The 131,233-nt window shown below is 39.3% G+C and overlaps 3 protein-coding genes across 4 annotated transcripts in view; all 3 read right to left on the reverse strand.

The window, feature by feature from the left end:
* Positions 1-7,545, reverse strand: part of LOC121917239 (transgelin-3) — a 17,169-nt gene extending 9,624 nt beyond the window's left edge. Inside the window, exons 1-3 of one of the 2 annotated variants that reach the window (XM_042443002.1) lie at positions 7,338-7,545; positions 6,791-6,972; positions 5,555-5,729 (exon numbers count right to left, since the gene is read on the reverse strand). In XM_042443002.1, the coding sequence (XP_042298936.1) occupies positions 5,555-5,729; positions 6,791-6,970 (355 nt within the window). In that variant the 5' untranslated portion in view covers positions 6,971-6,972; positions 7,338-7,545. Of the gene's footprint in view, positions 1-5,554; positions 5,730-6,790; positions 6,973-7,332 lie in introns of both variants that reach the window. The other variant, XM_042443001.1, reaches the window with a different exon arrangement.
* Positions 7,546-18,162: 10,617 nt separating this feature from the next.
* On the reverse strand, positions 18,163-24,814 carry LOC121917241 (palmitoyl-protein thioesterase ABHD10, mitochondrial-like). Its single transcript, XM_042443003.1, has 5 exons — positions 24,669-24,814; positions 23,234-23,417; positions 22,311-22,422; positions 20,750-20,887; positions 18,163-18,849 (listed from the first exon to the last, which is right to left on the reverse strand). The coding sequence occupies exons 1-5, from the start codon at positions 24,766-24,768 to the stop codon at positions 18,514-18,516; spliced, it is 870 nt and encodes a 289-aa protein (XP_042298937.1). The 5' UTR covers positions 24,769-24,814; the 3' UTR covers positions 18,163-18,513.
* Positions 24,815-30,559: 5,745 nt separating this feature from the next.
* Positions 30,560-121,693, reverse strand: LOC121917242 (pleckstrin homology-like domain family B member 2). The gene is given in 19 exon segments (XM_042443004.1): positions 30,560-30,715; positions 32,062-32,147; positions 34,179-34,398; positions 36,727-36,855; positions 36,857-36,874; positions 38,027-38,117; positions 38,874-39,081; positions 45,157-45,256; positions 48,178-48,312; positions 53,555-53,698; positions 60,263-60,352; positions 61,910-62,020; positions 62,782-62,937; positions 66,411-66,539; positions 79,870-80,007; positions 81,907-82,050; positions 82,785-83,168; positions 95,711-97,047; positions 121,623-121,693. Coding segments are annotated over 18 exon segments (3,747 nt in total). The 5' UTR covers positions 97,034-97,047; positions 121,623-121,693; the 3' UTR covers positions 30,560-30,574.
* Positions 121,694-131,233: the final 9,540 nt, after the last annotated feature.

Genomic DNA, 131,233 nt, shown 5'->3' on the forward strand with positions numbered 1-131,233 from the left:
AATACAATTTAAAATGATTAAAATAAGAGCCTTAACAAATTAAAGAAGCCACTGACCTTACTCAAAACAATTAATGTGGTTGGCACTAATAATAAATTTTAAAATCAGTTTTAAAAATGTTAAGGAATTGGGGAGCATAAAGGAATTTTTCATGAAGTATTTCTAGGTCAGTTTACAAATAAACTAGCTTCCTTATGAACACTCACAGAATCCATACCTTCAGCTGTGTCCACCTAGATGAGTACTGCCTAAATGATTTCATTCCATCTAGATGACTGTTGTCTAGTCTAGAGAGCATCTACTTGCTTCAAGAGCCCTTTTCAGACATTCAAAGTATGTATAGAAAATATGCACACTGACGCATCATCTCCCAATATATTCTACTATTACTTTTTCTAGGCAAGGATTCTCTGAAGATGCCAGCCACAGATGCTGGCGAAACGCCAGGAAGAAACTCTTCTAGAACATGGCCACATAGCCCAAAAAAACCCATAAAAAACTATATTCTACTATTATTTGAGTAGTGGTTCAACGAATGAATATATAGGAGAAAAGGTTTTTTTTGGGGGGGGGGGCTCACCTTATCCCTGACCAAAAATATTCACGGTCAACACTTTAAATCGCTTAAAATACCTAAGTCTCTGACAGAGACTTGGCTAAGTGTCTTTCTAAACCCAGCACTTTGTCTCTCCTCAGCACACTACAAATTGAAAATGAATTTAAAGCTGGGAAATTGCAATCTAAGTAGATGAACTCAACATGACACAGGAACTTGTAACTCCAAACAAAGTACGGTGAATAAATACATCATTTACTTCTCCTGCAAGCTTCTACAATAAACAGACACTAATAGATTTGATTCTAGAAGTCACACTTTTGATCAGCATCTGAAGCATTATTTTCATGGAGGAACAGCACTAATCAGTATTTTTCTTCTGAGGATTCCAAGTCTCCTTCCAGCTCAGTGAAGAAATTAAGAGGAAATGACCAGCAGCAGGAAGCACATACTACTTTTCCCATCTCCCTTCAAAGCAATAGCCTCATCCTGCAGGGCTTTTAGATGGAGCTCTTTCACTCCTTCCTGACCATTGTCATCATTGTATATCGATAAATGTACCTCAGCTAGAAAAGGCACAGTAAACGGGTTAGACAAGCCTGCAGGCTCATAATCTAATTTAAAATACAACGTGAGCACAGATGAAGAAACCAAAGCTTTACTGTTTGCTTGTTCAGGACTTAGAGACAGAGAAAAATCAGAAGGAAACAAGGAAAAATAAATAAGCTGAGAAGTGACCAGTGGGGTCCCACAGGGCTCTGTCCTGGGGCCAGTGTTATTCAACATCTTTATCAATGACTTGGAGGACAGAATTAGGGACTTACTAATCAAATTTGCAGATGACACCAAATTAAGAGGAATAGCTAATACTCCAGAAGACAAGATCAAAATTCAAAATGACCTGAATAGACTAGAAAGCTGGGCCAAAGCTAAAAAAATGAAATTCAACAGGGAGAAATGTAAGGTACTGCACTTAGGGCGGGAAAATGAAATGCACAGATACAGGATGGGCGACACCTGGCTGAATGAGAATACATGTGAAAGGGATCTAGGAGTCCAAGTAGACAGTTGAACATGAGTCAACAGTGCGATGCAGCAGCTAACAAGGCCAATGCAATTTTAGGCTGCATCAATAAAAGTATAGTGTCTAGATCAAGAGAAGTAACAGTGCCACTATATTCTGCTTTGGTCAGGCCCCACCTGGAATATTGTGTCCAGTTCTGGGCACCACAATTTAAAAAGGACATTGAGAAACTGGAGTGTCCAAAGGAGGGTGACTAAAATGGTGAAGGGTCTGGAAAACATGCCCTATGAGGAACGACTTGGGGAGCTGGGGATGTTTAGCCTGGAGAAGAGAAGGTTAAGAGGTGATATGATAACCCTGTTTAAATATTTGAAGGGATGTCATATTGAGGAGGGAGCAAGCTTGTTTTCTGCTGCTCCAGAGAACAGGACCCGGAACAATGGATGCAAGCTCCAGGAAAAGACATTCCATCTCAACATTAGGAGGAACTTCCTGACAGTAAGGGCTCTTCGACAGTGGAACAAACTCCCTTCTTTGGAGGTCTTTAAGCAGAGGCTGGATGGCCATCTGTCAGGGATGCTTTGATTGAGAGTTCCTGCATGACAGGGGGTTGGACTGGATGGCCCTTGTGGTCTCTTCCAACTCTATGATTCTATGATGCTGTGCAAGACACTACTTGTTTTCATACAGTGGGTAGCAAGAAATTACTTTGACTCGTGGCCATGGATTGGACAGCTGCTTCACACATGCTTTTTCCTACATGGAGATTAACTTCATGTGAGAAAAATGTTATGCATGAAAAGAGTTTTAATGTGGCTACTTTTCTGGAAGATGTACACAGATATCCAATGAAGGGTATTTGGAATAATGTACTGCATAATGGATTAAAAGTATCACATGAAATTGACCTCAAGTTTGGTTCTGGGGAGATTAAAAAAAAAACTTAACAGGGAACCAATCAAAGGGGGAACAAATTAAATCTCATTTAGTTGCTGAATCAGAAGATGAAAATGCAAGATGCTGCAGGAATGTATTTTAAAAACTAGTCCAAATAATAACTAGTACTAGTGTGGCATAGTAGTTTGTTGGACTACAACTCTGGAAATCAAGGTTTTAATCCCTGCTAATCCATGAAACTCACTGACTGACCTTGAGCAAGTCAAACACTTTCAACCCCAGAGAATGGCAAACCCCCTCTGAAGCAATTTGCCAAGAAAACCCCATGACAGGTTTACCTTAGGGTCATCATAAGTCTGAAGCAACTTTAAAGCACACAACAACAACAGCTAGTTACAGCTACTCAGAATGTTCACCTTCCTCTCAACCAAAAATTCAAGCCAAAAACTGAAGTGCAAGAAATAGTTAATTCAAGAACTCTTTGTAAACCCTCTTCATCTTTTGTACTCTCTTGAGGTTTTTTTTTTTAAAATAATATGACTAATCACTTGGATTGTTTTTATTAATGCTTGGAAGAATATTTCTCATCAATCCACAATATGTTGAAAGAAAAGCTTATAGTTTGCCAGTGGGAATCCTAATGTTTAGGCCTCCAATCAAGGTTCCCACAATTCTCTATACATAATGACCATGGTTATATGACATAATTTTGCAAAAAAGATGTTATACATGCTACAACATGGTCCTAATGTACAAGCTATATCAAGTAGAAGAGGCCACTGTCAGGACAGAATCTGAAGAAACAATACAAGGGGAAATTGGCAAGGAGGTCAGGCAAGGGTGCATTTTATCACCATATAATATACAGAAAAATGCAAATAGAGTTAAAGGACTCTAAAGGACAGAAGAACGAAAACTGGAGGAGGGAAACTGAATAGTTTGAGATATATAAATAACACCATATCACTAGCAAAAATAGCAAAGACTTGAAATAACTACTGATAAAAGTTAAGGAAGAAAGTACAAAAGCAAGTAACAAAATAAAAATAATGATTTATATAATTTAAACTAGATGTTCAAGACATTGAAATAGGTAAAGGCTGTTTATACCTTGCCTGAGTTACAAATAAATTTTGAAAGTCTCGTCAAGAGATCAGAAAAAGACTAACATTGGAAGGGTAGCCATGAAAGGATTAGATAAGGACTTTCAATACAAAGATATATCACTAAATCCAAAATCAAAATAATCCATGTCATAATATTCCTGATTTCTATGTATGGTTGTAAATATTGGACAGTGAAAAAAGGTGACATGAAGAAAACCAATTCATTTGAAATGTACTGTCTACAGATACCACAGACTGCCAAAAAGACAAACAAATGGGTATGACAACAAATCAAACCTTAACTTTCACTAGAAGCCAAAATTATTAAACTGAGGCTATCATACTTTGGACACCTCTTCAGACAGTGTGACTCATTTGAATAGGTGCTTGGTAAAGAGAAAAGCAGTAGGAAAAGAGAAAGATCAAATTAGAGGTGAAAGCCACACCCAACATTCTGCAAGACCTGAGCAGGGCTGCCAATGAGCAGGGCTCATGGAGGTCTCTCTTTCACATATACAGTTGGCCCTTCTTATACACGGATTTTTTATACACGGATTCAAGCATACACGATTTGAAAATGTTCCAAAAAAGTATAAATTTACCTTGATTTTCCATTTTTTATTAGGGACACCATTTTGCTATGTCATTATATTTAATGGGACTTGAGAATACACGGATTTTGTTATACACGGGGGATCTTGGAACCAAACCACAGCGTATAACAAGGGTCCACTGTAGTCAAAGCTGACTTGATAGTATGTAACAACAATAACACAACAAAATTTCATGCTAGGTCATGGCATGGGTCACTACACTCTGTTTTGAGGTGATGTGCAGATCTACCTCTGCTAGCAAACCATAGTTGTTAACCCCTAAAAACCCATAACGTCCACCTTTGAGCCTAAAACCAGCTGTGAGATCCAACTAAAGTAGAGTCATTGAATCAATGGAACTTACATAAATGTTGACTTACCAAGTTTCCATTGATTAAATGGGTTTACTTCAGTTGGAATTAAAATTAAATATAGGCCATGGTTTCTTGGAACCTTATAATTCTGCCTTGTTTAAACCATGATTTGTCATGAGGTCCAGACTGAGAACTGTCCCTGGCTTGTTTCTCCAGTTGCTTACCATGAACAAGAAACTGACAAAAGGAGCAGGAAAGGGGAAAAAAAACACACTAGAAGTGGAGAAGATAAGCCACACTTATGTAGATAAGCCATGGTTTTAAGACTTGAAATTCATAGCTTAAGTAAGAATGATGATTAACAAAAATGATGGCATACCATGATGTGTTAATATCCTGCCATGAGAGTTATTGCACAAGAACTAATAGATCTTTATTTCAGAATCCTTATTTCAGCACAAGTAATTTAAATACAAGATGGAAATATTTCAAAAGATGATAAAACATGTGAAATCAAAATCTTAAGAGGAAAGGTTAGAAAAATACAGTATGCTTAATCTAGGTGTTAGCTTTGTGGTATTCTATCTCTTTGCAAGTAGAAGAAGACAATGCACATTTGGTGCCCAATCCCAACTTAAACACAGTCCAAAGGTTTGTGCCACCTCTATCCTTTATGCCCTTACTCAGCATGAATACCTATTATCTGTCCTACAAATTTGCTCGGAATGTGTCATTTTTATATCACACTTTGCTATATGTGCTGAAAAAGCTATCCAAAATTGACATTTTTCTTTAGACTGCATGTGTCTCTTTCAAACTGCTATATGTTTCAGTTATGTTTTATCATAAAAGATTCTATTAATCCATAGAATAATAGAAATGTCTCAGAGAAGATAACAAGCTACTGGGAAAAATATGGTAACAAGACAACATAAACAGGAGGAAAAATAATGGCATTAGGGAACTTTCCCCTTAGAGAAATCAATGATTAACATCCATCTTAGCAACATAATATTGAAAAGGCAATTGTCACTTCAGTGAAAGCTCATAAGAGATATGTGTACCTTCCCATAAATCCACTGTCTGGAAAATATCTGTTGTTCGTACACCATAGATTTCTGCAGCTTTCAGAAACTGGGAGATTTGCTCCATTTGCTTAAAAGCCATCTTTGATTCTGTGATCTTTGGAATGGGTTCTTTTCCCTTGGGATGTAAATTGTTTATTAACTTGCACAGCAGCTGGAGATTAAAGATAGAAACAGAATTGAAAGGGACAAAAATCAATTAGTTCCAGCTCACTAAAGACAAATATGTGCATGTTACTTAGTTAACGATGCGGCTGCTTTGATGTTAACCACAGAGGAAATATTTTTAAATAAATAAATAAATCAGAAATGTGTACCATTGAGAATAATTCTGAACATGTTAAACAGGAAAAAAGGTAGCCAAAGCTTCCATTTCCACAGCTGGACCGACCATGCATGGATGTACTCAAGCGGACAAAATCAAATCATTCGCTAATGGTTATATAACAATTAACAGTTGCATGAGAGAGGCAAACATAGCCCAAGACCAACTGGAAGTGTTATCAATTGGTATACAGTTAAAAAACAGAATGGTACAGAATCAATACATTGCCAAGTCTTATCTTCTGTGTAGATGGCAGTATCTTTTTTGCTTATTTGTTAAGTGATCAAACTGCTGTCTGAATAACCTTCAGAATGGTTATTCTTTACAAGAGAACGTGCAGCTTTGTGTATTGTTTTTAAAAATAAGAATGCTAACTTTTTTAAAGAAGAAGATTATGATGATGTTGATGATGATAAACCTGGTATTTAAATGATTGGTTTTAAAAGAGAGAGAGAGAATCTGTTGTAATTGTCAGAGAAATGTAATCTATGGTTACCATATTACATAATCATCCTTCCATCTGTCTCCACATGCATATGCCCAGTATTATTTTAAAGCCTCCGGATCACAATAAGCTATTGTTTTCAAATATCTTAATCATTCTATTAGATTCTGGATAGGGAAAGGAGGTTTAGAAGTGGAGTTTAACAAGAAGTAGTAGAAAAAGAAGAAGCATACACCTGCAGAGTACAACATACAGTTCATTCCAGTTCTGAAGCATTTCATGATTACATAATGATTTCTATGGGACTTGTATCCTAGTGGTCAGGAGAAGTGCATCAGAGGTATTGATTTGTTTTGGATGATACAGCTGTGGATGGTAAACATTTAAGAGCAAACATTGCTCATAAATGTTGCTATTACAGACATAATGTCAGACTATTACTTACGGTTCCATCCATTAACCATTTCTGAAAATGTTGTCTTCCAGGTGGGGGATGCTCTATATTTTCACCACACTGTATAATAATCCAGTCTACCAGTCGGCTCTCCAGTTCTGGGTCATATTTCTGTTCAATCTTCTCCTGGACTTCTCGGCTTAAGCCATAGCTTGGTCCTCTGTTGGCCATCTCTAGGAAGAAGAAAAACACACACATCCCACTTTATTTAATTTGCAGGAGATGCACATCACTGAGCATCCATTATTAAGGATCTATTCAAAACATCCTGGAAAGGGAGTGGAAGGACTCCCATACATGTTTCAAAACAAGTTGCAAATATCATCTTTTTTAATTAAAAAACACACTTCGCTTTTTTGTACCATGCTGAATATTTTAAAATTCTGTATGAAACCAAGAAAGCTTTGCAGAGGTTGCTAATGAATTTTCTGTTGTTGCTAGGAAGAGATCTAAGCATTTCAGATTAACATTACAATAGCCAGCAAATCCAAAGAGATTTATTTTCTAAAGAAAAAGAACAAAAGATCTAATACAGGACAATGGAGATGATCCTTTCAGTGACAGATGTGAAGGTCTCTTCAGCAGTGATCTAAGTCCAGGATGTGGAGAGCATCGAAGCGAGAGATGCTAACAAAATTTAAGAAGAGTCAGAGGAGGCTGCTGCAGTGTTTTGCTGCTGTGGAAGCATCGTGATTTGAAGAAGGGTGTATTGATTTGATTTTCCTCGCAGATGAGGAGGGTCAAAGCAGGGGCGTTGCTAAGTGCAGTCTAAAGAGGCCCTCCTACTCTGTCATAGGCAGAGAAGGAGTCCTAGTCATCACAGCAGTTTTTAAAGAGGTAGCTGTGTGAGTCTCTTCCAATATTTAAAGAGGGAGAGGTGAGGGAAAAGAGGAATCTTGTGGGATCTTTACGATTGACTGATTTGAGCATGGGTTTTGTGGATTGCAATCCCCTCAAATGCACTGATGGAGTACAGTGTACAGGCTTCAGGCAAAGTTTATTTCAGTCTGCTGCAACTTGCTCCTTCATTCAAGCTGCTGTTGTTGCTGTCATTCTCTCATTTTCCAGGCTGTCGTGCCATTCTGCATTATGCTGCTGCAGCTGTTGTCATAGCAGCACCCAAGAAGACTGCTGTTAAAAATATTTCCAAGATACTTCTATTGGTGTTCCCTCCTTCTTTGCACCTAAGATAAACCAGAGTCTGAGTAACTGAAAACAAGGTGCCCGGTGCTGTTTTCTCTAGTCTTGAAAGAAGTGTACCAGAAGGGCAACAAATATTTAAATATTTAAGTGAGCAGAAGGTTGTCTTAGGTCAAAATCAGTATTCCCTCTACTTCTGACTCCTAGGCAATATCCCTGCAATGCAGAACTGCACAGATATGAAATCCCTTTTTTAAAAACTCATTTGTTGTACTTGGCAGGCAAAGTTGTACTTCTTGATACAAAAGGAGAGGTCCACTCTTCAGGGCCAGGACAAGCTCTTCTGCTGTTTAACGTGGAATTTCAACCCTCCTGCTCAAACTCCTCCCTAACCCACATAGGATGCATATGCACAGCAGAAATAATCCAGTTTGATACCACTTTAACTGCCATGGTTCAATGCTATGGATTCTGGAAGTTGAAATTTTGCGAGATATTTAGCCTTCTCTGTCAGAGGGCTCTGGTGCCACAACTACACTTAAAGTGGTGTCAAATTGGATTATTTCTGCAGTGCAGATGCAGCCATAGTCAGAAGATCTGGTATCTGAGAGGAGACACTTGAACAGAAGAATCCCACAAACATCTAATTGGGAGCAAAATTACAGTGGGCCTACCAATCATATCTAGCTATCTGCAGAGTGATCAACCGATCACTCCACACTGCCATTATCAGTGGCAGTGTATATGGCCACACACATATCACCACCCATTCACTATAATGGAGCTTGAGTATGCATGTTTTTTTCTCATCCATGGAGGTGGAAAGTGAGTCTGTGGATAACACATTCCCTAACCTTGCCCTACACTACCTCCACCATCTTCTTTGAAAGGCCGACCCTCCCTCCCAAGCTTACTTACTGCTTCTCATTTACACATGTGGAGGTATGTACTTCAAGCTGCCTAGTTATGACTTATGATGACCTCATGGATTTCATGGGGTTTTCTTAGGCAAGGAATGCTCAGAGATGTTTTCCCAGTTCCTTTCTCTGAAACATAGCCTTTGGCACCTGGTATATGGCACCAAATACCAATCAGGGCTGACCCTGCTTAGCTTCCAAGACCAAATGGGATCTGGTCCCATTAGGATAGTACTGGCCTGTATGATTTGAGGCTGAAGGTCATGGAGTTCATGGGGGTGTGCTGAATGCTCCCAGTTGTCCAAAACAAACGAAACAATCCTTACTCATAAAATATGAGGCAGGGCAGGGAGGAGCCGCATCTCCCCATCCTTGATTTTGTATGTCTGAGTGGGTTGTTCCTGATAGAGAGCACATGCGTGCCGCAGCTAGCTGTTAAGGAACATTGTCACTAATTGACATGGATTAAGGAGAATTGGGATCAGTTGCTATAAGAAGTAAGCTAAACTGTTATTATAGGAGCTCGTTTGGGGACTGAAAGAACATTTTATTGGTGGCAGAATTTGGGATCCATGTTTCCTATAATTTTACATCCCACCCATGTAGCTATACTTTCATCCACTTTGGAGGAGCACATCGGTCACTCATGGCCAAACCCCCTTTCACCAGTTCACTTGTAGAGGCACCCAACCCAACCACAATGCACTTACTAGCTGCCACAGGGGAGAGAAACAAGCAAATGCAGTACCCCACTGCATGCAATCTTATGTAGTGCAGACCACTAGCAGCTTAATAAGTAGCTTTGGGTGACTTCAGTCTCAGAGCGTCTGTATATCCCATCCAGGTTTTAGTGAGAAATGTAACAGTTATCTAAAGTGCTAAAAATATTTGGGGGGGTAGGGTGTAGCACCTTGAACAAATCCTGTAAAGTCTGGCCTAAACCCAGAGTGGATTTGTCACCCCTCTGACACAGAAGTTACTGCCACTGGGTTTACCACTGGGAAATGCTGGTTGTTTCCAACTTCCCCCGGAAACTTTCTGCAAAATAAAATAAAATCATAATCTCCATCTTCTCCTCCGGCCACAATCTTAACCACACTCACAAGGCAATAAAGTTCACTGAACACCTCTGCATATCTAGGATTGTGCCACAGAGCAACCTTTTATTCAAAATCTGCATTTCATCAAAGCCTTTAGAATGAATGGAGAAAAAGCCAACCAATTAATTCATAGCACCATTCCATTTTAAGATTTCCCAGTCAAACCTCCTCTCTGTAGTCCTTCTTTTACCAAGATCTGATGCATGAACAATTTGCTTTATATAATTTCCAAACTCTTCTTGAGCTTGAATATATGAAACATTCATTAGGTGACCTCATTTGCCTGGAAGCTTTCTGTATTATGTACTAGAAATTTCTTTTTAAAGCTGAAATACTTTTTCCCATAAACCACATCTATTAGACATTTTGTGTGCAGTGAGTGAAAGATATAGACAGAACACACAATGAAAATACTATGGTCCAAAATAGACAGGCAGTTTCCGGCTGCTTTGGGCAGCCGGCTGCTTTGGGCCCCCAAAGTGGCTAGAAGCAGCTCCAAGGCCACCAAGGGTGGCCTGAAGCCACCAGAAAAAGGAACACATTTAACCTGCTCCTGGCAGTGACGTTTGGGACTGCAGTGGCAGCCCATTTTGAGAGCAAGCCATGTGGTCACTGCAGTTCCGAGCTGATCGTCGCCCAATTGCAGCGCAAGTGGCCAGAGGCCGTTCCTTGCCACCTGTCTGCTTCAGGTCAGTGTCCCCTTTTACTTAGGAAAGAGATCAGAGTACATAATCCAGATGGTCTTTGTTCAAAATTTAAACATTCATGGTTCCTCTTCCTCTTTTAGCTTCATACATTACATATATACTGTTCTTAAAGAAAACAGGACATGATTTTAAATGGATAGATGTCTATTGGTGGTGAGAAGGGAGAGATCTGCATCTGGGGATACTTGAGTAAAATGTTCCTGATTACACTGATGTGTACAAAAAGGCTATTCTATACAAATAAGTACTATTTATTTAACGTTAGCATGAGTTTCTTACTTCGAAAGGCCTGTCACAGACTGCCACAATAAAGCTGCTTCGGGTCTCTTTGGAGGTATGCTGTTTAAATGATGCATGCATCCTAAGAATCCGGAAGCTGCACCAAAGCTGCACTCCAGTGCTTAGGAATGGAGTGTGGCTTTGGTGTGACCTCCGGACTCTTAGGACCCATGCATCATTTAAATAGCATACCTCCAAAGAGACCCGAAGCAGCTTTATTTTGGCAGTCTGTAACAGGCCATAGTTACTCTATGCAAGATCTAGTCAAAACCAGAGACTGAAGACTGTTCCCATGGGCCCACAATTGACAGTGTTTTTAGCTTAGCAGACAGCTGGAGAAAGCATAAGTGATGGATGACACATATGAGGTCAATATAATTTTACTAGAAGGAAAAAAAACCCTGGGTTTATGATATGGCTTTCCCATTTTGTATTTTTCAGTAGAACCCAAAGGACTCAGACATATAGTCACCACAGAGAAATATGTACATTTGAAAAATATTGATAATCCATGTGTGTTCAAGAACTGCAGATGCAATACAAGGAGAGGAATATCAAATAAACACAGAAAATTAGGTACGCAAAATTTGCATAGAAATTATAGGGCAGGAAGCAGGTCAAAATTTGATCCTTCTGGACAGATTATGAATAGAGATGCGGTGGTTTAAGTGGTTAAGATGCCAATTCTGATTATCAGAAGGTTGGCAGTTCGAGGCCCGAGTGCTGCATGATGGGGTAAGCTCCTGTCACTAGTCTAAGCCTCTGCCAACCTAGCAGTTTGAAAGCATGCAAATGCAAGTTAAGATTATTATTATTATTTATATAGCGCTGTAGATTTGCACAGCGCTGTACATAAAACAATAAATAAATTAAAACAATAAATAAAGATACCATTTTGGTGGGAAGGTAATGTGTTTGGTGCAGTCATGTTGCCCACATGCCCACCGGAGTAGTCCTCAGACAACGCTGGCTATTTGGATTAGTAACAGAGATGACCACCACCCCCTACAGTCAATTATGACTAGATATTCATGTCAAGGGGCTACGTTTATTTTTGTTCCTATGGAAGGGGGACTAAAAAAGAGCTAGGTTTTTGAAATTTAATTTATATCTATTCTCTAGAAATGGGAAGAATCTCACAACTGTAGTGGTAGCAAAGTGTGATAAATGTGCACAGAAACTGCAAACAGAAGAGCATTGACCCGTGAATCCAGAATACAATGATCTTGATTCTACAAGGATTGCATATTTATGCACGTTTCTGCTGCAAAGCTGTATAAATGACTGTATAGCTGTATAGACACGCACTTGCAAGTGTAACATTTTAAAAAGCAAACACAAATGAAACTTGATTGCAAACATAATATTCAAAATTAAAATAATTAATCATCACCATCACCATACCTGTGTTTTCCTTAGTGTTGAAAAGATGCTATACACAAGTCATAGAAAGAATGCCAAATACAAACTGGAAAATAGCTACATTTTAGCATGGAATAAATTGTATCATGCACAAAACAATTTATTTTAAAAAATTAAAATATTAAAAAAATGAATATGGCAAGACTTCATACTACAGAGAAATAAACTGAGGATTACCAGATGTCTGTGAATACCTATGAGGATTCAGCCATCTATCTTGGAAGCTTAAATCAAACTCTCACAGCATCCCTGTCAATGTTAATAGCTTGTTTCAGTCCTGACAGCTGCGACAATTTTATTTCCTAGACAAATTTGTAGGTCAATAATGAAAGGAATCTAGCAATGCAAACCTAATCAAAACTGTCATAGCTAGAGGTATTTAGATAAATTAATTGGAAACTGGAGATTACAACATGCTCATCTTTATTTAAGGTGAAGTTGCTGTAATGTTAAGGGAATGTCTGTCCTTGGTCATCTTGCCCGGTGCTCACATTATTCAATTGTAACACAGTCTAGCAGTCCTAAAGCAAAATTACGAGGACAAACACTACAAGCCATACAGCGGAAGGGAGCCACACTTAGTCTTCAACATTTTTACTTTCACATTTTTCAGTTGAGGTCAAAGCAGCATCACTCCCCAACTTTCTATTTATATTTAATGAAACAAAGGAAGGAAAACATCACTCCCTCTGGATTCTGCAGCACTGCTTCGCAGCAGGTCTGCTCCCAGAAGATTGTCATAATTAGATTTATATAAGTTTGTGTCCTCAGAAATGTTTCTACAAATGCCGCCCCCATTTCCTACTATACCATCAACTATAAGTGCTAGAATAAATTTCCATTTGTACTGTATGTAATCAGAGTATTTGACTTACTATTTCAGTAATATATTCAATGTAAGTTAGCATTATCTCAGTGGTAAATGGGGGGGTGGTGGTGGTGTAAATACCCTAAAAGCATGAGGGTCAGCCCAGGTTAGTACTTGGATGGGAGACCACCAACCCACCAGTTGCTGTAGGCTTAGTCTGAGAGGAAGAAACTGACAAAACCACCTGAGTATTCCTTGCCTATGAAAACCTTTTGAAATTCATGGGGCTGCCCCAAGTTTATAGGTGACTTGAATGTGCACACACGCACACACTGATAAAAAGATTAAGCTGTGAGATAGAAATTCCCCTAAAGGGCAAGCAAATTCACAGGTGAGATTGAAAATGGTATGTGTGTGTGCATGTGCGAACATGCTTTTAAGTCACCTGTCGACTTATGGCAACCCCATGGAATACTCTAACCTTGGTTATATCTCACCTTCTAGATTAAAAACCAGTGACAATGGTAAGTCATACGTTTGTTTTCTAAAAGCTACTACATAAAACTGCCCACCAGAAAAGCTGCTTACAATCCCATCTTGAATTCAAATAAATTTTGAATTTTAGTATATTTATAATTAAGGGGCAAAGTACTGTTTTTATTGGGAGTTACTCCACTGGGTTGACTTCAAGGGGGACACAACAGCTCAACCCATTCCCAAAGGCTTGGCAGGAATAAAAAGCCATCTGGCCCTTGCATTTATCATTAAACATTTATGTTGCTATGTCTGCTTTTTTCTCTTCTCTGCACCATCCCATTCTTTAGCATGCCCTTTAGACTACAGGCAATCATATGGGAATTGTGTTTGGTGTTGGTAATTTATGTATAACCCTCAGAAAACTTTAAGCACTTGACCCAAAAAATAAAAAGAATCACTCTTGTGTTGGCATTTATCTGCTTTAAGTGGAAATGTTACTATTTTCATATTCCAGACTAGCTTTCCATTTGCAGAGTACTACAGTAAATGTAGTGAAATTAGATTAGGGGCTCATTCACATTACAAAAAAAATCGGTTTTGAAACCGATTCAATCACGTGAAGTTCCTACTCACCCCGAATCTCACACAAGCGAATCCGGGGCTTGCACACCCGTTCCGTGTTAAATGGCCCCTAGCGCGGGTCTTTTGAAATCGGCGCAAATACCGTTTCTTTTTAAAAACCCCGGGTTCTGGGAATGAGAACTTTGGCCTCGATCACGATCAAGGCAAATTGTGGGAGGGATTTAGGTCAGAGGGTGGGCAAAGGGCAAGGCATTTCCTCCCCTCATCGGAGGGGAGGGGGAGGAGGAAAGAGCCCTGGGCAGAAGGGAGCAAGGGAAGGCATTCTTTAGGAGCCTCTTTTCCCTACATCCCCTGCCCAAAGCCCTCTGTTGCTGGGCATTCCTTCCCTTGCAGGAGGAAAAAATCAGGTCATGAACGCAGATAATCTCATTGATTATATTCCAGAATGTATGTTTCATTTTTAACAATTTTTTTGAGCGAACATGCGCATTGTTTATATTCCAGAGGCAGATGGAGCCAGGCTTGCACTTGGATATCCTGGATCACCTTGCTTTCTGCAGAGGGAGAAGCTACAAATGTTGCAAACAATCAATGTTACATTTTTAGCAATTTTTTTTGAGCAAATATGCGAATGATTTGTCTTCTTGAGCAGATACAGCAAGGGAAGCAAAGGGAAAGCTAATGTTGCTTTTAAAAGCATTAAAAAAATGCATGGCAATCCCATCCTTTGCCTGGGAAAGGGGCAGATCTGACCCAAAAGCCCACAGGTTTATAAAAAAAAAAAAGAGAGAGAGGGGGGCATCTCTCTCCCTGCTTCATCCGCTGAAACCCCTGTGCCTGGCTCTTTAAAAAGGGAGGACACTTCCTCCGATGCCCTGCAAACGTCACCATGACGATAGCTTGATTGGCAGCGGCCACCTCGTCAGAATGCATTCGATTTCTGTCAAAATGCATTCGATTTCAATTTGTAGTGGGCACTTGCTAACGGAGCAATTCGGGGGAGGGGCATCCGGATCATCCCAGTTCCCTCCATGTCTTTTAGGCCAGTATGAATGGGGCCTACCAGAACATCTCTTTATTGTTAAAGCTACTGAGCAACTGCATTTATTTATTTATATTATTATATTATATTACAGTAACAGGGAAATAGGAAGAGCTATTTTTCATCATTACAGTTCATGCTACGTCATAATTTTGTGCATAGTTGTTTTATTCCTTTCAAAACACATCCAGTAGATTCATTTCAAACTCTTAAGACATTTTCAGTACATTTGAAACACTTGCATATCTTATAGACTTTCTATGTACTACAGTACACTTTTTATATACTACAGTATTCTACGTTCTTATTTTCCACACAAAATACAAACAGGTGAAGAAAACATACAAGTGGGAGGAGAGAATAAGAGCTGCAAGCTAACACTGAAACATAATTAAGACTAATTATCCTTTTGGTATCAACATGCAACAAGCTACCCATATTTAAGTTGACAGAAGGTACTTCTACAAAAGTGCATAATTCATAATGGAAGATAAAGCTCTGATGAGCTTTCTCTTTTTACAGAATAGGAGAGGGGGTCTGAGCAGTCTGTAGCCAAATACTGGAAGAAGTACATATTTTCCCATTAACACAGTGCCCTCTATGAGTACCATTTTTGTTTTGCAATATGACTCTCAATTCATCACCTATAAACCAGCCTCACTGCTTTCACATTGATACCTCCATGTCATGCTGTGACAGATGTAACACAAACTCATGCTTATGTTGTTCTTGCACAGACATGTTCAGGTCATCCAGGCTTGCGTAGACACGCAGCATCAAACATACTAAATCACTTTTCATACTTAACAATTATAGGCAGACCTTGCTCTAGAGAAACAATATACAAAGTGCTGAAAATCCAAAAGGCACTTCATCAGAATCCAATTGTAGAGAAAAGTCCCGGTGGGATTAGCACCTACCACGAGATTTTCCAGAAACTAAGTTTGACAACATCAGTTATGGTTCATCATTAATACAAGTCAAACTCAAAATCTGAATAGCATGGCATGTAATTTAGAACACCTAATGCAAATGGAAGAGCTATTTAGGTTTATAATTCATACACTGGTCAGAATCCAGTAAGACAATCTTTGATGTGCAAAGAGAACGTATCACTTAAAGAACAGCCATCTTCTCGGGCAACTCTATTTGCAACAGCTAGCACTAGGAAGATCTTGTCAAATACCTGCTTCTTTGCAGATGAGGTGAATCTGATTATGTGGTCTGAACTATAAATAATTTCATTTTAGAAATGTACCTCTAAGTGTCCACATCATGTTAGCAACTTTTTGTTGTTGGATACGATTGAACTACAGTCCGTCCTTGCCTTACGCGGGGGATCCGTTCCGGATCCTGCCGCGTAAGGCGAATTCCGCCTATGCTCGAGCCCCATTGGAAACAATGGGGCTCGTGCGCGGCGGCATGGCGGCGCACGGGGTGCAACGGGCGCACACGCCCATTCAATTGAATGGGATGCGCTGCCCCTTCCGCCCCGCGGCTTGAGCGCATATGCTCAAGGCCGCGTATGGCGCGCCCACGTATGCCGCAGGCATGCTGTATAATGTCATGAGATCTGCTTCTCCCTTGCTCAAGGAAAGGTACATTTTGTAGTGGTAAACGTCAAAAAAGATGAAAGAAGTATCTGCCTTAGATAAGCATGGTGACACTGCCTATGTAAGATTATTTACAGAGCAGTATTTCTTACTAAACATGTTGCCATTTCAACTAGAATTACTTACAACAAACTGATTTTTACCAGCATTCTCACCCTTGCCTGTTCTTTAGAAAGGCTGAAAGTCTTAACAAATAACTAATAAAGTATTTACATTCACAAGCTGGTTAAACTGATCAGGTTTAGTCCATTTTAGAAATATGACCTTCTCCAGCAAACCACCAATGACAGTTTACCAAAATGAAAGCAGCAATCTGTAACAGAAATGCCTGACCGGCTTCCGTGTAAAACACATTGATGACTTAGCACTATTTCCATGTAACTCCAAATCAAAGTGCATACTACAAAATTCTTTCATTTACTCTAAAGTATGCACACAGCATCATGATCAGGACCAGCACATGGGTAGAAAAGCTTAAATCTCTCCACCTTACATTTGTTAGTTTTTAATCTAAAGTTTTGTCACCTCACCTACTGGAAGAGAGCTAAAAAGAAAAATTCAATTGATATCACAGGATATATATTTTTTTAAGCCATTTACTTGAACCCCAAATATTTAGAAGGGAATGACATGAGAGAGTAGACTTGACCCTTCCCTAAGAATACTGTTCTTAATTTGGATCAGAGTCCTACACACTCCTTCTGGAGTAAATAAAAAGCTATGTTCAATAGCATACGTTTAAAGTGTCATGTAGTTTGAGTCCAAGGGCCTATATGCACATGGCCATATCATATTCATCTTTGCAAATGTATTGCTTGCAGTATCAGGTATTATCCAGTACTATTGGGGCAACAAGCACAGACAGTGATGGCTTTAATCCTCCCCACTGGTACCTATAAGAGTTCCTTCTCCCTATATATTAATTGCAATGGATTTAACACCTCTTAAACACATTTGAAACCAAGACTCATTCTGTTTAATATATCTCGACAGTCAAGACTGTTTAAGTTTTAAGATAAGTCAATTTCCAACTATAAATATTTCTTGTTTGATGCAGAGAAGTAGATTAAGTCATGAAATTGTTGTTTTTACTTTGGTGAAATACTACATTGAAAAGTAAGCCTGGTCTGAAAGGTGCAGAAATAACTCTAAAAAACAAACAAACAAAAACCACCCCACACAATATTAATTTGTGCTGAAAGTGATGCATACGTTTTTCAGACATACTTCCAGGGAGCTTGGAATGATAAGTTGCACTTCACAACTGAAGCAGAAAAACATTATAATGCATATTTATTTAAGGTGTAAAAAAGAATGGAAAAGTCACACTGTACTACAAGATAAAAGGCAATAATTATTGGCACAAATATACCTGGGTATGAAAATGTAAAATGCACATTGCATAAGGGTCAATGGTGATTTCTTTTGGGCAGAAAAGGATTAAACAGCAGCTTGTCTTCACAGTTTATCTTTTGTGCAAATGCAGCATTAAGAAGATAGCTGTATCTACAAACAAATTTAGAAAGGTAAGAAAATAATTGTAAAGCTCCAGGTCTCTCTAGTGGAAGAGTCATGCTCTGAACCAATTTTTTCCTGACTGAGACATGATAACCCTATGTTCCTGTTGCTAGGTGCTCAGCTGCTCAATCAAATCTTCCACAGTGTATACAATAAGTTTGATATCCTCCTTTTCCTTCATTCGATGACCACCACCTTTGCGAAGAATAACATCCACATCTGCACCAACAACACGTTCAGCAACTTTCATGGAGATCTGCCATGGGACATCTTCATCCTTCAAGCCATGAATAAGACGCACAGGACACTTTATGGGAAGGGGACTAGTCAAAACACAGTGATTTTCTGCTTCCTGAATGAGTTCATATGGTACAGAATAAACTCCTTCTTCATTGTGCTTGGTTGGCAGCCTCCATTCACCCTTTTCTTCTATTTCTTTTTTTACCTAGGAAGATAAATGAATGACAGACTGTAAAACTGATTACTGGATAGGACTTGATACCTAAGTTCTGTTTAAAACAAGACTGTCCAAATGTTGTCCAAATGGTAAGATCCACATCTCACCATTGTGCACTTATAATAAATAAATAGCCTAAACTGCTGTAGGGTAGCTGCTATGGAACTGAACCACAGGTTAAGTCTCCTGTTCCCATTTTGCAGCTGCCATGAATGCACTAGGCAGACTTGGCCAATCAGTACAGAGAATGAAGTCTCCTGCTGATATCTGCCTCAGACATAACAAATGTAAGATCCATTACCAAGTCATGGATTATGTAAAAATTAAAAAAAGTAAACTGTATGACTCTGAGACATAGATGGAAAGATATCATGCAGGCAGATGTTGAGGAATAGCATTTACATGGCCGAGAAAATTATAGCCAAATATGCTCTTGAAGCACTGATTAAATATGTTCAATTCATCTCTACTTAGCAATAGCGGTAATATGTATGAGCATATATAACCGACATCTGGATCATAGCTGGTATAAGCAGTCTCGTCATATTCCCTTCTCCTTTTGTGTCATATCTTTTTAGATTAGGGGTCAGCAACCCCCGGCCCGCGGGCTGGATCCGGCCTGGTGGCAGGACCGGCCCCAGCCCGGTTCTGTCGCCGCCGCCGCCAAGGCCACCACCGCTTAGGGATGGCATATCCCTAATGCAGACAGAGAGGCCTGGGGCCGCAAGGGCCCTGGGGGAGCCTGTGGAGGCAGCAGGCCGCTTTTGCGGGCTCCTTCTCGGCCCATGCGGCCCCAGGCCTCTCTCTCTGGAGAAAGAGGGCCCTCCGTTATAACAAAAATGCCTTCTCCGTGAACTATTGGTCAACGGAAGAACGAGAGCGCTTCAGTGACGTTTCAGAAGTACGACGAACGTTCCCACCTCCATGCTTCTGGAGTGTTTGGGCAACATTTGGGCTACTATTACCGTGTGGTAAGTCCCTTGTGTGATAAGGGACATAGAATCATAGTGGAATAGATCACAAGAGAAATCCAATCCAACCAAACAATATGGAGATGGAATCCTGCAGAAATCCTATACTTTTACTGCAAGAGGCTCAAAGAAAGTGTCCCAACTTTCTAAATGTCATTCTCCAATATATAGTTCTATCTGAATGACAACTTTCTAACTACAGTATGCCCTTTGTGTACATGGGGGATCTGTTCCAGACTTCCCATATGCTCGAGCCCCATTTAAATGAATGAGGCTCGTGCAAGCGGTGGTGAAGTGGCGCACACGCCTTATTCATCCCTATGGGATGCGCCACTCCTTCCTCTCCACACAGCTTTCAGCATATGATGAAAGACGTGTAAAGCATGCCTGCATATGAAGCAGGTGCACTGTAGTTATCTAAACTAACACAGAAAGTACTTTCAAAATTTACAAAAGATACCTTTAATAATGGAAAGTGATTCTTCTTCTGCAAGTGTCTGGAGCTTTGATGGGCATTGTATGTCTCCCTCATCTGTTTTTCCAAACCCAGGACCCCACTCAAAACCACTGGAAAAAAAGTAGAGTCATATTCCTGAAAGCCTCCAGGAAGCTCAAGTCTCTTTCAAAATAAGCGGTATGACCTTCGACTTCACAGTATGACCTTTATTGTTCATTTTGGTCACTTCTGCTACTAAATTTCAATGGTATTCAGTGTAGAGTGCACAGTGATCACCTTAACTGCCCACTTCCATTCTTGAGAAATGTCAAGAGTAAACAAGGTTCTTCATACTGCTCATTTGTCCAGCTGACATGGGCTATTTAGTCGGTTAGCAACAGTTCTCTGTAACATGGAGTTCCACACTACAAAAACATCACAGTGTGTGCTTTTAATCAGGAAAGCCAGCATCCCTTCTTACCTCTACAGGAAGCTGTTGAAAAGTGGCTACAAAATGGTCTGCGGCTACAGCTATTCCAACTAATGCTGCCACCTTTTCTGGACGAGCAATAGCAGCATGAAGCATCAGCCATCCACCCAGACTGGCACCAACTAAAATCTTAACATGAAACTAGTATTAGTGCTTTTATGTTACATAAATACACCCAAAACATTTTCTGTGTGAGCAAAAGTGGCTCTACAGGAGTTTTAAAAAAAAAATATCACATTTTTCCACTATTTTTTTTAACACAAACGCCTTTGAAGTTTCACATTGCTGAGGAGGCCCTGGCCCTATATTGGCCCACAATGGCCTTTAAGGCCTGTTTTAAAAACAGCAAGTGACTTTTAGGCCCAGAAGAGACCCTTTCAACAACAGGAAGTGACATCTGATCATTACCTGTTGTTCGAAAGTCTCTTCCTAGACCTGAAGTGGCCAGGGTGGGGAAAGATGACAAAATGCTGCCCCATCAATCGTGAAGGATGTTTGAAAGTATGTGGACACAAACATTTGATTTCTTTTTGCAGGGGATGTTGTGGAGGACTGTGGCCTTCCAAGCCTCCCACAATTGCCCACATTTGACTTAAGAACTGTATACTTCAAAATAGGTGTAACATTTCCTGAATTCTGCGAGGGAGTACCTGAGTGCACTGTACAATGGAGCCTTGGTATCTTCTGGGGTTTGGTTCCAAGACCCCCTATGGATACCAAAATTCACAGATGCTCAAGTTCCATTATAAACAATGGCATAGTAAATGGTGTTCCTTGTAGAATTTATTTCAAATTTTATTTTTATTTTAAATATTTTCAAGCCATGGATGGCTGAATCCGTGAACAGAGAAGCTGTGGATACAGACAACCAATTGTAGTATAAATACGTAAGTACACCAGCTAACCTGGTAAGCACAGTCAACAGCTGCATTCAGAAGATAATATTTAATAAGTCTAATATGCTGAGATATGATAAAGCTACTTGGCTTATATCCTAAATTATGTGAAAGTTTCATAGAGCAAATGACATGGGAAACTATAGTTATTTGAAGGCTTCCTAGAATGAAGGCCATTTGTTCATGTAGCAGCCTGACATTCAGTCATCTCTCAGCTTACTAATTTGAGATACAATAGTCCAAACCAGTCAATGTTATGTAACTTCCATCTCAAATGGTACCACTGAGTGTATTATTACTTAATGTACAATTGCCCCAATAACTTAGATTTCTTGAATAGCTTACTGTATTTAATGCCACTACTTTTTTTATTTGGGTGATCTACACTTTTCAGTTGTGCCCTAAATTCTGTTCTCAAAAAAGCTCTGTTTAAAAGGCAATTTTACAGAACTTTATGTTGAGTATCAACAACTACACACTAACCAGATAAACTCATTTCCTGCCAAAGTCTTTCATACGTCAGGAGTATGTTTGCTTCTTTCAAGCAGTTAGCAGTCTAGCTGTAGTGACATATCCCAGAATTTTTATCCACAAATAGGGGTATAGTACAACTCTAGAGAAGAAAATGCTACATTTAAAAATCAAAGACAATCAACCTGTGGTCCTTGTGTGAGTTCATCCAGTATTGAAAGAACATCCTTCCGCCACTTTCCCAATGTACTTTCTTTAATGTTGCCATCTGAACTTCCACAGCCTCTGTAATCAAACCTAAAGAAAGATGAAAATGAAGACATGGCTTTGTATAAGTTCCACTCAGTGAAGCCATCATATAAAAACTGTTTGGAAAAATGTCGACAGCAAGACAATGTTTTTTTATATTTTTAAAATCTTGTTATTAATGATAGTGTTATTTAATTCTTTTTAAACTTTTATATAATGTGTATATCCTTCAATAAGTCTAAAAATTTATGCCCAAACGTTGACCTCAAAATCCCAGGTCGACTTACTCACAGGTCAGTATGGTAATGTGATAGCACCTTTTCAGATTTCCCTATGCTGTGGGAAGAGAGTATCTTTTTCTCTTGAGCAGAGGAAAAGAAAACACAGAAAGAGTCCTAAGTGATTAATTGCTGTTAGACAAACAAACAGAGTCCCTGTCCTGGCCGCTGCTGTCTGATGAAGGCTGAAATCAAAGTTGAAACAAACGCTGAAGCAAAAAGCCTCAATTAGAGTCTCTTGCTGTACATACACACACTGAAGGAGCCTCCAAGTTTTACCCTCAACTTATCCATGGGTCATGGCAAAATTAATAATTTTGGCCCCAAAACCTGCCCTCGATCTATACATGAGATCGACTTATGGTTGAGTATATACAGCAAACAATGTTTTAGCTGTTTTTTAAAAAAATGCTTTAGGTCAACTTGGGTCCTGCATAAGGAAAAGAAGTGGAATATAAATCAAATAAATATCTAAATAAAAAATTAAACATCACTGACTAATACCAAGAACTGAATGTTTAAGATAAAGGAATGAGATACATGCATCCCATTAAGCACTACTGTGTTCTCCTAAAACATACCTTACAAAAGCATGGCCAACTGATTTGCAGTAGTCTTCCAGCGCAAGTGCTTTTTCGCCATTCATGTTTGAAAAAAGGCCTGCGAGGTAGACAACTCCAGGATTCTTGCCTTTTAGTTTATGATAGGCTAGTTTTGGAAGATCGGTCCGGTTAAGGAAACTGGGAGATGATTTTTGTCTGCGACCTAAACAAAAAACATTTGCGTCATTTAGACTGTCATTGCTGACGTTATTGAAACACATTACAGGCCTAACATAGGCCCTATACAGGCAGGCCAAAATAACACTGCTTCAGGTCACTTTGGAGGTATGGTGTTTCAATGATGCATGCAACCTAAGAGTCTGGAAGCTGCACCAAAGCCACACTCCACTCCTTAGGACATTTAAACAGCATACCTCCAAAGTGACTCAAAGCAGATTTATTTTGGCCTGTCTGTATCAGACTATAGTTAACAAAACCTCTGGCAAAGAAACTCCTTTTTACAAAGTCTTTATATCTGTCCAGCCCATCTTTCCTCCTGGTACTTTTCCTAGCCCAAAGTGTTAAGCAGCACCAACATCAGGAAGATGGTGAAGGAGGGCTTGAGCAACACAGACCTTCACTATTCAGCTGCAGCCGCACACCTACAGTTAACAATGCAATAAACCTGGGATTCTTCTCCAGCTGATCCTACTGTAGTTGTGTGCGCCTACAGTACCTACAATACAGCAGCTGCCTCCAGAGTCCCTTACTCAGCCTGTGTGGAAAGTGGGCATGTCTGCCTCATCAGTTATCACAAGCAAGTTAAACGGCATAAACCAAAATGGAAACCGTATGAAAACCTGTGTCTTATGTCAAAGGCAGGCTGAAAGGAGAAATGGAGTCTTCTGCCTGTTCTCTATGAACTGATCTCACAGGCAAAGAACAGCTGAGTAAAAAAACACCTTGCAGTCTAGGAACTTCTGGAGGGAGGGTTCTAAGAAGGGCTAGAAGACTTATCATTTGAGAGACAGCCAGCAGTGCAAAGACCCCCCTTCTTCCAAGGCTTTTCTTTGCCCTTTTTGTTTACTTGAAGAAAACATGGAATCACTGAAAAGATGGGACTGTTTCCTTCCACAACTGTAAGAGACACTCCTGGATTTCCTATCTTCAATGGATTTCAGATGCTTTGTGGAGATGTGCACTAAGGGAGAATGATGGCATAAGCACTATTATATATATATATGTATTCATATGTATTCATATATATATATATATAATATACATAATATATATAATATTATATAATTATATCATATATATATATATATATATATATATATATATCCATTTATATACTGTATATATACATACATACGTGTGTGTGTGTATATATACATAGTCTCAGAGGTGCTACAAGATCTCCCTCCATGCGTCTCTCCCCCAACAGACTGACAGACAGACACAGGCCTCTTACCCATCAACTGAGGGAAGCCCAGCCCAGTCCTGAGGGCCACCGCGGGCCTCCAAGGGAGCCTCTCCCGCCACAGCAGCCTTGCAGCTCCAGGCAGCGCCATGCCAGACTCAGAAGCACTGCCACCGCCGCCACGCCCCCCTCCTTCAGTCGCGCAAAGTGAGAGAGAGAGAGCGCATGCGCCAACTTTGAGCCGCGAGGGAACGAAAGAGGAAATTGCCTCTGCGCGTGCGCCCAAAACTGCGCCGCTCTAGAGCTTTGTCTCTATGGCGGAGGGCGGCCAAGAGGGAAAAGATAAATCGTTTCAATTTTAGAGAGACAAACACGAGTGCAAACTTTCTGTTTGTCTTTCGGCGCCATTTTTATTTTTTGATCTGTGTCGTTTGCCCATAAAAACGATCAGGGAGATTATATTGTCAAGACCACTTTAACTGCCCCCCATAACAGTATTACATTGAGGTCCACACTGCAGAAATAACCCAGTTTGAGACCATTTTTTTTACTGCCCAGGCTCAATGCTGAGGAATTCTGGGAAGTTTTGTGAGACAATTTAGCCTTCTCTGTCAGAGAGAGCTCTGGTGCCACAATAAACTGCAATTCCCACAATTCCCTGAGCACTGAACCAGGGCAGTTAAAGCAGTCTCAAGAAGGATTATTTTTGCACTCTTGTTTTAGCAGCCCCATCATTACCACACACCTTTGTCAGTGGAAAGCTTGCATTATGTATTTTGTGTATTATTATTATTATTATTATTATTATTATTATTATGCCTTGTAGCATCTTTGACACTAATCGAAACACTGTTTCTCAACCCCTTTGGGCCCCAGATGTTGTTTTGGACTTAAGTTCCCAGAAGTCCCAGTCAGTATGTTCATTGTTCAGGAATTCTGGGAGTTGAAGTCTCAAAAATATATCTAATGGACCAAAGGTTGAAGGAAAGAAGTTGGCAGCAGGAGCTTTCTTAATTCCTAGACTTCTGTCTACTTCTTCCCTCAGGTGCAGAAGTAGACTGAAGTCTAGGAAAGCTCATGCTGCCAACTTCTTTCTTTCACTGGGGTATAAATACCACAAATAATAATAATAGAATATTAGAGATAACAAAATATAAAGGAAAAATATACTGGGTCCACTCCTATACACTGAGAATGCTACAAGCTCTCTATCATATGTATATATAATGAATGTATAATGTATATATAGTCTCAAAGGTGCTATAAGATCTCTCTGCATACTGATTCCACAGACTAACACAACTATATATTTGAATTATATTATTATTATTATATGTAATATTTATTTATCATCCCAAACCACATTGCAGAAATAATCCAGTTTGAGGCCACTTTAACTGCCCTGGTTCACTGCTAGGGAATCCTGGGAACTGTAGTTTGTTTTGGCTCTCTGACACATAGAAGGCTAAACATCTCATGTATTCGTTTTCAAGCCACTGAAGCTTGTGCTGCAAGTGGAAACACACAATATAATAAGTCACCCTCCTATTTCATGCGTCACTTCTGTGGGTAGATGGATGAATGGCTACTTCTATGCAGGTGACCAGGCGTCCTCCTTTTCCAGAACATTTCCTCTATTTCAACCTTTTGTCCAGGAGGAATTCCAAAATGTCCTCCACTTTGAGCATGACTAAGAAGCAGAAATTTATACTTATCCTTAAGAAGCAGAGCCCTCCCTCCAGTCCATCTGCCTTGGCCTCCGAGGGAGAGAATAACCACTGGACCTCACCCTCTTCCCCACCGTCATTCCCTTCCCCTTTTGTGTCCTGTCTTTTTAGATTGTAAGCCTGAGGGCAGGGAACCATCTAAAATAATAACTGTAAGCCACTCTGAGAGCCTTTAGGGCTGAAGGGCGGGGTATACATACCATAATAAATTAATAAATAAATACTTATGTTTTTTAGCTTTTGCAATTTCCTCCATTTTTCTTGAACGTCCAACGTTTTGTGGTGCCTTGTCCTCTTTTGCAGTTATTAGGACATCTGGTCACCTATATGAAGCCAAAGGCTTTCACAGCTGGGATCTGTAGTTTTTTGTGGCTTTTTCGGGCGATGAGGCCTTGTTCTAGAAGTGTTTATTCCTGACGTTGCGCCAGTATCTGTGGCTGGCATCTTCGGAGAATGTTGGCATGGAAGAGAGTAGTGTATGTGTGTATATATGTGTATATATACACACACACACTCTGTAGGGAGGAGTGATTAATTTGTGTATTGTTCTGTTGAATGGCAAGGCTTCAGGGTGGGAGGGTATGCAGAGGATTAGTATCTTATATGAAGTCGAAGGCTTTCATGGCCAGCATCCTTAGTTTTTTGTGCTATGGGGCCATGTTCTAGAGAGCTGGATGCCAACATTCTCTGAAGATGCCAGCCACAGATGCTGGCAAAACATCAGGAATAAACTCTTCTAGAACATGGCCACATAGCCCAAAAACCCACAAAAAACTAAGGATTAGTATCTGTTTAATCAATTATCATTGTCTGCTGGGATTTGGTTATCAGTTTGGCTACCAGTCCTGAAAAACACAAATATCAAGACCCAGCAAAATGCAAATGAAAACCACCCAGGATCAGGTGTTTTCCCAGCAATTGGGGATAGATCATTCCTCTAGAATCGGTCTGGAATTGGTGCCTTCATATGAACAAGTGAAGGTGCACATTTTCCAAGAAAGATTCAGCTTCTTTTCAGTCCGGTTTTTAGCCCTGGAGCACGGCTTTAGGTGCAGTTTCCGCCTGGATTCGAGACATGCATCATCTAAATGCTGCACCTCGAAACCGGGGGGGGGGGGGGGGATGGTTTATTTGGCCGGTCTGTTTTGGGCCTGTGAGTGGGAATCTGAAACACATGAAGGGTTTGCAAAGTGGTAACACATTACAGCAAACTATACATAAACAAGTGAAAATCAGAAATAGCCCCTAGTAAATATGGTTAGGATTGCAGCCATAACAAAAGTAATCTGACTGAGAGCCCAATCCATCAGGATCTTGGTTCAGACACTAATTTTAATGGGACTACATGAAACTAATAATGTACAGGATTTAAACTGATTAAAACATACAATTATTGTAAAATGTATTTAGTGAGAAGTCAGACACACTGTTTGAAAAAGTTACTTTTGAGCATTTATTTAAATGTTATTACAACATGCAAGATAAAAAACAAATAGAAAACCTGTAAAATGATACAGAAAGTACAGGATAAAAATCACATAAACCAAACCAATTAATTTTTGCCATTTTTTTTCAGACGCTGCAAACATTATCAAATCTTTAGAGCATACAAGTTAGGTCTTGTGGCAATTCAGTTTCTTCCTTCCATTGTAGTGTAGTCAGTGAGATCCAGATGTAGTCACAGTTAGAACAGACCCAGTGAAATCAACAGGAGAAACGTTACTCAAGGTCACATAGATCCAATCCAATGTCTCTGTTTAGTATGTTTCATTTTCAGCAGAATTTTATGCTTGACAAACCAGACGTATGTATTACTTGTTTCAACCAAACTTCCCACATTTAAATTTTATACCACATTCTTTAAAATCATTTACTAAAAAAAATTATTTTACCGATTTTAAAGGAATACAACTTTTAAATCCAGATCATAACCACACTTAGAAGTAAATTTCCATTAGAGTAACTTTTATATAAATACATTTAGGACTGTGAACTATTGTAACTACACTACTGTAACATTTAAAAAAATATCCAGCTTTCTTCACACAGGATATACTTAAAATTACAGCCATTTCAGAAAATGTGATTTAATGTTTATACTTTTTAAACAGAACTAACCATTTTAGTTTATTGCATTGAAAACATGTGGCACAAAGTCCAGTTATTAAAACAGAGTATCAAACACAGACTTGAAGTTCAAAATTCGATAATTCATTTGAATACAATACCCATAAACTACAGATACATTTTAAATGGAAAAGATCTCTTAAGAAATATATAATATTTAAAACAGAGGTATGGTAATCTCTTCATTACATAAAAATGTCAACCATTTTTGGACTGTTGGTGGGTGGCCACCTGCAGACCATCAAACTGGAACTCATCCCATGGATCTGAGATAAGTTGATTGCCACTGTTATCAGGCAAATTTCAATTTATTTCAGCCCAGTACTATTTCAACTGGTAGTGACTTGAGGATTTTAGACAAGGGTCTTCTGTTGCCCTTCAAAAGAAATTCATGTCTGTGATTGAACTTGGGACCTTTTCCACCCAAAGCATATTATCTACCACTGTCCCTTGCATCATTTTTTTGAAGACCAGGGAAACAGCAAGCAACATGTGTACAGTCGGCCCTCTGTATCCACAGATTCTTTATCCAGATTCAAGCACCCACAGCGCTATATATATATATATATATTCCCAAAAGCAAACCTTGACTTTTCCATTTTGTATAAGGGACACCATTTTACTATGCCACTGTATTTAATAGGACTTGAGCATCCCCAGATTTTATTATCCACAGAGTCTTGGAACCTCACCAGACACCAAGGCTCCACTGTACTTTAGTTGGCTTACATGAAACATAGATGACTCTATGTTTATATTATTGGAATATTTATTACAGAAGAAAGCTTCTATAAATACATTTGAGAAATAGCATTCTTGTTCAGAGCAATGCAAGGTATCAATTCATCTGATTTGGGAACACGAAAACTGCTGTGATGGCACTCTTGAAGGTGGAATGAGAAACACAACTCTGTTAAGAGCATGCAACTGAGTTAGCTGTTGCTGCTGCTTTATTTATAATGCTCCATGTTCAGTGTAAGGGGATGGGGAGAGGAAGATAAGAAAGAAAAGATCCGAGCCCTTCATCACCAATGTATGTGTAATTCAGGAAAGAGCTAAGAACTTTCCTTGATGGTGAGTCTCATCTGACCCTAAGGACATTTTCTTAATGTCTAGTTTCTGAATCAACTCTTGACCATTGATCATTATGTGGAAGGACTGAGTTTGTGCACACTTTCAGTGGGGCTTCACAATATTGTCTTCTCCCATTTGTTGCCCTATCATGTATCTCTTAGATGGGATCCAGATACTTTAGTTATCTGCTAGAAGTGAAGAAGGAATAATTCTGTGCATAAAGCAGAAAGTTTTAACATTTGAAAATATTAACTAATAGAAAGAGATAATTAGAAAATCAGCTGTGGACATAGGAATTTTCATTTGCTATTGTCCTTTGAAAAAGTCTTCTCCTGGGGAAAGCCCCCAATGTTCTGAAAATACTTCCATGTTAACAACTGAAGTACACTCATAGCTTCTGTCCAGCATTTTCAAAATTAAAAGATAATGGTAATAATGCTTTCATACCTCATTACTATTTATGAAGGATTAAAAAACCTTCATTGGATAAGAAGCTAAATATCATCATAACAGCATGAATCTTTGGTTCTCTAGTAAATTAAGACAAAAACACTGCACACTGTAGTTTAAAATGTGTTATAAAATAGGTATAAAATTGTACAGAAATCCCATACATTAAAAATAACCATCATAACTTCCCTTTTCTTTCTTAATTTTGAAATACTGAATATATCAACACTTTTAAACAAAGAAGTTTTTTTTTTTAATTCAGAAAGTTCTGTATGATAAAGTCTGTAGGAAAATGCCATCGAATCTGTAGTGACAGGCTGATGCGATCTGATTATCCATTTTGGAGCACCACAATCTTTTAAGCAGCTTTTCTTTTCTTCTGCTATGACCGTGATTAACAAATCTAAGAATTAAGTCTGCCTTACACAGCATGTATTTCATTTTGGAGCATAAAGGTAGGTGATCTGTGCATTCTTCTTATTTTATGTTGCTTGTCAAATGTGACTGAATATGGCTTGCATCCCCAAATATGAGGTTATTATTGCATTATGCCCTGCCAATGACCTTTTGCACCATTTTCTATAACATGAAGTGGGTGTAGCCTTCTGCTCCTGTAACTATGACATCCATCCATATCCGCATAGCTTCTGGTGATGGGGCCACCATGTAATATATTCTGTCATGAGTCTTAACGCTGAAAGTAAGCACTGGATTAGGACTCTAGAAAGAAAGAAAGAAACACAGTCAGTTAATATAAATATGATCTGTGGGACAGGTGAAGCCAGAATGGCTTGCATTCTCTCAACTGTTACATATTTCTAACTGGATGTAAGGTAATTTTTGTAAACATTTTATTATTTTATGCTGGCTGTATGCCATAATAATAAATTCAATTCTCTGAACTGTTGTGAAGTACAATTCTGCACATATAAAAATCTTTTCTGCTGATTACCATAGAGGGCAGAGCAGGATGGTGGTTCTACCCTCTATGTATCTGTGTTTATTGTAATATATGAAAGTCTCCATGTAACAGTGGAGGGATAATTTCCACTGGTACTACAGTATTATTTGTCCAAAATTAATCTGTGCAGGCTCCTGTGGTTTACATCAAGGCAACAACATGGGAGCCAGGAGCCAATTCCTCCTGACACTTTGCAGGCCACCCTACCCCACAACAAGCCCCAATACCTCCATTTTCCTCTGCAATCACTCTCAAAATGGTTGCAAAATGTCTTGCAACTTCCTGTCACCATTTTGAGAGCAACTGCAGAGGAAAATGGAAGAATTTGGTAGATGCTCATAGGATTATGGTACTTCTCACATGTTTGGGGAGCTCTCTGTGTGGCTTAGGGGGAATGCCCGAAAATTACACTTTAAAAAAATGAAGTGGTAATTTGGGGGAGTGGTGGGGGACTGCAAAGTCCACCTGCAATCGAAGCACTGACATTAGAGAGGGAAGAGCTGCCAAAATTTCCACAGGAATTGCAAGCAAGATTCTGAAACTAAGGGGGATACAGACGGTGGCTCCATTCCTCGTTGGTACTGCACCAGCTGCACAGCACAGCACCTACGTCTTCCCTAAAAGGGAGGCTGCTTCTTTTGAAGGGCGTCATGGCTCTCATGCCATGACAACAATGCTTCCGGCAAGCGCAATTTGTGCGCTCAGATGTCCCTGCATTGTTGCATGTCCCATGTGGATGGGGGCGCAGCAAGATGGTGCACGGGTGTTGAAAGTAGGGCTGGGCACATATGGACTAAGCAGGGCTGGGCCCTAAAATCGGCCCCAGGCCATCGCAAAGCGCCAATCTGTACCAGACCTAATTCTCCCTCCATTTCTCCATCTTCAAAGTTGGAGATCAGACACCTTCCCAGGAACCTCAGGAGTACATCACAAGTGCAATTCCATGCTGCAGACTTTTAGAGGCATGTTTTTCACTCTTCAAGCCTACTTCAGCCAAGTATAAAGTATCTTCATATTAAATACACAGATATATAAGTATCTATAAAATTCATAGAATAAAATAAAATAAGTATGCAGGAAAAAATTTAAAAAACACTTTATTTACCTTATATGCATTCTTTAGATGATCATAATAGACTTCTTCAATGGCTTGGAAATAAATTACTCCTTTTAATTTAGTTTCATGTTTGTCTGTGATAAGGGAAAGAAACTGTATTGAGATGAAAACCCCACTACAGGGATTAAAGGATTAGCTTGAACAATATGTTTTTTTCCAGGACTAAACTGAAGATGGGAATAACATGTTCATTTACAAATTGTTATAGGAGAACCTCTATTTTTTTCATCAGTGTTATACAATGCACCAATTCAGTGTGTACAAGATCCATAGATTACTTAGAAGATGCAGAGTACTCATCTGGTGTCTCTCTCTAAAGCAGGACAAATGATGCTGTCACCTCTGGACAATTTATTTTGTCCTGATATGAGCAAAGAAGATTTTGGAAAAATATAGACCATGTGTGGTTTCAAAAGCCTATTACCATTTCTAGGTTCTCCGCAGTTTACATGGAAGTACTTATGACTTTCCCTAATCGTAGTTTGAGAAGTGTTACTCTTAAGTGTGAGTTGAAATACTATTACCAGGGAAAGATCTTAGGACAAGGAATAACAGGGATTATTTTAATGGACTTTTAACAAACTAGGAAGATGATACAGAAACGTGGAACAAATGCAAGTCACAAAAATAGTTTCTCATAACAAGAGCTAAACTGTCTTTTAGTTAGTTCCCTGCTGCAGCAGGAGATAAAGACTGTTGTGGATTCTCCATATGCTGTTATCTGTCTCTCTTGTTGATAGGTTCTAGTGTATATTCCAGGCATGTTGTACATGGTAGTGGATAAGTAGAAAAGGGAAGAAGTGGGGGGAAACTGCAGTATATTCCTGTTATACTTGCTAGGATTTGAAAACACACTAAGTGGAGGCCTGGATTCCAACATGCTAGCCCTAATTTTTCAGTTGTGGGCCTGACAATTGTTTCAGATGTTCAGTAAAATATGTACAGAACTGCATATGGCATTTGCATGTATCTTGAAAGAGATATCATAGAATCATAGAATAGAATCATAGAATCATAGAGTTGGAAGAGACTGCAAGGGCCATCCAGTCCAACCCCCTGCCATGTAGGAAATCACAATCAAAGCATCCCCGACAGATGGCCATCCAGACCTTCACCATTTTAGTCTCCCTCCTTTGGACACGGCTCCAGTTTCTCAATGTCCTTTTTTAATTGTGGTGCCAAGAACTGGACATAGTATTCCAAGTGGGGCCTCACCAAAGCAGAATATAGTGGCACTGTTACTTCCTTTGATCTAGACACTATGCTTCTATTGATGCAGCCTAAAATCGCATTGGCCTTGTTAGCTGCTGCATCGCACTGTTGACTCATGTTCAACTGTCTACTTGGACTCCTAGATTCCTTTCACATGTAATCTTGTTCAGCCGGGTGTCCCCCATCCTATATCTGTGCATTTCATTTTCCTGCCTTAAGTGCAGTACCTTACATTTCTTTGTGTTGAGAATTTACATTTCTCTGTGTTGAATTTCATTTTGTTAGCTTTGGCTCATCTTTAAGGAATAGTAAATTTAAACCTATATGAAGCATAGTTTGCTGTTGAAAACCATTGGTTATTTTGGGCTGCAAATAAGTTCATACACTCATATGGCATATCCATGCCTGCAGACAAGATAGGAAAGGATGCTATATAATCGGGTCATTAGTTCAATTGCCTGATTTATGCTTTTAGTGTCAAGCCACGAAATAATGGAGAGTAAATGAAATATGAGTAGTGACTAAGGACTGAAACAGATGGCCCTAAAGAGGTGGCTTGACGCCGTCCCTTTGATCGCCGAATCGGGGCCACAGCAACCATATGCTGTGGCCCTAATCCAGCCTTTTTTCCAGCTCGAAAAGAAGCAGTGAAATGCCACGCTATGCCCCCACACCACCCTGAAGCTGGCATACTGTTTTGGTTTGTACCGGCCCTAAGTGAACTAGGAAATTAAGGAACTCTGACTGTACAAAATATATGAACGGTAAAAATTTGCGAAGCAGCAGTACAAATCTACTTAAATGACAAGTTGCAGAAATGATACAACAGTACTGACACACATTAATATCCAAGCAATAGAAGGAACCCCGTTCAAGCACAATGTACAACTCACCTGCATAATAAGAAAATGTTCTCTTGTTTCTGTCAAACACAAACCATCGTTTTTTCCATGTTTTAATTTTGCCTCCCATCTTAATAAGAAAGCCTCGGCAGGTCTTCTCAGTGAGGGAAACATGGTAACAGGTCTCTATGTTGTGGCCAGCAGTCTCTATGTGGCCACGGAGATCAAAATCCTCCTTTCTCACTGGCAAATAACGAGTCAGGGGTCGAGACTAATTAGAACAAATATAAATAAATATGAGCATTAATTCTTTGTTTCTCATCTGAAACGAAATATCCAGCATGAAACATAATTTCTTTGCACCGTGTAAAAAATTGCAAATGAATGATTTCTTTAGGAAAAGATCGAGTATTTCTAGGAGATATCTATCTATATCTCCCATCTCCCACTGATTTGCCAAGCAGCTAGCATTATATATGACATTAATAGATGATACTTACTAACCAAATTCCCATCTAAAAGTGAAAATTTTACCCATCCTGTTCTTGGCAATAAACCTATGGAATACACTACTGAGTAAAGAGTACATATTTACAAACTCTGAAGTACCAAAATTATTAATCTCCAATTCACACATGACCATTTAAAGGTATATCCTATGGTATATCCTATCCAGAAGTGTAAAATACAAAGGTACATATTGACTTGTCCTAGCTTTAATCCAATCCCAAAGTCCTTATCAGAATTGCCCCTCACCCCGTGCTAACTCTTTTACAAAAATGTAAGGAAGCATCTCACCCACAAGTGGCTTTTTTCCTGTCCACTTTTGTTTTGCGCAATCAGTTGAGAAATACAGAAAGGAAAGACAACACAGCATCCTCTATTGGCTATATTTATCTATTTAGAAAGGCTTCCAGCTTCCACATGTTTAGTTTAGTTACGGTAGTACTCCTACAATTTTGTATATACAGTATTCTCAATCTTATTCTCAACAAACAAATTCTCAACTCTTGTGTTATCCTCAGATGACTGCATTTCCTATAAAACACTGGAGCATCCATCATTATGCAGACAGTCCAATTTCAATATTGTTACATCTCAAGCTTGTAGAATTATAATGTGAAAGGTCAGTCCTGCTTCATGACTATTGAACTGAAGGTCTATTTGCTAAGTGCTTACTACTGAAAAACAGTTGATACATCACTCTAATGGGCATGTTTCAAATTGCACAACAAAATTGTTGCCAAGTAGTTCTGTCATTTATCATATAATATGACTGGCACCTGGGCACTGAGTAAGACAGAATATGGAAGATCTCTGTTTTAGCACTCTAATGTATGACATTGTTTTATCCAACAAATGACTTATATGGTATCCATAGACCCCAAGATTCACTACACTGGCCCGCTGTAGTGTGGCCTAGATAATTATAAACCAATCTAAGGCAGTCAATAGACACAATTAACTTTTCTGCCACTGGCAGGAAGGTGTCAGGATTTTCTGCACTCTTTTTAGGATATTCAGACATGGGGAACTGCCATATAGATGTATGGATGCAATTTCAGCATCAAAAGGCTTTTCCAAAGCAAATATGTTGATATAAATACTTCACATTTGTAAAGTTACTGTTTTTCACTGCATGCTAGGCCCATGCTGTCAGGAGGGCTTTAGCATTATAGTTCAAGAAGGTTATTTCCTCAAGTTCTCAAGACACCATGTCATTCATTCAAAGGAAAGGACTACATCTCACACACACAGCATACGGGGCATTCCCCATGGTGCATGCAAGCCTTGAAAGTATTTAGTACGGTGACTGGAGACAAACTTTGGTAATGCCTCTTGCATGTCATACCCAGCTGTTCAGCAAGTTGAGGTGTGATCTTCTTGGGGAGGATGATGGGAAGGAATGAATGCACATGCCATCCACCTAATATAAACAGTGTTTTGCAAACACAGTAGATGAGACCATGACAGTGATAGGAAAGACAGCATGCACAAAGGAGAAGACTCTCTCAGTGAGATTGTGCGTGCGTGTGTGTGTGTGAGAGAGAGAGAGGGGGGGGGGAGAGTTCACTCTGTGAATCGGGGAAACTCTGTATGTTGTGGTATGGGGAGTCATGGCCCGAGTTAGGCTTAATACTAGCCCAGCCCTACCTACTTCAACCTCTTGACTTTTCCTGCCATAAAACATTGAAATAATTAGAGGCATTCTGCAGTGGCATAGTTGCAACTAGGTTTCTCTGTTTTCCCTCTCTCTAATTCTAATACAGTAGCCCTCAGTATCTGCTGGGGTTTGGTTCCAGGACCCCTTTGAATACCAAAATCTGTAGCTGTTCAAGTCCCATTAAATACAGTGTCATAATGAAATAGTGTTCCTTATGTAAAATAGCAAAATTAAGGTTTGGTTTTTGGAATGTATATATTTTTTCAATATTTTCAAGCCATGGACGGTTGAATCCATGGATAAAGAATCTGTGGATATGGAGGGCCAACTGTATTTTATTTATTACAATTCTGTCTTGCCTCTCAAAAGAACTGGCGCTCAAGGAGGCCTTCTGTCTCATTCTGTCCCTGTTTTTTCCACGTGAAGGCTACATACCTGATTTCTTTGTTTTTCACGAATCTTAACCTCTTTTTCAATTAGTTTTTGTCGGTGGCTAGTTTCTTCTTGCAATCTTTTCTCGAGTTGCTCTCTACGACGCTTTTCCTCTTCTAATGCTCTTTTTTTTAGCTTCCATTTCTCGTTCCTGTAAGAACCACAACATAGGCCCTTTTTAAAATTATCCTGGTTAAGAACAGGATAATTTCAAACACATTATTTACAAATTTACACAATAGCCTGGAATTCTCACATTCAGATTTGCACTGCCTGATACTAGGGTGAAGTTGTTTAATTTTTTTCAAATTTTGAAATATTTGCATATACATGAGATATTTTGGAGATGGGATCCATGTCTAAACATGAAATTAATTTCTGTTTCATATACACCTTATACAAATAGCCTAAAGATAATTTTATGCAATGGGTTTTTTTTGGGGGGGGGGGGTCAGGCTATGTGGCTGTGTTCTAGCAGAATTGATTCCTGATGTTTCGCCTGCATCTGTGGCTGGCATCTTCAGAGGTAGGATTCCATAGGATGGAGCCATGAGTGTTAAAGGGGTACCAAACTTGCATTAATTTTGCTGTGTGGAAGCAGTCTAGGAAACACTTCTTTCCAAGTTGTTTTAAAAATAGCTTTCTTCAATCCTTTGTACTTTTTACAGTCCAGGATATCATGGCATCTTTACCATTTTTCCTCACAGAGCTCCTGTGCTTTAAGAGCAACATGGAATGCAAATAGTCAAGAGTTACAACTCTTCCAGGAATGAGGGTTCCACAATGCTTGATGGATCCAAAATTACCTAACTGTGCATATGCACCTAACACTGGTAACATCTGACAATTTTTCTATACTACAAAACAAAAATCTTTCCAGATAATTTAGAAACATGCAAAATGGGTTAGACAGCACTGGGACTTGCATTGTTCAAATATGAGAAAGACCATGAATGAAGTGTTGTTTTCCATAGCCCCAATCCAAATGAGCTGCAAGATAAACTTTAAGTCTTCTTGCTTAAGCACACCTTTTAGTCTTGAACAGGACTCTTCAGCAGACTGCTTTTTCTGAAAGAGCTTAGTGTATCTGAAATACCCTGTGCCACCTAGTGACATGGTGTGATACTGCAGGTTACAGACTTAAAATTCAACTTAATCTTTTTTTTAAAACAATTACTCTGAGATGCATAACCTTGGGGTTCCCTTGGTATGAATGGAAAGTTTTAGAGGTTTATGTTTTATGGTTTGGGAGCTAGATGGAAACAGATGGACAGTCACATTTTCATTTTTATAGACAGATTACCCTGGATTCAAGCAGTCGTGTCTTTTCAGCATGAGCTTGTTTCAAAAGTCTTTCCATCTCTTCTAATCTTGCAACATTTGATGTACTAGCACTATAAGCAATAAAAATGGGAATATAATTCAGTACTGTGAATGTATGTACTTATATATTTTTCTGTCAATAATCTGACAATGGATATGGATTTGTTCCAATCTATTTAACATGTCCAGAGGACTAGAAAGCAGCACATCACAAAACAATTGTTTAACAAGAAGAACAGTTGAGGGTCACTCCCCAGCTTATGCACTATAATTTAATGTACTATATTATTATTATTTTTAAAAATATCCAATTCCATTGAAAAACATATTCATAGTGGCTTCCAGAATAAGGTGGGGAAGACCACCATAAAACTCTGCCTTCCGCTTTACCATCTGTAAGATAAAACACAAAAGGAAAGAAGGATGGGCAATGATGAACAAAAACAGCAATTCAACCACTACCTTTTACTGCTACAATTCTTATGAATGACAAGCTAAGGAATAAAATTATTTTTCAAAGGAAACCATTCAACCGTTTGATGAAAAGGATGTTTCTGAGTAACAGTGAAGAAGATTCATAGCCAGCTATTTCTCTGCAGATGATTTAGCTCCTTTTCTTTCTTATCCACTGTTCAGTTAAAGAAACTACATCAAAATGCTCAAAAAAATATTGTTCTGCAGAGCCCCAGAAATCAGCAAAATGTAGATTGCTGATGCAACCAAGAAGAAAATGTTTTTCTGATGAATCTGAATAAGGTCTTCTATCACATATTATGTGTCCTTTATGATGAATTTGTTGCTAAAACTTAAACGTTACTGCAATTTACCTGGAAATATTATCTGGAGAACAGGCAGATATGCTGGTTTCCATGCTGTCAGAACTATCTAAACTTAGAGTGTCAAAGGCATGGTCCTTGAAACTATGATCAGGATAGTGGAACGTGTTCAGATATACATTTGATTCAGAGGCAGTTCTGCTGTAGAATTCAGGAGATTTCTGGCTTTGATCTTCACATATATGTTGGTGGTTATAACCTAGAATAAGCAACACAAGATATTCATTTATTTGCCTATGTAGTAAATACTCTAAAATGAAAACCACAAGATTAAAACCCTCTTCCATTCAAGCAATGCAACTTTTTATTAGTCTTTCTCCCTCAGTATAGTCTCAGAAAACTGACATCTTGCAGGTTTTTCTAGTATTTGACATACTTCTGATCAGTTATTATGTCTCCTGAATGCATCAGTGGGCTGCCTTATGGTTTAATGTTAAAGAGCTTGGAAAAGTCACTTTTTGGTCAAGATAGATAGAGGATTTTGGGAGGTATAGACCAAAATTGTAGATTTTAGACTCTGAATGAGTTACAAGAATGACCTGGGCCCATCCCAAGAATATTTACTCCCTTCTCCCCATTTGGTGCAGCTGTAAGAATGAGTGTGGAGTCTTTTATTTCCATTTTAAATCAACCACTCACAGCTTGTTAGGGAGGAAAAGTAAAGAAAAGGGGGCATGGGAGGGGAGTATCTTTGTTCCTATTCCCACTGGGCATATAAAGCGATGTACAGTCATCCCTCCATATTTGTGGCTTTGATATTTGTGGATTTGATTATTCACGGATTTCATTAATATGTTCTCTCTAGGACTGTCTAGGTCCTCCAGTGCAACTCTGTGGTCAACTTTAACTAAAAGTTGCACTGAAAGACCATTTGTAGCTACTCCAGTGCCATTCTATAGTCAGTGTATGTTGGACATTGACCGCTGAGTTGCACTGGAGGACCTAGAGATTCCCAGAGAGGTGTCCTCTCAGGTAAAAACAGTGCTTTTGTTATTTGCGGTTTTTCCATATTCACAGGGGTCTTGTTCCCCTAACCCTAGCGAATATGGAGGGACAACTGTATATAGCTGCGAGTCTGGATTGGATCAAAATAATTCAAATTGTATTCAAAATCAGATCCATCGTTCCCATTACAAAAGGGAGCAAACGGACTCAGTTTTTCTTGACCCATGTCCTCGTTCCCATTGATATTTCTCCGTTGTATTTTGATGCATTGTATTTTTTTGTTACCCATTCCCATTGCCTTTCTGGGACCGTTTTTTAAGCTGTCAATCAAGCACTTAGGCGATTAGACATCACAGTGACATCTAATCCCCCCTTCTTCTTCAAGCCACCCCAATATGCAGCAGCCAGCCACCCCTTTTCTGTCTCAAAAAAGGAAACAAGGATGGATGCAAGAGCCACATTCAGCTTTTTCTCTCTTTTTCCTTTCCACTCACAAAATTTTTTAACCAGCCTCCCTTCTCCCCCTCTTTCCTTTCTTTTCCCCTCACTCTCCAAAAAACCCAGTTTAACTTTCTTCTTTTAAAAAAAAAAGTTTTACACACCACCAGAGAAAGGCTATGTGAACAAGAGAAAATGGCGCTGGGAATGCCAGGAAAGAACAAAGCTGGTGACACCCCCGGGACAGCCCCTTGAACATTGCTCCTCCCCTGATTTGGACACCCGTCGTTCCCATTAGTTTGCCCCAGCTGCAAAAAAAAAAATCTCTGGAAAAGTGCAGTCAGGATATAACCCGGGTTATCCACCGCTGATTCAGGTTTTAGCTAGAGAAATCGATCAAAGCTGGATCGAACGCGGATTCAAATGGGAACGATTTTCCTTAAGCAAGGATCGAATGCGAGTTCAAATGGGACCGATGTTCATATAATCCGATTCTTGACTCGATTTATAGCTCAGTGGGAATGGGGCCATAGACTACCTTAAGAAGTGTCAAATGCAGATTATACTTTGATAAATTCATTCTGTTAGAATACAGTGCAATTTAGATTGAAATAGTATGATGTGACACACAAGACAATCATGCTATCCACCTTTTTTGTTAGAGTTATGGAAAATATTATCTGAATGCATTTCGCAACAATTGATTAAAATTACCTTTATTACTTGGACTTTTGGAATGATTAATTGTTCCTTTTAAAAAAGTAGGGTTTGTTGAAAAAAGAAAGAAAGAAAGAAAGAAATTATGATCAATCTATCATTTTGTGACCTTTGGTTAAAAATCTAAATGAGATCATTGAAGTATTCTACATGCTGGCAATCATCTAGTTCTTCTTTACATTCAGGTAGAAATTAAAATTATCTGAAGTATGCCAGCTTCAGGTATTTCCAAAAGATGTACAGTAAATAACTAAAGCACACAAACAGTTTGTAAGCATAATAATAGTACTACTTAAAGAAAAATATTCATTATAAAGGGGAAAATCTAAGGGAAACATTATTTCTGTTTTTGCCTAAAAGAAAATATAATTGTTGGACAAAATGAACCACTGTTATTTTGATTCTAAAATTCTTTGTTCCACTAGTCACAGATTCTCCCTTGTTCCTTTTCTACAGAAGTAAATATTCTACCTGCTTTCAACACTCACACAGAGCATACTTGTGCAAGCATTAGAAACAATACTCTGAGTTACTGTGAGTATAGTTTAGGAAGCAAAAGATAGACAGCAGCATCTGCAAGTGAAACTATTTTTACAGCTTCCACTAACCCAACTGTAGGGGCTGAACCTCCTTATTCAGAGTAGCCAGTGTGCCAATATCTACCATTGGGAGAAAAAGAAAGGGGAGAGGAGTCCTGAAAAATCATACATGGACTGGCATAATTTTTATTCCAGAACGGTTCACCATGCTGGGTTTAGTGCAGGCAATAGTGTGCCAGTGTAAGTAGCCTGCCAGCTACTATAGATAAATTTTGAATTCTGCATTGAAAGATAGTTTCCTAGCCACTGGAGACAAATGGAGTAAAAATAAATAAGGAGAGAACTAAATGGATTAAGCATCCTAAGACAGAGTGAGAAAAAAGTGACAGTGAAGAAAGTGCGGTAGACAAGATAATTTAATGAGTCACTAATATATTATTTATGCATTATTAATATAATGTAATATAATTAATATATTAATTTAATAATCTGGGGGTAATTCATCTGAACTATCCAGAGGCATCTGAACTCTCACAAGATAATCACACAGCTCTATTGTTCAACAACAGCACCTGGCATACAGTGGTATACTGCTTCTGAACATGCAATCTGAGCTTCCAAACATTTCCAAGTTCTGCACTGCTAGTTTAGAGGCTAGGTGATAATAGACCTATCACAACTTTTGACACATAGCACCCAAAATTGTGCAGTGTGGAGTAGTGAGTAGTGTAATAGGTGTAGAACTGATTAAAACAACTACCCTTAAAAACAACAACAACTTATCTTTGCAGATTTTGCCAGTATGAGTATGGAAAGTGGAAAGGAAGAGGGAAAAGGGAAATTATGATTTGAAAAATGGTATGAAAAAGTCAGTGGGTTTGATCTGGACCTAGTCATACTTTTTGGTGATCATTATTTAAATCACACAGCTTTCAATCTGCACCCAGCCATCACTCTTGAATATACTTAAGCATACTGAATATAATTAGGAACAGAAATACAGAGACACTGACTAAAGGTTGAGATACTTAAACACAAAACAGTCCACTATTATCTCACACTACTAATTCAAAGGAAACTATATTATTCTATTCAATTTACCATTAATCCTCAGAGACATGCAGAACTACATTTGACAGAAAAACAAACTGGATTAAATTATTTTAGATAAACACAAACACAATTGCCAGAAATATAAAGAAAATCAGAACAGAAATATAAAACAGCAACTGGTTATTTCAGTTTGTCAGTGCAATGCAGTAAGAGAAGACTGTCAAAATCACAACTATTCTTCTTGATGGTTTTCTTTTTTAGTGAAAGGAACACGGTCAAGTAGATACATAATTTTTAAAATATTCTCTGAAATGAAGCCTTGATTATTTTGAGTCACAGTGATCCAGAACCATTTGCCTATCAAATCTCTGATCTCTGCATATGCTAACATAGTTTCTAAAATCATTGTAAAATTATCAACTCTGAAAGAAATAAAATGTTCATCAATAGGATTGGTTGTCCTATGTAGTTGTTGCCTCTTCTGTATGTATGAGTATTGCAGCTATATAATCTTTGCCCAATATCTCCCCTTCTGGGGAATGAAAAGGCAAGCACTTTAAAAGAAAGAGCAATTTACATAATTCACAATATCTTTCAAACAACCATGTGACAAAACTATACAGGACAGTTATCTTCCTCATAACCAGAGCAGCTCTACAAATCATGAAAATAGTTCTCCAGGCAGCCCAAGAATAATTTTCAGGCAGGGAAGTGTTTTCCTAAATTGGAAAAGAGTAAATTTTTTGATACACATCAAGTAATTAAGGCATGAGCAAGTAAATGTATTGGCCAGGCTGTACCGCCCAGTGTACAAACAGACACCTTGGATTTGTGTCCTTCTAAATAAAGCAAATAATCTAGTTTGTACATCAACAACAGGGAAGTTACATGAAAATTAATATTTGAGGCTAGGGTCTTCAGAGTTAAGCAAAAAATTAGCTGGCTAAACTGCCATAAGCTTTACTGAGAGGGCTGAAAGAATCAGATGAAACAGTGAGGACAAAGCCCACTATTTTGGCCCCATTCTCTCTGTAATGCAATTTTTTACATTTAACTTTAAGACCAGGATAGCCTGAAGTGTGCTACAAGAACTTTCCTGTCATCCCAGAAGTTTCCTATGTAGGAGGAACTTTAGAATTTCTACACAGGTTGATTCAACATGACTTGACAGTGTCCCTTTCATCAGTTACAATCACAAAAAGAAACCAGTAAAAGCACACAGTGAACATTTCTCATACCTTTTTTGCCTTTTCCTGTTTTTTAAAAGACAAAAACAATTAAAAGAACCCATTTAAAATTAGATAAAAATAATTTAGCACCACCTAAAATTAGTCTATGTAGTTTCAGTGAAACCTACTTCAAAGGAAAGGCATTTCTGCAATATCAGTATGGAAAGGGACCTTGTAGCACCTTTGAGACTAATATTATTGAAAATGGAAGGTTGTATATTTTATACACAATCTTATGCACATGCCTGGAATAAGTCCCACTGAATTCAGCAGGACCTTTCTGATTAAATATTGGAGCATAGCAGATGGCCAGGAAAGCGTGGCCCAAGGCTACTCCAGACACAAGTAGATTGGGTCTGCAGCGACTGCATGGACTGCTCCGAAGGTGACCATGGCCATTAGCTTCAACCCACACCACCAAGAGCCTGATTATCCCGGCTCCTTTTTGCTCCGGTCTAAAAGATCAGTGCATGGCCTTGGTGCTTCTGCTGTGTTGGAGATGTGTGTCGTATAAATGGTGCATCTCCAATGAAGCCAAAAGCCACTTTTTTGGCCAGAGTGTTTCAGGCCTTCATTAGGATTTCTTTTTAGGATTCCATGGTTAGGACAGTGTTTCTTTTAAAAACAATCCTCTTGATGTGCAGTGATGTGAAACAACAGACCCCCACATATGTTGAGAGATCACAAGAAAGCAGTAACTTGTGAGTAAATCTTGGTATGACAATACACTTGATTAGCAAATTTCTTCTTATGAAGTATTGTTTTTAATCAGCCTAAGGCTGGAATCTATGTAGATTAACCTGAGATTAAGTCTTGGGGAATTCAATGGGTTTTACTTCTCAGCAGAAATATTATTGCTGTTTTTGTGCATCTTCAAGTCATTTCCAATTTATGGCAAGATTTGTTCAACGGGGGTTTTGCCATTGCCTTCCCATGAGGCTGAGAACATGTGACTTGTCCAAGGTCATCCAGGTTCATGGCTGAGTGGGGAATTGAACCCAGATCTCCAGAGTCATAGTCCAACGTTTAAACTACTACTACATCATGCTAGTTTGCAGCAGGAATATATTATACTGTAAAACCTATTGATCAGTTGGGATTGTTCACCTTATGCAACAACAGAACCATGTCAGTGTGCTTTGTATCTAAATAGATGCAGAATCAAACAGTCTCTAAATTTGGCCAAAGCTTGCAACAATTATATCAAAACTTATTATGAGCCATAAAAGCACTTTAGCTGAATAAATACATTTTAGCCGTCAAATTCAGTAGAAAAAATTATTACTATGAAATGAGATTTCTTCTTATCATAGTGCTCATGAGTGTATGAAGGTATTTTGTAAATCAGCTTACCTTTATGTGTTCTTCTTGATTCAGACTCTTTGGTCATAGTTCCCAAGCAGTGAGGCAGTACACTGCCACAGCTATTGCTTTGTCCAAGTGGGAGATGACCCTACAATTTAGAAATATGCAATTTTAGTCAAACATTTTTTTAAATCCATGTCAGTTACAATTGATTTGCTCTTTGTTCTGTACAATTTGTTAATTCTGATACTGAAAGCACAGATTCCGTCTTCCTTCTTGGGTGAAATTCACAAGTTGTCTCTGCATCAGGAGTTTATACAGGTGTAACTCAGTTAACAAAACAGATACAGTGGTGCCTCGGGATACGAAATGATCGGGTTACGAAATTTCCGGGATACGAAAAAGTTGGATTGGCAAAAACTGTTTCGGGTTACGAAATATTTTTCGGGTTACGAAATTCATTTCGGCGCGAAATTCAAATGCTGCAAAGTGCAGCTATAGGCTTTCCAGTGCTAACGGAAAAGTGTTTCGGGTTACGAAATTTTCGGGTTATGAAAGGAATGGCGGAACGAATTAATTTCGTAACCCGAGGCACCACTGTATATTCTCAGACATTACTTTTTAAACAGAAAATTTGGTACCAGCAGTAGAAATAACATGAAAAAAAATAGGGACATGTTCCTATTCCTGGAAAAAAAGAAGAGCAATTCAATATGTTTTAGCAAACTTTTTATTCAAAATTAAGCTCTATGCACATTTGTCAAATTAAACAAGGACAGGAAAACACTGCATAAGGAAACATTTTTTTTTAAAAAAAAAACATGTAGTCCAAAATGCATCCAGGGATGACTTCTTATTTCTTCAGGCTCTACTTTTTAAATGATTTCTACTTTGGTGGCCACATTTATAGATCTATGCTTTCTTAACATGCTGGAAGAGCTGATGAGGAAGGCTTATCTGCTCATGCCCATTCTGTTATTCATATCTGCTCAGTGAAGGATTTTGGAAGTAGCTAATAATATTAACTACCTCACCATAGGATGCTTTTTTAAAGGAAAGAATGAATTAAAAATTGCAGATGATTGCACTATGAACTTTTGTATTGTGAACAAGATAGCTGGAAACTAAAATCAAGACATAAGATTCTTAAGGAAGGCAAAGATCTTAATTCATTAGCGTATATGCAACTTAATCACAGATTTAATCAAGAAAGAGAAATGCAGCCATACAGTGAGTTTTATTTAGAGTTATGTAATTTATATATATTTTTTAAAAAGTATATAAATGGCTTCTGAGGGACTGAGCAGATGGGCAGGACACTACAGGCCATTCTCGTGATATCCTCTGGTTCTGACCGGGGTCCGTCCCTGGACCAGTGTGGTGACAGGCAGGTGTTTACAACCCAAAGCTCTATGGAGCCGCTTCTGCCACACACCCTTTTCATGGCACGTCATGTGTTCTCAGAAGGCCCTCATTGAAGCTCATAAGGGCAGAAATGGTGCAGCTGGCTACACCCCCATGTACAGGTACCCCTGGTCAATGTCACAGACATTGCAGTGGCAGCAGGTAAGGAGCGCATGGGGCCTTATGGTATCCCTGCTGTCATCACAGTTTCCACAAAACCTGTGGCAAACAGCATATCCTTTTGACTTGCACTAAGGATTCTTTGGGTCAAGGTCAGTCCAGGACCGCTGGATCGGCATCCAGATTGGCCGATTCCAGCCTGGGGCTATTGGCCTGCATTGTTCATAGAAGACATGAGGCCAGGGGGTGAATGGCCCTTTTGGCCCATGCATACAGGCCCTGAAACCAGATACAGAAGATGAACCTGTAAAAGAATATATAAAGTGGGCCCAAAATTTTGGACGTAACATGCAAATAAACAAAATTAGTGTACTTTGTGTAGTAATGTAAAGGAAGATATATGAATGGTATCTAACTCCAAATAACCTGTCAAAAATGGTCCAGAAGGTTTCAAATGTTGGGGTCTCAAGAGAATAAGGCCTCCTTTTTCATGTGTGATGGACTTGTAAGAAAGTGAAAAGTTATTGGTCTAAGATTTATATATTAGTTTAAAAGCATTAAAGTTATATTTTGTAATGTTACCAGGAATGATTTTGTTGGGCATTATGGATAAAGAACTTCATTGTAAATATGGATCATTTATTTGATATAACAGTAGCAAGAGTATTGTTTGCTCAAATTCGGAAATGGACAGAAGTACTGGTGATGGAAGAATTAATTGTTAAGAGTGCTGAATTAGCCCAAATGGCTAAATTAACAAGAGTTCTAAAGGATAAGTCAACTGAAGACCTTTAAAGAAAGAAAGAAAGAAAGAAAGAAAGAAAGAAAGAAAGAATAGAAATCATTTATGGATTTATTTATTTTTTTGAGCAACAAGACATCTAATAATCTGTGGCTATGGTTATTATTGAGTAGGTTTATTTAGTTGGATCTGGAAAAATAGAATATTTCTCCTGTGTTCTCTTTTTCTTTTAATTGCAATCAGGACTGGGGCAGTCAAAGACTGTATTCCTTTTCTTTCTTGCTATTCTCTCTCACACTCCTTCCTTGCTTCCTTCCTTCCCTCTCCACCACCCCCCCCCCCCCCCCCCCCCCCCCCGTTTCTTTATCGTTGACTGTATATTAATTGTAAATTAGATTGTTTATTTTAAAAATTAATTTAAAAGTTTCAAAAGACAAAAATTGATAACTTGACAGAGGATGAGGAAAAGAGTGGGGAGTGGTGAAGACGTAAAAAAAGATTTTGCAAAAAGGGGCTTCTTGGTCAGAGGCTTTATTAACTGAGATATATGCCTGTATATTTCCTAGAGAGCCTTGGGAGACATACAAATTCCACTTCTGATATTCCAATCAGCAGAAAGTAGGAAAGGTATCCCACCTCCACCTTCTACTTCACCTCTGGATTTAGTAATGTCTGAGGCTAATCAGTCATAGCTGCAGTATAAGAAGAAAGTTGTACAAAGCCAAATAACAATAAACAGAATTCCAACCTTTCCTTGACAAACTATAATTTTATGTCATGCAGATATGCTGTACACAGCTTACCTTGACACTTCGTCCAAGAGTTGAACTATTGAAATGTGGCGATACAGAAGGAGTTGTTTTCTTGCGTGGCAAAGTATCACTCATATATGGGCCTTCTTTGTGCTGCTTCTTCCTCTCTTCCAGATTTCGGAAGCGCTTAAATGTAAAATACATTAAAATTCTATTGTGATTATACTGCATTCTGCAGGCTATAATAGCCATTAGAAAATCCCTCTGCATATATGAATATATATATATAATTTTAAAACTTGGATTGAGGCCGAAAGACTGTATGACTGGGCCCTGAAATCTTCAGGAGATATGTGTCTCTCATTCCCACCATCTCCACAAAGACATCTGGTAGGAAAATAAGACAGGGCCTTCTTGGCAGCTAGCCTTAGGTTCTGAATCTCCCTTTTTTTTTGGGGGGGGGGGGGTTAAATGGTCCCCTACTTGCTCTCTGTCAGCAGTCAGAGATATTTTAAAAATTCCAACAGGCTGTTGAGAACTTTATATATACATAGAGTCTGTCCTCTGTATTCACAGACTCTTTATCCACAGATTCAACCATCTAAGGCTTGAAAAATATTTTTAAGAATATATAAATAACAGGATTTATTTATAGTTTTTATTTATATAAATTCAAAACAGCAAATTTTCCTATTTATCTAAGAGACACCAGCCCTGTACAGACAGGCCAAAATAAAGCTGCTTTGGGTCACTTTGGAGGTATGCTGTTTAAATGATGCATGCGTCCTAAGAGTCTGGAAGCCACACCAAAGCTACATTCCAGTCCTTAGGACTGGAGCATGGCTTTGGTACAGCTTCCGGACTCTTAGGACACATGCAACATTTAAATAACATCCCTCCAAAGTGACCCAAAGCAGCTTTATTGTGTTCTGTCTGTACGGGCCCACCATTTTACAACACCACTTTATATAATGGGACTTAAGCACCCACAGAGTTTGGTATTCATGGTGTGTGTGTGTGTGTGTGTCTAGAACCAAACCCAGGAGATGCCAAGAGTCCACGGTATAAAAAAGAATAAAAGAGCTTTTAACAGGGCATTGTAGTATTTTAAACAGCTTTTATTTTTAAAATTATTTCTAACTTTTATGTTTTAATTTGGGTTTGATGTTATTGACAGCTTAATGTCAACATTTCGTATGTTTTAGTAACATTGCATTTCTTTTAGTTTGTAAGTTACTTTTGAGTCGCTATTTTAGGCAGAAAGGTGGAATATAAATAAAAATGATAATAAAATCAGCAATAACAACAGTAAGAAAGAAAAAGTGTAGTATTTCTCTTTTTTATGTATAGTTCCTTGAACAAGTTTCACTGGATTTGAAACAACATCTACAGGAGTTAGAAACAATACAAAACTTCCAAACAATAAAATAACTGAAAAGCATTTTGAACATGAAAACGTGATAAAAAATTATAGATAATGACAACCATTGTCTGAATGTAACACTGTCTGAATGTAAAGGCAAAGTTATTTGTTTGAATGCACTACATTGATATTGTGATACATTGTGGTTTATTTTAAACACAAGCAACCCAAAATAATCTCCTTAAGGCATATTTTAAATTAATGCATTGTTAATATTCATGCTATGATAACACTCACCAATGTAGACTAACATAGGCTCAAATGTTCCTCTCAAATGACATTATTAAAGTATTACTTCTGTTATATTTCCATGCCATATAAAGGTTTTATTGTCTTAAAAAAGGGTGGGAAATAACAGTTTGGGCTGGCAGACTACTTCCCTCCTCCTATATATTGGATAATGTATACCAGCTACCAATTACAGTCGGCCCTTCTTATACGCGGATTTGCCATCCGCGGATTTGAGCATCCGTGGATGGCAAATCGGGAAATTGTTCCCAATGGTGGCGCACGTGCACGCACGCTGCCATTGGGGACAACTTCCTTCTCCCTCCGCTCCCTCCTCCCTTCCTGCCTCCCTCCCTTTCCTTCCCCTTACTTACCTTTAAAGTGTCGGCACGGCTGCTTGGCCTCCCCTGCCTCCACTGTGGGGCAAGCTGGGTGGCAGTGGCGGAGGCCAAGCCTTGACTTCCTCGCCGCTGCCGTGAAAGGGCGCGATGGCGGTGCTGGAGGCCTCTTGGCCCCCAACAGCACTGCCACTGGGCCTTTCCCGCGGTGGCGGTGAGGAAGCAGAGGCACCGCGCCGGAGGCCTTCAAGGCCTCTAGTGCCGGCATCTGGCCTCCCCCATGCCTTCGCCGCCGCGGAAGGGCCGGATACCGGTGCTGGAGGCCAAGAGGGCCCCAACACCGACACCCGCCCCTTCCGCGGCGGCAAGGAGGCCGGGTGAGGTGACGGTGCTGGAGGCCTTGAAGGCCTCTGGCGCTGCTGCCCTCCACTCCTCCTCTTCACCACCTCCGCGCCTTTTTTTTTTTGAAGAGGAGGCGCGGAGGACAGCAGCGCCAGAGGCCTTTAAGGCCTCCGGCATCAGCACCCGGCCTCCTCACCGCCGTTGCCGCCGCGGAAGGGGCGGGTGTCGGTGCTGGAGCCCTCTTGGCCTCCAGCACCGGTATCCGGACCTTCTGCGGCGGCAAAGGCATGGAGGAGGCCGGATGCTGGCGCTAGAGGCCTTGAAGGCCTCCGGCGCGGTGCCTCTGCTGCCTCACCGCCACCGTGGGAAAGGTCCGGTGGTGGTGCTGTTGGGGGCCAAGAGGCCTCCAGCACCGCCATCGCACCCTTTCACGGCAGCGGCGAGGAAGTCAAGGCTTGGCCTCCACCACCGCGACACTTTAAAAGTAAGTAAGGGGAAGGAAAGGGAGGGAGGCAGGGAGGGAGGGAGGAGGGAAGTGAGGGAGGGGAGGCGGGGGGCAGGAACTTTCGTCCCAATTGGGACAAATGGGACTGGAGCATACACAGATTTTGGTATACGCAGGGGGGTCCAGAACAGATCCCCCGCATATACCAAGGGCCCACTGTATAAGGGAAAGAGAGTGAGGTACTGGATTCAACCCACTACCAAGATTCTCTTCATAGGTGGGTCTACACTGGCCAGAATACTCCAGGCTGCCCCCGTTATCTGCACATTCTGGAGCAATACTGGGCGGCTGTCTACGCAGTGCCCCACTATGCCACCTGCTGCTGCCATGAATCATTCCATAGTCAATAATGAGGAGCCAGTATCATGGCTGGGCAAATTGTAGTGACTTGTGCCAACAGAGGAGACATCACCCAGTGTTACTTTGGAGTGGGCTGGATTTTCTGGGAAGATCTGGAGCAAGACACAGGGTTTTTTTTTAAAGGGAGAGATTAAGGATGGCATGGCCCTGATTTTCTGCAGGACTGCCCTTCCCATGTGTAGACAACCTGCAACTGAATTGAGCTTCTGGCCCTGCCCCATGTGAAAAGGGCAAAATGAGGGTGGGGGAAAACCACTGCTAATAGCCCATATAGACATGCCTCTGCCAAACAGCCTATTGGTAATATTTTAGCTTCAGCCTTGGCTACTCTGCATGCACTCCATCAGGCTGGGAAAGGAAAGTCCATGCAAAGTTAACCACGCTTTCATCAAGGCTCTCTGTTTTCAGGCATGTTACCTGTGATTGCCTTCGGTGTTTCTTAGCTGGAAGAGGAGGTGGTGTGTCAGGTAAAGGAAAAGGCTCAACATTTGCAGCCCTGACCTCAGGCCAGTGGGCTGGTGGAAGTTGTGCAAGAGGGCGAGGAGAAAAGGAGTGAGGAAACACAAATCCAGAACAGAGAGATGATCTTAGCTTGATAGGAAAGAAAGAAATTATATTCAGAGTATTTTATAAAAAAAATATAACAGACAAGCTGCAAACAGAAAAAAGGATAATGCATTTATTGTGGCACAAGCATTTGAGGACTAGAGCTCACTTTGTCAGATGCAGGAAGTATTATGAACAGCTTAGAGACAGCCAGAGAGAATAAACAGGTTCCCACATTTTGCTGGACGTTATAGACTTTGGCATTCTAATAAGGTAAACTACACTTGGCATCCAAAGCAACAAAAATGAATTAAAATGTATGAATATGTGAAATTAAAAACTTACTTTTAAAAAAAGTTAAGTAAGCTTCTCTACCTTCCTTTTGAGGCTAAGCCATTTTGATTAAGATTTGGTGTCGGAAACTCAACTGGTGTTGTTAACAGATACTGTGAAGGTTTATAGTTGACACTAAACAATGAATAAGAATTACAAGCACAAGCTGAACAAGATCATATCATTCCCTGTATCCAATCTTTCATCAGTGTTGTAGTAAAAGGTGCAACCCATAATCTAGTTTCTATTGCCTAATTCCTATTTTATTCTTATGTGACAATTGGGAATCATGTTTTAAAATAAACTCTAAACAACTGCTTGCGAAGCTATTTTCAAACCACAGGTTATGAAGCTGGCTTTGGTAACAAACTAGAGTTAATTTTAAACCAAGATTCTTGGTTTGCATGTAATGACAAGCCAGAAATAAGCTAATGAGGAATGGATTCCTGGTTCATTCCTCCTCCCAGATACTTGGGAGAAGGAGGAAAAATTTAGGAGCATGACTCTTTGTTCAGGCTACTTTCTATTTGGGCATGTAGCACTCGTTGCAATATGCCCTTTCTAGCAGCACAAGATTTACTTGTTTTCCTAAGATTATTTCTTAGACAAGAAAATATATTTCCCATCCTCTCGACTCTCAAGTAAAGTAATAAAAATGATGTTGGTAGCAGACTGAAGCCACATTGATTCAGATCACATTGATTGAGTTCAGTCTTCACTTTGATTGAAAACAAAACTTTTCACAAAACACTTGCAAGATTTACTTTAATTTGTATCTATTAATAATAAAATGATTCTACCTTTATTCTATAAAATATGGTTATGACTTTATTGTGTGTGTGTGTGTGTGTGTCTGTGTTGTGCACAGCAATTCAGCCACATCTTTTGATTTAAACACAAACCATGGGAATGGGATTTTCTACTTCAGATGCCAAAATTAGCTGGCTGTGATTGGATATTAAGCACCTTGACTTTCCATGCTTTAGGCAGGAAAATATCTGAAGTCAGTCCTGTTGGAAGGTATCATATTTATCAGAATGTGGAATCATCCTGACCTTGGTCTTATTTCCTAGGAACCAGAGGGTAGAAGGTTGCCCATTCATATCGCTCATAGCTAATTTCTGCTTCCTTTCTCTGGTGAGAAATACAGGAGTAGGTGTGACCAATACTTATACCTTATTCTCTCTCAAATAGGGCTTATTTATTTATGTGAAAATCTTTTTTTTAAATGATGACATCTTTTTAATTATGAAAAAGAAAGAAATGCAGTTTTAAAATTAACCTGAAAACACCAGGATTACAAAATGGTGAATGCAGAAGGCATACAAAATGGGAAATGTCTCTCAAACAAACCTCTTTATTTTGTGGCTGGCTCATCAGGCCAGCTGTGGAAGGTTCAGTGGGAACAGCTTCAGCAGCAGTGGGGGGCTGAGTGGAAGGGGTTATGTTCGTGGAATTACCATACGGCTCGCTAATGTCATTTACACTCATATAATCCTAAAAGGAGGAATTCAGAAGTTAAACACAAAAAAGAAGCAAAAGCCAAAAGGCATGCAAGAGTATTAAAAGTTTCCATTTTGCTGTGGAAGTTAGTTTAGAGTGATTCAGCCAATTCTTTGTGGTATTATAAAACATTCTTTCAAATACCAAAAATCATCAACATTATATACAATGAATATTTGAATGCTTTAATGTAAGGCAAATAAAACTTTTATCAAGGGATTATTGCATACAAATAATTTATCATAATGAGAAAAATCATTATAGTAAATAGGTTTTGTTTAAATTTAAAATCTAGGAAAGAAAATGAACTGCCATATATCAAATGGAATTCCTGCCATATCCCTGCAAATAGATTGTGGACATTTAATCCAAATCATATACACACAAAAAATATAAGAACATAAGAAAAGCTGTACTAGGTTGGACCAAAGATCCATCTATCACAGGGGTGGACAAGTGCCAGGGATTGGAGGAGTATTAGTAACATCCTTTGAATGCTAACATTGTCCTATCACCTAACCCACCCACATTTCTTTTATTTCTTAGGGTGTATTTCTTTGTTAAATTTTGTCTCCTGTCATAGCAAGATGTTTGTCTGATCTGTTCATCTCTGTCCACTTTCTACTAGGCTGTGGAGGATGAGCTGCAGAAATTCTGGAAGGACTTTGGTTGACACAGAGGGAGGAAGGGAATACTAACTTCTGCATTAACCAAAAACAAACACACAGACATAAGGCTGACTTCCACCTGTGTATGCCACTCACAGGATAGCAATAGCAAGTTCATTTCTATACCGCTTATCAGTGCACTTAAGCACTGCCTAAGCGGTTTACAATGTGTAAGCTAATTGCCCCCAACAATCTGGGTACTCATTTTAGCGACCTTGGAAGGATGCAAGCCTGAGTCGAGCTTGAGCCCTTTTGCTGGTATTGAACTCGCAACCTTATGGTTTGTGAGTGAGTGGCTGCAGTACAACATGTTATATAAAGATGTAGTTTCTTCTCCTGAATTTTCTACCATTCAGCTTCATTGGATAAAGGAATATCCAACTATTATAACAAAAAGAGTAAAAATAAGATCTCTTGATCTAATCACTCTGCCCAACAGATACATTTGTCATCCACACTGAATCCCTATACAGGGAGAAAGGGGAAAATCTAAATAAATAAAATATTTGTATTTTTCTAAAATGTCCTCACTTTTTTGGCTAATTACTACCAATTTAGACCCATTAGTGATATATGAAGTTTGAGATTTGTTCATCCCAATGCTCATCACACTATACATAAACTGCATTTGCAGCCACCCATTCACTGAATTTGGAGAGATGTGTAGTTCTTCATAATCCACCTGGGCTTTCACCATATAAAATGGTTTTGTGTGCTATTCATTTTTATTTATAAATAAGTCCTGTGTTCAGTGGAACTCACTTCAGATACATGTACACAGACTGAAACTTTCATTCATTACAACACTATTTAAACTGCAGGTTGTTCAATATGAAAACTAAGGCTGTTTCTGCACTGTAGAAATAATGCAGTTTGATACCACTTTAACTGCCATGGCTCAGTGCTATGGATTCCTTGGATTTGTAGTTTGTTGAGACATCAGAACACTCTGACAAGAGGCTAAATATCTCACAAAACTACACATCTCAGAATTCCACAACACTGACCCAAGGCAGTTAAAGCAATGTCAAACTACATTATTTCTGAAGTACAAATGCAGCCTAAGAAACTAGTTTTAAGACCAGCTAGATTCTAAATGCCTTTTCTATAAGCTGAAAATCCCCAAACACTGTACTCTTTCCTCACAAGAAAACTTCTTCAGCTGCTTGATCACTGCTCTTTTCTGAATGTTGTTGAGCTATACTATATATCATTTGTGAGATGACATGATGAGAAATTTATACAATATCCCAAGTGTAGCTCTGCACTGGCAGTTTTATTTTTTAATTCCTTTATTTTTAATCCAATCTGTTATAGTTACCTGAAACACAAACATGTGAGAGCAGCTTTTCCAAGACATGCTCCTTCCTAATTTATAATTTTGGCTATTTTCACCTTACAATCATAAACCATGTGAAGAAGTGATTCCCCTGGCATGGGGGAAAATTCCAATGCACATTGAGATGTTCATCACACAAATCTCTGGCAAGATGGATTTGCCTCTACATCATCACATTCCAAAAAGCTACTATAGTCCAACTTGATGAAAAAATATTTAGTCCCTGGCAATCTTTTCCCCTCATCATGTGTCAAAACTAATTTTCAACATTATCAAAATTATGCAATTTAACATTTTTGGTATATGATCACAATCTTCTGTTTTGCGCAACACATGAATAATGTAATTTCTGTTTTATGACGATGATCAGAGCAGCTGCAATTCTCAATTAAAATATAAACAATTTTAGGACTGCATTAGCAGCAGGAGGAGCAACAGCAATAGCAGCAGAAAGATTTTAGGCAAAAGCAAACACTGGAAAGATATAGTGGAAAAGCTGATGTGTTTCCCCCCCATTTCTAACCAAATGCAGCTCCCAGAATTCAGGTACCATTCAATCAACATTGTCAGAATTGTCTGGATTGTATGGAAGGGTACATATTCCAAAACACTCAGAATGAACATGATGGGACTTGAATTCTGGAAAAACACTGGGAGCTGTGACCTCACTGGAATGGAGACAAAGGAGTTTATCAGACAAGGGAAACTGAAAGTATAGTCCAATGGCAATCTGAATGCAATCATGGGGTTTAACGTTATTGCGTGATAACCCACTACATGCAAATTCGGGCAATGGGAAGTCAGTCCGAGCGCAATCATGGGGTTTCACATTATTGCGTGATAGACTACCACACACAAATTTGGGCAATGGCATGCTATTTTTGGGCAATGGGAAGCCAGTTCAAATGCAATTCGCATTCACGTAAATTTGCTAAACTAGCGAATTCATGTGAATGCATTCTGGCCCCACTTTCTTTTCATTTGAAATTAAGAGAAATTCCTCATGTGTGATAAAGTCCATAGTGGATTGCAAAAGAGAGGTCCCTGTTGAGATGGAAATGGGCTTCAAATTTCCTGGACTTTGAAAATCTCCCTATTGCCGCATGACCAGAAGGAGGAAGAGCCTGCCTGTACAAAATATATCTTCCCCAGTATACCATCTTTATGTCCTCCCGAGTATACCATCTTTACTAAGGACTGCAGGCATCTGACTAACATCAGTGTGGTGGAGTCTCCTTCCTTGGAGGTCTTCAAGCAGAGGCTGGATAGCCATCTGTCTGGGATGCTTTGATTTAGATTTCATGCATGGCAGGGGGTTGGACTGGATGGCCCTCGTGGTCTCTTCCAACTCTATGATTCTATGATCTCCAAATTTTTTTCTTCTACTACTGTTTGGTTTGTAACATCTTGCCTGATGAAGAAGACCATGGAGCTTCAAAAGTTTGCAACCAGTATATTGTGCATTTCAGTTGGCCAATAAAGATATTACTGATGGATTTTTGTTTGCATTTGTTAAATGGCCAATACAGCAACCCCTGCATGTTTTTTGTAAGATGGAACAATGTGGACATTAGAAATGAACTCATGTGGAAGCCATTAGCTACCCTAAAGGCATCCACATACATACTAAAGCTTGGTTATCATTAATATCCTTTTTCAATCATGTTCAATGTGTACATACTTTTTATAATTTTCTGTAATAAACAAAGGAATGCCATGCCTCCATAATGTACACATGAGAACATGCGGATGAAGCATAATACATAAATCAAAGTAACTATTCCTTGGTCTCTGTGTATCACATATGTGGGTAGTGCACCTGCAGAGCATTTTCCAGACCTACAAAATTTTGAATTAGGAAGTCCTAAATCAAACCCTAACTCAAACTCAAGCCCTAACCCTACCATCTGGTTCTTATTTTCCCATTCAGTTTCCTTCAACCATTGCAGAGGTCACATCAAGGAATGGTATCTATGGGCCCAAAAAGATAGGCAACCCCCCCCCCCCCCACTTCTGGGCATTATTGGAGCACGGCATTTATATGTCGCACACTCCAATGATGCCCTGAAGCACCCGCCTGCCCAGATATGGGTAGTTCAAGGTGCTCCGATGGCACAGTCTTTGTACACCACATGCTGCTAGAGTGGCTTGAAATCAGCTTTGGGCTGTAGCAGAGCCACAAAAGCTGACTTTTTCCCAGCCCAAAAAGGAGCGGATTTTTGCCATTCCTTTTTGGGCTAGCTTCAAGATGGATTGAGGCTGTGGCATGTGGTTGCTGCAGCCCCAATCCATCTTCAGAAGAGGTGGCTTCAAGCCATCCCTTCCTGCCCATCCATTTCACCCCTATGTCTCTCCATTTTTCCATGAATGTTTTTTCTCTCTTTTTGGTCTCCTTTTTTCTCCCTACTTTTACTTTCACCTATTTTAATTTTTATTGCTTCGAGGATTGACACTTCAGGGGCAATCACTTTGGGGGTACCATGAACTGGTTGCCAAAAGTCTAATGGCTTTACAGGTATTGAAAACGCACCAATTGTGAGAGTAAGCTTCCATTCTTGGAAGCTTCCACTGTTGGGATAGGGACTCCTGGAAAGGCAAATTGTCACTTTATGTAAGCACTAATTACATATCCTCTTATTTTCACACTCAGGTATGGTATGGAAACAGATCTTTTAAATACAGTGGTACCCCGGGTTACGAATTTAATTCGTTCCGCCGCCGCTTTCGTAACCCGAAAATCTTCGCAAGCCGAAAAACCCATAGGCGCTAATAGCGAAAGCCGCGATTTCGTGCGAAAAAGCGCCGAAAAGCACCAAAAAATTTTTCGTAACCCGAAATAACCTTCGTAACCCGGAACAGTTTTTTTCAATGGATTTTTTTCGTAACCCGGAAATTTCGTAAGGCGGCGCATTCGTATCCCGGGGTACCACTGTATGTCTTCCCAAGAATTGCCTATACCAGTGATGGCGAACCTATGGCACGCGTGCCAGAGGTGGCACTCAGAGCCCTCTCTGTGGGCACACGCACCATCATCCCAACACATACTTCACTAGAGTTTGTCATTAGAAATCCAGAGGGATGTGGCGCTTTGCAATAAATAAGTGGGGTTTGGGTTGCAGTTTGGGCACTCGGCCTCTAAAAGGTTCTCCACCACTGGCCTATACTCTATCACCTAGCCATTTCAACTCTATCCTGAGCAGTGCACATGGAGGAAGTTCTAAGTAATTCAGTTCTAAATAACTGAGATGGGTCAGTGCCACAGATCTCAAAACACATAGTACTGGTTATCTTAAATGACCTTCCACTTTCAACACTGTCTACTTCTCCTCAGGAGTTATGTTACTGGTTTGGTCCTGTTAATGGCAGGCAGGGTTGAAGCTCTTTGGTTCCACATAGCCAAAATAAAAATGTTCTGTGCAGTCATTTTATGGCACTCCATTCCATTGGCATTTGCCAGTCACTTGTCTTCCATGTGGACCATGATGTTACTTGTATTGTGTTACTTTTTTTTTTTTTTTTTTTTTTTTTTTTGGTAACAAGGGACTAACCATGTTCCCTGTTTTGCTGTTTCTCTTTTGCTGTTAAGAAATACCATTTACTTCTTACTTTAAAATGTTACAGGAGGCATTTTCAGATAATTTGGAAGCATCTGTGGCCATTTTATTTTACTTTTTTTCTTTTTTAGAAAACTAAACATTTAAAAGTAACCAAAAGGCAACATAAATAGAAGATCACACTAAAACGCTATGTCTCTGTATGAAACTCCAAAGTACAGTACATGTACATTTAATGTTGTATGAAAGAGAAGGAGAAATATTACTTTTCTATGTTTTGTCCATCTGGACATGTTCTACCAGGACAGGAGCTACTTCTCCAGCACTTGACATTCACTGAGCATTACTACTTGGGCATTCAGTCTCATCAGAATGTTTACTTTGGTCACGCTCTCGTCAATCCTACAGAGATGACTTTCCCCACAACCAATAAGTCAGGTTGCTACTTATCCATGTGTTGCACAGAGACCATAATGTTGCTTACTTTTCTTTGAGTGGCCATCTACGCATGCATACAACCCACACTCATTCCCTGTGAAGCTGTGCCGTTACACTTGATGTCCTATCTTCCCACTGTGGAAATCTTTAGAACTAAGGAGAAAGAGGGAAGTACACCGTATTCATTTATTGGGGGGGGGGGGGGGGGCGTCCTACTTTAAAGCTTTGGTTTTCAAGAATGTTTCAACTGATGACGTTCTGCAAACATGCATGAATGCACAGATGACCAGTTAAAGTCATGGGTAATCAAGCTGTATACCCCACAACCAACAAGTATACAGCTATGTCAAATTACAAACTACAAAATCCTGCTTAGGAAAACTGACCATTATTAAATTAAATTCAAATATCAACAGTAGCCCTCATACAGAGAAAACTGTAATCCAACATCATTTCACATTGAATATTACAAAATATGTTGCTGCAAATTACCATCTAATGCAGGAAACACAACAATAATAACTCTTCATTTCTCCATAATTCCAAGTTTTGTACTTACCTCTTTTAGACTGCTGGGACTTACAGGAAATCCCTTTCCTCCTGATAGTGAAGAGTATTTCTTTTCTAGATTGCAAAGGTTTTCCTTCTCCTGTTAAGACCAACTTATATTTCAGACACAGATTTTGCAAACCACTTACATGACATCCACAGAAGAGCTCTAATGTCTTGCTCACAATAATCAGAAATAAGAGAAAGAACTAATAACGTTCTCATATAGCTTCATTTTGAAATTGTACAAAAATAAATTGCAGTTTATCTCCCAGTCTCTTCTTTTCTTCCAATCCTAGATCATACAATTACATCCTAGTGTATTCAGAGCCATTCCATGCATCATTCCCTAAAGTATTACCTTCTACAAGCTCACAATGTATTTTTCATTTATGCAGGCTTTTGGGCTGCTGAGAACAGAGATTGTTACCACCAGATGAATGCTGTACTTTTCTTAGGGATGTATTTCTAAAATGTGTTTTTAATTGCTTTTAATGGTACTTTAACTTCTGTTTAAATAGTTGCTCTTGTTCTGTATTTTAGGCATATCATTCTGGTAAATAATATTTTGCTGCTGTTATGTCTCTTCGAGTCGATTATGACTTATGGTGAATCTATTCTAGGGTTTTCCTGGCAAGATGTATTTAGTGGCGGTCTGCCATTGCCAATCTCTTTTGGGCTGAATGTATGTGATTTGCCCAAGGATATCCTGTGGGTTTTCATGGATAAATAATAGAATCATAGAGTTAGAAGTGAAATCCACTGCCATACATAAATACACAATCAAAGCACTCCCAACAGATGGCCTGACAAATGTAATGATTAGCACCCTGATCTCATGAAGTCCCAGTCCAACACTCAGACCACTACACCATGGTGGCTCTATACAAACTTGAATCCTATATTTGGGAGAAAGACAGGGGGTACATCCAATTGACAGACAAACAAATAATCTGGTGTCCACAACAGGGCATATGTCCTGAAGGTTTTGCCATTTCAAAGGGTAGGAGGAGAATACTATCTCAGAATGATCTCACTCCACTGAAGGAAAAATGTACACATACATTTTAAAGCATTTGTGTACATACTCAAGTCCCACATAGGCCAAATTCCTTCCAATGCACAGACAGAGTTTTAAAATCATCTGCATGTGCAGGGATACAATCTACATTTCATGTGTTTGCTATCCAAAGCACAGGTATGCATGAATGAGGAACCAACAGCAGTTGGTCAAAGAAAAAAAGCATCCTGCTTAATTCAGTACTCCTGGAAGTCTAAGATGCACACCCTGCAGAAAAAGGACAACTAATTTATAGGGAGTAAATTCCTCTATTTTCAAAATTATTGCTGTACATGACTGAAGCAAAAACAGGACTCTAGTGTCCCTGAAAAAAAGGGAAATTTACTCTGTTTATATCAGTAACATCCATTAAAAAGAATGACTTCTTCATTTTAGGGTCAAGACAATTCCTAATTTAGGTTGAAATCCTATACCTATTTACTTGAGAGTAAGCCATACTGAACTCAATAAAACTTACTTCTGACTATGGTATTGTGGTGGAGAATTTGGTCACTGTGTAATGAACCTATAAGAATATTATAACACTGTTGGGTTATTTTAAAATAATGTTGTAGATGATCAAGAAAATTTATTTACCCTTTGTAACATCATAAGCAGGTTATTCTTCTCTTTGACAAAATGATCTTGCTCTCTCTGTGCTTGCTGGACAATATTATTGGCTTGTTTTTTGAGAGCAGAAATTTTCTCCTGTTATGAAGACAGCATCAACATACATTCAATATGAACTTGGGAATACAACAGTACAGCACCAATCCTGTTTGCCAGGAATAAATTCACATGGAGAGACTTGTAATGTAAGGAAAAGTTGCACATTTTCTTAGCCTCAGTGAAATTTTTCTTAACCTTCATGGGTTAAAACACCTTGTGAAGAAAATGGTAAATTGCCATGAGATTTTCTGAATTTTGGTGCTTTCATTCTTTCTTTTGCAAAATAAATAAATAAATAAATACTTGCATTAAAAATCGCACTCACAAATGCAAAACACTGTTGAAAAATGTGCAAAAGGTCCTGTAATTGCACAAAATGAGGAGAACATTTTGAAATCCTTTTATTGCAAGGGGAGAAAAGTTTTGAAATCCTTTATACACATAAGAATGAAATAAGTGAGGATTTATGTTTCTAGTAAAGACATAGTATCTCTTTGTTCCTTTAGATGACAGCTGGTTTGTTCATTTTAAGAAACAGTAACGTTATAATACGTACATAGATTGCAGATTTACTCAATACAGTTTTAACAATTAGGTAGAGAGAAAGAGAGTGGAATCTATACGGAGGTTCAAAAAACAGGAGAGAAAAGGGGAAAATAATTGGATGCACAAAACCCTATTCAAAACAAAATAAACAACAACAATAGCAAAAGAACATCAGTAAAATCTGACTACAAAGTGGAAATAAACCATAATAAACCATAAAAAGTAATATGCTGATCAACTTTTTAAAAAGTTACCTTTCTACTGACAATGTTGCGCTGATATTCAGCCACTTCACGCAGAAGTTGCTGGGTTAAGTTCTCTTTTTCTTCTTCAAGCCTACTCTCATTTTCTAGCTGCTGAAATTCCAGATCTTCAAAATGTTTGCTTTCTATCTCCAACAGGTCTGCATCCTTTAATAATAAGCAAAATTATAAACTGAACACTATTAGAGTAAGCAGACCACGTAATCCAATCCTATGCAAATAACTTCCAGTGAGCAAGTGATTTCCCCTAAAAATCCAATGTAAAATCAACTAAGCGTTGAGCTGAGTATTCATTTCATGTATAATGTCACAGAAATGAAATAATGGTTTCAGATAATAATTCACTTTGGTTTGTTTTTCTTCATTTCAGCTTAGTCATCTCTTGATCATACTGCAGCAAGGTGAGTGGAACTACACAGTGTGCCTTCAAGTTACCTTTTGACTTATGGCAATCCTATGAATTTCATAATTTGCTTAAGCAGAGTATACTCAGAGATGGTTTTACCAGTTCCTTCTTCTGAAATACAACCTATGGCACCTGGTATTCATTGACATCTCCCACCCAAGTACTAATCAGTGCTCACCCTGCTTAGCTTCCAAGTTCAGATGAGACCTGGTGCCTTTAGGTTATACTGAAGCATGAGTCAAAGTAAATAATAGCACTGTACTGGGCTGGTTCAGAATTTGATTTACATCCTTCCTCCCATCCTGAAAGGCTGCTGGATGCAAGGCTGCCTCTTGCTTCTAACCAAAGAATTACTGCATGTTGGAGGAAAAATGGCTTGCAACATCAGGCCATTACCATGCCTGTCCTTCCCCTCACTGTAACTTCAGGGTATGCTTTTTATTTAAATAAAAGTCAGATGATGTTTACACAGACTTCTGTGTAATGTGGAGTTTAGCCTCGAAAGAAATCATATGATTTGGAAGGGTCAAAGGATGATGTTTATACAGTGGGCCCTTGTTATTCACTGGAGTTTGGTTCCAGAACCCCCCATGGATAACAAAATCCGTGAATGCTCAAGTCCCATTAAATACAATGGCATAGCGAAATGGTGTCCCTTATATAAAATGGCAAAATCAAAGTTTGCTATTGGGAATTTATACTTTTTTTGAATATTTTCAAGCCGTGGATGCTTGAATCCGTGGACAAAAAAAATGTGGATAAGGGGGGCTGACTGTAAATTAGGCTCATTCTTTGGTTCTATAAAGGAAGTCTCATAATTTAAAAGGTTGCCTAAACCAAATGGAATGGTGGAAAAGAGATCCTGGTTCAATATTGCAGCCAAGGTTATTATAACTATAACCCAAATCCTGGATAATGAGGTAATTCCCAGGATCCACAGGAAAAACATGGGAGCCACATCTCAGTAGATGCACTGTCAATCACTTTCAGACATGTCTCCATTTTCCCCTCTGTGATTTCTATTGAATGGACTCCGTTTTTTGTCTCTCTAGTTTCTTAAAAACTCCCAAGAGCCAGCAGTGCAAAAGAGCCACCAAGTAGACACATTTCTCTGTCTATGGTATCAAAGGGTCTCTGCAAACAAGATCCCCCCATTTGCTCATTCCTTCAGCAAGTATTCTTCTTAAATGTTTTGATAATTTTCATTTACAATTATTTATTTAGGTGAGAAAGAAACACTTTTGGTTAGCCATTGTTTTTATTCCAGAATGCCTCTAACTGCCCCAGTACTGATTTTCAAAGATTTTCCACATACAGGTATCTGTGCTTTCATCATTTAGTATTGGGGACATAGGGGCTGTACAGGCCGGCCAAAAGGGCAGCATCAGGATGGAGTGGGGGCATGGCAACTGCATGCTGCATGCCCCAGCTCCACCTCCAAAGAGGCGTCACGCTGCCTGCCTGCCCAGATGGTGGGCAGCATCACAACTTTTCCTCAGCACAACATTTGCTGCGTTGAAGAAATAGGAAAGAGCCATGTGGCAGCAGCAAGGGCACTCTTTTTCTGTGCCAAAAGGATGTGGCATTTAAATTGGGGCCGTGGTGTGTGGTTGCTGCAGCCCCGATCCAGTACTCAAAGTCTGTTTTGTTCCTTAGTTTTCTCTTAGTTAAAAAATAAAATTAAACAGAAATAAAAACCCACTGAATGTGATTGTACAAATCAATACTTCTGAAACAGTGCCAAACTAATTAAAAAGGTGGGAGGTGGAATAAAGGGATAATTTTCAGACAGAACACAAGAAACAGAAATTTGAAATAGAATTATGACATTTCCAAGATTCTGAAAGTTTAGAAAAAATATCTTCCTTGATATATGAAAAATGCTGTCAGATCTGTGGAAATTCAAATTCATGACCAATGTCTGAATAGAAAAAAATTTCAAGACATTGGGCCAGATTAATAATGGGAGTGTTTGTATTTTTCAGCAAGAGATTAACATCTTGGAAAAAAAAAAACAAAAAACAATTCTTTCCTTCTATTGTTGCAGATTAGCAACAATTAGTGACTGCAGAATCTGTTAATCACAGATTGCATCAGGTTCTTGTAGAACTACAGTACAGTATAAATGTAAGGCAATGTAAAAGACATACCCTGCATACTTCTAGAGCGTGGAGGTTTAGATGTTTCTTCACATCCTGAGAACTGGACCCAATTGGCCTTAATGGAAACCCCATTTGCAAACACCAATTGGGATACCAGATATTTGCCAATTTTCCTCTACCTGTGAGCCTCCTATTATTCCCAGAAAGCAGCTCCTGAGAGTTGGAGGACCCTCCAGAATAGAACTGGTTTTGCATTTATTTAATAATGTTATATTCTGCCTTTCAGTAATGGGACTCTCACAAGGCTGCTTTAAAAAAAATTAAGAAATAATATAAACTTAAGGGGGCAATAGAGTGTGGATATCTATAGTGGATAGGTGGTGGCGGTGGGGATAACTGAAAAGTGTTCTGTCCAAAAAAGTAAGTTCTTTCTGCAAATAGCAGCTCCTGCTAAGGTAAAGCCACTACTGGATACAACCTCCTGCTTCCTGTTGCTTGTGTGTATGTGCCATGAATTTCATACTGTTTGCTTTAGAATATTTAGGCCTCTTCTTCCAGTTGCATTATAGCAATTCCCAAATGCAATATAAATACATAAATAAATAAATTCACATAAAAATGCACTATTCAAACACAACTTATAGTGCAAGAAAGAGCTTTGGGAAGAACAATTTCAAGAAAATGTAAAAAAAATAGGTACTGCAGTTCTACAAACAAGAACAGTAGTAAAAGCAATTGTAAATGTAATAAAATCTATGCACTAAATTGTAGGTCACATTAATTAGTGTTGAGAATGTCTGTACTTCGTTTATGGCAAGATTACCAAAATTATAACTAAATATCCCAGTTGCATACGCTTAGCTCGTTTTTAGCCAGTGGTCACAGAGTATTAAGTATTACCTTGTTGACAACCTTTAAAGTGTGTAACACAAACTGATTCTTAATCCAGCTCTTTGCATTCTGTTATCTTTTCACTATGCAGTGTTCTTGTTAGCAAAGAACTAAACTCACCCTAAAGCCTTCAACAAACAGAAAGTCTCTGGACACCTGTGTTTGATCATGTTACAATTAACTGGACATACACACACACTCATAGAATCCATGCTACTGACCCTGTTTAGCTGTTGTTGTAATTGTTCCCTCATGGACTCGGGGCAATTATCAAGCTGGGTCTTCTGCTCGGAGTAAAGCTCCTGAAGCTTTTCTAGTTTTTCCCTTTCAGCATCAAGCTTTATTTTTTCCTGGAGTATGAACCAGAAAAATAAAGAACAGAATTACCTTCAAACCCAAGCAGTTGTTAGTGATTCTAATGGTGCATTGAGTGCAGTGGTGATAAAAAAATGGGGTGGGTGGAAAGAGATTTGATCAGTGCAAAAAGTCACAGGAATGTTCATGTGCTGGAGAGCAGCAATTAACTTGCATTTGTATGTACAGCGCTGTGTAAATTTACAGCGCTTCATAAATAAAGGTTAATAATAATAATAATAATAATAATAATAATAATTTGCTGTAACATTTAACCTGCATATTCATTTAGTAAAACATGGCAGACGCCAAACATAGAAAACATGATATATGTGATACATGAAATACCATCAGTTTTTTTTTAATTGGTGGTGTATTAGCTATATAGGAAAAAAGAAGAGTAGTAGGTTAGTTTCAAGATGATTTAAGACAGAAAAAGATAAGATTTTACAAAATAAAATAAATGGGGATATGACACAGAAATGACAGACAGTGGCACAAATATAATGATCTTAATACAGTTTTATAAGCTGTGAAAGGAGGATTTGAAGCAGAGCAAAGAAGAGCAACTGGTTTGGTGCAGGAAATTCTGTTTCAATATTCAAATATGCTGAATGAACAGAGCTGGTTCAATTCATCCTGAAGGTAATGCTATCGAGATCATGGATATAAATTTGGCATTCAGATTTCAGTCCCCATTTTAAAAAATGAGAACATGAGCAAAGGATTAAATTCAATAACCCATGAGTCCCCTTCCAACTCTATGATTTTGTGATTTCCCAAACTATGTATATATAATAATCCAGGTTTGAATGTTTATGTTTTGCCTCTCACTGTATTCTGTGGAAGAGAAAAACCTTTTTACACAGAGAAATCTAAAGAAACATTCATCCCATTTAAACAAATGGAGCCTAACTCTTTATACCAGTTAAACTTGAATCCTCTAATGTTGTTGACTAGCACTTCCAGTCAGTCAGCACCCTAATAATCAGGGATTCTGGTAGTTTTAGATCAAAAGCATTTTGGGACTCTGGTCCAAAACATACTGCAGAAATAATCCAGTTTGAGACCACTTTAACTGCCTCATTCAGTGCTAGGGATCCTGGGAACTGTAGTTTTGTGAGGCATTTAGCCTTCTCTGTTAGAGAAGGGGTCACAACAAACGACATTTCCTAGGATTCTCTAGTACTGAGCCAGGGGAATTAAAGTCGTCTGAAACTGGATTATTTCTGCAGTGTGTTTCGTGTCTCTGTTTTGGGAAGCATTTTTAAAGCTAATTTAGCTAATTTCCAAAGTAGAGCACATATAAATGTTGCAGTGCTTCTGGGTGTTTTTATTTTTTTTTAACAGATCAATAATTTTACAGTAAAAGAACAGATCTTTGACTTCATCTGGAGAAAATGTTCTTTTGTCATTATGAATATGGAGTCACCAAAAGGCTGTGATGTAGACAGAAACTGCAAATATAACCCAATCCGTTTACCTATTTGATGTCAACAAAAACAAACACCAGTTCATCATCACTTCTGCCAGATGTTTTATGCCTATTAGAAACTTATGGTTTCTTATGGGAAGGGATGTTTTTACAATTAGCTTGGGTTGCCTCAGACATCACCTAAAACAACCAAATGTACCAAACTGATATGCACTATTATACAGAACACATGTTGTCAAAATGAAGGGCTCCTCTGAAGAAGTGCAGACTCTTTTCTAACTTTTGTGTACATAACTATTAACACAGTAGCGTACATAACAGATCTATTCACTATTTTGCCTCAACATTAATCTTAATATTACTTAAAGGGAATAACTAGATTCAAACCTTTCTTGCACTCATCCCTTTTATAAATTAATAGAAATATCTATTCTTGTTAAACCAAAGGAGCTCTAGTAGTCCCAAGTGGGCAATAAAAATAGGATTCCCTCATATGAATATGTTGCAGGTTGCTGCAATATCATTTAGGTCCTGCACTAGGAATAAAGTTTCCCATTCAGTTAACAATTATTAACACAGAGATCATCATTTTATATTAGTCCCCACTCAACAGATCCTGCTGGATTATGCAGCCCCACTTTCCACTGATGTGTGTATATGTTCGTAAATGTGTGTGTGTACATTATGAAAACAGAAATGCACAAAAGTAGGTGTTTCTGTTATAAATCATGCCAATATCACTCACCACTAGATGTCACCTTTTTGCTGGTATCCCTATACCATTTGTTAAGTGTGCTTTGGTCTTGGAAAAATGAAGTTGTCTATTTTTCAAAATAAGATTCTAGGATTTACAATAAAATCTGTGGGATTCCACTCGATTGCTCTAACCCTATCGGCTAACTATGCATTGCTTTAAGCTTGCTCTGTAATGTACAGTGACTAGAGTCCAAAATACACTGCAGAAACAATACAGTTTGAGACCGCTTTAATTGCCCTGGCTCAGTGCTAAAGAATCCTGGGAATTGTAGTTTATTGTGGCATCAGACTTCTCTGACAAAGAAGGCTAAATATCTCACAAAATTACAAATCCCTGAATTCCACAGCATTGAGCCATGGCAGTTAAAGCAGTGTCAAACTGCATTATTTCTACAGTATGGCAGCAGCCCTGGACTATATCTTCCAAAATCCCCACAGAGCATGGGCATAATCTCTAGGAATTCTAGGAGTTGTAGTAGAAATATAACTTTTGATCTCTGCACAATTGCGTGTTCACACAATTGAGGAACAGAACTCCACAGCACTGAGCCATGGCAGTTAAAGTGGTGTTCAACCGTATTATTTCTACAGTGCAGATGCAACCCATGAAAGAAAATACCTGCATGCTAGAAGCCTTTAGGGGTGTAGTTTTGCTCTTGAAAACTGGCGGGAGGGGCTGAAATGAACAGGAAATACTTTAGGAAGTGACTAGATGTGATTTCTGGCTGCTGAAATATCACGAAAATAAGGCCATTCTCAGCATGCACCTATCTCTGCTGTAGAGCAAGAGAACTGACTCCTTAGTCCTGACCTATCATTAACAGATTGACAACTGTGTGTTCACAGTGAGAAAGGAAAGCCTGAAAGCAGGTCATTTCTTGTTTCCTAACCTAATTAAAAATCAATGGAACAGTACAGGATATTACTCGTGTATAAGTCTAGAAATGTTAGTCAAAAAATTAATTCAAAAAAACTGAGTCGATTTATCTACAGGTCGATGTAAGTACTAAGTTAACTCTTATTTAAAAAGGGGCCATCCCCTGGTGAAAAGGAAGAGTGTGATCTGTCCTGGAAGCACTGACCCCGCACTACTCTCTCATCCATCCAGCCTTTAGTGTGAGCACAAACAGTTATGGCTGCTGGGATTTTGCAAGTTCTTTGGCATTGTTTTCCTAAGCTTCATACTTTAGATCCTTTGATACATGTCCCTAGGTTTTATTCCCGACTTATTTGCAAGTCATAACAACATCCATAATTTTGGCCCCCAAACCTTCCATTGAGTTATACCTTAGGGTGATTTATAGTCGAATATATACACTAGATTGGATTGGGATTCCATGTAGCTTTTGGTCTAGTGAATTTATTTCTAAAGGAAAGCACAGGCATTCTTCAGTTAACTAGGTAGAATTTGTTCCTTCTTCAACAGAAAATTTGGGACCAGAGGCACAAATAATGTGGAAACAAGACAGATGAATTTCTATACCACAAAAACAACAACAGTTCAACATGTTTCAGCAAACGATTTATTTACAACAATATACACCTATGAAATGCAACAACCAGGTAGGATAAGCTTTGCAGAAGTAAACAGAAACATTATGAACCTTTTAGAGACCACTTAAAAGCTTCCTGCAAAATGCATCCAGGGATGACTTCCACAAACCTCCACTTTTCTTATAATTTACATTCAGGTAGACAGAATTACAGATCTATCTTTTTTTCCACATGCTGTGGTCAGCTGGTGAGGCATGCATACCTGTTTTCCCATTTTCTCTCTGTTTTGCTGTTCATGCATGCTCAGTAAGGCATTCTGAAGGCATTTGCCTACTCCAGGAAGCACACAGGCCATTCTTTCCCTGTTCAAGCTTTATTGAATTATTTACTGCAGAAATTCTGCATATGTCTGTGTTTCTACAGCCCACCTTCACCACCCTCCCATTGCCAAAGCTGCTAAAAAAAATTCTCCAGCTACACAGAGGGCAGGAAGGAAAATGGGGGGTGAGGACGTGAGATCTTGTAAAAAGGAGTCTGCTAGAAGTTTTGTTAATCGAAGCTTGTCTGTTTAAGAGACAATTCTTTAAAATATTGGGAAGGTGACCACAGAGTGTATATGAAATTGAGGGAACAAGGGAAGAATATATGGAATACATTCTCCCTCTATATACCTATCTGGGCATTAAGTTCTATTGAAGGGATTGTCCACTTTGTCCCCCAGTGAGCGAGTAGCAGACTATTGGGAGATAAGAGAGGACCTTTTGAATTTGGTATCTGATGTCTTTCTCTTGGAAGCTTGACTGGCATTATTGGCCTCATTTTACTGCCACATTAAAATCTACCTGAAAGGTTCATTGAAACTTTTCAAGTTCCCTGACCATAACTGTCTTGGTCTACTGCACTTTAGATTTTACTTTGATTATGTTGATCTGACTTGAAATTTTAGGGCATTAAAGCCTGCTTCCAAGTGTCTTGGGAGTACGGCGTTTACATGCTGCACACTCTGAAGCTGCCTGGAAGCCAGCCAGCTGCCCAGATGTGGGCGGCTTCATTTACATGCCACACGCCACTGGAGCATCTTGAAGACGCCCTGGGGTTGTGGCAGGGCCGGAAAAGGTGGCCCTTTCCTGGCCCAAAAGGAGCAGATCTTTTCCACTCCTATTTGGGCCAGGTTCAGGGGAGATTGGCGCTGCAGCGTGTGTTTGCTGCAGTCCCAATGCAGAAGCTGCCCCTTCCTGGCCATCAGTTCCTGGCCATCAGTTCCAGCCTATAGAGAGATCTTGTAGCACCTTTGAGGCTAACTGAAAGGAAGTTTTTAAATTGTTCAATTGCTTTAAAATAATGTACTTTGCCCTGGAATATCTGGATACAAGGTTGGAAAGAAATATTTTAATAAAAATATAAACTGTTCAATGTACTTTGAGAATCTAGGATTAAGAATGTGTCAACAGTGATGTTACAGCATCAATGAAGCCTTAAATATCCATTTCACAGTCTTGAAAAATCTGAAAAACCTCTTGAACAATGGCCATTGTGATGTTTGTATCACAAGAGCTAAATACTATCTTACACTTTGAGAGAGGATATTGCGCCTTCACTAACTATATTCTACATTAAAATAGTTTCCTAAATTCCTAGAGCATCTAATTCAAACACTTTTCTGTGCCAGAGTAACAAGGAAGCCACAGAGAAAGAGTGAATATAGTTTATTATTCCTTGGTTCTAAATACTGTACAAGGCTGTCATTGAGCTCATCTTACAAGGGAAGCCATTAATTTGGAAGACCAACAGCTGCATGCTGCAGATGGACAAGGAAGTATGACACCAAGTGGAAGAGTCATTTCCCTTTTCTTTTTAAGATGCAGCGCCTCAATAAAAACAGGCATGCTTTTTGTTGCACCTAAAGTGGCATCTCCTATAGAAGAGTAACACAATTAAAAACAAAAGCACCTAATATTTCTTTTAAAACGAACACAAAAAGTACACAAACCCTTCTATGAATGAAAATGTAGGCAGAAATGCTGAAATGACTTCTTACTGAAAATGCATTGCTAAACACCATGGAACTTTCCTGTAAAATCCTTCATCCTCTACCCTATCACTTCCATTCATGATAATATAAAACATCTGAAATATTAAAATTATCAACATTAAATACATACTTCCCAGTGGGCATTTGCAGGTGCTATGCAGAGCAGAAATGTATAGGTCAAAAAAGGACAGAAGTTAGCTATGCCTTTTATCTCCAAGAACAATTCACAGAAATACTTTAGATGGAATGTATAGTATAACAAAATGATTCAAAACCCCACCTCCCACCAACTCTACTAATAAAGATCTTATGACAGGACTTTCAGATTTTGATAATGAATTTTTTAAAAGGCACATATGTACCACATGTGCAAACATTCAAGAAGAAAACTATCATCTCATAACTTTCTTTTTTACCATATACATTTTTTACTGAAACATATATCTGCAGCCCTTTATGAAAATTTAGAAATTCGATGCTGTAAAGACAAAACATCTGAAACAGAAAACACATCTATAGATAAAAACCAATGAATTTTTTTTAAAGTTCCAAAACACCAAATAGCAGTTTGCAGTGCTAGCAGGGAATCAGGTTTTTTTTCCTTCTGGCAGCTGGAAAGTCCTGGGATTCATACGCATGCGTAGCTTAGAGCATATCATAGAACAGCCAATCCTAAACTGACTACATACCCTTTGATGCCTGAAAGGAACCCACAACCTTAGCCAAGAATCCAGCTGGGAGCTGGCCCAGATCAAACTCCTGTTTCTTAGTGCTGCTGCTACCATCCTCCACTTCCTTCCCCTGTTCACGTTAGGTCTTTTTCCACCTAGGTGAACATGCATGATAGAGAGACCGTAGCACACTGTTTTCTTTTCCACTGGATCTTTGCTGTTAGGAAGAGCTGGGCATCCTGGCTAGGAGATAAGCAGCAAGAGAGAAATGAAAGCTGCAGTGGTCCAGTGTTGAGGGGAAACTAAGAGCCACAGCCCATCCTGGATGCACTTCCTTTCCTGTCTGGCAGCTGTGACTGTATCAAATATCACCGTCAAGTGCCCCTGCTTAGATTCCCAGCTTTGGCCGGAGGCTGCCAATCCTCTCTGTCCACCACACATGCACAAACAAGGCAAGGAACCTCTTTCCTCCAGGGGAAATTCCACTGGGAACACCTGTTTTCTACCAATCTCATCTTATATCAAAGCCTTTGTCCTCTGGGAAATTTTTTTTTTATATAAGCAGCCCTCTGGAAAAAGCTATTTTGCACATCTATACAAGATAAGTTACATACCAAATTCTGAACAGCCAAACATAATTTGAAGAAGCAAAGCTCAAAGTCTGTTGTGACTGCAATTTTTTAAATATCCAATTAAAAAAGCCATTCTATATATGAACTAACTAAATTTAATGGTTTACGCAACACATGAAGCTTCCTGGTTTAGTGAAAAGACAACCAGCACCTAAGTGCCAAGTGTCTTCAATGTTCCATATTTTTATTAACAATATGGTTCTATGAAATGATACACAATTTTTCAACAAAATGAAGCATGGGTCATATTTGATGATCATCCCAAACTTCAAAAATAAACCAAATTTTATTAATTGTCATGGTTCTCTTCTCCTCCTAATGTATGCTGGCTGGCTTGCATTAATCCAGTGCTGCATCCAAACAACTGAAAAATCCTAACTTTCATTAAACTGTAATGGGAAACAGTCTTAATGCAAGTCAAGATCTTTGGCTTGAGCTCACTGAAGCTTGAGCACAAGTGGAAGAGTAAGGGAGAGCAAGTCATCATACTTCGGATGACTGTCCAAATGCAGCCATTACACCCTACAGCATTAGCTGCAGGTTACAACAAGTTTTTAATGGGTTATAATAAAATTCAGGGGCACAACACAAATTCAAACCTTTTTATCAAAACTAAGGGGTTGTACAGACTTGCAAGAAACAGTGGCATCGGGGTGGAGTGGGGTGTGGCAACAACATGCTGCATGCCCTGACTCCACTCTGATGCTGGTCTCATGTCGCTCGCCCAACAGGTGATGTCACACCCCTTCTTCGGCACAGCATTTAGATGTGCTGCGTCAAAGAACTGGTGAAAAGCCAGCGCAGCAGCAGCAGTAGCGGCTCTTTTTTGCTGACTGTTTTTTGGACAGCAAAGCACCAGATTGGGCCCATGGCGCGTGGTTGCCGCAGACCCGATCTGGTGCTCCCATGGGTTGCACAAAGCTGCTCTGTTGGGGTGGTTTGTACAGCCTCTAAGTGTAGGCAAATTGCAGTCCAAATGTGCTGCCCCAGTATGGGTCATGGTACCTCTCCAACTCTCCCACCACCACCAAAGCCCCACCAAATTAATGGGCTTGGCAGAAAATGCCCTGCCATACCCCTCTAGCAGGTGTAATTGGTAATTTCAGTTTATTGGGAGAAAGCTATTTTAGGTCTTCAGGGATAAAGAACATGTTACTCTCCAGATGTTAAAGTATTGCTTCCATCATCAATGACCATTAACTGCAGAATTCAACATCTGTGGGACCACAAGTTCCCAACAGCTCAACTGCTGGATAGTTATTTAGTCATTTATATGATTTCTACCCAACCCTCTTCCCAGAATTGGCACTTAAAAAGGCTTGGATTGCTCAGTAATAAGAACATTTTAAATTCAGTCCTTGGCATATCCAAATAAAACAAGGCTGGAAAAAAATGGGGCTGTTGCTAGGCTTAAGACTTGAGTTAATCTTCACTTTTGTATCTCCACTTTGGCAGAAAATGCAGCCCAGAAACCTACTTGCAGTATACATTTTGTGTATACTTTCAGCCATTACTCAGAGTGGGAATAACTGTGGAGTACAGTATTTAGAAAAAGAAATGTTTGGGAAATATTTCTTCAAGATTTGGGGCATTTTTATTTATTTATTTTTGCCTGCCCATTTTTTAAAAAACGTTGGGGGTATCCAGAGGCATTGAGGGACTAAACAAAAGGGGTGTGGGAAACATGAGGAAACATTCCTATGTTCTGCACTTTTAACAGTCTTCCAGCAGATAATACTTATCTAGACAGACCAGTAGGGAGCTCCAATGTAAATAACTTCTAATGTTCCTACCATCCAAGAGTTTGGGCACAATCTCAGCTTTAGACAATCCAGTTGGGATTTAGGTAAAAATCAGTGTAAAAAATAAATAAATTACAGGTTGGCAAGCTTTAGTGGTCATCAGAGACCTTATGGGCCATAAAATTGGGGTTCTGTGGAACTTTCCTCACCCATATTCCACCTTTTTCACAAAATGGAATTCAAGGCAGCTAACAATAAATTTGAAAAGATCCAGTTAGAATATTAATTTACAGAAGTTTTTAAAAATCAACCTTATTAAAAACATAATTAAAATAGCTGAAACATTTAACAACTATTTAAACTATAATTAAATCTGAAGATATAAAAATACAGTATACTACCGTATTTGCACACAAACTACAGCTCCATAATTAAAATTCAAAACCCTTGCCCAGTTAAAAATGTCTTCACCTGCCAGTGGAAAGAGTAATTACTCTCTTCTGTAGTAACTGTTCCATCTATCCTTCTCAGTAGTATTTTTCCAAATCCCATTACTGTATTCCTTCTTCTATTCTGCACTAGAAAATACATAGTACAGAGTAAACAGCCTAGCCTAAATGATAGTTCACCATGTTGTTGATCTTGAATACAGTTGGATCATTTTTATTCAAAATATTTGGAGTAAGTTAATTAACATAATTTATTCAGATAATTCTGGCTGTAATTTTTTTTAAAAAAAAACTATTGGGTTTGTGTTGCAGTAAAACCAAGCCCTAAATCCAATTTTCAGTTCCAATGAGAACAGATCCACTGAATCGACAGAACTTAGGATGTAACTACACTGAAGAATTAAAGCATTTTGACACCACTTTAACTGCATTGGCTCCATCCTGTAGAATTATGGGATTTGTTGTTTGGTGAGGAATTCAACCTGGTCTGTCAAAGAGCTCTGGTGCCTCAACAAACTACAAATCCTAGGATTCTACAGGATAGTCATAGCAATTAAAGTGATGTCAAACTACTTTAATTCTGCAGCGTGGCTACATCCTTAAAGAGTTCTTTGCTTAAATGTTAGTTAGAACTGACAATTAAGAGTCAAGACCAATATTTTTTAAATTTTATTTTGAGTGCATTAATAGACCAAAATTCATTTATTCTTATTGTTGTTTTCATCCTTCTAAGCATGAAAAAAGTAGTACAGACATTCTTCATGGCCCTTGTGGTCTCCTCTAACTCTACGAATCCTTTGGTCTATTTTAAGCATTCAGATGGAAAACTGATTATCTTTTCATTCATGATATCTCTTTTTAAGAATTTCACAAGCTTCTGAAACAGATGGTCTTTAACAGTCAGCTGGATCTGCACAAGACTTCCTGTCAAACAGGTGCCCAAGATCAAGAATTAATTCCAGTCCTTCACTCTTTCCATAAACATCAAGCTATCACTATCACAAACAGAACTCTCATAATTTGTGCTATATTTCTATGAATGAAATTGGTTTTATCTTTCACAAACTGTATACAGATATCATTTCACTATTCTCTAAACTCTATTCGCCAGTGGAGCAAACCGCAACAGCTGCTTGGAAATGAACAGCTATACCATAACATGGAATATGAGAAGGGAAATGATACGACCTAAGCTTTTAGATTGCAGAAAGAAACTAACTGTGCAAACTTATACAGATCTACTCACATGAAAGTAACATTAAATTCAATGGTACTTCCTCTCAGGTAACTGAATATAGAATTCCAGCCTTAAATGAGTAAAATGATACCTAATAAGCAGGCAAACTACAGCTGCTCTTTAAGCTATCCTCAAACCATTACTGAAGTGCTACTGGAAGCTACAAAACATTAAACAATAACACTAAACCGTATCAAATGTGTGTAAGATTAAATATACCAACATATAGAAAATTCAACAACACGTCTTCAATTACTGTCTAGTAGATGGAGAGTGTGTAACATAAATGAAAACATGAGCAAAATCTATAAAATCTTTTGTAGTCATAATAATTGTTACGTAATCGATCGAAATGCCTTTAAAACATGTTTATGGTTATTACGTGGGATCTATTATTGTTGTTGTTCTTTAAAAAAGACTCTCTACATTAGTTTTCAAAAGTAAGAGTTTTCAGTGTGGCTAAAATTATATTGTAAAACTGTCATTCATCAATAAAAACATAACACAAAATGCAACAGAATCAAACAATATAGGAAGATAGCAAGACAACCATTCCAAATTATAGTTCACAAAAAGCTCTTTATCAAAAAGAAGCAGAGCAGAGTAAGTGCTGTGAATCTTTCAAGGGAGAGCATTCCACAATCCGGACGCACAAAAATGACTCTTTAGGCTGGATCCAAGGTGCTTCTATTCAAAAAAGGGGGCTTCCATGACAGGAAATCACTATTTGAATTTATTGCTCTTTCTGTTGTAGATCTATGACTAAGCTCTGCAGAAAATAATGTTCAAAAGTAGGATTTCCTCTGATAACCTTATGAATCAGTGGACAAGTTCATATTGAAGAGGCAAGATGACTGCCAAAATCTTGCCAAAATTCTGTCAATTTGTGGTGAGGATATTTTGCACATCATTATTCCGGATGATCCTTTTCTTCTTTTTCTCCTTTCCTTATGATTACCCCATGATGGTGTGTGTAAGGATTGTATGTGGTATAAGCCCTAAGCTTATTTTAGGGCCTTCACAGCTAAGAAAGAGCCTTTGGAGTAAATGGATCCAATGATCTACCATATTGATCCCACTTCTGAACTACTCACCTGCAATGCCCAATTCTCAGGCCTACTGCCAGTCCAAGGTATTGTTACGTCTACAGAGTTTTGTGTATGTAAACACAGTACCTGCATCACATATAATGCCTCACTCTAGGCAAGTGTTCAAAGGATTATGATTCCTATGTCATCTGCCACATTTTGAGTTCATGCTAATTTCATACTGTGAGCTCCTATTATAGCATCTAGCAGTTAGCAAGGTATAGATAACTGAAGCAAGATCAGATTTTCCCAGATGAAAAAATGGGGGTCCTCACACTAAAATCAACTTTAAAAAATATATAACAGTTTTACAAAGTAAACTGTGACTGAAAACGTACATTATCAATTATAAACAAAATATATGAGCATTTTCATGGGCTTCCAGTACTCCAGGAAGTTTGAGTGAATCCAATCTGTAAACAGTAAGCAATGCACACATGCTGTTGTCTTCCACTGAAGTGAATAGAAAATTTCTTGCAGGGTAAAAATTTCTGTGTGCTTACTCAAACATCCATCCTATAAACTGCTAGTCTGGTGAATGCACATTCCTGTGGTTTCCAATGGTGTGTAAATTCATTTAATGTTCACATTTTTACATGGAAACAGAAATCATGCAAATGAGGCAGGCAATGCAGGAATACCTTACCAAAGCTGGAAAATGTATTTCAATGGAAGCCTGAACTGACAACAGTGGGAGATTGTTGGACAGGCAATTTTTGTTGAGAGTATGTCAGGAAGAGATATTCCCAAAATTGCTCAGGCATTCACAGAGCTGCTATTTGTGTAACAAAAATGTCCATGCTAACTGTATGTCTAGCTTGATCTTTACATGCTTCAAAGTAATAAACCTCCTATGACCCCCTCTACCCATAGGCAATACAGCAACTGGCGTCTCTGATATCAGGAAGGAAATGGGTTTGTTCTGGGTTTTAATCTAAATTTGAAAGAGCTATCCAAGGTGTTGAAATTAATTTGGAGATATGTCTCAGCACCTTAGATATCTCTTTTCTAGTTCAGATTAAACATTGGAGATAACAGTACCGTTACCAGAGCCATCAGCTGCAGTGGAAGAAAGGTCACTGGAGATTTGTTACTGGCAACGGTATGCAATACCTACTTTGGACTTAATTTCAAAATTACTGGGATGAGTATCTGATGGCAGCCCACTGAAATTAAAATGTTTACACATTGGCTTTATTAGACTTTCAAATGAATTATTATGCAAACCTTCTTAATATAATTGTGCTTCAAAGCTCTTTTACTACAGTATTTAGATTTTACATTTTAGTCTTCATTTATATATTCTGCAACAGATTATCAAAGCTGTGTTTAGGCGGGTGCATCACAAATGTAAATAGTGTACAAACCTGAAAATATTAAGCAATTATGAGAAGATTTTTATAAATTAGCTGAACTGTTAAAATTCACATGAAATTTTCAGTACCACCAAGGAAGCTACTGTACTGTGATACAATATGGATACAATTGGTGATCGAATATAGTAAGAAAGCACCCAACACCTTTCTGAAGTGTAAATTCTTAATCCTTCTCAACTCAACATGGTATTCTTTAATAACAGTTGTTCACTAAACAACCTAGATGTAAATATGGATCGAAATCCATGCCAGTTTCAAGTTATTGTTCTACTTTGGCTGCCATGAACTCTGAGAGCAGTCCGCAAGTTCACAAGACTGTTCTTTTAAATTAAAACAAGGTATCGAAGGACACTTTTTACTTTTCAAATACTGTTTCTGAAAATTGTGCAAAAATGGTGATGTGTCTTCATTTACCTTAGTCTTTTCGCCAATAACATTTCGCTCCAGCTCTGCTATCTTCCTGTTTAAATGATCTAGTATTTCCTTCTCCTTGAGAAGTTCAGCTGTTTCAGATTTCTGCTCTCCATCCAACAGGGCACATTCCATGTCCATCTAAGAACACAAAACAATTCTCAGCCTCAATCCAGCTCACAAAGAAGTCCTGACACAGAGTTTTGGAAGGCTTATTCATGCATAATACACATTTTTTAAAAACTGCTGATGCCAAGCCACATTATCAACTTCTCTTGAGGTGTCTGACCACATATATGAAAACAGAAAGTTATTAGAAAATACTGAACACTGAAATCAAACTTCCATGTCACTTGCTTTCAGAAACTATCTAGTTTCTTCTGTCTCTACTGCCTTGTGGATTTCTGATTTCCTTCCAGCGGGCATTTGCACTTGTCCCTTTTGGAGCAGCTCATCCCATTACTATTTTACACAATCACCAGGGTTAGGGGGCACAGTGACTGTGGAAAAACCAAGAATAAAAAATCCCACTATTTTTTATCTGAGAGAACACCTCTCTAGGAAACTTTAGGTCAGTGATGGCGAACCTATGGCACGCGTGCCAGATGTGGCACTCAGAGCCATCTCTGTGGGCACATGTGCCGTTGCACCAGCACTAGAAAGCCAGAGGGACATGGCACTTTGCAATAAATAAGTGGGTCTTGGGTTGCAGCTTGGGCACTTGGCCGCTAAAAGGTTCACCATCACTGCTCTAGGTCCTCCAGCAAAACTCTATGGTGAACGTCGTCCAGAAACTGACCAGAGATTTGCACTAGAGAATCTACAAATGCTTAGAGAAGTGTTCTTCCTAGGTCCCCCAGCACACCTTCTGGCAGACATTGACCAGAGTTGTGCTATCGGACCTAGAGATTCCTAGAGGGCGCATATTAATCAAATTCACAAGTCAATGCCACAAATATGAAGAGCCAACTGTATATTTAATATGGGTTTCTTTCCTTATCCTTCTTCATCTCAACTTTGTCTGTTAAAAATGCTCATGTAATTGTTGTTTCTTGGCAAGTTTCATCAGAGGGGGGTTGCTATTGCCATCTTCTGAGGCTGAGAGAGTGTGATTTGCCCAAGCTCACCCAGAAAGTTTCTATGGCTGAGTGGGGATATAAACCCTCTTCTCCAGAATCAAAGTAGTATGCGCAAACCACTTACACCATGCTGGCTAGATAATACTCCCAAGTAATGTTTTACAATTTATATTTGTAAAATGTAAATTAGCCAGTACCATAATTAGGATACAGTATATATATTTTTTACTGGGCTGTATTTCAAAACATATTAATTAGATTGCTCCCAGGGCCATTCTGTACCCCACAGGGGATCAAAAAAAAAATCTCAAGATTTTCTTAAAAATTTTGTTGCCCCCACATGATCTTCTGCCACATCTCCCCAAGACATTTTACACCCAGCTAAGGCTTTAAAAACAAACAAACAAACAAACAAACAAAAAATGAACAGGAAGGGATCCCTGCATTCCTCCCTGTTGCAAAGGTGGCCACTCCTGGGCCTAATTTGGCTAGGGAAAGGCAAATGTGGCAATAGTGCCTCTCACTTCTCCTTGAGGATTTCTGAGGGGCATCTGGGGCAACAACTTTTTTTTGGGGGGAGGGGGTGACAGGAGATGCAGCTCTCCAGGGTTTCCCTCTAACAGTTGCTCATTCCTGAACGAGAAAATAAGTCCCACTGAACATAATAAAATTCACTTCTAAGTAAACATAGACTAAGCATAGTCCGTTATGGACCCTCCTGCGTAGGGCAAATTCCGTATAAGATCAAGCCCCATTTGTTTGAATGGGGTGCATACCAACGGCACTGTGTGCACCACAGGGGCGCACCTCATTCACCATATTAGGGCTCACCATATGCGTAACCTCAAGTCCATGTATGGCGAGCCCACATACAGCGCGAGTGCGCTGTATGTATGCATCATCTTGCATTACCCTATGTTTACTTAAAGTAAGTCATACATATATGCCAGTGATACCTTACCTCTCTGGACGACTCATCCATCTGATCGTTTAAATCTTTGATCTTTTGTTCAAGTTCTTCCAGGTTATTCAGTATTACAATGCGCTGTTCTTCCATCTGATTAAGCTGCAGTGCTCTTTGCTCATCACTTGTGCATTCTGGTGTCTGCAATAAATCAACAATTGTATTTCTTAACTTAAGGGTTTTCAAAATGTACTTTTTTCCATTGTCATTTTTTTTTCAGACAAATGTCAGCAACAAAGTCTTGGTTGGGTTAGCAAATATTTAATAATAAAAAAGAACAATAAATGAGATTTTTTTAAAAAAAAACCTATGAACATTTTTTTCATTCATGTTATTTTAAGGTCTGTTTTAAACTGTGAATTTTTTAATTGTAATTTTTTTTTCACTAAGTAAAGCCAAGAAGAACAACACTGGAACTCAAAGTTAGGTTCCCTGTTCGGCCATGGAAAGCAACTGGGTGACCTTGCATGAGTCACATACTCTCAGATCCAGAAAACCCTATACAGTGGTACCCCGGGATACGAATGCGCCGCCTTACGAAATTTGCGGGTTACGAAAAAAATCCATTCAAAAAAACTGTTCCGGGTTACGAAAAAAATTTTGGTGCTTTTCGGCGCTATTTCACACGAAATCGCGGCTTTTCCCCATTAGCGCCTATGGGTTTTTCGGCTTGCGAAGTATTTCGGGTTACGAAAGCGGCGGCGGAACGAATTAATTTCGTAACCCGGGGTACCACTGTACTTATACTAGGTTTGCCTTAAGGCCACCGTCAGTTGAAAACAACTTGTAGGCACACAACAATGAAAGAACAGAAACAATCTTAAGTCCTAACCAGGTTTCCAACCAGTTCTTGTTACATAGTACATTCCACTTACCGTTGACATGATGCTTAGATAAGAAGATTCATTGACACCCTTCATAAAGGCAGAAGCAGGTAACGGTGAAATTGTCCGGTTGTCACACATATGCTTATTTGTTCTGACTCCTCCAGAAGGAAAGAGCCCCACAGCATTTTGGCCAAGATCACTGAATTCAGAGAAATCAGAATCTCCAGTAGGTGGCTGCAAGTGCCTTCTCAGTTTTGTTTCTGGAGTCATCTGACAATCTTCAAATACAGAATCTTCATCAGACAGCTGAAGCTTTTCAAGTTCTTTATTAATTTTTTCTACATCAGCTACAGTTGTGACAGTGGCAGGATCACTGTCAGGTTTGGAATATTCTGCGCACAGGTTGAGGATTGTTTCCAGCCGCTGGCGCTCCTTATAATGGAAAAAGAAATGAAAATATTAAAGCTGAATTACAAGAAATTAATACTATCATGTTGCACAGCATAGGGCAGTTGCATGATTAAAAAAAACCTCAAACAAGCCTGCTACACTGATCCGAAACACATTTCCTGAAATACAGATACAAGTGATTTCAATCAAGTGTAATCCTAAGTAACACACAATTCATGTATACTCTTGTTAAATTAAATGCACAGTATCAAAAGGGGCAAGAGCCAGTGAGGTGCAATGGCTTCAGAGTTAGACTAGGACTCTGGAGACAAGGGTTTGAATTCCCACTTAGCTATGTGAACCCATTTGGTGACCTTGGGCACATTACATTCTCTCAGCCACAGAGGAAGGCAAAAGCAAAACTTGTGACAGGTTCACATAACGGTTGCTGACTTGTAGGTACACAATACCAATCAAAAGGGACATAAGGTATCAACTAACCTCAGTCTCCTCACTTAATGCAATTGCTGTTTAGATTCCAATGTGGGGTTTTTTTTAAGTATAAAAATTAAAATATGTTTCACTGGTTATTTGAAAATAACCTTCTTCATAGTACAAAGTATAGGCCACACTAAGTGATTTCACTGGTAGGTGCCCCACTTCCCCCAGCTATAATCCACTTGAGTTCAGCAGGGCTTACTTGTAGTTAAGTATGGGGAATTGTAGCCACAGAGCAATCTTATGCATGTTTACCTAGTTTGAAGCAATACTTTGCTCATTTTCATCCAGCAGGTCTTTTGGGGAAAAGGACTTACTTCTAAATAAATATTCACTGGATTTGTTTTGAAAATATATTTTAAAGTTATTTTCCCTATGATGGAATTTTTCATATAGAAGAGGCTAAGGTAAAATTATGAATAGCCATTAAAAAGCAAATATTTCAGTAAGCAGAACTTCAGATCTTTAAATGAGTTGCTATACATGAATCTTCAAGCTCTAAGCAAACTGTTGGATAAGTTCACTGAATCACACCTGTTTAAAAATCCTGCCTAAGTTTTCTATGCACATATTTTGACATGTGCAGTACTGTACAAATAATTTCAAGACTGAAGCTAGGGCTGATTACAACATCAATGATTTGCAGAAGCTGTCATTAACAGAGGACTTTGCATAACTTAAGCAAAATGTATAAGTCACAATTTTTAAACAGATGTTTCTTTAGGCTGCAAGCTAATGTGTTACTTTAGCACCTTTCTTCCCACTCACAAGAGAAAACAATGAACACATTTTCTGACAACTCTCATCTTAGACTAATTAAAGGCAATCAAGTGTTTTTAAGCTTAATCCACGTGACAGCCTGCAGAAATATATTCGGCTTCTGTCTCCAAATTCAAAAGCAAGCATAGACAAAAACATGGAAGGTAGGTGTATGCAGCTCATGCCTATTTGCTCACAAGAAGTTCACCGAATTAAAAAGATTTATTCTAAACTATAAAATTACAGGTTTACAGATATTCAAAATAAAGTCCCTCTGAGTTTGATGGGGCATATAGAAGATTGGAAAAAAATTAAAATATCCAGATGTTTACAAACCAAAAGGAGTTTGGTCCCAAATTTTTTCAATGAGAAAAAAATCAGGTGTTTTGCATATCTATGAAAAATCAGTGCAAAAAAACCAAAACAACAACCATGTCACCCCTGAAGGAACAGCTCTGTACTTGTTTCTGAACTCTGTTTTCAAGTTAGACAAAATATTCATACTGTTAAGCTGTGAGTGTAATGTTACTAATCAAATGCATTCTTTCTAGTCATCCCTTAAATCAAATTTCCCTCCTCTTTTCCTCCCTCCCTTCCTCTCAAGGCAAGCATCACATTACACTAGAAAGACAAAATGACAATGAAATCTTTGCACCTCAGAACTCCTTTGTTCCCTCCAAACATTTTCTCCACCAGCCTCCAGCTCCCTCTTCATTTGCTTAGCCTGTATTTGCTCTCTTCCTCTCAAGCCTGCATTCTTTGAGTAGCCAACCCATTTCTGAAAGCACCGTCTGACTGCCAGCCAGGAACCCCAACTTTTATCCATCCTTTGAACCTGCCACAGGGCACTTTGATGGCACTTTTACTACCATCGCTGAAACAGTTAAGAGCTGGGATAAACAATACTCGATCTCCGAGTCCACCCCCATGTACAGTGACAGGATATGTTCCGTTTTGGCACCTCTCCTCCACATCCACTCTTTACAACAGAGGCTATATCAAACTAAAGCCCACACAAAACAACTTTACCTTTGTCTTGCTTGGATGCTTTGGTGTAAAGAGATTATTTTAACCCTTCAAAATACAAGGGCATTTAAAGAACAACCTGTCATCCAATGTGTATGCAGACGAAAAATTCTAAATACTGTATAACAGCTGAAAGCTGGAATTCATAACAGCCAAAAGTTCAGGAATTTACAGCAAATACAAGGCTTTTTTCAAAAAGGCATGAGACTGGTAAAGCTGAAAACAGGCATTTCAGTAAGAAATCAAAAGTCTCTAAACATTCATATTTACAAGAATGTCTCTCCATCTAAGTTACAAATATAGCTTCCTTTACTATCATCAGTGCTACAGAAGTAACTGAATATGTTACCTCATTTCTATTTCAACATGCACAACTGAGTACTGAAGAGCTTATGCACAGGAAGTTCTGTCAGTTGCTATTTTGTGCTGTCTATTCTCACCTTTCTATTGGCTCCCAACCAGTCGCCATTTCATCACACCTTCACTTCCCAGTTCATACCATACATTTACATCCTGTTTTGTAAATCAAGGATATACAGCAGCAATTATAAGGCTTGCTACAATTAACAGTAAAACACAGCATAACCAGTTGCTTGATGGAACAGCAGTGTCATTCCCAGTAAAATTACATAAACACTTATTGCATAGTGAACGCCTACAAATCTTACCCTAATTTACCTCTGCTATGAAGTTACGAAGAGTGTTTGTGGCTAATGGGTGAGCAAGTGGAGAGTATGCTCTTCACTTCCCAGAATTCCCAAACATTCACAGGAACACATCAATGATTTCATCATGTCCACAGCAAAGACTGGGAAAAGTGCTCTTTTTTGACAGTAACTCCCAGAATCCCCCATCCCACGTAGCAAATGAGCAATTCTTCCACACACAGTTAAAAGCACTATGCAGCGAGTAACTACTACTGTTATGCACCTTCAATTCAACTTCCATTTTGTGGTGACCCTACTGTAGCATTTTCTTGCCAAGATTTATTCAGAAGAAGTTTGCCACTGCCTTTTCTCAGGCTGTGTCATGGCCAGCCAAGATCAGCTCTCAGAGGATGAGGAGGAGGATGAGCCTCCTCCAGAGCAAAGACTGATTGAGGCAACACCAGGTGCTGATCCTGCTCTGCCAGGTCCCAGCTGTGCTCTTCCAGCCCCAGAGGAGGAGGTTCAACCAGGTCCTAGTGCTGAAGAGAGGCCTCCTATGGTACCACAGCCTAGTGGTGACTCTGGAGACGAAGCTTGCCTGCAGGTGCCTTCCTACCAAGAGAGAAGGGCCGAGAGTGCTTGCAGGTGCAGATCAAAGAGGATTGCTGAGAGGCAATTAGCCAACCAGACTCAGGTGGCACGAGGGAGAGTTTCCCTTACTTAAGTGGGAGAGAGACTGTCGCTGGCTGCTAAAGTTTATTGCATGATCCCTTGGCGTGATTGCTGCTGGCACTAGCTCCTCGCATCTTGATTCCTTGTTACCTTGACCTCGGACCGGACCTTCGTTATCTCCTGGGTGTTTTGACCTCGGACTGTTTGACCACGCTGTTTCCCGGTATCCTGACTTTGGCTTGACTCTTGGAACATTCGGACTTCTGGAATCCTGACCTTGGCTTGTATTCTCAGACTGCTTTCAGTTTGCTTCCTTGCAAAGTCTGCTTTACTTTCACTGGGCTGAAGATACTGTTATCAGCACTTGTCAGTGTTTGCTGGCAGCATTCCCGGACAGGCCGAGAGATAGTAGCTTGCCCAAGATCACCCAGCAGGTTTCCACTGTTGAGTGGAAAATGCAAACTTCACTACACCATTCTGCTTACTGACCTGTTCACTCCAAATGAAGTCATCGGTGGGCAAGTTGTAGCCCTCCAGGTAGGAATTGCAGCTCCCACCACCTCCCACCACTTGCAAACCTTGCTAGGGCTAATGACATTGTACAGTAATTCAACAACATCTAAATGTGTCTACCCTCTGCATTTAATATTGATGTAACTCTACTCTTCTTAAGACATAGAATATAATCATTGTAAAAAACAAAACCCTTTATAAAAATGCATACTTTTATATAGCTCATATTGATTTGTTCTCAATTTTTTTAAAAAAAAAAATGGAGTCTAGGGAAGGAATATGCTAAAAACCCTAAAGGCACCAAATCCTGTATGATCTTGGAAGCTAAGCAGAGTCAGCTCTGGTTAGTACTCGGGTGGGAGACTACCAGTGAATATCAGTTCCCGTCAGCTATATTTCACAGGAAGGAAGTGACAAGAATTCCTTGCTAAGAAAACTCTGTGAAATTCATGAAGTTGTCATACATCAACAAGCCACATTGGCAAGTAATATAGATAGCAGGAAAATAAGCATTTGAATTCATATCAAAAGTCTTTCCAGCTTTCAGAATGAAAGGGGGTATATGAAGGTGCCTTATAACAAGACAGATCACTGGTCCATCTAACCCAGTACTGTCAACTCTCGCTAGCATCTATGGCCCTCCAAGGTGTATTTCCTGCTTGAGGGTTCCCTGGTGGTTTCTCTTCCAAGTAGTAAGCAGCCCCAGCCCTGCTTAGCATCCACAATCATATAACTGCACAAATCTTGCTAGGCTGCAAAATAAAATCTCATATAACCTGCATTGCCTCTATTTTCAAGACAGTTCATGTACATAAATTCTGACAAAGAGTTTGACCAAAATCCTACCTCAGGACTGTGTAACACACATCTCTGCACACACTGATTGTACAGTATAACCCTAGTGCAGCACAGCAACATTTGCAACTGAATGCACATTCAAATGCTCAGCCAACTGAACAACCAAATGTCATACAAATCCCATGCACACATGCATAACGACATGCATAACGAAAGTCACTGCATGCACAATTCTTTTTCCACAATCTTAAACATAATGTAGATATTCCAAAATTTGTAGCCACTTCACTGGGGAACCTATTTGTGCTTAAAACAACAATGTATTTCTGGTCTTCATTACTAACCACAACTGTTTGGAATGCACTTGAATTTTCTTCAGATATAGTGGTCATGATGGCTGAGGTATTCTGAAAGTAAAGTGCCAAAACAGTAAATTTTCCAAGCTTTGCCTATGTACTTAAGGACTGCTCTCTTAATCTACTATTAAGAAAAGCAGGTACAATCCATTTGTGGTTTATTAACACAGATATATAGATTGTTACATTTAATGAATCTGCGTGCAAGACACCTCAAAAATCTTCTCCCTGGAAGTGACTATGTTATTCAGATTACTAATGCTTAGTTTTGAAGGAGTTGCTGAATGGTAATACAGTGACATCCTCAACTCTCTGCAGTTTTAGCCATTGATATGAGATGTGAAAAAACTAAAACCAGAAACCATGCCATTGTGTATCTGAATCAGTAATATATTTTTAATTAAATGGCACCATCTAGAGGTAAACCTGAGCACTTACTTAAATGAGTACTTTGTGATTCTATTCAACTTGAACACTAGAGACATAGTTCTTTATTTTTCCACATTGTTTCTCATTGGCTTGTTGTTTTGTTGTTGCTGTTGTGTGCCTTCAAGTCATTTCCAACTTATGGCAGCCCAAAAGCAAACCTACTGTGGGGTTTTCTTGGCAAGTTTCTTCAGAGGACATTCGCGACTTTCTCACTGGCAGTTCCTCCTTAAAACTTAGGTCCTAAATGCATGATAACAACATAAGCCATACAAACATAGCATTTATTAACAATGGATTACAAAAAAACAAAAACAAAAACAAAGGCTGACACATTGGGACAAATTAGCTGGCTATATTGCATCACTGTATTCATTGTATTCCCTATTATCATGTATGAGAGCTGGACAGTTCAAAAAGAAAATCGGAAGAACATAAATTAATTTGAGATGTGGAGCTGGAGAAGAGTGCGGAGGATACTGTGGATAGCCAGAAAAACAAGCAAATGAGTCCTAGAGCAGATCAAGAGAGAAATCTCCCTGGAACCCAGGATGATGAAACTTAGGCACGTTACAGACCACCCAAAAGGCCGCCCTTGTTTGCTGCGCGAAGGAGCTGCAGTGGACAAACCACGCGGCTCCCCCATGCAGCAAAAAGAAGCCACAAAAAGCAGCTTCTTTTTCTGGCGGGGTTGTGATGCCACAAGGCACCAATGGCACCCTTGTGGCAATACAAGGGCGCTGAGGTGTGCGGACGCTAGGCGTCCGTCACATCAAAATGACAGCGCCCATGTGTATAAGGCGCTGCCATTTTGACGCCCTCGTCACATGCAAGGGGTGTCTAAAAGCGCCGCCCCTCACACCTGACGACGGTGCCTCTATGGACCCATCTATAACACACCTTAGGTTGTCATACTTCAGACACATCATGAGAAGGTCTGACTCAATGGAAAAAACAATAATGCTAGGAAAAATCGAGGAAAGTAGAGAGGAAGGCTGCACACTAGATGAATGTACTCTATAAAAGAGGTCACTAGTATGATTTTGCAGGACCTAAGCAGAGCAGTGGAGGACGGGGAGTCTTAGAGATGTCTCATCCACAGGGTCGCCATGGGTCAAGATTGACTCAAGGGCAGTTAACAACAAGAAATTATATGTCCAAACACCTATGGAGATAACCATTTTGTACTGCCTCAGTTACTGCTGCCACCTCACCCTACATATTCATGTTAGCATGTTGAAAGGGTCAACAGCAAGAAACAGACTGTACTATTTTGGAACTGATGCCAGCGCAAGACCTCATCCCATTATAGAACAGTGTGTTTGCATCTATGTGTTTATGGAGTGAGCTCCTATCACCAGTCCCAGCTTCTGCAACCTAGCAGTTCAAAAGCATGCAAATGAAAGTAGAAAGATAGGTACCACTTCTCAGTGGGAAGATAAAGAGCGTGGAGTCATGCTGGCTACATGACCACCAGAGCAGTCCTCGGACAATGCTGGCTCTTCGGCTTAGAAACTGAGATTAACACCACCCCCTAATAATAATAACAATAATAATTTATTTATATCCCGCCCCTTGAGGTCGATCAGGGCGGCTAACAGCAATAAAATACAATACATTGTACATCAAAATTCCCTCCCCCTGTTAAAAAATTATTAAATCAATTATAATTAAAACCAACAAATTAAACAACATTAACACATACACATTATTACAAGACAAAAACAAAACAGAACAAAACAAAACAAACAAAACAGTAAACTACAGTAGCATTTCCAGGGAGGACCTTGGGGACTCTCATAAGAACAGGGTTCCTGAGGCCAGTGTTATCTATTCCGGAAAGGCTTGCTGGAAGAGATCCGTCTTGACAGCCTTTTTAAAGCTGTCTAAAGACGTCAATTGATGGATCTCGTCCGGCAGGTCGTTCCATAATCTGGGGGCGACAACAGAAAAAGCCCTCTGGGAGGTAGCCGAAAGCCTAGATCTTTAGAGGCTGCAGCAAATTCCTCCCAGAGGACCGGAGTGTGCGGGGAGGATTATATGGGAGGAGGCGGTCCCTGAGATAGTTTGGACCCAAGCCATTTAGGGCTTTAAAGGTGATAACCAACACCTTGTACTGGGACTGGAAACTAATAGGCAGCCAGTGGAGGGACTTTAATACCGGAGTAATATGGTCCTTCCTCGATGTTCTTGGCACTACCCTATAGTCGTTGCAAGTAGATATTCATGTCAAGGGACTATCTTTGCCTTTTTTAAAATTGCTTTCATGAAATGAAACAAAGAAGGGTTCATATTTTTAAACGCTTGCCTAACAGTCACTCAGGAGTGAAACCTACAGGTTTAGGGGTTTACTTATTTTTATTTCTCAGCATTTACACTCTGTCTCTCCTTCTGTGACTTCAAGGCAGCATATATGGCTCCCCACCTTGTACTTATTCCCAACCTTATTCTCAAGCCAGCATGGTGTAGTGGTTTCAGTGCTGGAGTATCAGACTGGAGATCAGGGTTTGATCCCCACTCTCAGCCTCAGAGGATGGCAATGGCAAAACCCCTCTGAAGAAATTTCCCAAGAAAATCCTATGTTCATCCCCACATGCAACCTAGAACCCTGTACTGTACCCCAAATGACTTTGTTTTCTGGTGCAGTCTTTCTCAAAATGGTGGAAGGAACAGCATAGGAAAATGAAGGTATTGGGTTCTTTGGAGGGGGAGAGCTACAGCCTACTTGGGGGGGGGGGGTTTACAGGGGAAAAATAACCCTCCTCCAGAGTTGGTCATCCTAGCTCAAAGTAACCTAGTATGGTGGCTCAGGAGAGACTAAAGCATGCTTTCCCAAGTTCCAGTCTAACAATCTAATCACCACATTTTTTTCCATCTCTCCTCAAGGCTAAGGAGGGGATACAGAATGTTAAAATACAAAACACAAGTAAAAATAAAAAAATAAAACCAAGGGTTAAAATACAATACTATAAAGCTATTAAAATATTCTCATATGAGAAAGAGTTAAACACATCATTCTCCAGTGCTGTTTTCCCCATCTAATTGGAAACCCTATACTTTCACCTATGTTTTTTTTTAAATTTAAGATATTCAATTACATAAATTGAACATCATATCTATTTTGGTCCAGTGACAAATATGCATCACTTCTAGGAAACCAGCAAAGATGCTTTTGTCCACTTAGACACTGTTCATTTGTCTCAAATGGTAACGTGTAGACATGCAGGCAGGTATACATTTTGGTGAGCTAATCACTTTAATAAACGATAATCTGAGATATTTATAGACTTAGTTCTCAAAAGAATATGAAGAAAGTGAGAAAACAACTATTTTCATAAGAAAATTACTATTCTCTCAGAATTATTCATATGTGTTAAAAAATAGTTTTAAAAATATTTACTGTTAAAGAACAGTAACAAGCCAAAATTAGTGACTTGCTCTGCAGGCCTAAACATGTCCTATTGAGTCTAATCACACTTATTCCCAGATAACTGAGCTCCAAAACAAACTGCAGAAATAATCCAGTTTGAGACCACTTTAACTGCCCTGGCTCAGTGCTAGGAATCTTGGAAACTGTAGTTTATTGTGGCACCAGAGCTCTCTGACAGAGAAGGCTAAATGTCTCACAAAAATAGTGTCCAGAATTTCCTCGCATTGAGCAAGGGCAGTTAAAGCAAATAATCTCAAAATGGATTATTTCTGCAGTGTGTTCTGGACCTTGCAGACAGGATTTATTAGTTGGAAATTATCCTGAATTGTCCTCTGCTTTGATTTCCCCACCTTTCCTGCCCCACTTCACTTGGAGCACAGACTGAATATTGCATCCTTGGCTGCACCCTTAAATAAGGCACAATACCAAGAGGCGTCCTTGAAGGACAGCAGAATTGCAGTTGCAGAGGCGTTGACCTTTTGAAAACAGCATCAAGATCAGGATGGAAGGAGTCTATCCTACAAATACACACTTCCTTCCAGGGCTCTGCTAGGCAATTATTTTCATTCTTGATAGCTCAGCTCATTTCTACATGCAGTCAAAAGCCTCAGTTCTTTTACTGGCTGCCCTTGCAAAATGCTACAAATGAAAAAATAAATCAAGGGAGGAAATTCCATCACATGTAAACAGTTGCTGCCTTAAACAGTTGAACTTGTTGCAAAGAAAACAAACTTATCATCTAATTAGATGATGACTATTAAGGAAAAAAGTATGTGGGTAAGGTAAACAGCAGCCAAATAAAATAGAAACAATATATCATTTTGTCATATTGTTGTTGTTGTTATTTATTTCTATAGCACTGTAAATGTACATTTTATCTTTTAAAAGTAGAATATTTCCTTAGACTTTTTCAGAGATGCAGTTGTTGATTCTGCCAAATCTTGTAGTACACTACACAATTCTCTTTTTAGTGCTATACAAACATATTAGCGTCCTCCTCACTTTATATGGATGCTTTCTAGTATCTAGGGCCATAGGAAACCTAGGCCATGTCCCCATAGAGAAAAAGAAATGCTCCCACACCGTTCCCACTCTGACATGTTTAGATGATACACAAGGCCAAAACGGGTGACTCAGAGGCCCAATCCATGCTCCAGGGCAATTCTCCAGAGTAAAAGGAATCCCCTGAGCATATGGATTGCATGCTGGAATGGGGAAGGAGCATCAGCAGGCAGGTAGAAGAGATCAGGAGCAAGGTGACTAGATGTCATAACCACAAAGAAGGACAATGAGAAATGAAAGCTAGAAACATGCATGAAAATGTAAATTCATGCTTCTCAGTCATGCTCAAAAAGGAGAACATTTTGGAATTCCTCCTGGACAAAAGGCTTAAATGCAGGCCATGTCCTAGAAAAGAAGGACATCTGGTCATCCTGGTCAGAAGGCATCCTGGACCAGGTGAATCACTGACCTCCTCCCGCCCAGACATTCCAACTCCTGCCACAGCACTGTCACTTTCAGGGTTTTGCAGTTCTCTCCATGCATACTATGTTTTAACGGAACTGGGGTAAGGACAGGAAGGGGTAATGTGCAGACAGCGGTGTCAGTATTGGCCCATTATGGGTGCCAGTTGTGCGGACAGCACGTCTTCCCCACAGATCCAGAAGCCCCAACAGTAAGCTGGGTTTTCCCATCAGTGTGAACACAGGCCCTGTATTATATTTCACTGTACCACTCTGTCTCCACATCATATACATCTATATTGAAGCCTTTATTCAAGCAGATTACAGTCAGAGTAGATATCAGCACAATGCTTGTTGTTTTTTTCTCCACCTGTCAGAAGAGGTTAGTAATGTCAAAGGGCTTAGAGCTTATTTAAAATGCATTTACACCATTTGATTTTTTTCACACGAGTGGGAATTCTGTAGCCCTTCAAATGTGGTTCAACTGCAGTGATGCTGAGAAATACAGTCCAACGCCTGGAGCACTGTATGTTACCCACCCCTCATTTAGCCCCTATGTCTTCTGTGACTTGCAGCTAAATGTATGAAGCCCACTGTGTCTGACATACTCTGAATAGTCTACCTGTGATAGTTCATTCACATGTTCAAGTCATTTCCACATGATACTGCAAGTGATGAGTTTGTCTATGTGAATTGTTCCTCAGAAAAGTACTTTGAAGCCTTGCCCTATACTTTCTGAAGTTTTTCTTTCTTAGCTTTGACAGCAACCTGTTCACTTCTCAGTGCAACACAAGTCAGGCCAGTAAATATATTTTACTGTTTTGCAATTGTTACACAATAAATAAACTGCTAGTGATTTAGAAGTAATATCACTTTACAATTTTACTTTTCCAATAACTAAATTACAACAGCTACTCCTATTTCCTTTAACACTATGCGTATACACTTTCCCACTGGTGCTTGAAATAAAAAGATTCTGGGGAAAATCCACTAGTTTTTTTCTGAACAGTCTATTGATATGACTAAAAGCTGCACAAACACACTGGCTTTTCCAGAGTATTCAGCCATTAAAACCCTTAGTTACAAAATGAAAAGTCTGATACAGCCAAATTAGCATCTCTCAGTATTTCATTTCTAAGAAAGAAATTAGGGTTCTGCACACCCTGAAAAGCATTTTCTCTTGAAAGATTTGAAAGATTTTTTTTCTTTAAAAATGATTTAAAAACAAAATAGTCACAGGCCATTTGGAAAAGCAAATTATTAAGGAAAATATATGAACAGTTGAACATGATTAAATTAATGGCTTTGTCTGGTGGTTTTTAAGAAACTCAAATAGCATAATATCCGTTTGATGAAACTAGTCATCCCATATATTAAGAGCAAGCTGAGCACTGTAAACAGTGGAAAAATATATATCACATTATGGATTGTAAAGAAGTTGGCATAAGGCTGCATTACAAAATAAATAAATAAGAGGGTTTCTGCATGATACTTCATTTTTTCTATATAAATAAATTACTAAAACCTTACCAGAAATGGAAATATGCTCTGATTGGATGAACTGACAAATATGCCATCATAGCAATTTTTAGATTTTTTCCTTCAGCATAATGCATACAAATATGCCCTCAAACAACTTAAGCTGGAGACATGGCTTTACTTACTCAGAAGCCACAAAATATTTCTTCTTAAAATATTGGATCCCTAGACTATGTAATCTGTGGCTTTTAAGTGTCTGGTCATTTTGGAAGAAGGCACAGAAATGAACTATGCTTTCTATCAATTTCCTATACCATACAGTTGGTTTTATTACACTGATCAAATTTTAAGACTACATGGCCCATTATCTTTAAAGATTGACACAATAAACCTTTTTTCACCCAAATTTAAAAATGCATAGCAGCATTAAACACCATTATAATATAGTATAAAAGGTGAAACGTTTAGCTTTGGAAGCAGAAAACAAGGTTAAAAATTAACTTGAAAAAATCATTACCAGTCGCTCCATCTCCTGCTCTTTAAGTCTTTCTTCTCTCTGCCTCCTGTGGTAGTCCATTAGGTCATCCCTTCCAGATACTGAACTAATGCTATTCTTTCTCTCCCGGACAGGAGTCTGCCTGAAGCTGTCCAGCTCTGTTTCATCAAACTCCATGGAACTGCTAGAAATTTTCCTTTGGAAAGGGAATACCCTCTCAGAATCCACAGGAATAAAAGAATTATTTGGGCTGGTCCCTGAGAGTCCAATTCTATCAAAGTCATCAGATGTGTATGAGGAAGAAGACGCCAGAAGCATCTTCCTAGCTATACGAGGGCTTGCAGGAACACTGAGAGTGGAGTTTACGTAGGAATTGCTTTCTGATGCAAAGTTTGTATATGGAGAAACTCCTGAGGTATGAGAAGAAAAATTAAGGTAATTGTCAGCATCCAGCATGCTTTGAGGTAGAAGGTCTTTTTCCATAGTCTTTTTTCTTTTGGAATTCCCAAGGGAGTTTCTTGGGGGTAAACTCAGAGGCATGAGCTGGCTTTCAGTAGATTTGTAAAGCCTGGGTAATGACCGACTATAAACTCCCATATGGCTCAGTGAACCACCAGAGTACTTCCTGGTTCTAGACCCCAGAGTTTCCATGGTTGGATCTTTCTGTTTAACTACCCTGGACTGAAGTGACAGAAAATCCTGAATATTCATCCTCCTACCTTGCTTTGGACTGGAGGGCATACTGGCAGCTCCAGAGCCACCAAGTGGTAAAAGAATGACCTCATTCCCTGAGCTTCCATTCCACATTGCAAGAAGAGATCCAGAGTTCTTCCGCCCATCCACCATTCCTGGGAAGTAGACATTATCATGAGATTTATTTTTCTGACTATACTTTGAATAGGGAAATTTATCCAAATGTCCAAACTGTTTCTCATTTTCTCTGGTAGCATAAATATCAAAGTCTCTCTTTCTGAGGCTGTGCTCAATTAAGGATGGAGATGTGCCTGAAAAAGAGCTCATGTGCTTTGCAGAAACATTCTTGTCTGAAAGATAAGAGCTCTCACAGGCCAATGGTTTGCTTCCTTGAATTCTGTTAATAGACGGCATGCTTTTAACACTGGATGCAGGGCTAGACTTTGGTGGTGAGAGAGGTTGCGAGAGGGTTAAGTAAGAACCAGAGTAGTCAGCATTTGTTTTTAATTTCAGACTGGACGAATATTTTTTCTGGTTGAGCCTTTCCATTATGTCCTGAAGATCGTTTTCAAGAGAATTCATCATCATCTCCTTTCCCAAACTAGTATTTGGTATTTCTACCTGGCTTTGCATGTGGTTGTATTCTTCCATCACTTTACTGGAATCTGAAAGAAGAAGAAGAAGAAGAGGCAAATTACTTATCTTCTAACCTGAAGTAGTGATGTAACTCATTTTTAGTACATCATTTAACTGGAAAATCATAATGACTTTCTAGGAACTGTGATGATATACCAGTTTAGTCAATAGTGATCATTAATTTCAGTCATGTGCTTCAGAGCATTTTCAAATAACAAGATTATAATAAAGGTTTCAAGGCAGAGTGGTGTTTCAGTGAAAATAAAAACCTACATAGGACCTGTATATCATTTTGCTCCATAAAATCAGTGAATTACAGTGAACACCAGGCACTCTCTGACCTCCTTTTAATTGTCTGATTTGACAGTGAAAAAATGGAGGATCAAATGAAGTCCCAAGAATCTTACAGGTGGGTTGCCCTTCTTTTTATTGTGTCATAGGCAGTACAAGTCCAATAAAGATCCTCCAGATCAACCCAGAATTTCTGGCAAAGGAGTCCTACATTTGGGCCATACAGTGGTATTCTCAATCTCTGTGCCTATTCCAAACCTCTCTGGATTGAGTGGAAGACCTATTGAGCTAAAGTGATTTTAAAGAAAAAACCTTCTTACCAAAATCTTTTCTATAAAATTATTTTATTTTATTAGAAAATAAAATATACTATAAAGTATATATATTAAAAATATCTAAATATACTATAAACTATAGAACCATAGCACTAATATCCCATGCAAGCAAAATTATGCTCAAAATTCTACAACATAGACTCCAACCATACATGAAGAGAGAAATATCAGAGGTCCAAGCAGGGTTCAGGAAAGGAAGAGTTACAAGGGACCACAATGCAAACATATGATGGCTAATGGAGCACACCAGGGAATTTCAAAAGAAAATCAGCAAATGCTTTATAGACTACAGCAAAGTCTTTTACTGCACAGATCATGAAAGGCTCCTATGGAACACCTTTAAAGACATGGAAGTGCCAACACATCTGACAGTCTTGATGAGGAATTTGGATTCAGATCAAGAAGCTACTGTCAGAATGGTTTCCAATTGGCAAAAGAGTCAGACAAGGCTGCATCTTATCACCCTACATGTTCAACATATATGCAAAACACATAGTAAGAAAAGCAGGCTCAGAGATAGAAGAAGGAGGAGCGAAAATAGGAGGAAGGAATATCAACAATCTGAGATACGCAGATAACAGAAAACCTCAAAGACCTGGAACACCTACTAAGAAAGATCAAGGAAAAAAGTGCAAAGGCAGGCCTCATAAAGAAAACAAAAATAATGACCACAGAGAACCTACACAAATTTGAATTGGACAATAAAGAAATAGAAATAGTAAAAGAATTCTCATACTTGGGATCAAACATTGATAGAAATGGAAACAGCATCTAGGAAATCAGAAGAAGATTTAGAATGGGAAAGGACAGCTATGACAGAACTAGAGAAGATCCTGAGCACAAAAGTTAGACTTGCACAAGCCATTGTATTCCCTATTGTCATGTATGGATGTGAGAACTGGACAGTTAAGAAGGAGGATAGGAAGAAAATCAACTCATTTGAAATGTGGTGCTGGAGAAGAGTGCTAAGGATTCCACGGACAGCCAAAAAGACAAACAATTAGGTCTTGAAGCAGACCAAGCCAGAAATCTCCCTAGAAGCCAAGGTGACAAAACTCAGGTTGAGGTACTTTGGACACATCATGAGAAGGCACAAATCATTGGAAAAAATAGTAATGCTAGGAAAGGTAGAGGGAAGTAGAAAGAGAGGAAAGCCACATGCAAGATAGATGGACTCTATTAAAGAAATCACGAGTATGAGTTTGTAGGAGTTGAGCAGAGCAGTGGAAGATAGAGGGTCTTGGAGATGTCTCATCAGCAGGGTCATCATGGGTCAAGATCGACTCAAGGGCAGTTAACAACAAGAATTGGTATGACTGAATGTCCAAACATCTATGGAGATAACCATTTTGTACTGCCTCTGCTACTGCTTAGCATCAGCGGAAATTGCCTAACATGCTTAGGATCTAGATGAAAATACTGGCATTAGATTAAAAATAATATAAAGGTAGTGAACAAGAGAATCCTGTACATTCCTGTTAAGAAATACAGTGCTCCCTTGCCTTATGCAGGGGATCCGTTCCGGATGCCTCATGTAAGACAAATACTGTGTATGCTTGAAGCCCTTTGAAAATAATGGGGCTCATGCATGTGGCTCAGCATGGCATGCGCCATTGCCAATTCCGTCACGTGGCTTTCAGCATAAGCTGAAAACTGTGTATAGCATGCCCATGTATGATACAGGCACACTGTATGTCCAACTAAGTTCATGAAAACTTGCTGCCAAGTAAGTTGGTATAGGACACAATAGATTCTGCAGTGCTGTTAGCTCAGAGAAAAATAAAACTTGGGAGTGGTACAAGGGAAGGAACCAGTTTCAAATAGAAGAGAAAGAGAGCAAACAGGTTTCTCTTTTCACTGCTACAATGAGATCACAGGATGAGATATTAAACAGATGAAGGAAAGTGTCAGTGTCCACCAAAAGAAATCTGCATCTTGTTAAAGGCTCCCAGTTGCGGAAATTATTTTATCCACAACACCATAAAGTTGTGATGTAATATTTGAGCACCGTATGCACTCTTCTTTATCCCTATTACCTTACCTTTGAAAAATATTTTTTGTTAAAGGGAAGAGGGAAAGGGCTGTAATTTTAAAGAACAGGATCCCAGTTTACAAGTATTTAACAAAGAAACAAACATTTTTCTCAAGGGTCCAGACAAAACATTTCAGATTTATCGGTAGTGAGGCAAAAGGCTATTACTATGCAACAGGGAGGAGAAACACATGGAAAATATTATGCATTGGCTAGATTCTTCCATTACTCCACCCAACATACATAAGAACAATTTGATTAAGTTGCTAGAGTCACTATCTGCAGCTTTATATACTAATACAGGGTTTTTCATAACACAACTTTTCATGGGTTGCTATAGGCTATGGACATATAGCAGGACAGATTCCTATCAGGACTTTTAGTCTTTAACTAGATGCTCCCTGCACTATTACTGGCTATTACTGAAGACTTGTCATTTGCTAAATAACATGCTAGCATTTTTGCTAGGAAAGTCACTTGATCTGGGAACCCTAGTGAGCCCTGGTGGCACAGTGGTTAAATGCCTGTACTGTAGCCACTCACTCAAAACCATAAGGTTGCAAGTTCAATACCAGCAAAAGGGCTCAAGCTTGATTCAGGCTTGTATCCTTCCGAGGTCGCTAAAATTAGTACCCAGTTTGTTGGGGGGCATTAGCTTAGAGTTGTAAACGGCTTAGACACTGCTAGTTCAGTATGAAGTGGTATATAAATGAAGCTGTTTGTTTGTTTACCCTAAACAATAAATATGGTGGGCTGTGAAACACACACACAGAAGCATTCTTTATTGTTTTACATTTGTTCCAGAGCTGAACAAAGATATTCAGAACACATTTGCAATACTGAAAACGGTTCTGATTAACAGTGGTATTTTAAGGAAATTCAGAGCCAGCATGGTGTAGTGGTTTGAGCGTTGCACTACTTCTCTAGAGAGCAGGATTCAAAACCCCACTCAGCCATGAAACCCACTGGGTGACTTTGGACAAATCACATTCTCTCAGCCTAAGAGGAAGGCAAAGGCAAACCCCTCTGAACAAATCTTGTTAAGAGAGCCTCGTGACTAAACTGACGTAGAGTTGCCATATGTTGGAAACAACGTAAAGGTACATAACAACATCATTGTAAAGAATGATTAAGAGGAGAAGAAACTATTTTATAGCAACTAAAACCATAGTCCATCAAGGTCAGTATAACCTATGCTAGCTGTAGCTCTCCTGCCCATCTGATGCCAAGATTGAACCAGACTCTTCTTGCTTACAAACCACACATTTTACCACCAAGCACTCCAAAAATACTTTAAAAATTATACAAGGTATCAAAAGGAAGATATTTATTTTTCCTTGTCATAGAAAAATACCAGAATCTACACTGAGAAAGAGCAAAAATAAATGGTTAATTATTAGTTCAATTCCAATTAAGTAAACTTATCCCATCAGCACTGTTATCCTGAGCATGTGTATCTGCACTGCACAGTTATATCAAACTTGATATCACTTTAGTCATCATGGCTCCATCCTACAGAATCCTGAAATTTGCAGTCTGTGGGACATACTTAGAATTCTGTTACAGATCTGTAGTTCTATAAGTCAAAGTTCACTAAAAATCTAGCAAAGAATTGTTAGTACCTTACCAAACTCAAGCCCTAGGCTTCATTAAGATGGAACCATGGCAGTTAAAGTAATATCAAACTGCTCTAATTTTGTAGTGTGAATATACACATTATCTGTCCCATTATGTAGAGAGATCTTGTAGCACCTTTGAGACTAACTGACAGAAAGAAGTTAGCAGCATGAGCTTTCTTAGACTTTAGCCTACTTCCGCAGATGCTTTTGGTAGAGTAGAAGCCAGGGACAGACATATATATGCCATAGGTATGTGAGACTGAGCCTCAAAGGTGCTACAAGATCTCTCTACAAACTGATTATACAGACTAACACGGCTATGTCTTTGAATTCTACCACTATCTGTCCCACTACAACTATTTCTGCACTTCAAAAAAAAAAAACTTTTAGAGAGCTCTTCCACAACACATCCAGTTGCAATGAGTACTGTTGACATGATCTGAAGAAATGAAACCCCATAAAGGCAAAATATGTTTTTTCCTACTAACTGTGAGTTTCTGTTTTATCCGCTGATGTACTGAGAGTATGTTTCTGTAAAGAAGATTTTTAAAATGCTTTCAGCATTGCGTTCTACTCCTTAACCATGCCTTCTGAAATGGTTTATTGGCTCCTCCAGCTTAGCAGAGGTTTGTTTTCATAGGTGTGAGGAGAATATTCTCTAGTTGAAGGTCAACCTGAGTTTAAATTGATTAACTGTGGCTGCAGAATGCCTCCCTCATCACTGTGTATTAAAAGATTTGCTAGCTAACCCTATATTGAAACACTTTAATTTCCTACATGTCTGCTTTTTCACAAAAAGGCACATAACTTGAGATTCAGCAATATTCAAATGAAAAGTCAACAAAATGAAGTAAAACCCACATAGATACCACAGCCCATAGATGCTACAATCTTAAACATAATGTCTAAGTAGTAAGCACCAGCACCACTGAGCATAGTGGAATGTACTTTTGAGTACATGAAGTGACTTGGATTATGTTATAGACTTTCATATACAAATTACAATGATACCAAGGATCATAAGATGTTAACAAAAGCATTCCCTTAAATGTAAATAACAGGCTTAACTCATACCTGTCCAAGACTTTGGTACACAAGATTATTTCTAGTGGACATCACATTATTTGCCAGAAGGTACAGATCCTTACAACCATGTTAGACTGAACTGTGGAATTTTGACACCTGTAAATAAAACAAAGGTATTTCCTTCAAGAACAAGTAACAAGAATATTAAGAAATGTCCTGAAAATATACACTTATTTTATTTATTAAAACATGATATCCTACTTTTGAAATAGAAAGATGTATAATATAGCTTAAAAGGCAAAACACAAGGCAAAACAATAACCAAAATGGACAGACAGGAGAACCCTAATAAAGAAAGAGCAAAGCAAAAGCACAACCAATGAACCTAAGCATGAGCCAATGGGCAGACTGGCCCAGAATAATGGGAACTATAGTGCAACAGATCTGGAGGGTACCATGTACCTGCAGGCTGGGTCAGGATGCCTATTGCTATACCAGACTTTCATCTTCCCTGCTCACTGACTTTACTAGATGAAGACTGTGGTGATAATCATAATCATCATCATCATCATCATCATCATCATCATCTAGAAGCCATCACGTTGTAGGAGACTGTGCTACACTATATTTTTCATTCAATTATGCCCATGCAGCTACTACATAAGGATGTTCATCACCAAGACTCACTTAATAGACCTTGCTTTTTATCTATTTATCCAAATATTTAGTCAGCTCAATCCAAAAGGCATATGGAAGATGACAATATTTCAAAACAGTCATAAATAAATAAATGAAGTGCCACAGGCTAACCGGCAGCCAGTCCTAGAATTTTTTATACTGCCTCCAAAGGATTGGAAGAAAGGGAAGAAAACACAAGTTAGACAGAATTATAATGAAAGAAAGCTGGTATTTATTCAGTTTCCAGCCAATACCACACACAGACATGCAATCTCAACGCACATTTTTCCAGTATCAAAAAATATACTTTTATCTCAGCTTGGCACATTATGTGCAGGTTTTGAGACATGAATGTTTGAAGAACATTCAAGAAAGATCAAAGGTGCGATATAAATATTTTTGGTATAAGAAAATGGGAACAAACTTTCATTCCAACAGCTCTGCCTTCACAAACAGTCCTTTATCAAAATGAATCCAAGTTGTAGAAAACACAGTGGGAGAAATATTTGTACTTATTTTACTCAAAGGAAATTATACTCAAAGGTATTATACTCAAAAGAAAATAAGGATTATTATTTTTAATTAAATGTATTACCTTATCTACAAAACAAAAAATCCCCCAACTATGCAAGTAAAGATAAGGAAGACTAAAATTAAATATGAAAAACACCAAGTCACTTTTGTGTGGGATCCTGAAGAATAATAACATTTTATTTTATTTGTTATCTGCTGTTGTGTAATAAGGCCAAAGGATGTGTTGCAAGATCTGTATTCTAATGTAGTGCTACAAGCATTAGCTTGAAAAAGAAAATCTACAATTTCCAGAATCCCCAAGGCATGGTGTCATATTGTCTAAGGCATTCTGAATTGTAGTTCAAATAAGTTGCATTTCTAAGGCCCTGGACAGACGGGCCCTTTGTGGTGTCATGGCGATGTGCTAGGGTTGCCTCGGGGTGGCGCGTACACACGCCCCGCAATCCTAGCTCGTGAAGGGGACAGTGCAGCTGCGCAGCACCATCTACACAGCGCACACATATATGACGTCGCAGCAGTGCAGCATCCAAACAGTGCAACACCATCGCACCGTCTCTGGTGGTTTGCGGAGGCGCAACTGCATTGCAAAAAGGAGCCGCTTTCAGGTGCTCCTTTTTTGCTGCGCAGCAGCATCGCACAATTTGGTTGTGCAGCGCTGCTGTGGAGCAAAGAGAGCCACCTCCCCGGCGCCTCTTTTTGGTGCTCTGTACCGCGACGAAGTCTCTCTTCATCTTGGTTTTGACAAGGTACAAAGCTTTTCATTTTAGATCGCTGCAGAAAACAGCATTATCCAACACAGCAAAAACAAAAACAAAAAAAACTGAATTGGGAGCAAAAACCTCGTCATTGTAATTGTGCTGGAATGGTGGAAAAACTGGTAAACCAAAAGGAACCATTGATGTAATGCTCAAATATGGTTTACTCAGTGATACACTAAAACCTTGTCATTTTTAGAGAAAGACACCTGTCTCAAACTTTGAGGTATAATGGCCAGTTAGTGTTATCAGTGTTAAGCTAGATATACGAACTTGGTTGTCACCATCAGAACAAGATTGTCACCACCAGAACAAGAAAGAGCTTCACATAAATAAGTCCCATCAAGCTTAACGAATATACATCAGAACATTACTGCTGAAGGTGGCAAATTCCCAATGGCAACTAGTAGAAGATGTGCTATTAGCCCCTCATGACTGACCTTTTTGATCATGAAATTATGTCCAGCTATAGATATAATTACATCTAATAATTGAGCAAGTGGGCCATATTAATTCCAGACTGAAATTAAAATGAAAAGGATAAGAAGATTATAGGACTACTATAATGGACTCAATCCCATCTCCTGCTCCTGAGTAGGAGTGAGGGCCCTCCCACAAATTTTATCAACTTGATAACTAGTGAGAAGTTACTGAAGGGTTTCCCACCTCTGTCTCTGTAGATTTTCCCTCACCCTCCCAGGGGAGATAAGAAGCCAATAACACACTGAGCAAGCATGTGAAAAGACAGTGAAAAGAAGAGATGTTTAAGGAAAGCTTTTATTCTAAATAAGCAATCTTAGGAGCAGTTTCAAGTTACAAAAAACATCTAAGTCATATTCAGCTGAGTTTAAGAAAGAAAGCATAAGGCCTAAAAAACTAGCTAAATATTCCTATTTTACTCGCAATATAAAAGGTACTCTGGGTCTTTGGATACACATGAAACCTACAAGTCTGGAACTCCTTTGTCCAGCATGGCCAAGCTTTCCTAGGGATGTAGCACCTCTCCAGCTTCTGTCTCAAGTCTCTTTTACTCCACTATGGCACTATGTTTTAGAACATTTTGTCCTGGAAGCTTCTTGCAGCTTTCACACTTCTCAGACTGGTCATCCCCACTGGGCATGTCTCTCATGTTCTCTATTGCTTTTCCATGATTTTGGCCATAAAAATGTAATTTAATCCATTATCATCACCTCTTTGTTTACCTGTTGTTGGACAGACCAAAATTTTATTGCCCAGATAATTGAAGAACCTATTATTGCAACTACACAAAGAGAGTTTTATGTCTAAGGCAACAGAACTGTATACTGATTTTAATATATCTATACTGAAATTAATTTTATTAATACTTGGAATTACTACTTAACACTAGCACAAGCAGGCATATCTAATATAGGTAATTTCGTACAGGGCCTTCTCTGTCTGAGATGCAGTATCATCATTAAAAGAAATATCAGCAAACTGATCAAAAAGCATCCCAAATATTTCCCCCCGTAATTTACAGATATGGAAAACTATTCCAATACAGAAGAGTGACCAGTTTTATCTGAAACATTAGACTGGAAAACATTTACATTGCCAAGAGATGCTGACAAGATGATCCCAAACAAAGTAGTTATTATGCAAGCACTCTGAATCAAACACATAATTTTAGAAATGGTCTAAATAATGTCTTCATCCATTTGTAACCTGTTTGTTGGAAGTTGGAAGAGACCACAAGGGCCATCCAGACCAACCCCCTGCCATGCAGGAACTCTCAATCAAAGCATCCAAGACAGATGGCCATCCAGCCTGTTTTCTTCAGATGGAGCCTGTTCTGCAATTCAAGAGTAGCAAACTCCCTACAGTAAAAGTTTCATCTTTAACTTTTGAAATCTTAGGCATTTTGTACCAATGTTTTCTTTGATTCACAATGAGCTCTCCACAAAATATACTTTTTAAAAAGCTGTCAATTTCAGAATTGTTTCTGTGCCAATTTATCTCACATTATTTGACAGATTTCAACCATATTACTTCTTTCTTGAATGGAAAAGACAAGTTACTGATCATTATAATATTTAGACAAGTGCACTAGCATTCTCAATAACGCAAATTTATTTCAATGGTGTAACTTTGCCCTATTCCAGATACAAAAGGACTCACTTTAATATACCCTGTCTAGAGACTGAAAGGTGTAAAGCAGTTTAGCAGCCTCAGTTTAAAACAAACAAACAAACACACATACAATTGCTTAGACAAGAAGCAGATGTTTATAACTGCAAGCTAGATCAAGACAACTGTGGATTTCATTCCAGATTTATGACCTCATTAAAGTAAAGGTTTAGCTACTCTTAGACAAGGGTAAACAAGTTACATTTATGCTCAAATGAGCACAATAACATAATCTACTGTTTTTTAAAATGGGTTTCAGCCTCTGTTTTACTTCATTCAGAAATCTTCTTTGGGTGTATCTCCAAATAAGGGGGTGAAGAAAGAGACAGAGGGATATATCTTATTTTTAAAAAAATCCAAGGCTCTACAATATTATTCTCCCAAATGGGAGAATACTCTAATTTAGCTTTCTACAACCTGATGGTCCCCATATGTTCTGGATTCCAAAACCCATCAATCCCTACCAGAATGATCAATGGAGATGCTGGCAATTATAGTTCAAAACATCTGGACACCACCAGTTTAGGGGAGATTTGTTTAATGAAATAAAAATTATTAGCTGGGCAAAAGGGAGCTTGCTTGAATTTTGACTGAGCATATATAGACTGAGCATTTTATCAAGTAATAGAATCAAAACTTGAAAAATGCTGGTTACTACATAATCAAGTAAAAAGCTTGCATAGAAAAACATTGCTATTAACAGACGACATTTCAGTTTTTGCAATGGAAGAATGCTTGTGGCTACCCTTTTCTGTTGTATCCTCACTTTCAAAGCCCTCCATGGCCTGGCCCCTCCCTATCTCTCTGAATTTCTTTCTCCCTACATCCCCACTCGTTCCCTCCGTTCTGGTAGCCAAGGTCTCCTGTCCCAGCCCAGGTTTTCCACGGCCCCGTCCCGGATTCATCCCTTCTCGCTTGCTGCCCCCCACTCTTGGAACCTCCTCCCTTTACAAGTACACGTCTCTAACCAGCATCAAAGCCGAGTTAAAGACCATATTCTTTAGGGAAGCGTTCCCAGGGAGTTTGTGATTGTGACCTGGTTGTTTCTGATGCATGACTCAGTATTGGATATTTGATGTTTTAACTTGTTTCTTATGATGTTTTTATTTGTTGTTTTAACTTTTAGATTGTACACCACAGGCAGGCTTTTTATATATTCTGGATTTTGTACAGCGCCGTGTACATTTACGGCACTTTATAAATAAAGCTAATAATAATAATAATAATAATAATAATAACATAGCATGCCATTCTCTTAAGAAGGTCTTCCAGTGCTCAGCAACAGATTTGGAAGTATGCAAAGAGTTGCAGAAGAAAGCAGATTAAGGTGCAGTAAAAAAAGAAAAAAAATGTTAGAGGAACTGCCCAAGCTTCATCCACACATCATCCTCTTCTCTTGACCTCTTAGGTCCAAAACTCACTGAAGAAATAATCTAGTTTGAGACCGCTTTAACTGCCCTGGCTCAATGTTAGGTAATCCTGGGAACTATAGTTTATTGTGGCACCGGGGCTCTCTGACAGAGAAGGCTAAATGTCTCACAAAACTACAGCTTCCAGAATTCCCTAGCACTGAGCCAGGGCAGTCAAACTGGATTATTTCTACAGTGTGTTTCGGACTTTATGTTCTAATACAGGAAGAGTCAAAATGGGACCCCAAAGTATTTGTAATATGTAATTTAAGAGAAAGTGAGTTATCTGTAAAACAACAATTATGGCCCGTACAGGGGTGCACAGAGTAAGTTAGATCAATCTAAGGGTGCTTTATATTATATTCTATACAACTCTATTTGATTGCACTTCTTTTTCTTATTTATAAAGAGCCTCAGCAAGTACAATAAGGCAGCTTCATAAGGAAACAGGTTCCTTCATTCAATATGCACAGAACATATAAATTTGCCAAACTGAGCTGACAAAGATGTAAAGAACAAATTCAATCCATATGGCACACATTTGAAAATTTCACAAGTATCATCGTGATAAGCGAGCGATTCTGCCCAATACATATTTAATGTACAGAAAACACATCATCATTTTTGTGTATTTCCTGCCTGAAAGCAACTTTTTATATCAGAAATTCTTACATATACAGTGGTACCTCGGGATACGAAATACCCAGGTTACGAAATTTCCGGGATACGAAAAAATCCCATTGGAAATAATTGTTCCGGGTTACGAATGTTTTTTCGGGTTACGAAAAAAATTTTTGGTGCTTTTCGGCGCTTTTTCGCACGAAACGCGGCTTTTCCCCATTAGCGCCTATGGCAATTCGGCTTACGAAGGCTTTTCGGGTTACGAAAGCGGCCGCGGAACGAATTAATTTCGTAACCCGAGGGAGCAGTGTAGTTCCAACTTCATTCCTGTATAATGTTGAGAGAAAAGGTAACTTGATAGGCAACTTGAAGGTACATACAAATGCACAGGAGCAGGAAGAGCATCCTAGACCTGTTAGCTTGAAAGGTACCAGCTTTACAGAAAATGATGATGGTTTTATTGCGGGCACCCAAAGAACTGCTGCTGGGGAGCCAGTATGGCGTAGTCATTTAAGCATTGAACTACAACTCTGGAGACCAGTGTTCATTTCCTAGCTTGACCATGAAACGTACTGGGTGACCTTGAGCAAGTCATAAGCTCTCAGCCTCAGGGGAAGGAAATGGCAAACTTCCTCTGAACAACTCTTGCCAAGAAAACCCTATGACAGGTTTGGTTTAAGGTCATAATAAGTAAAAAATGATTTCAAGGCACACAACAACAAACCCAGAGAACAAGGTCTGCAAAAACTGGCATCTGGACCAAATTCTGTGGTGGACTTTGCTTTTAGAAAAGTAAATTCTAAGTTTCTCTTGGTCTTCCTCCCACACCTCCCCCCCCCCCCACTTCAAACACTAGCCCTGAACTGTTGAAAGCCATCCAAATCTGGTTTTCAGAAGATGTTGGGGTGGCAGATGGAAGAGGAAAGGAAGTCCAAAAAGTTTAACTAGCAAAATAGAGGATTCAATTCTCTTTTGTATTGTTCCCTTACTACAAGGATGGGTTTTGACATACAGGATAACCACTACCTTCTGTGATGCTTATACAGTCGGCCCTTCTTATACACAGATTCAAGCATCCATGGTTTGAAAATGTTCAAAAAAGTATAAATTTACCTTGATCTTCCATTTTTTATAAGGGACACCATTTTGCTATGTCATTATATTTAATGGACTTGAACATACACAGATTTTGTTATACACGGGGGATCTTGGAACTAAACCCCAGCGTATAACAAGGGTCCACTGTATGCCCTCAATTAGAGATTTCTCTTAATAGAGAAGAATGTGAAATCACCATTTTTAAGAGCACAAATATATAACCACCACAGAAACTAACCTCTAAGAGTCAAGAAACTTTAGATTTAAAAACCAAAATATTATGAAACCTTCATCTCATATCCATAAAATACACAGACAGAGAGAGACTTAAATAATCTCCACAGCTTCTCATGAACAATGAAACAACAGTTAATTAAAACTCTAGACTTCTCTTTAATATTACTGTCAGTACTGTATTAAACTGGTCAAGTAATCTTCAGAGAGGAAGTAAAACAATGAAAAAGATTAGGCAAGGATATTGTCTCATTCATTTCCATATACAGTATTTGGAAGTTACTTTTTGGACTGCAACTTCCTGAATCCAAGAATCAGCACAGCCATTGGCTGGAGGATTTTGACAGCTGAGTTACAGTCCAAAAAATAATGTTTACAAGCTCTATAAAAATATAGATAATTTGGGGAGAATATGAATTTATAAAATATGACAAAACCAATATTCTCTTGATTGTTAAATATCTAATTATCAGGATGGAACTGTGGCACAAAGGAATTCTAGAGAAGACTTGCTGCAATATAACGTTGTCATTTTAAAATAAACGCACACTTAAAAGTTTAGATACATATACAGTGCACCCTCCCCTTACGTGGGGATGTATCACATTTTCACTGGAAAGTACTATCCTTGTAACACCAAATATTTTCAGTGTGGCAAAAGACTAGCAAAGAATATTTTATGACGTTTTTCTTTGCTTAAAGGAAACTATGTGGAACACTTCAAAACGAGAATCTTTTTTATAAAGAGGAACATTTTTTATTTATACTCTTTTGACATCTGATGACATGGGGAAATAATTTGTATGCTTTCTTCACTGCTATATATACTAATTTCATATATGCATATATACAAACTATTACAGTGGATCCTCCGTAACAGTGGGTTGGCGATCCATGGATTTGAGTGCCCGTGGATCGCCACACCCCATATTATTATTATTATGATTATTATTGACCTTTATTTATAAAGCACTGTAAATTTACACAGCACTGTACATACAATATTTTAATTAGACGGTTCCCTGCCCTCAGGCTTACTTTCTATTATTCAATGGAGGTGCATACATGTGGACACTGTGCATAAGGAGGGCCTACTGTACTTATATTGACCAGTGGATAAGTCGGCCCAGGTTTTTTGGGTCCATTTTTGGCTAAAATTTCTAGACTTATACATGACTATATACAGTATTTGCTGTTGCTGTGTACCTTCAAATCATTTCCAACTTATATCGCCCATAACGCAACCCTATCCCATCCTATATTTGAGACTCTCGGGACAACACACAATAAAATTAATTTAAAACACTTAACAAGAATAACAACAACTTTAAAAGATTAAGAATCTGTTAAATCATTTATCACCTAAACCAGCCATTTTAAAATGAGTTTTAAAATTGTGCCCATAGCACATGGATAACTACTATTAGGCTATGAATGTCACCAGTGTCGGTTCAGATTGGGCATCAGAGAAAAGGCCATTCCACAACTGTCATGCCACGGAAAAGAAGATCTTCACCTATGTCCTTTGTCAATGCCTGCCAGTGGGACACACAGAAGGATTACTCCTGCAGATCTCAGTTCTTGGACAAGCATCTACAAAAAACAGTGCTCCATAAAAATCTAAGGTCTCGAACCATTTAGGGTTTTAAATGTTTTTATCAGCACCTTGAATTCAGACCAGAAGTGGCACTGGTAGCCAGTGGAATTCCTTTGAAAATGGTGTTATGGGGTTTTGGTATACTTTTCTAAGTCAGCACCCTTCTGAATCATTGAGGCCACTCCCACACATGGGACTCCACTGCAGTAGTCTAATCAGGAGGTTATCAGTGAATAGTTTTTGTAGCTGTTATTCCCATCCAGGAAAGGCCTTAGCTTGTAGATGGGATTTGCTATTTCCTTCCTTTGAGACTGAAAGAATGTTACTTGCTCAGGATCACCCAGTGATTTCCATGACCAAGCAGTGATTCAAGCACTGATTTTCTGAAATCCTATTCCAACATTCAAAGAATGTATCAATTGGGTTTCTCATAAATAGATATAGATGTACGCACACACTGACATACACACACACACACACATTTGGAGTAAGGAATAAGCAAAGTTTACCAGAAAGCTGAGCAACACTGATGTAGGCCCTAGGCTGTTCAAGAAGTAGATGAGGAGCACTGAAGATTTAAGTAATTTGTTCTCCCAAAATAAATATGTCCAGAAACCAGATGCAAACTTCTGGACCAATGCCAAGCCTTCTCTTCTCTTTAGAAGCCCACTTACATTCTAAGGGTCCTCTTACTTACTATTGAGGAATTTGTAGCCATATGTAGTACAGTAGGCTATGGAGAGATTATAATTATTTAAAATCAATTAATCTATTTTAAAGCACAAAGTAATTGCAAGTTTTGTGCCTTCATCATTCTCTTAGCATTCATGCTAAATTTCAGCTGTCTAGTCATTATGGTCTTGAAGCTATGCTAGATGCATGCATGGATATTCAACATGTATGAGTACTCAACCTGCATACCCAACCTAAGAGGAAGGCAATGACAAACCACCTCTGAACAAATCTTGCCAAGAAACCCCTTGAATGGTTCACCATAGAGTCATCATAGGTCAGAAATAACTTGAAGGCACACAGAGCATGGTACTATGTCATCATACCAGAATTATTATGACAAGATAATAATTCTTCAGGTTTATTTAAATTCACCCCAATCCTTTTTCAAACCTTTTCCAGATCCATAACCAGGTTTGAAGATGGACTGGAATCAATCTAAATAAATCTGAACAACTTTTCTTAAAAACCCAGAATTTATAGCATATGCTATGTCAAAGGCTTGAGACAGATCTAAAACCAGCCAAAAACATTGAAGAATCATCTAGCATTATAGGATATCAATCAACTATCCCTATCTTTGACAGTCCCACTGATAAAAGCCAGTTCAAATAGGAAACTTTGCATGTTTGCAACACTCTTAATCTTGTAAATTTTTATACATTTTATTAAAGGAATTTCTGAATCTTATAATGTGATATTCGTGTGCATGGCTAAGTGCTATTAATGCTAGATAGCATCGTGTAAATAGGCATTCCAAAACTGTTCCAGACAACCTAGGCTTTATATTTCCATCACAAATAAAATAAAATAAATAATAAAGAAAACTGAAGGTAATATGAAAGTGCTTATAGACAGCATTCCACATGAAAATCCTCTTAGGCTCTCCTTTCATATGAGGGGCTCCTATGAATTTAAGGCACAGATGGTGTTGTAATTATCTATATTATTACAAACACACTACATTAATGCAAGGTAAAGAAGTGAAGGGTCCTTCCCAGGTGTAAATGCCTGCACTCTTGAGACTTGTGAATCTCCAAAGGCATTTTCAGATATGATGCTGAAAGCATTTTTATTTCTTCCCTGAAGTCCTTATGAAAATATAACGGGATATATTCTTTATAGCATGCTGCATCCAGGTCTTTTAAGGATATGTAGGCAGTAATCATGTCCAAATACCTTACAAACATTAGATCCTGTCTGATCTTGGAAGCTAAGCAGGGTCATCCCTGGTCACTGCTTAGATGGGAGACTGCCAATGAATACCAGGTACTGTAGGCTATATTTCAGAGGAAGAAACTCACAAAATCATGTCTGCCTAAGGACACCCTATGAAATGTATGAACATGCCATAACTCAACAGGTGACTTTAAGGAACCACATTGATAACACTCTGCTCTGAAACTTTGGCCAATTTGTTCTAGGAGAAAAAAAGAGAGAGAGAATAATTTGCAAAGGAATCCTAAAAATGCATAATACTATTTTTGTGTGTGGTATGACAAATCTTTTCTGAGCAAGACAAGATTCAGCACTGCATGCCCTCTGAACACAGAAAATAGGTGAGCAGTATTTTGGCAATGGTTCTATGGGAGTGATTCTCCAAGTGGGTTGTATGACCACCCCCCTTCCAGGGGGTGATGGAAAGCTCCAGGGAGGCGGTGAAGGAAAAAAGGAGGAGGTAGGGAGAGGCGAGGGAAAAGGGATCAATAGGGTGACCTTCAGTCAAAGTATTAGTACACAAGAAAAACAACAATGGCAAAAACGAGCTTTCAAATTTGCAACCCTGCTTAAGCTTTGTGAACTTTGCTGGGACTTGACTGGCAGTTTAGAGTTGCTCTGCTGCTCCTGCTTTCGTTCATTGGACAGACTGAGAGAAGAGGTAAAAGAAGAAGCAATGTTTGAGGGTGGCACTTGAAGCTGTGTGGGGAAGACATGTCTCTGGGGGAGGGACACCCAAGGTTGATTCCTGCCTTGGAGCAACTCCTGTAATTAAATTTGCTCCTTTTCATCATCCACTCTAGCCTCCAATCCAGAGCATGTGGCCTCTATAAACCCCCTACACACACACACACACTGGATGAGCCCCTCTCTTCCCTGGTAAAGAAGGATTGAGATCCTTCCTCAGCGGGGAGGAGTTTATCCCTTTGCAGCTGGTCACCTTGGGAGCAGCAACTGAGGAGCCAGCTAAAGAGCAACCAGAGGTTTCTTGCCCACAGTGGCCTTTGCTGCAAATCCATCACAGGAGAGAAGCTTCTCTATCACGGCTTGGATGCTACTCCCAGGGTGACCAAGTACAAGGAGAGTAGTAACTGAACAGCTGGCTGAGCAATGACCAATAAACCTCTCAATTGTGCTAGCCTTTGCCGCAAGGCCAGCATAGGTGAGAGGATTCTCGATCACTGCTCAGCTGCTGCACCCAAAATGACTGGGTGCAATGGGAGCAGCAACCGAGAATGGTTGTTTTGAATCTGCAGTAGAACAGTAGACTTAATATCAAGAAATACACATGGATGTGTGTGCTAGGCCCAAGAAGAAAGGAGGCAGTAGCCAAAAAAGGTTTAGGGACAACTGTTCTATGGCATCAGATGCTTTGAAAGTAATCTCAAACTATAAATGATTCACTAGGATCACTGAATCAAACAATGTTCTAAAACCAGGCATGGGACCCATAGAGGTCAAGATATGAAGCACAACTTATTGCTCTGCTCACAAAGGAAGAAACAGAAGGATAAGGCCCCATACAGACAGGCCAAAATAAAGCTGCTTCGAATCATGTTGGAGGTATGGTGTTTCAATGATACACGCGTCCTAAGAGTCCAGAAGCCGCGCCAAAGCCACGCTCCAGTCTGCAGCACGAGAAGGAACTCCGAAACGGAGCTCCTTCTGAGGTTTGCGTCCCTGGCGCAGCCTTTAGATGGCTGCGCCAGGGACACAAGGGAGAAAGGGGGTGAGCGGACCCTTTCTCCTCCTCCCCGCCGCCACTGGGTGTCCTTGGCGCATGAAGCCCCAAGGACAACCCTTTCCAGGCCATGGGGAAGCAGCCTTTTGCCGCTTCCCCCGCGGCCTGGAAAGCGGTGGATCGGAGCCTTGGAGGCTGCCGTTGTGGCAGCTGAGGCCCCGATACAGCGGGGAAAGGGCCGCTTACAGGCCACCCCAAAGGTGCGGTCTGTAACATGCCAGAATCTATCTTAGAATCACTAGAAACAGGAATCTAGGAGATTCTGTACCAGTAGTCATAGCCTCGCCATTGCACCACTCATTATTAATCAACTATTGCTATTTACTAACACCTAGATAGCTCTCATATCCTGAAACATCATACTGATGGAGGCTTTGTGCTGCAAAATTTGAATCGGTATGAACAAAAGGTATTGGTATCGCATCTTTCAATCTCTGATCAATTATTCCCACTCCAGGGCACAATAACTATTGTATCACATTACATGTTCTATATACATATGTATGTGTATGTATCCTCAAGTTGCCTATCAACATATGGAGGCCCCATAAATTTCATAGGGTTTTCTTAGGCAAGGAATACTCAGGAGGTAGTTTTTCCTGTCCCTTACAGGCCATAAATGATTTCATTGGCCAGCTAACCACTTCTGACTGCATTTTTCTTCTGGTGACATCTCTCAAGCCTCTCAACTATGGTGAGATTAGGAAAACATTAACTTTTCATTGCTTTTCATGCCTCTCTGTAGCTCAGAATGAGATCTGAGTTTTCCCTGTCCTCCACTGCAGCCAACAAGTACAATATAGCAGTAAATTAGAATCAATTTGTAAAGAAAGATATGTTAAATATATTTTATATGCCCTTCATTTCTGTTTGAAGTTGACATAAACACAACAGATGTGTTGTGGAACAGATGGAAGACTTTATTACCTTTGGTTTTGCTCAGTTTCTCATTTTTCAATCTTAGGTTTATTTAATAACATTTCTGCATCCGTTTATAAATGCTGCTGTTCATAAATATGTGTACATTTTAATGGATATTTGTCCCAATGTAGAAAATTGTGTATGCAGTTGGCTTAAGAGAGCCATATCTGCACACAGTTTAACAGGGGTGTCTCCATAGATCTATCCTATATAATGTGAGGTACTTAGAATTCTCTACATCACCAGACTCTCTGACAAAGAATTCCATAGTTGTCACAAAACTAGTAAATCCAGGATTCCACAGGATTACTGTATGACAAAGTTGTATCAATGGCTGTAACTGTGTAGGAACTGGCAAAACCACCTCTGAATATTCCTTACCTAAGAAAACTCTATGAAATGTATGGGGTCACCATAAGTCAACAGGGGACTTGAAGGCACACACAGAGACATAAAATAGAAGGTGTACCAGTGTAATCAAATCAGAATTAATGATACTGCAAAATTATCAGCAATGCAGATGTATAGCACAACAAGTTGAAAGAAAGGAAATGTTAAGTCTATTTCAAGTCATGGTTGAAAATATGGAAATATGTTTTGATTTAGCAGACTGTGTTAGCTCAGAGGATTAAGGATTCCCTCCTGAACCATGTTTTACAAATTCATTCTTTTACCTTGCCATTTTGCATCTCAAAATTTTCTCTTAAAAAAAAACCTGTCAGTGTTCCACTCTTACTACTGGCCAGCAAGCAAGACTTTTAGTCTTTCCTCACTAGAGAGAACATTTTGACAGCTCTCCTATTTTATGATGAAGGAGCAGCTGCTGTATTATGGGCTGTAGAATATGTAAAACTACTCATTACAAGACACAAACATACTTTCAACCTCCCACATAGCAGGATCAGAGTGGGGATGAGAAGCTCTAGCTGGTGCGATTGCTCTGTAACTTGCTTAGTATAATGTTTAACCCAGTTCTGCAAGAGGCAGGGATTACACTTGAATTCCTAGCCATGCTCCATGTAAACAACGTGTTTCACCAAATCAGTCACCTGCTGAGAGCTAGCACACTGGAACAAAATTTATGGAAAGTTACTACTTTGTTCTGCTGCAAGTTATACATACAGGCGTGTTACAGACCGCCGGATTGCGGCGGTCTGCTGCCGCCACCGCTTGCACCATCCGGGAGCCGCAGCCTTTAAATGGCGCGGCTCCCGGACGCTTCCGAGAAGGAGCACAGAAATCGCGCTCCTTCTCAGGCCCCGGAAGAGGCGCCGCAAAGCGCAAGGGGCGCATTTGCAGCGTCATTTCTGGGGTGACACGTGCGGACGCAACGCGTCCAGCACGTAAAGATGGCGCCGCCTGTGTGTATAGGGCGCTGCCATTTTTACGCCCCCATCACATGCTAGGTCCTCGGTCAACCCCTAGCACGTGACGGGGACGTATTAAAGGCCTGTCTGTAACACGCCACAGTCTACTGTACTGAACATCTTTCCCAACCTGGATGTCTACAGATATGCTGAACTACAACTTCCAACAAACCCGAGCAAGCAGAGATGAATTAAGATTATGGTATTTATAGTTCAAAAGATTTGGAGGGCACCAAGTTGTCTGCAAAAGTTATTTTCTTTTGTTCACTCTCACAAAGCTGTGGAAGGTAAAGCGTCATGTACATCAAAGGCACTATATAAATAAACAACAACAATAATAAGGCTTTTGTTGCTGTTAGCCACCCTCCAGTCGATCTCAATCTATTGCAACCCTGTGAATGAAACATCTTAAGACTTCCTGTCCTCCACTGCACAGCTCAGTTCCTGCAAACCTATACCCGTCACCTCCTTAATAGAGTCCATCCATCTACCATGCGGCCTTCCTCTCTTTCAACTTCCCTCTACCTTTCCTAGCATTATTGTTTTTTCCAAGGTAGCCTACCTTTTTAAAAACAGAATCTGGGAGAAATGGCTCAGGGAGGGTACACCATGATAAATATTGGTAGGTTACAGCCAGATGTATTTGAGGAGTTTGGAATAGATTACCAACTATTTCTCATCCTTAATTGTTTAACAACAGCAACAACTTTTTTGTTCTTAACATTGGAATGCAAAAATAAATAAATATGGGGTGGAAGCATATGTGAAACCAGGAATGAAAGCTCTGTGAAATCAGTTATTCTGTACTAAGATGTGCCCTGATATTTGAATTCTAATTATATATCTACCCCTCTATCTATGCCACTATTTTGTGCTTTTAGCTCCACTTGGTAATTATCATGGTTATAGCAAAAAGCAGAGTACATCCCACATCCTTACAGTCCACCCACTCCTGCACTACAGCAATTTTGGAGGATATTTTGCTAATTCTGCAGGTGCATTAACGTGTTGCTCTGCTACTTTTTTCACTTTTTCCATAGAAATACATAACCAGTTTACACATTTCCCTCCAAACACTGCAACAGAAGGGCAAAAAGCAAATGCAAGGCATTTATATATATATGCATAAGTAGTGCACTTGCTGTAGAGGTCATTCTTAATTTTTTTTTAGGAGATTAAATTTAAACTCCAGTCACTCAGTGCACACTCCAACTATCTGTCCAATGGAGCAAACCAGAGGATGGAGTAGAGAGAATCCATCTGCTTGCCACTCCAACACTTATTTCAAGTTAATAATATCCTGATTATTACTTCACAAAAGAAAAGTCTGAAACCTTGCCAAGAAAATCCCCATGATAGTATAGTTTCGCTTTAGGTTCGCCATAACTCAGAAATGACTTTAAGGCACACAACAACAACAACAACAACAACCAAGTGGCACCTTAAAGAGAACTCAATTTTCCGTAAAATTTTGTGAACATGTATGGGACAAACACTTGAACAGTGACAGCATACATCCATCAGATGCATCTTGAGAAATATACCACAAAAGTAAAGAAGTAAAGTATCCCAAACTTCTTTTTGGGTCTTTGCTGGAACAGATTAACATATTTATCTTTACAGAATTTATCTCTGTGTTAAAAGTTTGGTATCTGAATTCTATGATCTATGTAGGCACATGTTCTACCCCTCCTGCTTTTGCATTCTCCTGAAAAAAAGCCAATATACTTATGTTTGAATACCAGCCATAAAATCCCATCTCCACTGCTTCGTGCAGAGAAGTCTCTAATGCTAAGTTGAAGGGAGCATCACCAACCAGATCCAATCTGTGTGAGTGCACAGATGCTGTGCTGGGGGTTCTCAGAGGGGAAGACAAAAGAACACAAAAACCTTTGTTTAGCAGGCCATTTTGAGAGGTAAGAATAATTTGAGATAACACACAAAAGAATGATTATTCACACACACACACACCCACACCCACACCCACACACAGACCCTCCCAAAAGAAGAAATGATATGTGGGTGAAAGGAAACTGCTCAATTGTGTTTTCATAAAATCTCTTTCAAGACAAGTACTGTACTAATTCCCTGCTTCCAAGCTACAGCCAGCCTCTAACCAAACCTCTGTTGAATGAATCTCAGCGGAAGAAAACAGTTTACATTAAGTCAACAGACAGTACCTAGACTTTAGCAAACAAGCAAACCCAAATGTTGTGTTATTTCCATCCCTCCCTTAGCAGAAGTTTCTCAACCCAATCTAAGCAATCCAAAACCACCATCTCCTCATTAACAGAAAGGCACAGAGGCTGAAAAATCAAGAACCTCACAGATTGCCACATAAAAGGGAAGCAAGATTTAATGGAGGGAAAGCCACCAGTAAACCAAACCTCTCCTGGAAGACAAAACAAATCTGCCTGCTGTTGAGAACAGAAGATCAGCAGCAGGAGAGAAGGGGGGCTTAAAACTGAGAGGACTCTGGGAGATTTAAAAGTTGCTGTTTTTCAAAAGATCAAAAGATGTCTTCCCAAACTCCAAGTTTTGTTTTGTTCTTGCTCTCTTAAAAAAGGCAACCCACTCTCATACAAAGTTTAACATTCTCTATGCAAAGTGATCTTGTAGTACCTTCGACACAGACAGAAAGAAAGAAAGAAAGAAAGAAAGAAAAAAAGGCTCAAATCTACCAAAGCTGATACTATCAGCTTCTTTCTTTAGGTTTGTCTCAAAGGTGCTGCAAGATCTCTTTGCATACTGATTTTCCAGACAAACACAGCTATGTCTTTGATTTTTATTCCCAAGGCAAAGTTTAACATTCTCTATACAAAGGGATCGTGTAGCACCTTTGAGGGAGGGAGGAAGGAAGGAAGGAAGGAAGGAAGGAGCTGGTAAGAGGATGCATCTTAGGGTCAAGTCTACCAAAGTTCGTGCTGCCAGCTTCTTTCTTTAGGTCAGGCTCAAAGATCCCTCTGCATACTGATTTTCTAGACTAACACAGCTATATGTCTTTCAGTTCACTCTCTTCAAAATGTGATGACCCATCCCAGCAGCACTGAGAAGCCCTAGCCTTCTGCCTCTGTCCTGATGGCACAACTGTTGCCAGGAAGTGGAAGGATTAAACAATTTGTTTAAATGGGAACTCGTGTGTTTCCTTCAACATCCATTTCCTCCCATATTGTTCTTGAAGTCCATTGCATCTGAGGAAGTCCACCAAACCTGATCCTACCAGCTTCTTTCTTTCAGTTAGGCTGCTTCCACACTACAGAAATAAGCCGGTTAGACACCACTTTAACTCCATGCGCTAGAATTCTGGGATTTTTGTGTTTTGTTGCGGCTCCAGACCAAAAGCTGCAGATTATTACTTCACAAAAGCAAAGTCCTGTGGCTCCTTAAAAGAGAATTCAATTTGCCTTAAGATTTTGTTGAGCATATATGGGGGAAACATGCAAACAGTGGGGTCAACTGAGAATAGCACTCTGTGCCTCTTGAGAAATATACCACAATAAATCTATATATAAGGTATTCCCAAGCCTCCTTTTTTGTGTCTGCTGGAACAGATGAACATCTTCTTTACAGAACTTATGCCCATGTTAAAAGTTCACTATCTGTTTTCTATGATCTAGGACTTAGATTCTAGGTGAAGCACATGTACTACCTTCCTTTTTGTTCCCCCAAAGCTTTGGTGCCACAACAAACTACAAATCCCAGAATTCCATGCCAGTTAGAAGTGGCATCAAACTGGTTTATTTCTAAAGTGTGGATACATCCTTGAAGCCTCAAAGGTGCTTTGCAAGACACACACACACTGATTTTTCCCAGACTTAACACAACTAAAAACAACACTGCAGAAATAATAATCGAGCCCTGAATTCCATGCTAGGAGATTCTGGAAAGTGTAGTTTTGTGAGACACTGAGCCTCCTCTGTCAGAGAGAGAGAGGGAAGGGAGGGGTCTGGTGCCACCACAAACTACAATTCCCAAGACTCCCTAGCACTGAGCCAGGACAGTTAAAGCGGTCTCAAACTGGATTATTTCTGCAGTGTGTTTTGGGACTTGTAACATCCTCTGTTTGGTTTGGTTTCCAGACTCTGCTTTCTCTCTCTTTCTCTCTAGCTGCGCCACCCACAAACACACTTTTCCTGCCCCAGAAGCAGCCATAAGGCAACCAGTCCCCTCTTAGGCTTTCTCCCCACATTGCCCCACGTTTCAGCCCCTGTTGCTGCCCTCTTGGCTGGGACAAAAGCCCCCACTCACCTCCTCCTTCTCCTGCTGCTGCTGCTGCTGCTGCTGCTGCTGCTGCCTCCCTTTGTACATCCTTCTCCTTCCTGAGCCACTCTCCAGACAGACCCACTCCCTCCCCTTAGTACTCTTGTTCCTCCTCTTCCAGGCAGGCAGCCCAAAGCCACCAGCAGTTCCCGCCCACCAGGGTCTCTCCGACACCCCTCCTGGCTAACAATGGTTCCTTCCCTCAGGGATAGGGTTTAGGGAGGAGGGCAGGACCAAAGAGAAAGGCGGGAGGAGGGTAGAAGAAGGAAAGAAAGAAAGAAAGAAAGAGTTGATTGTTGTGTGCCTTTGCGACCTATGGAGACCCCTATCACTGTGTTTTCTTGGCAAGATTTCTTCAGCCATGGTTCTTCATCCTGTGAGGCTGAGAGAGTGTGACTTGCCCATGGACACCCAAGTGGGTTTACATGGCCAAGCAGGGATTCGAACCCTGGTCTCCAGATAGGCAAATCTATCATGGGGTTTTCCTTTGCAAGTTTATTCAGAGGGAATTGGTCAAAGCCATCCTCTGAGGCTGAGAGAGTGTGCCCATGGCCACCCAAGTGGAGTTTCATGGCCGAGCCAGGATTCGAACCCTGGTCTCTAGATAGGCAAATCTATCACCAAGGGGGACGGGGGTTCTTTGCAAGTTACTTCAGATGGGCTTTGCCATGGCCATCCTCTGACACTGAGAGAGTGTGACTTGCCCAAGCTCACCCAGTGGCTTTACATCATGGCCCAGTTGGGAACTGAATCCTGGCCTCCAGAGTGGAAGAAATTGAAATAAAGAGTTCCTCTGCCTTGGATCAAGCATTGTTCAGAATGGAGACTGCAGCCAAGAAGTGAGAAGACAAGGCATGGGAATGGCAACTATGAAAGAACTAGATAAGATCCTAAAGCTCAAAGATATACAGTGGAACACTAAAGTTAGTATTGTCCAAGCCGTTGTATTCCCCATCACCTTGTATGGATGAGTGAGCTGGACAGTGAAGAAAGCCAACAAAAAGAAAATCAACTCATTTGAGTGAGGTGCTAAAGAAGAGTGCTGAGGATACTGTGGACAGCCAAAAAGGCAAAACAAATGGGTCCTTGAATAGATCAAACCAGAACTCTCCCTGGAAGCCAAGATGACAAAGCTGAGGCATATCCTCCAATCCTGAGACCTTGCTATTTCCCAACAGACCAGCACACAGATTAACATGTAAATCACTTCGGATTTTATCATATGGAGGAAAATTGGAAGTTTAAATGGGGTTTATCCCATAAAAATCACGCTATTAAATTGCAATTAAGATTTTCACACACAGCGGTCATTATCTTGGCTTCCAGGGAGAATAACCAGGCAATAACCATCAACAAATCATACTTTGGCCACATCATGAAAAGGCACGACTCTCGCGAAAAGACACTAAGGCCAGGAAAGGTGGAGGGAAGTAGAAAAAGAGGAAAACTACACACCAGATAGTTTGACTCAATTGGAGAGGTTGCAAGGATGGATTTACAGAACCAGTGAAGGATTGGAGGTCTTGGATATGTCTCATCCACAGGGTCGCCATGGGTCAGACCCAACTTGAGGGCAGCAACAACAACAACTCCAGAGTGGTAGTCCAGCACTCAAACCACTATGCCTCACTTGTTCTAAGTCTGAGACTACTGAGGGTGAATGGGTTAATAGGCAACCAGTGTGCAGGCTAAAGTCTTGGCTGGCTATGAAAAACTCCTTCCCAGAGCTGCTCCCACTGACATCATGCAGTTCTTCCTTCCTCACCCCAGCAATGAACCCAGAGGGCTTGTAGGAGCTGGAGAAATTTCAGGTTGAGAAATCCCTCTTGTTAAACTTTGCACTGATTTTCTGGCCAAGGGCAGAGGCTGCTGTCGGAGAACAACAAATAAGTTATTCAGCGTGAGTCAGCTTCCTATCTGTGATATCAGCAAAAACAGGGCTAAGCATTTTAAAGAAGGGTGACAGGCAGTAGGGGGGGAAAAACTTAACCAAAGAAGGAAAGCTTTTCCTCCAAAGTCCAGGGTGATCAGATGTCCGAACTGCAAAGGAGGACAGAGCACCCCAAAATGTAGGATGTTACCAAATGAAAGATAGAAACACTCATGGAAATGGAAATTCATGCTTCATAGTCATGCTCAAAAGGAAGGATATTTTGGAATTGGTCTTGGATAGAAGGCTGAAATATCGGATATGTGCTGGAAAAGGAGAATCTGTGCTCATTTCAAATCGGTCTCCTGTCCAAAGCTAAGACTCCAGTAGAAAAAAAAGAAATTAACTCAAGATGGAAAGATTTCCCTCCATGGTCTAGGGTGACCAGATGTCCAAGCTACAAAGGAGAACAAGACACCTCAAACCGTAAGACGTTCCAGGAAAATGTAGGATGCTACCAAATAAAAGCTAAAACCACTCATAGAAATGTAAATTCATGCTTGTTAGTCATGCTCAAAAGGGAGGACATTTTGGAATTCCTCCTGGACAGAGGGTTGAAACAGAGGAAATGTCATGGAAAAAGAGGGCATCTGGTCACTCCACCTCAGTCTCCACTAGAAAAAATTGTAACCTAAGAAGGAAAGATTTCCCTCCTCGTTCCAGGGTGACCAGATGTCCTAGCTGTAAAGGAGGACAAAGTGCTGCAAAATGTAGGACACCTTTCCTTAGTCTCCTGTCCAAAGTTGGGATTCCATTAGAAAAATCTTAACCTGACATGAAAAGCCTTCCTTCCTGCATCTGGAGTCCAAACCTGGGACTCCAGTCAAACAGGAAAAGGATGCCTGCAAGTTCCACTCTCTCAGAAATCCAGCTGTATTTATTTTCTCCACAGAGAGAGAGAGAGAGAGAGAGACTAAAGGATATTGTAGAGAAGTATACAATTTAGTATACATGTTGGGTCTCCTTAGAGGAAGGCACCTACATCTCAGGAGGCCAGCCCTTCAATAGCACTTATTTAAGGGGAGGGGGGAAGGTTGGCGGACGTTCATCTCCTTGAAGTCCTCGCTCTCTAAGAAATCACAAGAGGCCCAGGTCAAATCCTTTGCTGAATTAACAAGACACATACAATTAGAACAGGCTGGCTTTGTGATAACTATGTGTGGCCTTACACAGGAAACTCCTGAGGGCTGTTTCTCCCGGATGATTTTTATTATTCATCTGGTCCTCACACCAGCATGCTTTCCTCTGGGCCTGCAACAAAATTCTCCAAGAACACAACAAAATGCTGACAAAATTCAATAATTTCAACAGTTAATAATAAGTTGCTGCAGTTGATCCCCTTCATACAAGCTGGGAGAATGTCTTACAAAATTGCCTGATCTAAATAGAATTTTCTCTTAAATATATAACATGGGGGGGGAATCCTTTTTTTATTTACATTTCCCAGAGTTGGGGTTTCTGGGAGCTGTAATTTGTTTGTTTGTGGAATTTATATCCCGCCTTTCTCCCAAAATGGTAGTTGAAAAAATAACTTACCAGGTTCTGTTTAATTAGCCTGGAATGTATCCCTTAGAAATGGAATGATTTTAATGCAGATATTCTTTGTGTCCAGGTGAGGTTTTCTGTGAAATCACTCCAGATGTTTATTACCTGGCAAGGACAAGATAGAACTTGTCATGGTCTGTTGTTCTATCTTAGGAGGTCACTTGGTGTCCTTGCCTGACAGCAAAAATTTCCTATCATTATACAAATACACTGTATGCATTTTGAGAGTCGTCTTCAGATACAGCTATGGTGAGGTCACAATCATGTTTATTTATTTATCATGGAAAGAGGGATAAGTTGTAGCCCAAGTCAGATCCCTCTGCAACAAGTGTGTATCTCTTGTACCTTTTTTGAGGCATTTTGTGCAGATGAGATATTACATTGATACACCTCTACATAAAAATCAGCCATCATTTGCACAAGAATGGATGAGACTTGCTAACATTGAAATCTCTGCCAGCCCCATCAGCTTCCATATGGTATATGGAATGGAAGGACACACAATCTTACCCTTTGGCTCAGGCAGCGTAATGTTTTGGACCAGCCCTGTGTGCTGAGAGCTAGAAAATTCTACTTTGCCAAGTATGGCATCTTATTTGTCTTGTCCCGCCTTTTTCTCCTATTTTCTTTTCTGTGTTACACAGAAATGCCTGTCACACAGTGACACTATGCTTAATGTTTCTCATTAGCCATCCAGTGTGTAAGTAAATGCAAAATGCACTGTAAATGTAAGTGCTAACTATAGGGAAATCTTTTTCCCCCCCTCACTTTTGCTTTTGGATAAGTGACATGTAATTTATTTCTAATTCATAATTACTAAGTTTTAATTCAAAATGCGGTTTATGTAGAAAGGAACAATAATAAAGTGAAACATAACGCTTAAAACCAGTCATGAAATTCCTAATGTCTAGACTCTAGACTGAACCATAAGAGTCAAAAGAACCCCAGTCATCATAATATTTATTGTAATTATATAAATAGGACGATGAAGATCCCTGACATGGAATGTAATTGGCAAAGCCCAAATACCTTGGTTTGTTTTAAGAATTTCTCAAATGTCTTGCAATTTAATATTCATATGAATAAAATGTAATACATTCTTTAAAAAAAACACTCTTGTATGCATGATTGCGCTTGCTGTTGCTCAATAATAAGAAATGCTTTGTTTTGTCTTTTTCTTTACTACTTTGTCTCATTTTTCAAAAATAAAATCCTTTGAAAAAGTTAATGAATTCTTGGCTGTGACGCAAACCCTGAAGAATAAGCAGCTAGCAAGTCCTTACAGTGTCAGTGTTCTGTGAAGCAACCATGATGGAATTTGCCCAGACTTCATAACAATGAATGCAAAAGATTTTATTCAGTATATATGTCAGTTTTATAGTCATATGTGCATATTTGGATCTCTTCCGGCAGGCTTTTCCTGAATAACAGTACCCGGCCACAGAATGACTGCCCCTCACATCATGTATTAGCCCACCAATCTGTCCTCGTTGTATTTTTGTGTGTGTGTGTGTTTTTAATATATATTTTAATTGTAACATGTTTAATCCTGTTTTAAGGGGGGGAATTTGGGATATAATGTTGTGAATGTGGATATTTTAATATGTTGTGTGAGCCGCTTTGATTGTCTCGCCACAGAAAAGTGGGATAAAAATAAAAGTTTTGTTTTATTATTTATTTAAGGCGAGTCTTCTCCTATTTATTTATTTATTTTATTTTATTTCTATCCTGCTTTTCTCCTGAATAGCATTCAAAGCGGCTTACAATATAAATTAAAACAGAACATCTGAAACAATATGGAGTGCAATTAAAAAAAAGCATTACATTATTAATCCAATTAAAGCATTACTTTTAGTGCATTAACACTTAATTAAAACATTTAAAATAAATAATGAATACTTAAAACACTACACCTGATTGTATATCACTCTACCTTGGTCAGATAAGGCTGAAACCCTGTTTAAATACAGACATAACTAATGTGTATGTGTACATTACATGTCTATGATCCACAAAATAGTTATACCTTTACTGGCTGAACAAAATGCACAAAATATATGATGCAAGCTTTCGAAACTCCACTGGCTTCTTCATCAGGCAAAGGTGTTAAAAATCATACAGTATGTGTGTGTGTGTGTGTGTGTGTGTGAGCGAGCCCCCGCATAAGGCAAATTCTGCCTATGCTCGAGCCCCATTATAGTGAATGGGGCTCGTGCGTATGGCGGCGTGGTGTGTATGTGGAGTGGCCACAAGCGCTTTTCAGAGTATTGCAAGCACTACTTCTGTGTAAACCAGAAGCCACATATGCGCGCCCGTGTATGGAGTGGGCGCGCTGTATATATGTCACAGGACTCCATTTTGTCAAGATGTTGGGGTTTTTGTGTGTGTGTGTGTTGTTCTGTATTGAGATGGTGTGGAGGGATATCTATGCAGGCAATGCATTTTAGAGTCCAGCAGATAAAATCTGAATTCCTTTAGCAATACTAAAAGATGCTTCACACCTTCAAATTCAGATTTTATCTCCTGGACTCTGAATGCTTTGTTCCCAGTGCCACATGGCCAGAAGAAGGAGGGGCTGGCTTGCATAGATATCTCTCCACACCATCTCAACACAGGACAGCACAACAACTCCATCTTGACAAAATGCAAGCCTGTGACTAACATCATCATTGTTTAAAAAGTTTTCTCCTGCATGATTTTTAACACCTTTGCCTGATGAAGATGCCAGTGGAGCTTCAAAAGCTTGCATCATGTATTTTGTGCATTTTGGGTTGGTAGAATAAAGGCTTCACTGTTTTGTTGATTTTGGGAGTTACTATACTTGACCTATAAAACCCAATATGCCTTGGTCCAGGTTATTTGAAGGATTGTATCCCCTTTACGAGCCAACTGGAATCTTGAGATCATCTGGAGAGGCCCTTCTGTCTGTCCCACCACCACTTTCAGGCCCGTTTGGTGGGAAGAAGAGAGGGGACCTTCTCAGTGGATGCTCCCATCTTTTCGAACTCCTGCACTAGAGAGGTGCTATCCTTTTGCCAGCAAATAAAGTCATTCTTGTGGTGTCAGGTCTTTTCAAGACGATAAGGGCTGGGATTTAAATGTTGTGCGATTTAAATTTTAAAGTTTGCATTTTTAACATGTTACATTGTAATCCATAACAGTTTTAACTTTTTTAATTGTTTAATTGTTTTTTTTAATTTTATAATTTCTACATTTTAATGTTGTTCTGCTGTTTTTAAACTGTATTGTTTTGAATTTGCTGTTAGCCACCTTGAGTCCCTATGTTGGGAGAAAGGTGGGATATAAGAAAACAAAACAAATAAATAAATAATACTTTGTTATATGACCAACATAGCTACTCCTGATTATATGTGTGTGTGTGGGGCGGGGGGGACATGCACATTTCACAACAATATATTTTTGCTGGGGAAAAATCTATTCACCTCATACTGTCCTCCCCCTCCCCAACAACTCTGAGGAATACAGAATAGCTCAGAATAAACAAGACTATCTGAAGAGGATGACAGATAATGTCATTGTTCTGCTAATCAAAAAGTCCAAGTGCTTCAGCCCAGCAACCACTGACTTTGCTATACCATCGGTCTTTTAGCTATTCCACTGTAATTACAAAAATGATAGATAAATGATGGTGGGGGGACACCTTCTGTGCATGTGTGTGCACTTATATTCTTCAGTATAAAGAGCTGGGTGCGGGAGAAAGAGGTTTTAGTACGATAAAAGGAATTCCTATAATGATGTCCTCCCATCTATTCTTGCTGAATTACCCCCACAAATAGTGTATCCATTAACTTAAAACTGATTAAGAAGGCTGTTGCATAAGCAACAATGCAGTCATAACAAACCAGTTAGTGTTTGCATTGCTAAAGGATTTATTTATGTATTTAATGTCTTCCATTTATTTCAGAGCTTTCTGCAAATACAATTATCTTTAATGGGCCAGAGTCCTGATTAATTTAAATGACTGACTGATCCTTAACTTGTTTACTCAGCAGTAAATTCCACTTTTTTAGGTAGGGGTTACTTTCTAGTAAGTAAGATTAAGGTTGAAGCTGGGATTTCAACTAAGCTTCATTAGAATACACGGCATCCATTTTTAAAAGCAGGTATATTTGACATAGTTTTATATTTATTTAGTTAATTGGCACCAAGCAGTGAAGGAGTAGTAAATTGTATTGCAGTGTACATAAGCTCAAACTTAGGCCTCATTCCCACTTATCTCTTGATTCGCTTCCTGCACCGCTTCGTGAAACCAGTTCAGCAAACAGCGTAGTTCCACTATGTTTGCGCCGGTTTCAAGAATCGGTGCAGGAAGTGACAGCCACGGCTTTCCTGCCATGTCTCCCTCCATCCTTCCTGGCCATGCTGGGTGCAGAAGAGAGGCCAGGGTGGAAGGAGAGAGGCAGGCCAGGAGGACTGAGGCACGCCGGAGCGGAAGGAGAGAGTCAGGCTGGGGGAATGGAGGACTGAGAGCAGAGCATGGAGGTATGGCCGGGAAAGCTGCTGCCAGTGGGAACCATGGCAGATTCGAATCCGATTCGATTCTGCCATGGTTCCCACTTGGGCTGAATCGATTTATTTCCAAATAAATTGATTCAGCCCAAAAAACACCCCATTTTACCAGCGTCTTTTTGATGCAGGTTAAATGGGTAAAAAATGGGTAAAATCCATGCCCCCCCTTTCCAAATCGCTTCAGGGATTCGAATTAAGTGGGAACCATCGTGGTTTACAACAAATTGAGATCTGGTTTAAAACATAGTGCGAACAACCCTTTAGAATACACTGTATCATAAAGCATTGTTTCAAATGTTTTTGTGAGAGCTCTTCTTTATCTTTGACTGCTTTGCTATCCTCCCCCCCCCCACTTTCCTTCCCCAAAGAGCAAACCTGAGTTGTGTTTTTAATAATTTATTTAGTAGTGTCTTTAAGAAAAAAAATCTCTGTGTGTTGATTATGTTATTAAATATCTCTTGTCTGTTATTATGAAAATGCGCAGGAAGATGTTTTGAGTAAGGTGGGCGTATATAGTAATAAATCTAAGTCTGGCTGTCTGCTTGCCTTGAGGTTTTCTTTTTCATTAGAACAGGAATTTGAGCTGATGTAAACAAGAAGGAAGTGCTGTCAATATTGACTATTTAGTTTTTCCAAGTGGGCAGAGACTGTTCCACAGACACAAAAATATATTTCCTGTGTGTTAAATTCAATATATAAACTATTCTAGGTAACAAAATTGCTTTATACAAGGATTTAGGGCATAAGAAAACATCCTTAAAGGCACACCAAAACTAGCCCACTCAAAACCATATGGGAGTAAAAGAATGATTAGTGAAACCATATTTAGTGTGCTACTCTATTCATTAGATCAGGGGTGAGCAACTGTAGGGGGCTAAGGGGCTGCATTAACCCCCTATAATCCCTGCAAACCTTGGAGGGATCTGCAAACCCCTGTACCCCTGCAAAAATAAATGGGGGCCTGGGGAGATATTCGCCATGTTTTAGGCCCCCTGGGATATGGTAGGTGCAGAAAATGCCTATTTTCAACCACAGGGAGTGGAAGTCATTACCTATTTATTTTAAAATGCTCTTTGGAGCCTAAAATGTAGTGGAGTGAAATAACACTAATATAATTTTAAAAAAACAACAACCACCTTCTCCCTCTCTGCAAAAGGTATTTGGGGGCAATTTTTTTGACGGGGGGGGGGGAGGGCTAGTAAAGTACACCAGGAGTACTGCATGACGCCCATAGGCCACATGTGGCCCACCCCTCCAACTAGTGATTGGAGAAACCCATGTTTTTCTCCTCGTTAATTGAGAGCTTGAGGAGAACTTTTAAAAAAAATATTCGTTCCAGAAATGCCCCTTTCAAAGGGTGATTTCTTCTCTCCCTTTCAGCAGCCAGCGAAATATTTTTCACAGATTTCTCTGAATGACAATAAAAGACAAGGCGAATAATTACGCTAATTACTTTGCATTTCAAACTCAATTACCATCTCAAAAGGAAGTTTGGCAGAGGTTTAAACAACATTCCTATGCTTAAAAACCCTGAAGGCACACACACAAAAGGGGGGGGGAGCCCAGTCTCAAAAAATAAACTGTGAAGCCCCAA

Source organism: Sceloporus undulatus, unplaced genomic scaffold, assembly GCF_019175285.1.
Source record: "Sceloporus undulatus isolate JIND9_A2432 ecotype Alabama unplaced genomic scaffold, SceUnd_v1.1 scaffold_13, whole genome shotgun sequence".
Taxonomy (NCBI): domain Eukaryota; kingdom Metazoa; phylum Chordata; class Lepidosauria; order Squamata; family Phrynosomatidae; genus Sceloporus; species Sceloporus undulatus.

Bases quoted from the DNA above. Each gene is read 5' to 3' on its own strand.
- LOC121917241 (XM_042443003.1), bottom strand. From the start codon at position 24,768: ATGGCGCTGCCTGGAGCTGCAAGGCTGCTGTGGCGGGAGAGGCTCCCT. The intron at 23,418-24,668 runs GTAAGAGGCCTG...TTTTTTGTTTAG, and splicing joins GGGCTTCCCTCAGTTGATGG to GTCGCAGACAAAAATCATCT. The intron at 20,888-22,310 runs GTTGATTGTCTT...TTTCATGTTAAG, and splicing joins AACTCACACAAGGACCACAG to ATTTTAGTTGGTGCCAGTCT.